This window comes from Xylaria bambusicola, assembly GCF_022495145.1.
Source record: "Xylaria bambusicola strain CBS 139988 unplaced genomic scaffold F5B22scaffold_26, whole genome shotgun sequence".
In the NCBI taxonomy this organism is placed as follows: domain Eukaryota; kingdom Fungi; phylum Ascomycota; class Sordariomycetes; order Xylariales; family Xylariaceae; genus Xylaria; species Xylaria bambusicola.
Window position 1 is genome coordinate 389 of NW_025953579.1, and position 136,542 is coordinate 136,930.

Sequence of the window (136,542 nt, forward strand, 5' to 3'; positions counted from 1 at the left end):
AATTATAATTAAATAAATATTTCTATTTAAATATAAATATAATATTATTATAATATATAATAACTTCGAAATAAATATAAAATAGCTTTATATCTTTTTATTAATTTAATTATTAATTATATTAAAATAATTTTAATAAGTTAAAAGAAAGTATAAATATAATTTAATAAAGTAATATTAAATAGCTATAATATTAATATAAAATTTAAATAAGTTAAATTAAAATCCTATTTTATTATTATTAATAGCTTAAGCGTTATTAATAATTATTTTAAATATAAAAGCTTATTAATTTTATTTAAAAAGTTTAATAAAGCGGATAATTTTAAAAGCTATTATAAATAAAAGTTAAATTTAAATAAATAAAAATTTATATATAATATAAATATAAAAATATTAATAAGCTTATATATTTAATACATTTTAATATACTTATAATAATTAATAAAGCTAAATTTATTAAATAAATAATTAAATTTTAAAAGTAAACTAAAGTTAAGTTAATATATATATTTAATATACCTAATATATCTATAGTATATTAACGTTAATGGTATAGCTATAAAATCTATATATTTTTTATAATACCAATTCTTTATTTTTACGGATTATTTACATTTCTTACGGAGGTTTTTACCTTTAACATTTAAATTATTCCTATAGTTTAAATAATTATTAGGCGGAGGGCCAGCGGATCCGCTATAGCTTTAGCCTAAACTACCCTTTTTATTATTATCGTTATTATTATTACTGCCTAATAGCAGTACTGGTAGTATTAGGGGAGCTAGTGGTACTAGCGATACTGGTGGTACTAGCGGTATTAGCGGTAACGGCGTAGGTACTTTATTATTAGCATCCTCTTTATCCGTATCTTTATTATATTTAAATAGCGGTAATAATGGTAACGCTTTACCCTTATCGCTATAAATAATACAGTTGCTCTTTAGAATTTAAGCCTTACCCTTACCCTTTTTATCTTTAAAAGGTATAATTTAAATAATAATAATAATATAAATATAATAAAAAAATAAAGAGAAATAAAGTAAAGATAAAAGTAAAATAATAAGTTATTAATTAAAACTAATTTTTAAAATTAATAGTAATTAAAGAAAAAAGAAAAAAAGAAAAGAAAGAATTAATAAATAATTAATAAAAATATATATATAAATTTTACTATAAAAGCAATATATAATATATACAATTTATAAAATAAATATAAACTTTATACCTATATACCTTTATAATAATAATGCCCTATATAAATAAATTATATTAATACGTTTATTATAATACTTTATATTATATATTTATATAATTAAACTTTTTATTTTATATTTAATTAATAAATTAATTATATATTAGGTTAAGGATAACTTAATTAAAAAAAAAGAAATAGTTATTATATTATAATATTTTAAAGCCTTTAAAGTATATATACTTTATATATATTATATACCTTTCCTATATATACTTTAAAGGAAATTCTTCCCTTCTTTAAGCTTTAATTTTATTAAATACCTATTATAAGATTAAAGAGACTTATAACATTATACTTAACCTTTAAGATTTAACCTACCTATAATATTTTTTTTTCCCCTCCTATACCTTTATCCCCTTTAAATTTCTTTACTTTATTTTTATATTATTTTATTTATTATAAATATATATCTTTATCTTAATTTAAAAGTTTAAGCTTAAAGTAAATTATAAAATAAAAAAAAGGATATATTTTATTATAATTATAATATACCTTCCTTTTATTATTAAGTTATTATTTAAATAAAAAAAAATTAACTTTAATAATTAAAAGGGTAATTTATATTATTTATTCTTTTTAACCTTATTTAAAGTATAATATTATATTAATTACCTTTTTAAAAATAATTATTATTTATATTATAATTTTAATTATATTAATAATTAAAATTTTAAAAGTATTAATTTTTTAAATTATTAAAAAGGAATTAAATTTAAATTTAAAACTATTAATAAATTTTTTAATAATATATAAATATAGTTAAGCTAAAGTTAAATTAAGTTTAATTATATTTATTTAAATCTATTATAATATAATAATAAATTAAATAATATTATTAATAAATTTAAATATTATTTCTTTTTATTATTAATAATATTATATAAATTAAGCCTTTTTTTTAAACTTATAATTTTAATATAGTTTATTTTATAATAAAGTAAATATATTAAGGAGCTTTATTAATATAGGTTAAGTTTATTAATAAATATTTTATAATAGTTTACTTTAAATTATAATATTAATTATATTATATTTTTTAAATTATTTATCCTTTTTAATAAAAAAGGTTTTTTTACCTTTTCTTTTTCTTTATTAAAGGGTTACTTTATAAAGCTTTCTTAATAATATTTAAATAAACCTATTTATATTAAGTTTTTTTTATATATTTTAACTTTACTTTAATTATTATTTTAAATTATTAAAAAAGGCTACCTTTTTAAACTTTTTAATATTATTTAATAATATTTTAATTAATTATTAATATTATAAGTAATATAATAATAATTAATAAAATTAATTTAATTAATTTAATAAATAGGTTAATAGTTATAAGGAATTTTATAATATAGGGTTAAATAATAATTAATAATTTTTAATTAATTTCTTTTTTAAAGTTTAATATTATAATATATTATTAATATAAATCTTTTAAAAAGGTATTTAATAAGAAAAGGTTTATAAAATAGTTACCTTAAGAATTTTTAATTAAAATAAAGGGTAAATTTAAACTAAAGTTTTTAATTTAAAAATTAATATTAAAAAGGAGGGCATTAAGGTTAATAAAAAGGTCCTTTAAAGTAATTAATTTTAAAGTTTAATAATTAAATAAAATATTAACTTTATAGTTAAAAAAATCTTAATTGTTAAATATTAAAGGGTAAAAAAAAACTTTAAAGATCTTTAATAATAATAATAAAAATAAAAATAATTAATTAATATAATTTAAATTTAAATTAATATCCTAATTATTTATATTTTTTTAATTAAAAAAATATTTAAATTATATTAAAACTTTATATATAAAATAAAAAAAAGCTTAAATATTTAAAAAATAAATAATATTAAATATTTAAAGTTATATTTAATTATAAAGGTTATAATAAATATTTAATAATATTTTTACTATTAAATATTAATAATATAATTATAATTATTTTTATAATTATTAAAAGGAAAAGGTTAAATTAAGGATTTTTAAATAATTAATTATATATAGTTAATTTATTTAACCTTTATTTATTTTAAGGAATTAATAGGTTAAAAATTCTTTAAATTAACCTTTAAAACCTAGCTTTATTAATTATTATTCGAAATAATAATATTTTAATATAATCTTTATTTATAAGATTAATAAAATGGAATTTTAATATATATCGTTATTTTATATTTATAAATAATAAAAGGTTAAAGATAAAGTATAATTTTAACCCTTAATAGCTAAAGATATGCTTAAGTAAACGTCCGGGCTTATAACCTATTAAAAGTAGTATATATAATCCTATTAGATTATTTAGAAGTTTAAATTACAATATAGTTATCTAGCTAAATGAAGGTCTTATATACAGATTCCCAGCATTCCAGTATGTGGAACGCAAGTATCACCGCCTTCCCTTTCTGACACAACATACCTAGTACGATTCTGCAGTTGGGTCAGAGTGCAGCATAACACAAACAATCCAAAACCAACTTGGAACAAACACCTACCTGGTGGTGGGATCAGTAACTTCACAGAACCCTCTCCGGGCGCAGAGTGTAATATTGGATTACGCGAGTGGTACCTTCTCATCAACCGCGTGGGGTTACGATCGCCAGTGAGGACACCTCGCAGAGGTGCAGAGTCAATAGAAGTGAGCCAGCGCCAGAAGCGATCAGTATAGTTATTTTCAGATGATCTAAAGGTCTAAGTTCCAGAGATCTCTCTGTTTATAGACGATCTCCGCAATAAGGTTCTGCCGCTCCGTCTCCACTTCTCCGTGCCAGGACATACTGTAATGTCGAAGATCCAGCACACCGAATTGAGGGAAACGGAACATTCCGGCGAACCATCTGCTCTCATGTAGGTACGCTCAATTCAGCTCCGTGACCTTTCAGACCCAGTTTTCAGGTCCATACTACCCCTGCTAACATATAGACATCACTGGTACTATAATTCGTCACATGCATAGGTATAACAGAAACATGAAGTAATGAGCTTCTAAGTAGCAGCTGTTATCACGGTACATCCAGTGTCTACAAAGTTACCTGTAAAACTAAAACATTGAAGCCTAGTAAGTCTCATTGGCCCAGCTTTTCTCTTGGTAGGTCACGGAGCTGAAATGGCGTTCGAAGCCTGAATATATCTAGATATAAGACATGACATGATCCTCATTCCATCGATAGAGTGTCGTGCTTCCCTCCCTTTGCGCTCCGAACTTCTTGTTTAGATGTTATGGGAAAGTGTGGTCAACAAGAGGCTCACATATGCTCGAAGGGTGGAAGATGCGCCAATCTGTCCAGCTCTCGCTGCTTCATTTTCGTTGGTCTTGAAAGGGAGCGGGGGTGGGCTATTGCTACTACAGTAATTACCTACTACGTGCTACTCAACGCGACACTCTTAGCACATTATGTAAACGCTTGGCGGCTTTCTGCTTACTCCGCTTTATTTCCGTTTGCTTTCTAAACTCCCAGCAGCTGAAAAAAAATTAGGTAATTATATTTTTGTACTCTTAGTTTTCCTCGAAGACTTTAAAAGAGGGGAGTAGTCAAAGTTGATATATGCTATTATAGGTTAGCCTAGTCCAAATACCATTGGCGGCTGGCCGTAATAGTGTATAGGCGCTCCTATATAGCCCCCTAGAAGGATAGGCTGGCGAGGCTGGAAAGAAGGGGGCTGTACGGAGTCTCCGAGCTTTGAGTTTTGCTTTTTTTTGTAGATCAACACCCTACTGCCTTGCTTAAGCGTACCAACTAGGTCTCGATGTGTGTAGTCACCCGGTACATGAGATCTTCGACCTTACCTGACCCTGACCCCGCTCTGCTGTTTCTAGCACATGGTGCTTCATTTCACACGTACACACGGCTACGGACATACGTAGTATAAAAGACTCTCTTATGAAACTTCATGGTCTTATGATGCTTGCAGCCTCGTATTGAAAGTGAGATGAGATCAATGAGGCCTAGGTGGCCAGGACAGCCAGTCCAATTGTATATAGAGTCAAACTCAGCCACCAAGCTAAGAAGGACTTGTTTGGTCAAGGACTTCAGCAGCCCGAGTAGATCATTATACTTTGAATAACGTCAAATTCCAAGCCCAGATTTCTGCCCTTGTTTTACTTCCTATCTGCTCCATTGCTTCAACCACCATTGATCCCAGGTTAAGGCTATGATCAACACTACCTCACCACGGAAAGGGTACTACCTGGTGGTTAGAACGAGGCTCACAAAGTTACTATGCCTTAATAGAGATAGTATACCTAGGTACTTACAAAAGTACAATGCAGCATCCTCTTTCCACGAAGAGAGACCCTTTCTCAGAATGGTCTCAATTCCGATTACAAGCAATATCTCCATCCTAATTTTCAATTTTCATGGACGTTGGTTGTGACCAAAGCTTCGGTGAGCCAAGATTTTCTTGCACATCGAGGCAAGCTAGTTCTACCACCTCTCTTGATGCAAAGGTTGACTGCCAGTTCTTTAAAATAAGATACTCAATCTTACTCATCGGCCTTCATCCCACAAAATATGGTGGCGTCTGCCATGCTACGTTTTCGGTCCCGAGCGCTTTTTTGATCGCGAAGGTAGCACAGTAATTAGCTACAAAGGTCTCGTTGGGGGCTAAACGCTCTCCCCGGTGTTTCTATTCTCACTAGAGGGGCTATCCCTAGGGCTTACTTGAGCCTAGGACTTCTTCAAGCTCATCGCTCTAATCCGTGCAGACGGCTGTGTCAGATCGAATATATGTATCATGCGTCCATCAATTGTGAGCACTCCAAACCTATGATGTACCCCTCAATCCTCCCTCCATTCTACATTAACAGCGCTTCCCCTATACCATCTTACATTTGTCATGGCTTCAAGCTGCGAAGTCTGTCAAGGTGAGGATGGGCTGGACTTCTGCACCGGGTGTAATGACTACTACTGCAATAATTGCTGGGGAAAGCGCCGGGCACACCGAGATGGAAAGCAGCTTGGACCAGGAGGCATACCTCACGAGCGCGTGAATCCTGAGATCGTCAAACGGGTTGATGCGTGTGTGACAGGGCCAGTAAATGAGCAAGAGGAGAGAGAACAGCATGAGGATGATCAAGACACAACCTGGTTTGGTCTTGACAGAGACTCAGGCGGCGACCCTGTACTATCTGAGTACAGACGCTATGCTTCAATCATGATGACTAGTACCACAGAGAGGTCAACTATCCAATACCCGGGACTTGTTTCCTTCGTGGGGCAGACAAATGCTGGGAAAAGCACTCTTATTCGCTTGTTGATTAACCGAGCAAGGCGCCAGGAAAACCTAGCCGGGCTCGCTGCGCCTGTGGTAGGCCGTGGTGATAGCGAGTTGCCCACCTCCGCTGATGTACATTTATACGCAGATCCGGAAACATTCTCGGCTGACCAGCCTATTCTTTTTGCTGACTGTGAGGGATTTGAAGGGGGTGAGCGCGATCCGGTCGCGTCTAGCAGCAGTGATGTTAAAAGCCAACAAGCTCAGCGCATCCAACGAAAGGCTCTCCTGTCAATAAGTGTGGAGTAAGGTACACTCTAACCTCTAACTATAAGTATCACCGATATTCCCCTAAGTTTTTAACTATATATTTTAACCTTTTAATTATTCCGAATATAACTTATATTGCTATTATATATATATATCCCCATTCCTTTTAATAGGTTATAAGCCCGGAATAGCTTACCTGTATTGTTTTTAATTTAAACGATTACTAAATAGTTATTCTTTAACTCCTTTTTAACTTTCCTTGAAGCTATTCCTTCGAAATTACGAACCTTGATTAAATCTATTATTAGATAATATATACGATAATTTTTAAAGTTAAAATAGCATTTCCGAAAATTAAAATGATCTATAATAAATATGATACTTATACGTAGTAAAATTTTTAACCATTATATTAATTAATAAAAACTTTGCAGGAATTATTAATCCTTTACGAAAAATAAAACCCCTTATAAGGGGATTTTTTAACTTTAATTTATTAATTCCTATATTTAAAAGAAATTAAAGCTAATTTAAAACGTTAGTAATTAGTTTAGCTATTAAATTCCTAACTTTAGCTACCTTTTTAAATATTTAAGCTATAAATCCTTATTATACTAATTGCTTTAAGAAGTTTCTTATATTTATTAATGTAACTTTTCCGGGTATTTTACCTTTTTTAACCTTTTCTTTTTAAAATAAAATAAGCATTAATAAATTTTTAAACAAAGAAAATATATTTTTAAATATATAATATTTATTTAAGCTTAAGCTTCTTTTCTAATTTACTTTTTTTAAATTTTTTTATAAAGATAATTTTTTTTATTTTATAAATGAATTATTTATATCTTTATTTAATTTATTTATAGATAATTTTAAAAGTAAATTCTTGCTTTTTAATAATAATTTATTTTATAATTTTTTATTAAGTCCCTTTTTAATTTTATCCCCCTTTTTACTTTTAAATAACTTTAATCTTTATAGTTTTAAAGTTATTATATAAAAAAATTTACCTTTGCTATTTATTAATACCCCTTTTTTATTATTAAGTTTTTTTAAATTTAGGTTAATAATCCCTTTATTAAAAATAATCTTTTTAGTAAAGACTTTAATACCTGCTTTAATAAATGTTTTAATGCTTTTTTTATAAATAATAGTACCTTTATTAATTATTCTAGTATTATAAAGAGTTATTATTTTTTATATTATTATTATTCTTTATATTATCCCTTAAGCTATTATACTAATATTTTTATTAATTATACCAATATCTTTAATAAATCGATTTCTTAAAAGGAAGTTAAAACGAAAGGTAAGAAAGCCTTTATTACCGTTTAATCTAGACTTTAAATCATTTGTTATTAAAGATTACATTAAGCAAAAAATTTAATATAGTTAAAATAGTTAAGGAAATAATCTCTTTAGCGTTAATTGTTATAATAGATTCCCTTAAGGATTATATTAAATTTATAAGGAAGATAATTAACTATTTAATAATAATAGGATATAGAAAACTTTTACCTAAGAAGCTTTAAACGGAAACCCTACCTTAATGCAATAGTAAAAGTAATAACGTATATATAATAAAGGTTAAAGATTAAAAAGAAAAATAAAAAAAAGCTTATATAATGATTTAAAATAAGTTAAGCCCTAATATAAGGGTAGCAGTTTTACCTATTAATAAAATACCCTATAATACTATTACTTTAATATAAAGCAAAATTTTTACTTTTAAGCTCTATAATAATATTATTTTTTAATCCTTAATATAATATTAAAATAGTATTACCCTAAAGTTATATAAAGGTAATATAATAAAGCTATTAGTTAAGTTTTAAAAAATTTAAAATAAATTATTAAAATTTAATCCTAAATATATTATTATAAAGCTTATTTTTATTAATAAGTTTTTTATTTTATTTAGGTTAATATATAATATATTCCTTATTACCTTTTTTTAATATAACGATATTATTCTTATTTATAAGGTAAATGGAACTATTAATTAAAAGGCTATTACTTTTAATAAAGCTATAACAACTATTAAAAGGAAGTAATAGAATTAAAAGTTTAAAGGTAATATTAACCTCCTTATTATAGGATATATTAAATATATATATTATAATAGGAACTATCTATTTATATACTATTATAAAAAGTTCCTTTATTTAACTTTTAAAAGTTATAAGAATAATAAAAAGAATAAAAGGAATAATAATAATAAAAAGCGTTATTAAAAGGATTAAGATTAAAATTAGGATTAAAATTTTAAAAAGATTATTAAAATGCTAAATATTTCCTATATAGTAATAAATATAAATCCTAATATTGGAACGTTTAACTTTACCTTTATAAACTTTTCCTTTATAGTAAAAACTTTATTATTTTTAATACCTAAACCTAATTTTTTAATAAATATATTTAATATTAATGTTAACCCTACTTTAGCGTTTAAAGCTTTATTAATAACTATTATCCTTAATATCTTTAAACTATTCTTTAATATTTTAAAGGAATCCTATATAATTAATACCTTAATAGAGCTTAACCTAATAAACTTTAACAATTTAATAAATAAATCTTTTATTAAAAAATTTAAATTAATAATAGTTTTAAATATAGGTTATAATTAATATTCCTTTTATAATTAATATAGCTTCCTTAATATAAGGAAATATATTAGTTTTAGGATTTTAAGGATAGGGGGGAAGGTAGTTATATTAAAGTTAATCGGTAATTATATAGTTAAATTAATAGTTAACAGGTAAAAAAAGCGTATAATTTTCTATAATATTATTTATTACTTTAAAAAAGGTATTAACTTTATCTTTATTTTTTAACTTTTTAAAAAAGGTGTTGAATTTCTTTTTTATTATAATAAAGCATTTAGGGCTAAAGGTAAAGATTATTTTATAAGAGTTAAAATTACCAATAGCTTATATTTAATTAATATTTTTAATAATAATACAAATATTATAGCCCTTAATATTAGCTTTTATATTTATTCCCTTTCTAACTTTAGAATATAAATATAGTATAAATAACTTAAATACCTAAGGGATTAAGGTTTAAAAGATCTAATGGACTATTTTATTAAAATACTTTTTATTTAAAAATATTACTTTTATAAGATATATATTAAAAAATAAATAAAGGAAACTCCTTATAAATTATCTTTATAAAAAGGAATATAAAAGTTAAAATCCTTATATATTAACTTTACCGGTATACTTATTAGTAAAAATTAAATTATAAGGTATAATGGTTTAATATAATAGGTTATTATTTATAATAACTTTTTTAAAATAATTTAGGTTTATTTTATAAAGTTTATTATAAATTTTTCTATATTATTTGAAACCTTTTTAAAGGAAAGAGAATGGTTAAAATAAAAGTACTATATATTTACCTTAAATTAAGAATTTATATTTACCGGATATAAATTTAAAGCTTTATATTAAGATAAAGGTATAGTATTATTTATTTCTACTATTAATTAATATTAATAAAATAATATTATAAAAAGGATAATAGGCGTTTTAAAAAATATTATCCGTTATTTATTAATTATAGCTATTAAAGCTAAAGTTGGACTTCGTTATTAACCCATTTTAATATATATTGTTACCTATTTTAAAAATTTATACCCTATTAAAAGATTGGGAAAAATGCTATATAAAATATAGTATAAAACCCTTTTAGATTTAATATACCTTTAAATTATTAGAAGTTTTAATTATTACCTTTTAAAGGGAAAAGTATTTATTTTTGATATTAAAATGGAGCTATATATTATGTTTAATTATTAGGATAAAAGCATTATAAATTATTTAATGCTTTTTAAGTTTAAAAGGGTAATTTATATAAATAACGTTATATTTAAGGAATAATGCATTTATACCTTTATTAAGAATTAAAAGCTTATATAAGGCATTATATATCCTATTATAAATATTATTAAACCTATTATTAAAGGTATTAAAAGTATTGCTAAAAGTAATATAGTTAAATAAGTTAAGTTTTAAATTTTAACGTTTAAAGCAAACGTTAATATTGCCCCTAATAAAGATGCTAAATTACTTATTTTAAAGGGAATCCTTTTTATATATTACTTTAAATATATATATAGCAATATATTTATAATACTTTTAAAATAAAATACCCCGCTATAATTTAATAAAACTCCTTTGGAAGGCTTTATAAACTTTGCTAATAATAGTGTTAAGTTAAGCCTTAAAACTTTTATATATATTCCTAATGTGTTTAATAATGAAAATGGAAACTATATTATAATAATACCGCTGCCCCTTAAAATATAAAGGAATTACCTTAATTTTTATTTTAGGGTAATAGGTGGACTTTTATACCAATACCTAACTATTAATTTAAAGTATAAAAAAGCTTTAAATTAAATTAACTTTAATCCTTTTTAAATAATAATATTTTTAATAAGTATTACTTATATTATATTTATTAAAGCTATAATTAAATTAAAAACGGTTAAATAAGTTAAAAATAATATATATTAATATAGTTAATATAAAGCTATAAGAAGTAAATATAAATTATTAATTAATAATAAAATATAAAAGCTTTATAAGTTATTAAAAGAATATAAAGCATTATTTAGAAAATGGATATTTAAGTTAAAATAAAGACCTAATAGGTTAATTGCTTAATATAAAGCTTACTTTATAATTAAAAGCTTTAAATAAATGGAAGGCCTAAATTATAATAAAACCTTTATATTTATTATTAAGCCTATAAGTTATAAGGTAATATTTATTATTGCTGCTGCTTTAAATTTTGAATTAAAATAAATAAATATAAAAATAGCATTTCTTTATAAATTGGTTAATAAGGAAATCTATATTAAATAGTTTAACGAATTTATAAATAGAATTAATAAGGTTTATTAATTATTAAAAGCCTTTTATAGCTTTAAGTAGGTACTTAAGATTTAATATAAAACTTTAACTACCTTTTTAAAGGGATTAGGTTTTATTCCTTTAAACGTTAACATTAAAGTATTTATTAAAGAGTATATTTATATTATTATTTATATAAATAACCTTTTTATTATTATTTCTTTTATAAAAGAAATTAATAAAGTAAAAATTGCCTTATATAATAAGTTTAATATAATAAATCTAAGCCCTTACTTTTATTATTTAAGTATAATAGTTAGGAGGGATTAAGTAAATTGGGCAATTTATTTTAAGTAAAATGCTTATATAAAAAAGGTTTTATAAAAATTTAATTTTTAAAAAGCTAAGCTTAAAGATATTCTAATAAAAATAAAAGCATTTAAGCTTTTATTAATAAACTATATAGCTATATTAAAAAATAAAGCCTAGTATATAAATACTATTAATTTTTTAATATATGCTATATTTAATATTAAATTAAACATTACCTTTATTATTTCTTTTTATAGCTATTTTATAGCAAGGTTTAATAAGGCCTACAGGTTAACAGTTGGTTAAATTTTTAAATACTTTAAAGGGATAATAGATATAGAATTAATATACCGTAAGGAACTTTAAAATTTAACAAATTACATTAATATAAACTATATTAACAATAAAAATACCTATAGGTTTACCTTAGGCTACATTTTTAATATAAGTAGCAGAGCTTTTAATTAAAGTTTTAAATAACAAGTTATTATATTATTATTCTCCTATGAAGTAAAATATATTAAATAAATATAAACTATTAAGGAAGCTATTTAATTAAAGTTATTACTTAAGGAGCTAAATTCCATTTAAGGGATAAATATTATAATAATTTATAAGGATAATTAAAAAGCTATAGCCTTAATAAGTAACCCCTTATACTATATTAATATTAAATATATTATTATATAGCTAAAGTTTATTTATAAACGTTAAACTATTAATAATATTAAATTATAGTATATTTTTATTAATTAATAGGTTATTAATAGATTAATTAAAGCATTAATTAAAAATAAGTTTTTTACCTTTTATAATACTTTAAGTTTAAAATAAATAGGAATCTTTATAAGGTCCTCTTCTATTACCTTAAATATTATTACTTTATAACTTAATTAAACTATTATCTTTTCGTATATTTAATATATATATTATAGCTTAATAGTAATAAATATACCTACCTAATTATTTATTATAAACTATTAATATTAAAGTTAAGGCCTTATAATTATATATTTTAAAAAACTATTAAATTCTTTAAAACGGGATGCTTTAAAGGGTAATAGCCCTATTAATAAATTAAATAAGATCATAATTTAATATACCTCCTAATTAATAATAATATTTAAAGTTTATTAATAATTATACCTTAAAGCTTTTAAAGGGCTTTATAATATTATTTTATAGCTTTTAAAGGCTATTATAAAGTTTTTTTATAATCCTTTAACTAACCTATACAATTGCCCGTTAAAGTATAACGTTATTAAAGTTATATAATTGGAAGTAAGGCATTTTTTTACCACTATAACTATTATAAACTTTAAAGACAACAAACTTAGCACTTTATATATATTAAATAACTTTATATATTAAAAACTAATTTAACTACTTTTGTTTATATTAAAACAACCCTTAATAGGAGTTTTTATTATTAATAACCTATTTTATAACATTAAACTTAATTAAATTCCTTAGGGAATTACCGTTAAATCTAAAATCTATTAGAAATTAATTAGCTTAATACCTAAAACAATATTAAAGTATTCTAAACGTGCCCTATATTCACCCTAAGTTAGTTTCGTTTAATTACTTCGGTAAAAAGAAAAACTGGAAAGCCTATAAAGTAATACCTAATATATATACCTTTAATACCTTTAATACCTTTTATAACTATTATAAGGATAATAAAAAAACTTAATTAAAACTTTTTTACATCCTAACTAATAAACTAATAGGAAACCTATAGCAAAACATTAAATAGTATACCTTTATAATAGCTATTATAGTTAACCTAACCAGGGGTAAAATTATAATGTTTTAGGATTATAACCCTATTAATAATATAATAACTAAATTATATACGAAGAATATTCTTTAAGGAAAGTAATATACCTTTATAAATATATTATTTAAAAAGGTATAAAAATTTATAATATAATATAATATTAATAACTTTATAAATGGATAAAACTTATACCTATTATATAATATATTATAAATTTATTAATAGGTTATTATAAAAGATTAATAATTTTAAGGACTTAATAATCCTTATATAAAAAGTTATATAGCCTTTATTAAATAATATTTATCCTTTTACCTTATATAATCCTTACGTTATTATATCTATATAGCTTATTTTTTCCTTTTTTTTTTTTTTTTCCCTATAGGGGTTTTATTATAGGTTTTTAACTATATTAGCAACTTTAAACGGAACTATATTAAAAAACCAAAAGCAGGCAACTTTTGATGAACTTTATATACGATAGCTTCCTATAAAAGGACCTACCTTAAAAGTGCAAAGGGGGGAAGATTGGTTAATATTTTGACTTTAACTTTACTTATATCTTCGATCTTATTTAAATGCTATAAATTACTATCTTTACCTTTATTAAAAGGTCCTATACAATATATCCTATTAGCTATTAGCCCTATTAAAGCAACGTATAAGTTTAAAGTAAATGGGAATATTAATAAGTGTGGAGTAAGGTACACTTTAACCTCTAACTATAAGTATTACCGATATCCCCCTAGGTCTTTAACTATATATCTTAACCTTCTAATCATTTCGAATACAACTCATATTGCCATCATACGTATATATCCCCACTCCTTCTGACATCTCCCTGTTGCTGGCAGCAGCAATCCCTTACGTCGAATTATCCCAGGCACGAAACGAGCTTTAGCGTGGGCACGGAGAGATGCCCCGAACTACGAGAAGACAAGCAAGAGACAATATGCCGTCGCAGAAATGTATCCTCGGATCTTCTACGCCTTCTCAGACGTGATTGTATTTGTGCTGAACAATCCGAAGTAAGTTTATCTCTAATGATAGTTTGAGAGGATGACCTAGGTATTTTGCCCGCAAGGAATTTCATCGCTGACTATGTGTTGTTATAGAACAATGGAGGACGTAGTTGAAAAGCTACTCGCCTGGGCTGATGCCAACCATTCAAAATCAATAAATCTACCAAGCAAGCCTCACGCCATCATTGCACTCAACAAGTGCCCGAACTCGACGCCGGATGAGTTGTGGAATTCTCTTGAAGCCACGGATCAGCTTTTTAAATCTATGAGTTCGCAAATCCAGAAGAATACCACCTTTCAGGGGTATGTGAAGAAATGGGAGTCTGCTAAGCTCCGAATCTCTGACATGGAGGAACTATTTCGGTGCTATTATTCTAAAGTTCACGTCGTGCGAATTCCAGATAAGAGCCGCTACACACTGCTTGAAAAACAGTGCGACGAACTGTATTGTATCATTCGCAATTGTTGCGAGAGATCATTCATGAAGAAGAAAGAGTCTCGGATGCTCCCCGACGCCGATGAATTTGGCATCTACATGTCGTTGGCTTTTGACCACTTTTCCCAGACACTTGAGGAGCCGTTTGATTACGTGAAAGCGTCCCTGAGGCACCGGCCGCCTCCATTGACAATGGCGGACAAACTGTATCAATTTGCAAACCTAGTGGCTCAGAGACTTGAGCTGGAGGGAGAAATACAGACTCTATTTGCCAGGATAACCGAGATGGTGGCTTCATGTTTGATACTGGACGCCGCTCGAAAGCGGCGGTTTGGTAAGTGTGCGGTTGACTTACGGGAGGACAATGAATGAATACTAACCAATCGATGCAGGCCAGCCCGATGATTGGTTCAAGATGTCAACTGGCCCATCTTCCAGCCTAGAAACAAATGACCGCCCAGGTGATTCCGACGGCTCGTCATTTGAGGAGCAATGCAGAATGGCTATTGAAGACTATTTTAACTATCAGGTTCCTTGCGAATTTCAAGTCGAGTCCCGTTCTCTGTTCTTGCTAACTGCCCCTTTCCATTGCAAGCAGAGGAAGATAACACACGGCGAGATGCATCGTGGACAGAACAGATACACATTTGATGAATACTTTGGGCCGTTTAAGCATAAGTTCGACCCAGAGAAGTTCGATTGGCCAGGCAAAGTCCTCGAGCGTATGGAACAAATGCAAAAGGAAGGGCTTTGGTACAATACCACTGATTCGAGACAAGCGCGAGTCCTCGCACACGGTAGGACAATACGGAACTTCTATAAGAACTTTAGAGATGGCGTGGGCATTTTCAGCAACTCCATATGCCTCTGCTGCTTATCCAACCCCCCAGATCATCAATTGTCCTGTGGTCATGTTATCTGTCTGGAATGTGCCAAAGATTTTGGAGAAAAGGATTTGGGACACCCAGATGGTCATTTAAGGCTTATTGTCAAACAATGCCCCATGCATGATCATCCTTTGCGCAATCAGTTCATTAACCAACCAACCACAATTGCGATCCAGCCCCCACATTCTGGCCTCAGAGTCCTGGTGCTGGACGGGTAAGCAGTCTCACGGCCAACTGTGCAATTCAACTGTAACTAATGTTGTTTCAGGGGTGGTGTCCGTGGCATAGTAGAATTATCCGTGCTTAGAGCCTTGGAAAGCCGTATAGGAGTTCCTCTACAACATTTCTTTGACCTAGTGGTTGGAACCAGGTAAGCCTAATGATATCAACCAACTACAGTAAGGATTGAGGCTATTACTGATACCTGCCAGTACTGGCGGCATCATATCCCTTGGTTTTGGACATGCGTTATGGTCCGTCGATGAGTGCATCGAGCATTTTAGAGACCTAGTCGGCGTGGCCTTTACTCCTCGGAAAGGCCAGATCCAAGGTTTCCGTCACCTACAATTGCTCATCCAAAGAAGCAAGTACGAAACGAAGCCGATCGAAAGTGCGCTACAGACTGCACTTGGAGAGGAAAGCCTATTCGGCAATCGACAGAAAAACGGTAGCCACTGCGTTAAGGTAGCTGTCACAACTGTTACGGACGCTGGCACGCAAGCATTAGTGCTTTCCAACTACAATGCGACGGATGTCTCTACCTCCGAGAAATCCAAGCCGAAGTATCGAAGGCACAGACCAACACGACCAGAGGATGAGCTCAAAGTCTGGGAAGCGTAAGAACCCGCTATTAAAGTCTTTCTACGCAGATATGTCGCTGACCATTCAATCTTTCAGGGCTCGAGCAACTTCGGCTGCACCCGGATTCTTCTTGCCATTTCATAAGGCACGTTCTACGGATATTGACTCGGAGGTGGTTCCTTTGATGATGGACGGTGCCATCTTGCACAACAACCCTATCCATGTGGCCATTGAAGAAGCCCGTAGGCTTTCAGATATCCAAGACCAGCGGCCAATACCGGACCTGGTGCTATCTGTAGGTACTGGCCTGCCCAAATATAGTAGGGTTGAAGAAGAAGCGACGAAATGGACAAGCGAGAGAAATGTAGCTGGCCGCCAAAGAGCAGTGATCCGCCGGAAGCCTGGACTTGTCAGGACCATATTCACTATGCTCAGCTACCAGATTCACTTGAATACAGACTCAGAGCGGCGATGGGCATCATGGAGTGAACCATATCTTCGTGACCCTCACTGGAAAGACCGCCTGTACCGCCTCAATCCCGATCTCGGTGAGGAGCCACCAGCGATGGACGATGTTGACAAAATTAAGTCTCTCAGTAACAACGTAGCTGGATGGATTGAAAACCATGTCGAGGTCCAAGAGAAGATCAGTGAGATCGCTTGCTCGCTAGTCGCCAGCTCGTTTTACTTTGAGCTCGAAGGAAAACCGACTCAAGCACAAGATTCATCGATCTGGCTCCATGGTTTCATTCGATGCCGAATTCCCAAAGAGGTGCAGCAGGGAAGGGGGTTAGGCGCATTCTTCGCCTCGTGCCACAGTCCTGTAGCCTTTGTGATCCAAAATTCAGGCAACGGTGCTGAGGCGGATCTGCGAGTAGAGATCCCCATTCCCGGCATGCACGAAGGTGGTGTCTACGGCGATATTTCTGTTAAATTCACTATACCTAGCGGAATTGTCGACACTACAATAGTTTTGGATTTGCGCGGCATCAGTAGGAATAGGCACATGTTTAACATCAGTGGTTTTCCACGCCAGTTGATGCAGGATGGCTATGGGCGAGATCGAGAGAGTTCAGGTTCCGAGGGTTGGGGGAACAAGGAAGATCGCAGTAATATCAGCGAGCTTCACTAGTCAAGACTCCGATCTAATTGTCACTTCTCAATCTACCATTACTGTGCTCGAATTTATCACTACCTAGATGGTAAGCTGAGGATAGGGGTCCCGGGCCGCACTCTCACGGGCCACCCCACCACGCGCTTTTTCGCAATGTTAGGAACTCGGTACGAAGACGTCTGCTGACTCATTGTGACGGTGCAGCTGTCTCGCCTTCTCCTCGCAGCCGCTGACTATAACCACCAGCCCTTCTTATGCCCTTGGCCGCTGGCTGTCCCCTCTGGGCCTCCGGTTTGCTATCGGCGTGTTGGCCCACTATGACATAGGATTAGCATACAAGAGGATATCACAATAGGAGCAATACATCTTGATTAGCAATAAAGAGGATTCTGGTGATCGAGAGTAAGGGTATGTTTGTTGTTAGTTGCCTGGCGTGCCAAGTCTCCGTCCCACCTGACTGCAAGACTTAAAACGTCTATTCCCCTCCTACCTGCCCGCACTTCATGCCATATTGTATCACCCGTCAGGGATACAGCTGAGAGTCGACATCAGCGATGACATTGACTTACCTCTAAGGTACGCACTCGCCGGGACACAGCCGCACTCGAAGGGGCACATCGCCGGACGGGTGCTCAACGCCACACATAACCGTCGCCTGAGGACGCACGCCCTTGTCACAGCTGGCATCACCGCTTTCCCAACGAGGAAGTGTTTCGCAGAGATTCAGCTATCCGACCTCTTCCCCAGGGCGCGTCAGATGCACTGCCCGGGCAACACAAGGCAGGGGAATACAAGCGCGGCAACCCGGCAAATGGTTCCGCAGTTTACCAAGCAAGGTAAGCACGACATGGTGAATGGGAAACAAGATGCTACGGGTCTAGTGCGCGGTCTAGGAAGGCCATGGAGACGACGGACGAAGCGCGACGAGGCTCCGAAAATTGGGGATATTGTAATAGCCATTTAATAGGGGACGTTAGATTTGTTCCTTGCCTTTTATGCACTACTTACGTGGGAGCCTGCTTCGAGTACTACTTCTCTATCTAACAACAGACGTGCATAAGCCGGGAATCGACAAGGCTCTCTCATCTATGCTCACAACTAACCAGAGAAGTGTAAAGTGCTATAATGTTATAAAGACGAGGTATTAAATTCCTAATAAGCCATTCCCCTTTGGACGATTTATTTCCTGTGGTACAACTTGTAATACCTATGATAGTGAGTGATGAACTAACTACCTCTATATGGCTCTAGGCACTGCAGAACATCTAGGTCGAATCTAAATGGATTAGCGGCCATAGCTTGGTAAGCTACCGCCAACTTCGCCTTTTCAACTTCTGGTCCGAAGGCCGAAAATTATGTATATTGCAATATTAGGTGAAAGTCGGCACGAGAGTTGTGCTGACTTATTATGGTGCGGCGGCCCCGGATCCAATATCGTACCTAATTAACCCCACTTTATTGCCGCCGGGAACTCTATATTATTCCGATAGACGGCTTGAGGAGTATACGATTATGCACAGGCTCTTTTGGGGTTTTAACAGTCATATACCCTCGCAAGCTCGGGTTTGCTCCAAGATTTTCAACAGTTACATACCTTCGCAAGTTCGGGTTTGCTCCAAGGTTATCCTTTTTAGGAACCCGTATATAGTAAGCATCAACTCCTTCGCTAACCTGTTTTTGTTTAAGCGCCATATGAGTCTTTCCTTTATCGATGCCTTGTTGTTGTTGTAAGATTTTGTTATAAAACTGCAGATCGATCGCCCTTTCTCTTGTCTGTCGTCTCATTTTCCAACCACTCTCACTCGTCCAAGTAGCTCGGAGGAAAATTCCAATCATTATGAAGTTCGCAAGTATTTCCTCAACCGCCGTGGCGACTCTCGCCAACTTGGCCACGGCCATGCCAACCGAATCCAAAGTGTCAGAACGCACACAGCCCGGTGCCATCTCCCTACTAGTTCACAGCTCTGGCTGCGGTCTTCTTGGCTGCCGCTACGATTTCTCGTTGATTGCGCAGGACAATTACGTGCCAGGGATTAACGGTTTCAATGTCAACGTGAGTGATTCTTTTCTACCTCAATCCTTACAAATACTACAGAAACACCGGAAATCCAACAGAGAATTATATATCATTTGCTCACTTTGGATTAACCGTGTTGACGTTGAAATATTAGTGTGTCACGTCTGTCATGACCGATGGACAAACCGGAGGTTGCAACTATTCACCCACCAATCAGTTCGTCTCGTACGAATTTACCGTCAAGTACCAGGAGGCAACAAAGATTACCATCCACCACGAAATCAACGGGACCGTGGTTGCCACCGCAAAGGGTGACTGGAATGCTGGGGGGTTGGAGGTCCCTATTCCCGTTGTCTCATAAGCTGCTGTCACCGAAGGTGGACAGTCGGCAATGGAAGATGCAGGTTCTGGGCGGTGTTGCTACCGCACCTCGCGCCGGACTCGTCGCCTTTTATTAATAGTACACGCTTGCATTCACTTATTTTATTCTCGTAAGGGATTAATACATGGAGATATTAGTGTCAATGAAATCTAGTGGAACACGCTCTTTAAACTTGCATGTTATACGATATCGATTGTGTGATTGTTACGAAAAGGACATGAATTGATGAACTTGCTCAGGTTTCATGGGGTGTGGCTGGTTTCAAGACGCCCTGTTTTGTGCTGCAAATGTGGTATGAGGGACCCCATTTCCGAATGCCAGAACTTCCAGTCCTTGAGGCTTCCATACCAACGCTTCAACATTTGTCTGCAATATGCGTATTTAGCAGATTTTGAGATAACTGTTTTACTTGTAACCTTTAACAGTTATGGATTGTGGCCATATACATTTGTATGCAATACTGAACAGTTGATATGAAAGCGCCTGCTGACTTATTTTGGTGGTGTGATGGTCCCGCCCTCTCCTTGCAGCTGCCGGGCGCCGTTTTGCTATCGGCATGTTGACCTGCTAGGGCACCGTATTGAAAGAACCAGAACAATCGAGCCTACCGGGGGTTGCTATTCCTTCTTCCCCGAACGATGCCGCTTCCACTTCGGCCACCCCCTTTTTTCACGGCCTTCCCGGAGCGCGCACTGGACCTACCACCTAACCCTTCAATAAAGTCGCCTAGGGCGAGCTGGGAACCAACAATGGATCTTGAAGCTATATTATATTAAACTAATACTAATTGTATGTGTCCGGAATGAGTTTGTAACATTACTTAACTTGCTAAGAATATGAGATGAGTTGGTGAGAAGAGGGACTAGGTATGTGTCGTGCGATTGCATCAACGGTCGATGGAATTAAGAAATGGATTCCATGATCTAATCACAGCGCTTACAGGCGCTGTAACATCGATAACGTTATGGTCAATATGAGTGTAGTCATGCTGACATGCATATAACGCCCTATAACGCGCAATTGGCCGCATCGGAAAAGTCCCACTACCTAAGCGCACAGGATCCATTTCTAGGGCAGGCCTATACGTACCTAGTCTTACACCTGAAGCAGTCCGTATATTTGCTGATGATAGATTGAACCCTAAGACGGTGATGCATGCTCGTAGACAGACGCTGAACAATAGTTCGGACGACTAATGGAAGTTGAGCAAACAGGACTTTTCGCAATCTCCCAGTCCTTCTAGCTTCCTGGTTCGAGCGAAAGGTGCATCAACTGACCTCGACCTGCCTCTTCTAGGCAATGCTAGGTAGCAATGCGGGCGCATTACCGCATTGAAGGATTAAACGGCTTTGAGATCTATACAGCCGCAGAACAGAGGTCACCGGTCGTAATGGTTGGAATAGCTCGACTATAAAGTGTCTCTAGCAGCTGAAGACAAATGTTCGTTGATCTACTGTCTATCATCAAGTATCCAGTGTCAACCAAAACCCACAACTCCCAGCCCAGAGACCAGACTAGCGAAGATGATGTTCAAGTTCCTCGCCGCCGTTGCACCTGCATTCCTGGCTACCGCCGTCGCGGCGTATCCAGACTATCCGCAATGGACCACCGATATCCCCGTGGACGCAGACTATGTGATCGGCTCCGAGTTTGTGCTCAGTTGGGTGCCCCAAGACACCACTGAGACTTTCAAGCTCTATCTTGGTGCCTTCAACAACACCCCTTCCGGCTACTACACAGGCCCCTTCGGTGCTCAGTTACCCATATACGATAATAAGGGCATGTACCTTAACGGTAGGTGTACATCTCTTCGTTTCCCCTCCTAGCCCCTTAATCTACTAATCTCACGTCGAAAACGGGTTTATGGAGATATGGACAACATCACTTGCTGACATTACTGTGCGATATATACAGAGGCGGTGCCTTTCTCCGATAGTGAATATCGATGGGATGTTCAGGCCGTGGACCCAAAGTGGAAGGGTGACGGGTTTTACTATCGCTTCACGGCGGAGTTCGAAAACCCGCTCTACGCGAGCTCGTCCCCGCGCGCCTTCCACGTCGTGGACTAAGAGGTCTCAGCTCCAGTAGCTACCTGACTTTACGGGCAAAGGAAACATTCGCCGGGGTTACTGAACAATGCGACTTTTTTCGAGGTTGAAGAGGACGGGTACCGATGGCATCATGACGATGGCAAGCTCAATCCAGGTTCTCTCTCCGATAGTCATTTTAATGATTCGTAGGAGAGTCGAATTCTGTCACAGAATGAACTAAGCCTCATTTCGGATATACAGCACGGACCAAGAAATACTGTATATAAAGCTAAATAGAGGAATAAGGGGCAGAAACTAGAACTTCTCTCTTTGTGCAATGACAGATCATTTACTTGAGAATCCAGCTGGGAAGTATTGTAAAAGTCACAAGTTTCTACCTCTCGACTTCTCCCACAGTGGTGTTGGCTTTGTGTAATCGCGCCTTTAGCATTCAAAGAGATGGAAAGCGTCTTGTATAGCCACCTCCATGTGTTTCTCAAAGCCCAGGCCTTGATAAGTCATGATTAAGTTATGAGTTGTCAAATCTGTCGAGTGCCACCTAATCTTGTTTCCCCCAACATTACTCATCTGGTCTTTGAATTCATGGATGCTATCATAGAGCCCTTCTGCGGTCCCTGCTTGGATATACAGAGGGACGTTTGTGTGAAACGGGTTATTTAAAGGAGAAATGTAAGCATCTTCTTCCCAGATAGGTGCTATGCTGAACGGCAACAACGTTGGAATAGGATGTTAATTCTGTCAATTACCGAAGTTATACTTTTCCATAATAGGTGAAGATGGATGGCAGCAAGTGATTCAGACACAACAAGGTAGGTAGACCGGCGGATAATAATAACAGGAGATTGTATTACGTTGCCTACCCCTAGTGCGCTAGGACAAGTTGGGGATATCTGTTGGCGATGGTGGCATGCAGCATCTGCATAGGGACCTAACAACAAGACCTATAGAAGTAATTGTCATGAGCAGACTCTTTATGGTCTGTTGAGGATATCGATGCTATAAATTTAACAATTGCGTATTTCAGACATCAGCCAGTCCCTCTCTTCTTTTGGTACAACCCCCTCGCAACTCACAAAGTGACTTGGTGGTTGTAGTGAGCTATGGCAGTTGTAGGTCGACTCACTTCGTGCGTGTTTTCGGTAATCGTCATCTACATAGTGCGTATTACCAGTTTCCCCCCGAAGAATAGGCATCGTTGTGCTAATAATGTCGCCCAACTGGCCGCAGTGTCTCGTCTTGAGCTATCGCATCTTGTTGCACCCGCTACGCCAATATCCAGGGCCTTTAGCTGCGAAACTCTCAGGGGCGTACTGCGGGGTTCTTGCTCTACCGCGGTGTCTTCGCCTGGAGTCGTATAGGAACCACCTGAAGGATAGTATGTGCTGTGCGAGTATTCGCATGCTGCCGGACTAAACAGCACAATTAGGTCCCTTTATCAGGCTAGTTCCTGATCGATTGGTCTTCAATACCATTGAAGCTTTACATGGTGAACATAGTCCTATCTTGTGCAGCTAATCGTCTCAGCATACTGACCTTATCTCGAACCTCAAAAACGACGCCGTTAGACATTCCAGCGATCTAACGGTTATTATATAGGCCTGCCTACGTTCAACAGGGCATGATCTCGAAGATGATTACCGCCATACTTGCAGAGCCAGTGGATGCTAGAAAAGACCTGCGATTAGTTTTCAACAGTACTTTAGATACGGACGTCAAAAGTCTTGGGCAACTCTGGACGGAGGCCGTGTTTGTTGAAATACTAGGTTATGAGTGGTATACGGTATAGTATATTGCCTTAAGGAACAGTCTAGGCACAGTAGTGTAGGAGGGTACCTCCGTTTATATAGACAGATGTATGTGAGTCGTTGTACCCAGCCACCCGCTTTTACATATCCGAGACACAATTCCAACAATGTTCTTTTTCGCTGAAGGTTCGTGCTACCCGATGTAATGACAGACGAAAGTTACAGCATCTAATGGCGCGCTAGAGGCAGTGACATAATAGCATCTACTCTGGCAGCAGGATTCTTCTATCTGTCAAGGAATCAACAATGCTACGAAGAGCTTGCTGCCGAGATTCGATCTACGTTTAACACAGGCGCTGATATCTATGCTGGGGGCCGCCTATCTGAATGCCGATACCTTCGTGCATGCACAGTGAATAGCTTCATTACTACCCCGCCATTCTAGTAGATTACTTATAGCGACAAAGAGAGCCACACTAGTATTGAACCTCTTGAAGGAAAGAAATTATTAGAAGCCTTAAGCATTATAAGACTATTGCATAATTGTGATCACATCTTTGATGACGAACTAATGGATGCGCACGTGAAGCTGTATGGTAACTCAATATTGTTCCAGGGTTTCTAGCAAACCCCCCAAACCTTAGACTATCCTGAGCACTTTCCGGGAACCTACTCAGCCTTATATATCTCTAGCTCGTAAGCTGGCCCTGCCCCTTTGGAAACAACTCCTACACCAGTCTAGTAGCACTTTATCCCCTGATAATGTCCAAAGCTACATCAAGGGTAGCGAAGATGAAAAGTGATGCCTAGCCTACCTAATTATGTTTGTTGCGGGTAGGTGTGGTCATCATGTGCTGTTCACTTTTGGCGGAACCTGCAATGGTGATTGCCCGGCCGTGGTGCTCGATATTGACATTGAGCTTGCTAGCACCAGTCTCGGTAACTATCCCAGTATTGCCGGCGGGAAGCTTAATTAGCCAGTCGGTAGATCATAGCTCATTTCCCAGTTTTCTGTGATTCTCGATTGACGCCGCTGGTCGGAAGAATCTACTAAGTACATGTTATCCATGTCCAAGTTGGACTTCATATAATCCGAGGTGCTGTCGGAATCCTGCTGCAATGCCGGCTTCTCACTGATTGCGGAACAGTAAGAAGCGGAATCTTGGCCGGAGTTCTGTGTCAACATCCAGTCCTCGGGTTGAGTGTATGCTTCGTCGGGGAGGGGCGGGTCGAAGGCATTGGGGTAGGTTGTGGTTCCGAGATGTCGCCCAGAAAGTTCATTAAAGTCTGATGGGTTCAACGGTAGCCGATATCCTCCTACATTGTATTTTTTCCATCCCCATTTCACAAGTTGATATCGATACTGTTTCGCGCTATCCATAATATCAGTCGATATAGTTCACAAGAGTTCTATTTGAGATAGTCTTACGTTGGTTTAAAGTTGTATTTGTCTGCCATGATTTTCATTACTTCTGCTAGAGGTTTCCTTTGACTCAAATAAAGATTTTTCAGCACTCCTCTGTGCGTTCTCCAGTCTTTTTTATTGACTTGACCAATTTGTTGCGTTTCAAGATTCTTTGGGTCCCTATCTGCCGAAGACTCGAGTGAAGTACAATCAGTGGAAAATGACTGCGTGTGGTCCTGTGAATAATTATCGCACGATTGCGAGTGAGGAAACTCGGGAGTAATCAGTTCCGTTGGCTTGGTTGATATATTGGAAGATGTATTGGAGTTGGCTTTAGGTGTCATTGCAGGTGTAGGGGCTTGATCTGACGCGCTACTCGCCACTATCGTTAAGGAGCGCGGACCGTTGTTGGAATTGTCCTGTATTGCCTTGTTGATGGTAATGACATCGGAAAACCTCGTTCTGTCGTGGGAAGTATTGCGAGGGCGCGTGTCAGCTTGTGAAAGGCCAACAGCAGGAGTGTCGCTTTTAGAGCTTTTAGAGTGGTCATTTAGGACAGGCGTTGCAAGCACTTTGCCACTTGTATTAGTCTCTTGTTAATCATGGGTGCAGTAGTGTAGGTGGTATGCCGACCTGAAATTACTTACACTCTTGTCTGATCAGTCGTCTAATCTCGTTTATGATATGAGGGGGTAAGATTGGACCGGCTGGTGGCTGCGGCTCTGGGATTTGTGCTAATGTACTTGACTTATTTTGTCCCTCTGATGTATGATTATTGAAATGCTTGGTAGCAGATGAAGCCACCGAGCCAGTACCATCTGAAAGTAATGTGGAATCAAAGGTGCCGGTGATTTGCGACGTGGATGTCTCGGCTTGTGATGATGAGTTGCGTTTGGACGGAGGACTCCATTTGGACAGACAACTATTGATACACGTCTTAATAGCCAGTTCAATACCGCCTTCTGTGCTTTCATCATCCAACGATCGATGGCCCAGTCGGTCCCGCGAAGGTCGAACCATGCGCACGGTTTCGATGAGGTCGTTCTGGAGTTGGAGTAGAATTGTTTCGAGGTCTTCCTGGGGCATTTGTCGACGCTCGTAAGACGTGTCACCGATGTCTCGATGGATCAATTAGAAAACCATAGATCAAAGAAATGAATGATGCAGCTACTCTTGATGTATACACTCAAGTTGAATATTGCCTTGAATTTGAAGCTACTTACTATGCACGCTTTTTTCTGGGCTCGTGGATCGCGCCGATCCGGTGTGGTTGTCCGCATCTATGCTCGCTGCACTCATGGCAGTCCTCTTCGATCGAGTAGCATCCAGCGATAGCATGTTCCTACTAGGCCCCTACTGGGTGACGCGCTGCGTAGTGTTTGGGAGTTTAGGCGCTGGCGCTGATATTGAACCCGAGATATTAGGAGCAAACAATGTGATGATGATATGGGAAACAGGTTAAAATAGGCGGAAGGGTTATAGCTAACGCTTTCATGCGACTGCCGATGTCATCACACGGAGAGTGATCTTTGTTATTCATACATCTAAAATGTGTAGACTGTATAGAAAGCCCCATAGCAGTATGCAGCGAATGCTTCCCGGCGGCTCAGAACAAGACAGAACCGAAGAGAGCCTTCAGTGCAGTTTAGACCTTGGGCTGTCAACTGAAAATGCAGTTTTAGCCACACCACCATGATCATAGCCGAACCAATAAGACTAGTAGTTACTTACTCACACATTACTCGTAAACGATTCGGAATAAGGGCTGCAAGTTTTTGCGAGGACAACTAGAAGTAGCCCGCTGATAGGCCATTCAATCGGCTGGCTGCATTCATTGTCCCCTAAAAATTATCGTAGATACTTTCACGCCGATTGTGGCTGAAAAAGGTGAGTCTTTTTGACCTGTGTTTGCGTAAAGTCCCCCAAAGCCTTGGTGCTATAATACTACTGCGTTTTTGAATTTACTTGAATCAGTTTCTGTAGGTATGAAGGAGAATTGCCCAACAGAATGATGTGGTCTGGTATCAAACAAGCACAACTATGTAATGAGTAGATCAATTCTAGTTTTCCCAGAGTTGATGCCCATTCGAGGCCAGCTCCCAGTCATCTGCAGCTAAAGCTGGCTGTAACAGCCATGATGTACCAGAGACCCTGGCACTCCGTACCATGACCGTCTGCTTCAGCGAATAGGCGTCCCCCTTCAGGATATTGCTCATCATTGGTGGTGGTCGGTGGCTATGGTAGTCGAAGGTGATTGAAGCAGATCGAGGCACCCATTACTCGCCAGTTGGCACGCATGGACCACAACATACCCCGACTTGGTTCTCATTTTTCGCCCGCTGTATGTTCTTGCCCTTCTCCCTACTTCTCTGATTCGGCGCCTACCCACACATTTGCTTGCTGTTATTATGTCCTGAGATCTCTCCATCTTCAAGCAGACTGACTAATTGGGCGATCGTAGTCCATTTATTGTTATCGTCGGGCTTGTGTCCTTGCTCAGGAACTCGACGTGATTTTAACTTGCTACACAGCTGACAGTTCGAGTTGTATCGGTCCTTGTATGTTTGCCTTGTAACTTGGTTTGAGTCATCATATAACCCCCCCTCTTCAAGATGGCACTTCAACGCTTTTGCCTAGGCAGGACACAGAAATATTCATCGGCCAGCCATGGCAGCTAGACTGGTTTGCGATTTCTTACTGACAAATGATGTCGCCATAGATTTTCTGTTGCCTGCCACCATCCATTGATTAAACATCCATCCGACTCTGTTATTCGTCGCGATGCTTCGCTGTGGTAAGTCAGCCTATTCGCAAATCATGCAGTGCAGTGTTATGTAGTAACACGAGATGCAACAGCGTATCATAAACTTCTTACTGGAGCCACCATTTTGTACCAGTCTCAGAAGGTGCTGGCACTGCCAGTGCCTTCGGCGGGTGGTTCGCTCGATCTGGCTGCGAAAACATACAACATGAATCGCATATCGTTCATTGTAGCGGCGACTATGGGCGTCATCATGATAATAATCGCCTCGATTCAACTCGCGATGACACTTGCCAAGTTGTTTGCGAAACGACGATATATCGACATCTTAAGAAATCTAATCAATTGTGAGAGCGGTGCAGCAGCAAACGCGGCACTAGGAAATCGCATCGCAGATGATATTCCTGCTGCAAGTTCTGAGGAGGAGCTTCCATCCTCTGAGACCATCGCGTCTCCGAGTGGTAGCCAGAGAGGTTCAGAGACGCTTGCATCGCGTCAAGGACCTGCTCCTATGCCCTGCGAGAGACTTTCTCGTGTTTAGATCATCAATCTGATGGTCCAAAGTGCTGACCTGCACACCACGCATTGTACAGCTTGTACGGTGGCTTTTTCTGGATATCGAGAAGACAGGATTTTGGCGTCGAAAGGGAAAAGTGTAGAGAGGTTTGAGTGACTGACTGACTGGAGAAGGTATAGTGATTGAAAAGAATATTTAAGGAGAGTAACGATAACTAGAAACCCATGAAATTATAGGCGAGGATTATGTAGGGTCTTTTGATATCAAATATACACGAGTGCATTTGCTGAGCGTTGCACCGCGATCTCTGATTGGCCAGTGTAATGGGAAATCCGAATTGACAATGGGAATTTCCCATTTCCAGCCCCACTCTTCCTGGACAGGTTTCCGAGGTTTTACAGTACATGCACCCATGATTTTAGCGGTTGGAGGTGCCCGGTAATGGGCTGGATTTACGCCATGGTGGGGGATAGGAGTTCATCATATGATCAAGCGAAAGCACGTAGCTGGCGTCAGGCTATTACTGCTTTCTGACAGTTATATTGTATGAAAAACCTTTCTTCTTGTAACTGTACCGGCTCGGCTAAGATCACGATTCTACTTCCTCTCTACTTTTGGATCTGGACTTTAGGAACCCAAGCAGCTCAAGTGAGTCATCAACTTCGTCGTTGAGAGCGACGGAAGGGCCCTGTGACAAGGGCTCTTATAGAGGGCTTGGAACTTAGTCATATTCATTAATAATCTACTAGGGGTCTCTAGGGCCTTGATCTCTCTCTCTTCTTTCGTATCCTGGAATGGGAGATTCCTTAGCTATTTATACTCATTTAGGCTTCATACAATCTATAACTCCCTTCCTTCTGTTGGGTATTTATGCCTTAATTGTTGGTCTTTTTATAACTAATAGATTATTCTTATCTAATCGTTTATAGCTTTACTTTTTACTAGGGGTAGCATTAATTATCTTTAGGTCTTTAAGTTTTATAGGACTATCCGTATAATATTATTTTCCTCCTTTTAATGCTTAACTTTAAGCTTAACTAATTCCTTTAAGGGGTCTATAATTCCGGGGCCTTAATAGCTTAAAGGTCCACTAATTTACTAGGATTTTACTAATAAAACTATTTAATAAAAGCCTTTATATTAATACTATCTATATATTTATAGAGTTCCTAAATTTAATACCTTTTAATTAGCTAACCTTCCTATTTAATTAAATACTTTATATTCCTTTAGGTTTTTAAAGAATCCTTAATTTCTTCTATTTAATAGTTTTTAGATTTTATTAAAAGTACTTTCTATAAAACCTAGTTAAAGTTAAGTAATACTTAATTATTAACGTAATAAAGTTTAATAAATAAAATGTAAAATAAATTATAAATTTTCTACCTTTTAAATAATATAAATTTAATAGCGGTAGGTAAAATTACTTTATAAATTTTAAAGGAATTAAATATCTTTTTATTTAGCTTTTTAATAGGTTTTTTTATTTTAATATTCTTTACGTTTAATATTATTAATTAGTTTTTAGTATATTAAAGTAATACCCTTTATCTTTTATCTACTTATTCCTTTATACATTATTAAGCCTTTTTTAATTATTCTTTAACTTTCTTATATATTTATATTATTTAATAGGTATATAACCTATTAAATGGGTTATAGGGTTATACTATAAAAAGGTTATATATAGCTAAATAATAACTATAGTTTATATAAAAGGGGGATATATATATTAAAGCTAATATAATATTATTATATATAAATTTAATAATTAATAAAAGGTCTTCCTAATTAAATATTTTATAATTAATAAACATTTATAAATAGATTTTAAAGATTTAATTAAATTATTTTATTTATTTATTAATTTAAGGATAAAAAGCTATACTTATATAAAGTTTAATATTAATAAGCTTTAAAAAGTCCTTTTATAAATAGTTTATAAACCTAAAGTCTTTATTAAAAATTATATTAAAGGGTATATTATATAATTTTTAATAATACTTAACGAAAATTTTAATAAAATCTTTAGTTTTTTTTTCTTTAACCTTTAAAGGTATAAAATGTTCTATCTTTATAAAAGGATCTATTATTACCTAAATAAAGTTATAGCTATTAAATAAAAGTAGGTTAATAATAAAGTCCATTATAACCAATTACTATAAAATATAATATAACTTTATAAGCTAAAGTAATCTATAGGGGGTATATTATAAGGCTTTATTTTATTAATAAATATAGTAGCCTTATATAAAGTCCCTTATAGTTACCTTAATATTAAGCTATTAAAAGTTTTTTATAATAAGTTTTAATATTTTATCTATTCCTATATATTTAGCTATTTATATATTATATTCCATTTTTATTACTTTTTATTATATAGTTATAGGTACCTATAAATAACCCTTCCTATATAATAGGTTATTTATAAGTTTTATATCCTTAAAAGGTTTATCCTTTTATAAATAATACTTTAGGTTATCCTTTATTATTTCTTTAATAAATTTAATAAACTTTAATAGCTATTTAAGTATAAAAAAGCTATAAAGTTATTTAAAGGTTAATAGTATAAACGTTATTAAATTAAATATTAATCCTTTAAAATATAAAAAATGTTTTTTTTATAAAACCGATTTAATTGGTTAATTTTTATTCCCCCCTTTTTTAAAGTAATATTAAGCTAATTTTAATATAATATTAGCCTTTTCGTTCAATTTACCAGGTTAATAATTTATTATAAATTAATATATTAATAATTATTATATTTAATAAGCCTATTATTTATTTAAGACTTTAGCTATTATAAAATATAATAGGTTTTAATAATTAAAGTAGATTTCGATCTAATATTAAATACTTTTTAAGTATTAATATTATTAATTAAATTTATTTATTATTATAAATAGTTCTTTATTATATATTTTATAGTTTATTTTTATTAATATTAACTTTTGGAAATAAAAGGTAATAGGGTAAAGTTTACTGTTATTATCCTTTTATAATAATATAGCTTTAAAAGTAAAGTTAAAAACGTTAGTTTTAATATAAGCTACTTTAAAAAGGTTAAAATAAATAAATATAAAAGCTATAATAAACTAATATTTAAGTTTAAAAAAAGTTTTATTTATAACTTTTATTTACTTTTATTACTATTAATCCATTTTATTTATATTTATTAATAGTTTTACAATTAATAAAAACTTTTTAATAAATCTTTAATAAAAGTTTATAAACTTAACGAATTATTATAATTTATATAGGATAATTAATACTTTTTATTTAATAATATAGTTAATTTTATTTTAAGCTATTAAAATGCTATTAATATTAATAACGTATTTAAAAAATTTAACTTTATATATATACTATTTATATTTTTAAAATACTACTATTAAATTATACTTATTAAAGTATTATAATACTTCTTTAACTATTCTATTATATTCCTTTTTTATTTTTATATAAATTAAAAGGTTATTAAGGTATATAAATAGCTTTATATTAATAAAATCCTAAAAGATATAATTTATTATAGATTAAAACGTAGCAGGGGTATTAATAAGTTTTATAGGTATTATTATATATTTAAAAAGTTTATATTTATAATAGAATGCTATTTTTTATTTATAACCCTTTTTAATTTTAATTAAGTAAAATCCGGACTTTAGGTTAATTTTAATAAACTATTTAACTTTCCGGAATTTAGCTTAAAGTTTTATAATAAAAGAAATAGAATACCTTATTAATATTATAATAGTATTAAGGCTTTAATAATTTATAATAAGTTATAATAGATTATTTAGGTCCTTTTTTTTTATAAATATAAGAAATGTTCTATATAATGTAATAGATTTATAGATATAATTAGTTTTAAGCATTTTATTTAATTATAGTTTAAATATATTTAATTTATAATTGTTTATAGTATAAAGGGGTTCTTAGGGTGGAATTTTCCTATTTATGAGGTTAATTGTATAATTTTAAGGTTAATAGTTAAGCAATTGTTATATTGCTGCTTTAATTATAATTAGGAAGAATTCCCTAAATTTTTCGGGAATTTATTTTATTGTTACTTTAGCGGCTATTTGGAGTGTGGTTGTTATGACTTTGGTTATTCCTAGGTTAAGGATAGCTTAATTAATATAATTCTTATAATAATGTTTAAATGTAAATATAATTTTCCCTATATTTTCGAAGAAATAAATAAGCTAATGTTCTTTTATTTATTATTAGAGTAGAATAATATTATAATCCTTATTAAAGGTGTTTAATTCGAAACTAAGTTTTATAAAGTGGTCTTTTTAATATTAAAGAATAATTTATTTTATATAGTACCGCTCTACCTTTTATATATATATTGCGTCGAAGGTTAATATAGGTTTAGAACGGGCTTTTTTAATAAAAGGTAATTTTTATTATCTGGCCTTTGAAAATAATATTATAGGAATAATGCTACCTATATTTAAAAGTACCTTAATCGGATATTTTTAATTATTATATAATAGGGTTATAGGAATAATAAGCCTATACTTTATTTTTAATTTTAAATTAACCTTCTTTTAAGTTAATTTAGGAAGTTTATTTTCTATTTATTTAATTATATTAATATAGAAGAAGTTACCTTTTTAAAGGCTTAAGTTTTTATATAATGCTTTATAAGGCCTAACTAAAAATTTAAATCTAATTCTTCTATTTCTATATATTATATAAGATTAATTACCTTTATAATAATAGTATTAATCTTAATTTATTTAATTATAAATAATAGTTTTATATTACTATTAGGCTTTTTTTTAATAAAAGAGGTTTTTTTAAGGGTTAAAGGAAGTTCCTTTTTATTAATATCCTTTTTAATATAATAAGTAAGGGTATAATAATTACTTTTATTATATTATTAATAGTTAATCTTGTTTTACTTTCGTTTATTAATAGCGGCCTAATTAATCCCTTTTAATATAATTATAGTATTAAGCTAATAATTATCCTTAAGATTAACTTTAGGCTTATTTAACTTTTTACTAATAGGTTTCCTTTCTTTATCCTTTTTTAAAGATTAATTTAGGCTTAAGTTGGAGTAATTCTTTTTGCTTTAGTTTTAATAGCCTAATTTTAATTATTCCTTTATTAAATTAAGCATACCTTTTAAAGATAGTCTGGAGTACGCTAATATATTTTTATAGGTAATATTAGCTTTTTAAATTATATTAAAAAATTTACTATTATCCTTAAAGATATAGCTTTAATTATAATAAACTATTTTTATAAGTTTAAATAATAAACGTTTAATAATAAAGGTTTAAAATATTAAGCTAAACTATTTTATTAAATTATTTCGATCTAAAATTTTAATAAAGAATTAAACAATATTACTAAAGTACTTTACCTTTATTAAAGCATTAATATTTTAATATATTATTAAAGGATTTTTAAATTAAACTTTTAAAGCTATTCGATAAGCTATTTAAATATTAGTAATATTAATATAATAGATTTATTTTTAATAAAATTAATACCATTATAGGGCTTTATCTATTATAAGGAATCTAATTTAATTAATATAATATTTATTAAGGGGAAAACTTTTTATATATATAAATATATAATCCTTAACTTTAATTTATTATAAAAAGAATTTAAAAATATTCTTTTTATTATAGGTATAAGGTTTATTAAGTTAAATAAGGTTAAGTATTATAGTTATAGGACTAATACTTTTAAATATAGTTAAAAAGGTATATATTAATTTATTAATAGGAGGGCTAAAGGGATTATTATTATCCGAATTTCCTTTAGGTCCTTTATTAAGATTTTAAAGTGGCCCTTAAAGTAGTCCTTTAAGCGGACCGCGGGGAAGTTATCCTTCGAAGGGGTTATTATTATTTAAACTATTAGGGTTTCCTCCTAAGTTACCTCCGGGCAACGGGGTAACTCCGGTAAAAATTCCTAAGAAGATTTTTATTGCTATATATTAAGCTTAAAAAGCCCAAATAACTAATTAAGCCCTTATTACTTATAATGCTTTATTATTAATTTATTATTATAAAATAACTTTTAATAATAAATACTTTATAGCGGGATAGTTAATAAAGCTAATTATAATGCTATGCTTTTTTAATTTATTAATAATTTAATTTACATTAAGTATAATTTATTTATTTAATTATTCTTAAATCTTTTAAATTATTATTTAAATATAAATTTATAGTTTATTAATTTAATTAAGGTTTATAATAAGGCAATTTATAAGTTAATTAATTTATTCCTTTCTTATAATAGCTTAATTATTTATAATTCTTTAAGTTTCTTAATAATTAGCTTTTTATTTAATAAGCTTATTTTAAAAAGTTTAAAAGGCTTAATAGTAATAATCTATTACCTTTTTAAACTAATTAATAGTATTAGCTTAAAATTAGGTATTTTATATAATATATATAATAGTTCTTTATATATTTTAAAAGAAGATAATGCTTCTTTATATAATTTTTTATTAAAAGCATTTTATTTACTTTTAGGTTATTTATATATTCATTTTATATAAATTAATTAAAATATTATATATATTATAAATAGTAATATATATATTTTAAAGTGCTTCCTTTTATTTAGGGGGCATTTTTTGCTTATATTTTTATAAGGATTAGGCTGCTTGGAAGGTTTTACCTATATAGTTATAGATATTTATAACTTATTATAGGAGGTTTTAAATTATTATATTTATATATTTTATTTCTATATTTTTAATATTTTTATAAATAGCTAAGTTATAAAAGGTAAATTTTATAGCTTTAAATATTAATTTAGGAGCTATAATAGGAGGATTTTATTATAAAGCTAATTAATTAATAAATTTAAATAGGTCTTTTAAAAAAGGTAATCCTTTAAAAAAAGGGAATATAACTTAATTAAAATAAGTAGGTTTAAATATAATAGGTAGCAATAGAAGAAATATAACTTATTTAAGGGTAAAGGTTAAACTTTAATTAAAGTTAGCAGAATATTTATTTAATACCTTTATATATTTTAATTTTATTTATAAATTATTAAGGGGCAGAACGTCTTTAAGCTTAAACTTTTAAGTCTAATAGGGTAATAAAGGTAAATAGTTTAATTATTACTTATCCTTGGGATAATTTTTATATAATAAGGGGGACCTTAAAGAGTTAAAGTCTAAGCTATCCTTATTAAAATAGTAGGAATTAGAATTAAAATCCTATAGTTAAGGTACATTTATAATTTTAAAAAAGTTTAAAGCTTTAGGTTAATAAAGTTATTAATTACTTTTTACTCTTTAAATAAAAATATTAGGATTATAATATATAATATTTTTATTAAATATAAGGTATAAACTTTTTTAAAATACCTTTTATTTAATAAAGGTAAGGGAAATATTTTATTAAAGTAATCCTATATTTATAAGGATTTAGGTTTAAAATAATACTATATATATATAGGGGTTTTATTAAAGCTTATCCATTATATAGAAGCTTAGGCTATATCGGAATATCCTAAAGGGGGATAATAGATTATTTATAATAAAGGCTTTTATAAAGGGCTTAGAACTTAATTATATTTATTAATAATCTATTAGGGGTTTTTAGGGCCTTAATCTTTCTCTTTTCTTTTGTATCCTAAAGTAGGAGATTCCTTAGCTATTTATACTTATTTAGGCTTTATACAATTTATGACTCCCTTCCTTCTGTTGGGTATTTATACTTTGACTGTTGGTCTTCTTGTAGCTAACAGATTGTTTTCATCTAATCGCTTATAGCCTCACTTTTTGCCAGGGGTAGCGTCGGTTATCTTCGGGTCTTTAGGTCTCATAGGACTGTCCGTGTGACAGGCCCAGTCTAGTGTAAAATGGCCACTCAAAGCGAGCTGGCCAGATGTCACACGGACAAGCGCTGTGCCAGCTGAATATGCAGTTCCCCTTGCACTTCGGCCGTACGAAAGGCCGATGCAAGCTGTTCATGACCTCCCAGAGACATGCAGGCAATAATGGGCACTATTGGAAAATGAGGTTATACAGCCTTCGCTTCTTGAAACAGACCCCAGAGACCTAGGCGGTCTGGGCTGGCAAACCGGTTGTATATAGAGTCAAGTCAAGCCACCAACAGCCAAGAAGAAATTGGTTGGTCAAGGACTCATGCAGCCCTAGTTTTTCATTGTAATCTGAATTACTCTAGTTCCAAGCCCAGTATTTCTACCCTTGTTATACCAGAAGCCAACATATTCCCAGTCAATGATGCTATTGATCTTCAACATCTCCAGATCGACGATGACGTTGTGTTGAGATAAATCATTGTGGCAAAATACATACTCTTCATGCTCGGAATGTAGCAAGTGCCAATAGTCCACCTCTGTGCATTGTAGAACGTGATAGAAGGGGGGAATCACAATCCCCGTTGGTCCACCAAACTGGTTGGACTTTAGAGACTTGAGCGTTTCGAGATGGCGCTGGAGCTCGCTACGTACGACAGCCGTTTAGTCGTCTGACAGGCCCGCCATGTCTACGCCTTCGACGTATTCCGTGACCAAGTAATAGGAATCATCGTCCTCGAAATCGCAGATGAGACGCGGGATAGGTATGTCGGTGTGCTGGCGAATATATCACAACGACTTCGTAACTCTCTCGTTCAGAAGGCGAGGTATATGGAGACCTCGATACTCGGTTCGAAACTCCCTGGGTCTCAAGGTTCTTTTAATGGGGGACCCTCCACCGTGTTAATATTTCCTTTCAAAAGTGATACCGGTACACCGTTCCTCCTGTGACAGCTCTTGGTTTCCAGACATTGCAAATGATACCGACGAGGACAGAACGCGACGATAATCAATACCTAGACTTTGAGTCTCGATGAAAGGTATCGCAGGTGACTTATCGAACGATTTCATAGAATTCAAAATAATGACTGAGTTTATATCATGAAGGAGCCTCCGAAATTATATATGTTGGCTTCTCTATCTCTTGAACTAATGCATGTTAGCTCTTAGGCTGTAGGCGGTGCTAAAAGCAGGCAACAGCTGGCAGCAAAGCTAATCACTTCGCTGGGTAGCATATTTGAATTATAGGGGGCAAGGCCAGTTCTCATATATCACTAGAAACACGTTGAAATTTTCACAGTGACGAAGTCAGATTCGACTTGAAGGATAGAGCTTTGGGATTAACTCGCAATAATCATTTGTAGCAGGTACTTTTGGAGGGTCTTACAGCGTGCCCCTAGGTAATGAACCGGCTCAGCAGGCCTAGTCAATTGGTCTCGACTAGCTCCCATCTATCGGATCTAAGCGCAGATGAGCGCGCCCGTCTGCCAAAGCGAAGAAGCATCGTTTGATATGTCCGAGATACTTTTGCAAACACCAGAGTCGGTATTGTCTATAACAGTGGGGTTTTCTCTGCAACCGACGTCTGTGAATGCAAAGACTGTTCATTTCAATATTAGATCAGACCTAGATTCTCTCTTCTTCAAAACTCGGAGCAAGGAAACAAAAGGGACAGGAAGAAGGGAAAGAAAAAGATCGGTTTGGAGTATGAGTAGAAGCAACGTACAAGCGCAATTGTTTAGAGTGCCGACATCAGTGTAGTCAATCTTGATCGCCACGGTATCCAAGGGGGCGGGGTAGAAGTGCAAAAAGTAGCAGAGGCCGATGCCACCGAAGAGCGCCGTCTGCGTGATTTTGTTGGTCTCATTGGTACATCCCGAGTCGCCGTATAGTTGGACGCGTGCTATCGTGGCGTTTGGGCTGGGGTTGATTTGGGCGCTGGCACGTGCGGCTAGGGCAGTGGCGGAAGCAGCGATCAACGTGGAGAAATGCATTTTATAGCCTTTGCACTTGTGATCTATAACGCTACAATGTGATAGAAAGTAGGTGGAGAGATGGGATAGAGAAAGGAAACGACAGACGAGTAAGGAGCCGAGACCTTCTTATTCTATAAGGATGGTTCGATCCGTCGTGTTACTGAGAGTTTCCGCTGTCTAAGCCATTCGCCAAGGATTCAAAGATGAACGTTTGTCATCATTGTCAGCCCTGTCAACTCATCTCTCTACAGACCAGGGGCCCAAGAACACGAGGTAGGGGTAGTAATATTATCTACCTACCTAACTTTTCTTTTAACATATGAATGCTAATCGCTAATCTGTATCCGCTTGTACCAAGACCCTTGATATTCTATTAACAAATCCTTTGTTCGTTCGATATTTATGCTGGCTTCCCAAATACGCAGAATACGTCACACCCCTGCTAGTAATTCCAGGTTTAGTGCCATATTGAGTCCTTCGTCTGACATGAATTTCACGCGTTTTCGTATCCACGCGTAACCCTAAACCTGACATGGCATGTGTCTGGGCTATGTTCGTAACTCCACTGTTTCCCCATACAGTACAAATCGGCATAAATGCACATACCCCGAACGTCGACGATATTTTCTCAGTTAAATCTTTATCCAAGTACAACCGGCAGAGAACTACCGAGTAGTGTTTTGTAAGGGCTATCTTGAGGGTTATCGTGACCTCTTTCAACTGGTTGGCATATAGTTTTCTTTTCTTTTAAACCATAGTCATAGGTTATGCTAGGAGATGCAAGGTGACTACTTCTAAAGAGGCTAAATTAGGTGTTTCCAGCATCCGCTATCTTAGGTTTAGGGTGATGTATGAAAACCAAGTCGTCCTCCATCCGTAAACCAGCGCGGAGCACAGCGGGCGCCAGGACCGCCCCGTCCCAGGTTCCGGCCGCTGCGGGCTGACTACCTGCTTGAGCTCAGACTAACATACGAAGATTCCCGCATATGACAGCGAACAGATAAGTATTCCTGACCTGTCAATGTGGAATTAAAAGGGAGATATGTTGAGTTGGGGCGTGTGCCCAGAGGCGTATAGGCCTTGAAAAAGCTTGCTTGAGGGCAAATGGAAATGGCGCCCTTGCTTGAACCTTGTCAAGGGGTTTTCATATATGATACTGAAAGTTTTGAAGACCTATTAACAGATATACACCCCCAGTATTTTCTTTAATACTCAATTCCATCCTTCCTCGTGGTGCCAGTTTCCACCTGCGTCCCTGAGTATATTAGCAATTTCAAGTCGTTTACTCTTCAAGGCACAACCAAGTGCTGTAGACTCCTCGCCTATCATCTGGTTCACATTTGCCCCCACCGCAATGAGTCTTTTAACTACCTGTATATGTCCATTCTCAGCGGCGACTTGCAGTGCCGTGCAACCGCGGTATCTGGCTGCTGCCGCAGCATTAACATCCGCATTGGCACTGAGAAGCATTTCGACAATCTGTAAATGACCACATCTAGCAGCTGCTTGGAGTGCAGTAACACCAAATTCACCAATAGCGGGTACGTTCACACGCGCGCCGGCTTTCAACAGTATTTCCACGATCTCAGCATGCCCACACAAGGCAGCTGCCTGGAGGGCAGTATAACCCGAGTTGAGAGCAGCAATAGAATTGACATCGGCGCCGACTTCAAGTAGCCTGGCTACAATATCTGCATTCCCACCACTGGCAGCTGCCTGCAGTGCAGTAACACCACCGTGCATAGCAGCAGGAGCATTGACATCTGCGCCGGCTTTGAGTAGCTTCTCGACAACATTCAAATGCTCTGCTGCTGCTGCTTGAAGTGCAGTACAACCGCCATGTCTACCAGCGCATGCGTTTACATCTGCACCGGCTATCAGTAGCCGCTCGACAATAGGAAGATGACCTTCCGATGCTGCAGCTTGAAGAGCAGTGCTGCTTCTCTGTCCAGCAGCAGCGTTGACATCTGCACCAGCTCTGAGTGGCTGCTCAACGATGTTGAGATGGCCTTCTAATGCTGCAACTTGGAGTGCAGTGCCATCTTTTCCTTCAATATCAGAAACATTGACACCTGCACCAGCACGAAGTAGCCTCTCAACATTATCTGCGCGGCCAGTTTTGGCAGCTATATGGAGTGCAGAGGGGTATCTAGGATTAGCCCTATGATCGAGGAGTATCTGAATGATCCTCGAATGGCCGTTGAGAACTGCTGCTTGTAATGCAGTATAACCTTTGTCAGAAGACTTGGCGTTGACATCGCTTCCGAACTTAAGTAACCTCTTGACAACCTCAAAGCACCCGTTCAAGGAGGCTGCTTGGAGTGCAGTAAGCCCAGATATGGGAGATGCGGGAGCATTAACATCGGCTCCGTATTTGAGTAGGGTTTCAACAACGGATGAAGCGCCGTTATAGGCAGCCCCTTGAAGTGCTGTATACCCATTTTCCCTGCCTCCTATGTTCACATCTGCTCCGGATTTAAGCAGCATGTCGACAAGGTGTGGGCAGTCGTTAAAAGAAGCTACCTGAAGTGCTGTCACTGCCAATCCAGCCGTCCATTTCAGTCCTACCCCGAGATTCCTGTTGGCAAATATATCGTTTGCGTCGGCTTTAAGGTGCAAAAGTTGCTTTGCAAGCTTTAAATTGCCAAGTGTAGATGCTAGATATAGTGTTTCGTTCAATACCCTTCAGGGTTCTTGGAAAGGTAGCAGGAAATCAAACATGGTCATATCATCCTTTTTGATGGATTGTAAAAGATAGTCTTTCAGTATTGGTTTTGAAGTCAGAAATCCTTGTGAAAGTATGAGTCTGATCAATGCGTAGTGTCGTAAGTCCAAAGCAAATTGAAGAAGGTTTGAATCCTCAAAACCATACAATAACGGCGGCGTTGCGGAATTACACCCTTGCGTAATGATGCGCTCCCAAAGTTCGTATGTCTTAGATTTGCCGCGCTCGAAATCTTTTGAGTGGAATATCCAATAAGTTTCGGCGTACTCAAAGAAAGCGTGTGTGTTTTGAGTTTCTCCCTTCCTGTTCGCAAATAATTGATTGATTGCGATAGCCCTGGATGGTTTCGTAGGCCAAATCAACTGCACCAAATTGACAACCTTACGCGGCCCTGGGCCCATCCCTTGTACAACAGCATCTGGAGATTTGTATATCTCTTTAGGCTGCTGGCTTAGGGCGTTTTTGAAATCGTTGAAATTAATATATGTAAGGCAGATCTCTCCAAGGAAATGATTTGCTTCTTTGAGATCAATGTACAGGTGTTGAACGTCCTTTCCGGGGGGTTCCTGCAACAAAAAGGTCTGGATAGTGTGATGGGCAAATCGAACCGATCCATCTTCCTCGTCGACATGCAACAGATTCTCACAAGTCGAAATCATAATATCGATATCGTTGCAAAGACGCTCTGGCTTGGTATACTGTTGACCGATTTCAACTGCGATGGCCTCACGTAACTCATATAACGTTAATGGCCGCATGGAAGCTGCAATCCACGGAAAAACCTTCTGGGGCATGCTGGCTCTCCTAACCGCGATTCGACGTAATATTCTAGTATAGATATCTTCCAAATCCCGTGGAAGATCAGCAATTGTACGGCGAATATCTTCATCACAAGGTTGGGCGCATATCTCCTGTAGTTGAAAGAACACCCATAGAAACCTAAACCCAACAATTCAGCCTATTTTAATTTCCCTCTTATATGACATGGAGATTGCAACTTACATGTCATCTGCGCCGCGCCCCCGCGCCTCTATGATTTCACTGATCAAGCTATCGTGCCCAACTCGTAGTTCTCCCGACTCGATCTTTTGATGGACCATCCCGTGAATATAAGCTGAGATATCATTTTTCGTTCCTACCTCCATCAATATTATTTGATGTGGGGAAAGAAAATACTTGGGTATCTGCGCTTTGAGGCTCGCTCGACAGGAAATAAATATTTTGTTGCTTCTATTGAGCTTGATCAAATGGGAGAAAGCCTTGAATAACACGAGTTGTTGCGAGTGCACGAATTCATCAAACCCATCAATCACAATATACGATCGTGTCGAACCGGGGGTAACGTCGCTAAGCAATGTGACAAGATCAATAAGGTCGCTATAGTCGCTGGGGAGGCTGGTCAGCGAAGGGACATGATCTGAAACGATTGCTTCAAGTCTCGTCTCAATTTCGTCGGGCAAGTCCATTGCCTTTCTAGGGAGCCTTTGTTTTAAGAGAGATCGCAGAACTGTTGCGGAATTTAATGATTCTGGCTCACTGAAATGAGCAAAGTAGTAAGATATAGGGCCCTTTGAGTGGCCTTTCTCGAGGAAGAGTCGGTCTATCACACTAGATGTCACAATGCTCTTCCCTGATCCGATTTTCCCCAAGCACCACAAGAGAGGGTACCCTTTCTCGTCAATCCAGTTGCGGAATTCCGAGGTCTGGAAAATCCAGTTTGCCGTGTTGCCAAAGCGTTTCCGTTGGTTTTGTTTCAACAATCTTTCCGGATTGTACCGGCAAAGAGTATCGAGAATCTTTTTCTTTCGTGTGTGCGCTTCTTGTCTCTTTTGTTGCTTCCATATTTCATACTGCTTGTTTGTATAAACGTTTGCTTTCGATGCTAACGCTTTAACAATAACACTATTCTCTTTGCTCTGTTCTGAGATTGCGATAAGCTGTCGCTTATCGTCTTGCGCTTTGGCAAGATCAATTGAAATTTTGACATTCTCATTACAACGACGAATATTCTCTTTATCGGGCTGGAACTCAGTGTCAAACGATGAAGAGAAAGCTCGAAAAACCTGTGTGAGCCCTAGATTCATTAGGTAACCATGCCCACTCGCGCGATAGAGGGGTCATAAGTATAATTACATGGCCGATTCAGTGCCTCGATTATATGCTTACAGCATCTTACAATGGAGGCGTGGAAATCTGAGAGAGACTTCTGCAGCGGTTTGCAGTCGACGTAAAGCAAGGCGTATTCGTCAAAAACTGGGCAAAACTGACCAATCTGCATAAATAAACCGCAAACCGCTTCGTAATACGACGTATAATTCAATATAATCTGTGAGAAATCAGCGTGAATACACAGCGGTTTACACGGGGCTATGACAATCGCATTTCATCATAGAAAGTGCTCACTTGTATGGTGAGACGGATACTGCCCCAGACGAGGGCTGCAGTCTGCGGGTTTGACGATACGAAGATACCAACAACCTCGCTGAAGTCTCGGACTGATCGCAAGACGTTATATACTCGGCTACCTACACTACGGCCTTTTCTACCCCGATTTTCTGCGTCGAGCGCGGCGGTGTAGGTAACTATTGACTCGGCGTCGGGGATGGCGTTAACACTCAGTAGTTCTATTTGCTGATCCTGTGTTAGCACGGTGCGAAACTGGGAGACAGCGTTCTGCAATTCATCTTCGGGGCGGGCAACGGGCGCGGCCTGAATAGCACTCATGTCAATAGTACGGCTGCCTTGATATTCAAGAGTTGAAACCCCCGTGCCTGACACACGTTTTACGGCGATGGCTTCCTCTCTTGGCAAAACGCGGGGTTCAAAGATGTAGAGGCGTCTGAGGCGTTCCGCACCAAGCGCTATATGTCTGTCTTTATAACCCTCCTTTAAATACTAGAGTGGGAATCAATTTGGACGCTGATCCGTTCGGGTCCATATAAAAGGATCATGACAATATGAATTCTGGAAATCTAGAAGTGATATCGACGGCATTTATGTCGAAATTTGCCTTGCTGACATGGCAGGCATAAGAGCCAACGGTAGGCGCAGCGGCGCAGCAAGGCACAGGAAAACGCCCCGCGTCCCGCAAGCGCCTCGAACTTCACAGTCACAAGCAAGGGTTTTTAGCTGCTATTTTCTCTAGCAGTACTTGCTGGATTGGGGTTTTCAAGTGGCAAAACGGTAACCAGACTGATTAAGGACCAATACTCTTGACGAATGCTACACTATGAAAACAACCCCAGATTAGCAATACTGCTACAATCGGATGATTATCATCCTGGTCACATTGTCTTGGCGTCTTGTATTTATCAGTGCTATGTTAGTACTGAGATCCATGCCACAACGCTATTAGTGACTAGCTCAGTGCCCAATAACTAGAAGTTGCCTTGTAGCTTAGATTTACTCTGGAGACGTGCTTACGGGAGCGGACGCGACCGTCGGTAGATAATCAGATGGCTAATTAGCGCGACTTGGTAGACGAGAGCAACAGTGTCATGTACTGAATGACTCAGCGGACTAGTCAGCTCCTGGCATTAAAAAAGCCTTGACGATATCTAGATACGAGACATGACCCTCATTCCATCAATAAAGTGTCGCGCTTCCCTCCCTTTGCTCTCTCAAGTGTTTGTTTAAATATGATGGAAGAATGTCGTCAAGAAGACTGCCAATCCAGCTCACCGCTACCAGGTAATCCCAGAGGCGGTATCCGCGCGACAGGGGCCACAATCAGACCAACGCGGGGCAAGTTTGGTGTCTATCCTCCTCCCACTACCCCGTATCCATTACATGAATTATGAGATTATGCATGAGTGTAAATTTGACGAACGTGTAGTAGACCGTAGGCGTCTTCATGGTAAGGTCTTGGCCAGATTCTGCGGCCATCTGGCGCGAAGACAGAGCGCCCTTCTCTTGTTTCTCCATCGTACCATAATCGAGCGACATGAATCCACTTCCCTCTGATCTTGGAGTCGTAGCCCGGTCCAAGAACCTCTTTTTCTAATGCAGCAGAGTATCTGACCGAGCCATCCCATGCGGTGTACTTTGGCCATTTTATATAGATGAAGAGGTCTTGGAGGCCCTGTACCTCTCTTAGGCGAACTGTTAGGGCCTGAAGCGACGGGCTTGATGGGCGTCTAGATAGCTCCCATTTACATTCCCTGTTCAAATATTCAGGGCCAATGAATAGAGCGAGGCTGAGCTTTTGGGTATCACACGCGGCGGCGAGTAGTCTGACGGTCTCTTCCCACTTGCCCAATACGTTTGCGAATGGAGAATCTATCTCGGACGGGGGAGACGGGAAGACAAGGCCAATTGAGCGAAGGAGGAATGTAGTATCAGGTGGCAGTCTTTGAAACATCTGTATGAGCGGAGGACATTCGTCTTCGCAAGACAGCATGTCATTAAGTCTGCCGCCTCTTGGTAGAACGATAAAACGATTCCGCTGAAAAAATATGGTCTTGGCGATATCATTGACTTGGCGACTGACAAGAAGTATAGACAATGGCATCCTCCAACATGTACAGCTCCCAGAATAGGAGCCGTGGTAATGAGAGCACGTGCAACAATCCAATGTTTCCGTGCATTCCTTGCAGCAGTCGAAGGGCACCAGACCACGGTCGGGGCTCCATTCGAGATCAAAGGGCGCGACAAGCTCTGAATACTCTAGGATGCGTATAAGTATTTCTGCTGGAAGATGATATGTGTTTAGCTTATTCTGTGGAAGTTGCTCAGGCAGGCGACCCAGTAGGCGAGAGACGGCCCGTTGTGCAAGGGCAGAATGCTCCCAGCTCGGCTTTTGGCTCAGGCGAATGGAGCAAGCTCTGAGGTTCTGGATGGGCGACAAGCTATCGATGACGTGATGAGCAGTCTCAATGTCTTCGGTATCGCAGACCAGGTCAAGGCGCAATAATTCTAGGTGACAGTGGATAGCTAGTCTGTTCACAACAGCCTTCCATTCCTGTAAAAGAGTCGCATGTTGCCTCGCCCGACTTCGAAGAGGTCGATCATGGTGCCCATACTGTTGGCACCAGGGGTGACACTGAAATAGAGGCTGAGAGTCTACGTTTTGGTGGTTTTCCAAGAAAATAAATCGTTGCCGGTAGAAACACTGACAAGTGTTCAGACGGATGGTCAATGTGCGAAGACATGATAACGTAGAGGGACTGAGGTTCTGCAGAGGCTTCAAACCCCATGAATCACTCCTGCTAGTAGTGAACGAGTTCTCCGAATAGAGAATCCGCAGCGCCTCCTCGGAAATGGCTCGAGAGACGCATAGGAGGGCAAAGGGAAATGGCGGGCAATAGCAGCCGGGTATGCAGTCGATCGTATAGAGACGTCCCAGAAACTTTCTAGACTCGAAAAAGCAGGCGTAATCAGAAGGTTCATCATTTATGCTGATGCAGATTCGACTGCGGGGTCCTTCTTGGTTGAGGTTGATGGGGCAAAACCGCACGAGCCCAGCGAGAACATAGATGCGGTGACGAACGTGATAAGGAAAGTCTAGAAAGGACAGGGTGCACGATGATGATGATGATATCTTTGGCTCAATTGATCTGCGCTGAAAGTAGTAGTCAAGTTTCCGCTGCACCATTGTCTCGAATTTAGTATTAGAAGTTGGTAGACGGCGTGTTTGAAAGTGATGATGAAAAGGCTGCTTACCTAAGTACTAATGGCACGTTGTACGGTATGCTGACATAAGGTGGGACTACGCAATAAGCTCTTTGAGTCTGTATGAAGATCACAATCCTCACTTGACTGCGGCGCCTCATTACTAATTAATTGCCAGGCTTAGATAGAGACATAGAATAACTATTACCTAGACTCTACACTGCCTAACGGCGCCGTTTTTGACAAGCGTGACACTATTTCCCCAAATGTCAACCCTTATGAGTATAACAAGGGTAGACAACTGGGCTTGGAACTTGATGCTATTCAGATTACAATTATCAACTAGGGCTGCATGAGTCCCTCTCAACTGTTGGTGGCTTGACTTGACTCTATATACAACTGGTCTGCCAGCCCAGACCGCCTGGGTCTCAAGGGCTTGTTTCAAGAAGCGAAGTCTGTATAACCTCACTTTCCAATATTGCCTGCATGTCTGAATGATCATGAACAGCCTGCGTCGACCTTTGGTACGGCCGAAGTGCAAGGCGAATTGCATATTCAGCTAGTACAGCTTGTACGCGTGTAACAATGAGTCCCGGACATCACTATTCACTCATACGATTTGCTCTTAATGACCGTTCTCGAGGTTCACCAAAGTCGATCCCATATCTGAGGGTTTTGGGATGCTCAGTCTCCTCGTTCCTTGCATCACGGTGCTCATCATCCCACCAGCCAAGTCCGAGTGTTCGATCGCCAAATAGCCTGGACAATTCTTCTTTGTTCATCCATTCCGCCCCGTTCGGCATGAATGTGGGTTCGCAGATGCTGCTACCTGCCAAGAACCCCATAATGCTAGCAATCGAGTACGGCTTTCGCGGTAGCGTACCTCGTAGATTCATCTTCCAAAGCGCACCCGCTTCCAAGAGTAGCATTATCGATAGCATGATTTGCAATACTAGTTTTGACGTGTAGTCGATGGTAAGACGGCCGACTCTCTGGTGGAGTGTTCCTTTAATCATGGGAGCATCCTCAGTTGAGGAACCCGTAACGTTTTTCCGAAAGATTGATGAATTGATGACTTGAACCATGTAGCTTTTATAGGCCTTGTTAATTGCAGCTTTGTATTCGTCTAGACTTTTATAGTGCAGGAATACTTCGGTGAAATTTCCAGGTGTTATGAGAGAGAAAAAGGGGTGATATCGACCTTGTAACGGTTGGCTCAAGTTGCGAGCTAGATGAGGCTCAATTTGGTATCGAAACAAGCTGGAGTTATCACGGCTATTTGTCAAGTAAATAGCCGACTGCTCATCTGGAACGGGCGCCGACAACAAGTTTGACACCTCTAGCCTACCATGTGCTTCTGATTTCAGTACAACTGAAGTCTGTACTTGCTGGATCCTCTGATAACACATTAAAGTGGTGGTGTTGGCGAGATATATGTCGAAGGTACTGAAGCTTCCCGCTGTGAGTGAATTAAAAATGGAAAACGAAGGACAACCATTGAGGCTATTATTGGCCATTTCGCTTCCTACTCTCGCTGTTGAATTCGAAATCTTCGATAAGCTGTAGTCAAAGAAAAGGTCGCGGTTCGTACCGCTCCATGGAATGGTAGGAACATCGAAAACGGCGCTTGTCCAGATTGGTACGGTGTCGACCTGGTTATACGACAGATTAAATTGCATTCCAGTCAAGTCTCCATGTCTCCAGGCGCAGTTTTCAGGGAGTTCAAGTTGCCTAGATATGCCGGGGTCCAAATCCAAATCTCTTGATACTCCTGTCTGAAGAACGAAGTCACATGTAAGTTCGGGTCTAAGTGCTGAAAGACTCAATTTAACGCTGTCTGTCGTATTGTCACTTGATGTGTTGTATAGGCTTCTGCTGTTCCACTCTGGAAAGACGAGGTCATCCCATATACCAGCTGGTGGTGCAATTGACAAGTTCTGTTGGAGAATATTGAGTAATGAAGAAGCTCCACCATCATCAGTGGCACTATGTGGCCAGTTTAAATCCCATGTTGTTGTTTGCCTGGTTTCGAAATCAGTAGTGATACTGGTAGACTGATTTGTGATCCAGAGGCCCGATACCACGATAGTAAGCCCACTACCGATGATTCCGGCAACGGAGGAAAGGGAAACTGAGTAATATCGTTCTTTCAGAGTGCGGTACAAGGTAATAGGAGGTAAAGAGCCGAAGAAGTTCACCAAGACGCTGTGATTGGCTTTACTTCCACTGATTGATAATGCATGATAGGGAGAGAAAGATGTAGCAGTGGAGTTGAAACTGCTAAAGGTTGCTGCAATCGTCAATGTCACACCGGCTGAGACATATATAGAAAGAGTTTGGAAAATATTGTCATCTGCGTTGGTGAGACCGTGGTTTTTCTTTGCTACACGGTATAAAACTTCTAGAGCACCGATTGCCAACGTCGGGAGGATGAAAAGGAGTGAGAGAAACGGATATGTAAAGGTAAAAGGAATCCAAGGACCTGATTTGATGTTTCTATCTTCGGGGTTCAATAGAGGCCCCGTCATTGAATCAGATGGCTGCTGAGGTTTCTCGCCCGAAACGAACGATTCTCCTTTGACCGTGATAGAAAATCTTCCTTCCTGGTTGATGGATGTTTTGAAAAAACTTCCATCAAGCGATTTTTCGAGCTCTTCAGTGCGCATATCTCCAACTGTTCGAAGCAAGTTACCTAAGACTCGGCTAGAGGATAAAATAGCAGCATGAGTACCGATTAAACCAGGATCTTGCGATACTGCCGCACCAGGCCTGTTCAGGAGAAAGGCGAATGATAGGACGCTAATGATTGCTGTCAAAACAACCATCGGCCATAAAAATGCGCTCTGAAGCCGAAGTCTATCTTCAAAGTAAGTTACGGTGCCTGGGGTAGTCGTGTTATCTGGTGACATGAATTGATCGTGAATGACTTGAACGCAGAGACCTGCGAGAACATCACGTGCCGTATTTCGCATTGTATCGGGGTCAAATAAGCTCTCGTTCCAGGCATCCGGATCTTTCCAACTGGATTTTAATAAGGTGAAGAGCCCATAAGGATCTTTGAGGAACCCTGTAGCTTCTGACGCTCCTAAAGCAATTGTTAAGAGCTGAGTTCCATTCAGCCCTTTGATATGGGACCTAGTCAATGAAAGATCAGATAGACCAGATTGAGGGACAGATGGAACTAGATTCTGGGTTAATGTTCCGCGTTCAATCTTGTATCCAACCTGGCAAGCCGTTGCTGATTGTCTCAGCACAGCATAGGATCCATTGCTGTAATGTTGATACGGATACACTGCTTCCGTAATCAGAAAGAACAATACTTGATCAGGCCCTGTATCATTTCGCGTCGACATCTTATCCCTTCTCGTTTCATTCGTAGTTCTGGGTGGTTCATGACAGTTGATTACCTGCAGACCATATATTACGGGGCCAGTATTTACTTGATCCCTCCAGTCGCTGTAACAGACTCGACTTTTGAATGTGAACTTGATGTTTTCGTACTGCCTACTTTGTTAGTAAGTCGTAAGTACCAATACATGGTGTGACAGGGCTTAGATTGTGTATCTCTCGCGGCATCCGCACAAAAAAAGCAAAGTCTTACCCAATCATCGTGAGGATATATATTTGGCTGAACATCAAGTAGTAGATCCGAAGGCGTTTCGCAGCTTATGTCTGGAGTAAAAGCCTCGACTATTGCCGACATACCGGTGATATTGGCTATGTCTGAAGGAGAATCAATGGTCTGGAAGGCATTCCGGGATTGAGTTCCCTGTGGGTATTGTATTTTTCCCTGAAGCAAGGCCTGTAAAGCGTATGCTGGTCTGGGAGATGAAGTTATGTGTGACATCCAGTCTGGGTTATCCCTGGTCAAATTCTGATGATTAAGGGTTTCATCCACTCGAGACATGTCAAATCTAGTATCGATGGTTAATGGGTGATTCTCAGATACTAGTGTAGATTTTGACTGAAGGAGACCGGTCGATAGGAAGATGACGAGTTGTAGTAGACTCAGTATAAGCACAGATAGTGCTACTGAAAAATGGCGGTTTCTTGTAGCTTTACATAGGGTCTGAACGCTGATTGGTGATATATAGTCTAGTAGGAGGCTTCGGGAAGAGCTGGTTGTTCGAGTCTTCATCGCTCCCCATGGCTGTAACAACTTGGTGTAATAGTCTACCTGCGTCCAGAGGCTGAGAATAACAGTCAGAATGACCGTTGGCCCATACTTCCAGGAGTAGTGGCTCTTCGAAATTGTGATGGGGATGCCATTGTTTTTTCGGTCATAGTTCCATAGGATTATTAGCGAGACCAAGAGCAACAAGAACAGAAAAACAAAAGTGATAAGAATGATAGGGTGATGCCAGAATGGCCGCCATAGTTTCGAATGCAGTTTATTGCTCTGCGGGGCATTACGTTTCGGACGCAACTTAGCAAGGCGCAGGCAGTTCGATCTCATTGTTGGATGAACTGAGGATGCTACACAGTATTTCAATGGGTGGCCCTTTATGTGGCTTGAGATGATGCGTGGGCACCAAAGGTATCAATGAAGAGTTTATTTGATATGAATATGTCATTGGGTCTAAGGAGATGTCCGCAATCAGCAAGATAACCTGTATTGAAGATAGTAAGCGTCAGCAGTTACTTAAGTAGAGATATTGATAATCCAGATCGATAAATTCATATGAAGGATATGAGACGTTAATGGTATGATCTAAGGTCGGGCATCTACCATGCTAACACATTAACACTACTTTTCGCCCCCAAAGGCTGCCCAGGTTGTTTGACAAGAAGTGCGCCAATCCATCCCCGTCAGGGTTGCATTTGTGGCTTTTAGGATTCTAGCTCATATCTGCAGCTGAGAAACAGCTCTCAGCATCCAATTTATTCAATTGTATTCTAGTATGTAGGAAGAATGGAGATGTCAATTTGCACATGTGGCTGCCAATAACTACAATAAACCTTAAACTCCTTAAATATACACTATTTTATATCAATATTCGAAGCCGTTATTCGAGCTGACACCGGACTGTGCTTGTAGTGGTAGGGCAGATGATATGACCACAGTTGTCGCTCCTTCGAAGGACGCCACAGGAAGTTCAGGCCGGGGTGTATGAAACAAGATGGAACTAGATCGCGGAACCCTGAAATGCAGTTGTACCAGCCACTCAGGCAACCATCTCATTCATTATTAGTACCTTGGCATTTGATACCTTCCTTCCTACTATTTCCTCAACCCCTTGTGTGCAGGATCACGTCGCGTCTTGCTTCAGGCAATTCTCCTAGCAGCAATGCTATTTCTCACTTAGTTCTTCACAGGTCTAGGATTCCGAAGCCGGGGTTGTCAACACCATATATCCGGGGAATTATATTAGCACCGCCTCCTTTCACGCCTCCAGGACATGAAACAATTTTACGCACATCCGCTTGCGGAACGTAACTGGCCCGTTGGCCGGCTTAGATACAATTGTCTGGATTGGGGTTGCACAGAAAAGAGGGAAGGCGGTTTACACTCTCATGTGTGCCCGATCAGTAATTGCTCTTCTGACAAGACACCAATTTGTGTCAGGAGTACGGAGTATGTATACCTGGAATGAGGCTAGCTTGCAAGAAGGTAGCATTTATAGAGTAGCTAGGTCGAAAGTAGGGGTCAGGTTCAATGATAGTGATTCCTGGCTTATCGTAAGCACTTGTTAGGAACTTCAGCCCTTGATATGCCTATACCTGACCTTAGCTATCACCGCTCCGGGGTAACCTGCCCTAGTGTCGCTCTACTCCCCAAGAAGATACTAAAGGTGCCATTCTTTCACCCAGTATTTAAACTTGTTCCTCAGTATGATGTACAGCATACCAATATCTCAGTTGGGCACTGCTCATGCGTACTCAGTACAGCGAAATTGGCAGGTAATATTTCAACGAACTTCTGATTTGCGATCCCATTGTAAAGCTTGATGCGACCTAATATCTCAAGTTATGCTTGACTTGCCTCCACTCTGCTTTAATACAGATATAATTAACTGTCCAGTCTCGGGATTAGTAACATCAGCCTCATATCTACCTCATAAAATGCACATGGCTCCTAGGCGATGGCAAAGAGAGTCTTCCATACCCTGCGCAGGGGTTGGGTGGTAGGCGAAGAAGTACGGCAGACAATCAAGTATTGCAAGTCCCTATAGCGTGATATGGAATGATCCTACAGGTCAGCAAACTCTCATTACAGAGAGCAATAGAATTGTAGAAAGCCAGCATTCCGATTCAAATTCGTACACAAAGTAAGTTGGTAATCTCTATTCTTTCTTATTTTCTCGCATTCTCCTATACTAGATACTCTCAGAAACCGAATGGCGGGTCATTTATCCCGTCGCGCACTGAAAAGCTTCCCGCCATCTTTTGCGACGCGGTGGTACGTGGGGCTTATTGCTGCGGCACATTCCTCTCACAAGCCCCGCGTCAGATCATCTATCGCTCAGCGCTTGGGGGCATGATATGTGGTGGCGGCCGTATTGTTGGGTCGAGGTAATTGTTAAACCCATCATTCTCTGAACAGTTCAGCCCGTAACATGTGGCAATCCAGGAAAAACAGGCATTAAAGGTTCAAAGTGTGTGACATCAAGTCGTGGCACCTCCCACCACCAAATCCAGACAGGAGAGGGTTGCGGTAAAAGGCAACAATGTGTCACCAATCGAGGGACTGTTGATTGCCACTAGTCGCGCTTGTTACACGTCAAGATACCCTCTACCCTCCCTGGACCTGTCGCGGTCATGCTTATCCTTATTGCGCCCGCGGGCGGCAAAATCAGCCCGCCCGGCTATGGTAGGACGGCACGGGCCTTCATCTGGGGGCAGATGCAACAAGAATGGTCGAGGGAGCATGCTGTGGTCTTTAAATCTGGATTCATAGGTAAGGCGGGCAGCTCTCTGCTTTCATTGTTCCGAGCAGCATCCATTGTATGCATGCGACGCTGCCCCCACCACCAAAAATATCAGATTCTGAGCCAGCTCAGAGCGTCTCAGGCAATCGCTGCCTGATGCTGGTCGAGATATAAGCAACGCCGGTAGTGCTCTGGGTGAACTCAACATTATCCTTAACATCTACTGTGGCATTGCACTAATGCACGTGCCGCCATATAACCGGGATAGAGGATCTACAGATGATTCGGGATCAGCCGTGATTCGCTGCTATGAGTCCGCCTCAGCACAGGATCCGCTCAGTCGGTCTTCACGTGCTCTATGAGCCGGAGAAGAGTGGAAGCACACTTGTTGAGTAAGCTTTCTTTTCGTCATCATATATCGTGCCGGATGGTGAGCTGATAATCTCAGCATCGTGTTTGTTCATGGGTTTGGAGGGCATCCGATGAGAAGCTGGCAGTACGAAGATCGAATATCGCCCGACACTCGACTAACGGCTATACCGCCCGCGCGTGATGGACATCTGAAAAACTTACTGAGAACGGCGAGATCATCGAACAAGACGGATCGGTCGAATATAGAGGCTGCCATTACGCAGAAGGATGCTTGGCGTGCTGACTCAAATGTACTCCCTCAGGTCTTCTGGCCTCGAGACTTTTTGCCGATGGCATGTCCAGAGGCACGGATCATGACCTGGGGATATCATACCCTGCATAGCGGTAATATGCCAATAACTGCTCAGCTTGACCTGTTCGCCCGAGTGCGCGAACTACTCCGAGATCTTAGGGACCTTCGCCGAGATGATGGCGTACAAACAAGACCATTGATCTTCATTGCCCATTCCCTCGGGGGTATGATCGTGAAAGAGGTGAGTGTATATGCATCAACCCCGATGCGGAGATGTTTACCAATTGGTATAGGCGCTACGCGAAGCTGAGTTCAGTAATATAGCGACCCAGCAAGACATCCTAAGCTCAACAGCGGCAGTCGTGTTTTTCGGTTGCCCGCACAGGGTGGTAGGGAAAACGTCGCCAATAGATACCGCCATGGCTATGGCGGAGGAGACACAAAGTATCCGAACAGACCGCTCGGTGCTCTCGGGATTGTGCGGTGTAAATAACCCGAGGTGGAAAGAAGCGCAAGACTCATTTGTTCAGCAGTGGCATCACTTCAACTTTAGGGTTAAAACTTACCAAGAGAGACAGGGTGGCAAAAGCAAATTCATCGTAAGCATCACTCTATTTCGGGCGTACCATCGAAAGTGAGCTAACCTATATATATATATATATAGAATACCCGCGTAGAGTCAACCAAGCTCGACGACGCGAGAGAAGAAGCGGAGAGCTTACCTGCAGGCCACCGAATGATGTGTCAGTTCAGGTCGGTGAATGATGCCGGGTTCAAATCACTTTCTAGAATTCTACAAGGCATGGTGAAGATTGAGAAGTTAAAGGTAGGGTATATCAGCTGATATCTATTGAAAGACATGTCTGATTGATCATAGCGTCAAGGGCTGAGTGTTGATGAGATACGTAGGCCAAAAAGCTGGTCCGACTTTCCAAATGCTTGCTAATGAATACAAGATTGCTTGCGACTACTTGATAACCGCCGGGTACATGACCCTCAATCGTCTAAGGGATATGCCCTAGATGCGTGTAGAGCGATATACAGTTCAAGGGAGTTTCGCAATTGGTATCGTCGCCAAGGAGGCAGCAATGAATACATCCTTTGGCTGACAGGTACGCCAGGATCAGGCAAGTCGACCCAGTTACGCTATCTTAAGCGCCAAATGGAAAAGTACTGGAAACCTGGTACGGCGTCGATTGTATACTGTATCGCGGAGGGCTTGGGTACTGACCGAGATTCTGTTCCCGAGCCTAGGATAGGGAACTTACGGTCCGTCAATGTCATCCGTTCTATTCTTTCTCAACTCTTCGGACAGGACCCAAGTCTACGTCAACGACTTTCTAGCTCGTGCCGCGATGGCCTCAGCGATGTCGACATTACTCGGTTCTTTCTGGAAGATTACGTTGTCAACAAGCCCCAGGCTTTAGCAAGGAGGACGTTCATCTTGGTCGATGTCGAAGATAGCTGTGACGACCCCTACATCCGAGAGTTGTTGCATTGCCTGTGTCCCTTAGCCCAAAACTCAAGTTTTAGCATATGCTTAGCAAGCCGGCTCATCGACGGCTGCCCCCCGGCCAACATCATTCATTTACAGCTAGATAATTACAACTACGAAGAAATCATACGGTTCACAGAGTCTCGCCTAAAGGCTAGTTGGGAAGAGCGTATAGTAACTGTGCACAAGGTTGCCGAGAAGGCCGGGGGTAGCTTCTTGTGGGCGCAGTTTGCGACGAACCTTCTCCAAGACATCATAGACAATGGCGGAACGCAGGATCTCGTGAACAAAGTCCTAGAAGCGCTGCCGACAAATTTATACGGCCTTTATGAACTGACGCTGGCATCTCTGTCATCAAAAGAGAAGGCGGACGCTACGACTATTATGCGGTGGGTTATGCTTTCTCCGGAGCCAATGCTGCTCAACGATCTACAAATGGCCGTTCGCCGTAAGCATTCCCAGTACCATCCCTATTCCCCGTCCGAATCGTATTCTGGTAACTTCACATAACCCCTGAAACCAACGACGGGCAATTAATAACCGTGAATATCGCAGTAAGCCGCACACGTTCCCTCCTATTATGTGAACCAGAAACTGCCTTGCATGTTGGTTCACCATTGTCGATGCAAGAACTGAAAAAGAAAGGAAAGCAATTCGACACGCCTTCGCAGTTCTACCAATGGCTATGCTCCCGAACGCGTGGTCTCCTCGAAGCAAGGCCTGTAGGTGATGAAGGAAAAGCACAACAACCACTCGGACTTCAGCGCATACACCCAATACATGAATCTGTTCGATTATTCTTTTTATCCGGCAGGGGCTTCGCCGCGCTGTGCTTGGGTCGAGCGAAGACAGCCAAAAGATGCAATCATGAGGCCGTTCACTTATGTCATTACAGTCTTCTGCACACGATCTTGATTTATCTGAATACATCAGACCTATCACCTCTAGTGAGCGGTACTCTCTCGCAGGAACCGGCGCAAACAATGTTGTCATCGCAGACATCACCAACATGGCGAAGAAACGTCGTAGATCAACGCAATCTCATCACCTCATCATACCCGTTCCTGCGCTACGCCGTAGACAATCTACTATACCACTTACTCTCCCCGCGCCCCGTACGCTACTTCCTCCCGCAACACGCCATATTCGCCATGTTCACGGCGAACGAGTGTCGGATATGGCGGCGCTGGACGGCGCTCCTGGGCGAGACGGACGCCTCGGCAATCCTGGCGAAATGCGCATCCGCCGAAGCCCTCCTGCAGCCCGAGTTCGGCGCGTCGTTCCGGCTTGAGCGCGTTCTGCGGGCGGTTAATAGGATGGCGACCGGGGATAGCTGGTTCTCGCCCCAGAAAAGACTGCGACTTTCTGTTTACCCATTTCCCGTACCGCCTGGTTCAGGAAAGTCTAGGACAGAGGAAGGTGAAGGAGAGGCTGTCCAACATGTGCCTATAGTGACTCTTCGTCCCCCGTCACCTCCAAGGTCGCCTCGCTTGATCCGGCGAGGAGCACGGTCTCGAGGTACCGTGATTATAGGCACGGCTAAAAGATAGAACTTGAGGCGATCTAAATTGTCCTGTTGAGATAGTCGATTGGGCTGGTCATCTCAGAGATCAGCATCGCGCTACCAGCGGTCCTCGGACCAATGACGTATGGGAATCGAGGACTGGACGTTTCACAACGTCGGCCGCATCAGCGTATTGTATCCAGGTTGAGGGGCGCTCATCATAAATCTCCTTTTTGTATCACATTGTCAGCTTACATCTGATATCCTCGGTACAAGCGCGCAAGTGTCAAATTCCTCGACACCAGGACTGCTGAAGCTGAGTTTTCGTGCTCATGCGTATATCATTTGGGTGGTCAGAGGCCAGTCATATAAAGGGATGAATTCGAATCCTGTTAGCACTAGCATGTGTCAGTTACCAGTGTTTTTCATGCCTACACAGCGTCAGCGACATCTTCCCTATTAATAGGATGAAGCTTATTGGTGACTTAAGTCCTATTCCCTATGTCTGTCTCGCCCCCTCCCCCGGTCGAATTCTTTTATTCCCCAGATATACCCCCCTTCTGCACCTCGTTCTTGGAAACCAATCAGGTTTCAGGAGTGAGACCAATTGCGATGAAGGAATATATTATCTTGCCGGTTTCGCCGAGTTGGCACCAACCTCTGCTGGGTATTCTTGCTGCCCTTCCAATCATAAAATCATGGCGTTCTCCGTGATCCTGGATAAGCTGAATGGCGCGATACAATCGGATCAGATAAGCAGCCATGTGATGCGCGATAGTGAAGAAGGCTGCGACTGCTACGGGCTACGTCTCTAATAGAAGTTTCAAGCAGAGATCATTACTACCGAAACATCTGCGAAGGATTTCTCTGCTACATCAATAGTAGTCAAGCGGCCATGATACATACTGCTACCGAACCTGGAAAACAAAACATTCTATCGAAGCAAATAACTTGACAAGCCGGTATTGCTATTAACCGCCAGGTATGTTCATCGCAGTGGTTAAGACGCCTTCGCGCCTATCAAATAGCTTAGCCAGTAGAGTTCGGCCCCGACCCTACCACTACCAGTAATACGCACTGCACTCTGAGGTCATACAGAAATACCAAGCCCGTATAATAATAGTAGGTAAGCGAAGGCATACCTGTGGCCCGTCAGCAGTGATCAGGTATCTATCTAGTTTTCCCCATCACCATTATCTAGATTCCGGGATTCATAATGGGCTGGCCCTGAGATTCGACATCTCGTCCCAACTGTCGATATCAGCCGACAAAATCGTCATTGACGCTCGTTGCTCTTCATGGATGCTATACCGACGCTCGTGGCCGCCTTGATAATTCTCATACTGGGGTGGATTTCGGTAGTGCTCCGGTTCTACACTCGGATATATGCCCGCCAAGGCCTCAAATGGGATGACTGGTTACTCCTTCTTGCAGCGATTGCAGGGACGACTGTCATCGCTCTCACTGTTGCTGGTGAGTACATATACATCATTTGAAAATTCATTTCAACTACAGCCCGTGCCAAAGAGTCGATGAAAAGCTAATCCGATATTCACTCATTAAGCGGGTGTCGTGAATCCGAATGGGAACTACACCACGCAGATCTTCGATCCGAATTACATCGAGACACCGCAGGATATCTTCTATCTCCAGATAAATTACGCGACGGCCATCGTCTACTACACGATCAACGCCGCCGTCAAACTGAGTATCCTGTACATGTACTACCGCATCTTCAACGCAAGATCCGCGCTCAGATACCAGTTGTTCATCACGGCGAGCTTAGTCATCGGATGGTGGATTGGGACGACGGTGGCGCAGATCGTCAACTGCGTTCCCATCTCCAAGTACTGGACCAGCAATATATTGGACCCGAAGCATTGCTTCAACTTGAATACGCTCTTCGTCGTCGCGGGGAGCATCGAAGTCTTTCTCGACGTGCTGATCTTGACGCTTCCGATCAGGGCCGTGCTGGCGTTGCAATTGTCGTGGAGGCGGAAAGGGATCATCTCGGGGATCTTTCTACTTGGCAGCTTGTGAGTTATCCTCTCTTCAACTCGGCATCAATAAGAATTATCCCTCATTATTCACCGTGACTAGTGTGATAGCCACGGGACTCGTCCGAGTAATCATGGGGTATGCGCCAGGGAGTCAACGGCCCTCATCATCAGCCGAGCTGTGGACGGTGATTCATTCCGGTGTAGGAGTGATATGCGCGAGCTTGCCGACCTTCAACCCCATACTGCAGCGCACATTGAAATCATCCCTCGTTACCAACACGATACATTTCTTCTCGGGGTCGAGCGCAAGCAAGGAAGTGGTGATGAGGAGAGAGAGAAGCCACGTCACGATCCCTTTAAACACGATGACCGACGAAGCTCATTCTACCCGAGATAGTGTAGAGCAGAGTCCCCAGGTGCCGGAACCGACATATGATAGATGGGGCTTAAAAGCTGGGCGTTTGGGTCTTCAGGAACAGAATGTATATTGATGAGTTCTTACTAAGTACATATAGATAAAAGATGTTTGGTTCGTTCACCAGCTAGGTCGGAAAAGTGATAAGATGATGATGATATGAATGAGTGAATGAGCTGAATACTAAGCATGAAGGCGGCGGCGGAACTGGTGGGGCTGCCGACCGAGTGTCCAGTATTGCTGTCCGTCCGGCCTCGTATCGACGGCGGGATAGGCACGATTCACGCATGACGGGAGTCATGGGCATTTCATAAATCGCTTGATTAGTTCTATCTCTAAAGATCTTGTGCATCTTGTGCACCTAGTTAATCATTCAATTGATAGAATGATTTATACCAGTGTCCTGATGCCATACTTCGTATTCTGGCGTGGCGCGGCGCGTCGTGAGAAAAAAAAAAAATAGGTAGGCAGATCTCTCAGCATTGATTGACGGGAGGCTAGTGGACATGAAGCTTAGCATGTGTTAGCATGTGGGGACCCTGCTAGCCCACTATGCGTTAGTGGTTAGTTGGTGAGTTATAGTGGCAGTTATAGTGGTAAGATCCCGCTGACCTATTATCTACCCTCGCTAGGTACCTACTTAGCCTACGGTACTGGCCCAGCAACGCTCGCTAGGCGCATTGATATGTACCCAAGTACCTGGGTAGAATCAAAGGATCGGCTACCAACGCCCAACACCACGGCCGAGACCCAAGATCCATGGATTCCCATGTTTGCGAGGCCTTAACATCGATGGGATATAGCAGTCATCGGGTCGCCGTCGTGCATGGCTTGCTGCGAACTCGTAAACAAAGAAGCCTGCCAAAACTCTGCATCGTCATGAACTGCATTTCCGTCCATTCTCGTCGTCTCGCTAATCTTCCGTCGAGCCCCCAATTTTAGCTGCATTTGTAACTACAAACAGATATCTATCAGATATTCTCGGGCCCCGTTGCATCACCAGATTCGACAAGACACCTACGACACCTCACCATCTCCACGCACATTTCGTCCATTTCGTACATATCCTCGCCATTGCGCCGCGTCTGCAGCTTTCCGCACATATCACCTCGTGCTATACACCGCTGCTACATCCCTCCGTGCCTCGAACCCTCTCCATGTAGCAGCAAGAGTACCTACCTTGACCCTAGTCGCGACCCTGTCTTAGCATCCTCAGACCTCAATCGCTTACGAGGCCGCTTCCGAATAACCGACAAAACACTTGCTCCCGTCTGTTCGCGTATGCGTCTTGGTACTACACCATGGAAGAAGACGAGAATCATGGCATCGGCCAGCAAGACCAGGCTGCGCTAGACCGCCTGTCAGCTCAACCCAAACGCCTTCTGCCCAACGACAGCAGCTTCGTCGAAATCGAAACTACCAAACTCGAGCCCGAAGACGAGCAACACCCCGACTCTATGACAGAGGAAGAGCATGTCAGAGCCCACCTGCAAGACGTCGAGTCGAGCTTCTTGCCGCCCGCCTCGCCCACCATTAAGGTCGCCGGTCCAGATGCTGGCATAGACGATACTTTTCTCTTCGACGCTGCCCCCAAGAGACCCCCCACATCTGCTGATGTGTTTCCCGCGCAGCAGCAAGACGAATCCGATTCGCAGACCCATTCATTACCGGCGCCCCAAGTCCTTGAGACCAACCAGCTGCCGACACGCGAATCACCCGCGCCCACCGCTACGGTGACCACCACCTCGGCGTCTACGTCTGACCTTGCTCCAGCCCAGCCAGAGGATGCGCCGCTACCCGAATCCCGCCCTGGCAGCACCTCGAACGACGGTCCCAACGACCATGCCGGGGCCAATGTAGATCTAAGTGCAGATATAACAAGTAGCACATCTGCCCTTGAGGTCCTGTCGTCGCCCACAGCTGCGGTTGCTGCCCGTGTAGCATCTAGGGCTACCTCTACTTCCACTAATGCTACAGCTCACCAACTTCCTAGTAACCACCAAGATAGCAGTGCACCGGTTCAGGATAGCTCTGTCATAGAGGATGCGTATGACGACTCATCTTTCTCAACTGGTGTCCCTACTCTAAACCCTAACGCTTCAGACGTAACAACTAATAGGCTGTCCACTGATGCTGGAGCCACTCCAGGCAACGCTCTCAAGGTTACTAAGCGCCCTAAGTATCTGCGTAGTAGGAATGCCAGCGAGCGCTCGTCTGCTTCTTCCTTCCTTACCAGCGACGAAATTGATAGTGATGCCACCGTTGGCTTGAGTGCTGATTATGCTCTCCAGTCAGGAGGTGCCGCCCCCGCCTTTGGTTTGACCCGTAGTGCTAGCAACGACCTCTCTCGTTCCATCAGTATGGGAAGCATGGCTTCTGGCTTCGACGACAGTCTCGACCCTACACGGCCTGGGCCGCTAGAGCCCCTTGAAGAAGTCGACAGCCCTATACGGGAACATCACGGAGACAATCTGGCTACCCCTAAGGCCAAAAGAGCGCCCCTTAATGCACCAACGGACACTATCATTGCACGGCATGTGCGTAATGTCGAGGTGCCCGAATCTTTGGCCAGAGAATATCAAACCAAAGGTGGCTTATCGACGCCCTTGCCATCACACCGCAAGCTTTCCGATTATACCCCGGGACCCGGCACTGTTGCGCGAGGAGGGCGGAACATGACATTGAAAGAGCAGTCTAGCACAATTGAACGGCTCTCTAAAGAAAACTTCGATCTCAAACTCAAGGTTATGTTCCTCTCTGACCGACTAGACAAACTCTCCGAAGAGGGTATTAAGGAGATGATCTCGGAGAACGTCGAGTTGAGAACCTCATTGGCTGTTCTACAAAGAGACAATAAAATGCTGAGGCGTAGAGTCAAGGAACTTGAGAAGCGTCATCAAGATGATGAGGGCCGTCCTAGCACCGCGCGGAGTGGTGTGTCGTCCGATGGGAGAGCAACACCTACCTTTGGCTCGAGTGCACACGCCCACGAAGAGGAGGTCATTCTCCTTCGCGAACAAATTGAAGAGTACGTGCGTGAAATCGAACGTCTCAAGTCGGATAATATGAACAGTGAGCTAGAGAAGAGAAAGCTAGTAGAAACTGTTAAGGTGATGGGTGACAGAGTTACTGGGCGTGTAGAGGAGACGCTGGGAAGACAAGACGAAGCGGACGTCTGGAAAGACCTTTTGGAGCAAGAAACGGCGCGCCGTGAACAAGCTGACGATGAAAATCGGAAACTACGAGAAGAGATCTTTCTGTTAAAGCAAGACATGAATGGTGGTCCAGGCTCCGCAAGTGGTGGCATTCATGGTATGCACCATACAACAAATATTTACAATATTACTAGGAAGGCTAGGCCAAGTTCGCCCTCCCGATCGCGTCCAGTTTCTACTATGTCTGAAGAGGCAGACCAAACCAACTCTCTCAGCCAGTCGTCGACATTAGTGGAAGAACTCCGCCGGGAGAGCGAGAAGCTGCGGCATGAAAATGCTGAATTGCGTAGGGAGGTTGGTGCGCAGACTTCAATGCTTACGTCCCGAAATCGCGAGAAAGAAAGGCTGTACCAGGAGATTGAGGAACTCAAATTAGCCCAGCGTCGTAATGGACCGACCCCGTCGACCCTTGAGAGTCTCTTAGATCGCTCGGCATCACGGGTTGGAGGCCATGACCGCCCAATTTCGAGGGGCAGTGCCCGATCTCGGCTAACAATGGCAGTGGAAGATCCAGATCGAGAGGAATTGGAGAACAAAATCGCAGAACAGCGCGATAAAATCAACGAACTGAAATTTAAAAACCAAGAACTACAACGAGAGCTCGAGACTTGTATGGCCGATTTCGAAGAAGCAATAGAAGGCAAGAGGCTGGCAGAGGATAATGCTGCTGCCCTCCAAGAAGAGCTCGATAACACGATGAATGATCTCATGGCAATCCAAGCAGAACGTGACGAGGCTTTGCAGGACCAGGCTGCATGGGAGACCAAATTCAATGATCTTCAAGAAGAGGCGCAGGGACTGGTGAACGAACTAGAGGCTGAAGCCGACCAGAAGGCGGATGAAATCCAGCGGCTGCATCTGGATCTTCAAGATCGCTCAGAGAATTTCGAAGCTCTTCAAGAAGAAATGCGCAGTATGACTGAATCACTTATAAGGCTTGAGGATGAGCAAATTAAGACACAGAAGAGAATTGAGCAGCTCGAGCAAGAGTTGGCAGATTCCGGTAAAGAGCTTGAGGATCTGGAGACTCAACTCTTGGAATCTAATGAAAAGGCTCAGCGATTGAGCGTACAACAAGAGTCAAGCCAGGGTGAAATAGCCTTCCTACGCGAAGAGCAAGAAGGCGACAAGATCCGTATTGGGGACCTTGAAGCCGCGCTAGCCAATGCCGAACAGATAATTGTAGAAGAGCGTGATCGAGCTAAGGAATTAGATCAGAGGCTTGGCAATGAACGTAGACAGCGCGAGCTGATTGCGAATCGCGAGAAAGAGGAAGTGCAGCAAATGGTGAACGACCTCAACCGCGAAGCATCCTCAGCCAAGGAAGAGGCGCGGATCCTCCGGCAAAGCCTTGGCAACAGAGAAGTAGAGGCAACCCAGTGGAAAGAAAGACTCGTGGAGCTAGAAAACAACTTGCGAGAAGCTTTAGGAGATCTGAACGGTACTCGATCGAGTCTATTACAGGTGAGAACCCTTTCTAGTATCTAACTTCAAGGAATCAAGACTAATTCATGGCTAGTCCATTGCTGGGCTTCAACGTGAGCTTGAAACAACCGCTCGAGAACTCGATACTACGAAGAGCTCTCTACACGAAAAAGATCGTCTTATCAAGCAACGGGACAGCCTTCTAGAGTCGCACGCCCTTGAATCTCGCAAGCTTGGCGACTTGCTTGATAAAGAACGACAGACTCACCGTAACACGAAGAACCAGTTTGAGACATTCCAACGCACACATCAGCACGTGTCAAGGACAGTCACTAGTCAAGATTCGCGTATCATAGAGCTGGAGTCACATAGAGCAACAGACAAGAGGAAAATAGCGCAGTTAGAGTCGACGTTTAAGGAACAACTAGCTGAGCGCAATAACTTACTACTAGTATTGTGGACACGCCTTTCAGCGCTCTGCGGCTCTGATTGGTTACATAACAACAGCTTGATTAATGGTCGAGCGTTACCGTCCATTGATTCTATATCGACTATGCTTCCCGGGTTCAGCAAGAATCTTCTAGCAGCCGTCAAGACGATTGAGTCCTTGTTAGGCAGCTTCCAATCTCGCATCAAATCTGTTGAGCGCGACCTCTGGAAAGAATATCAGTCTCTGGAGAACAGCTTAGAGGTACGCACAAAGAAGCTCGAGCGGCTTGAAGCTCTTGTGCGATCTGGTATTACATCAGGAAATTCAGACGCCCAGACGAGGTTATCACAGCTAGAGACGGCATATCGAACCCTCAAAATCGAGCATGCAACGTTGCAGCGCGCTCACGATGCCCGCAGTAGGAGCGCGGGCTACGGTGAACGAAAAGAGTATATCGAAGGAGGAAGCCCGTCGCCACTAGTACCTACCGGGCCGACCGGCAAAGAATCCAAACTCCCCCGCAGCAGCAAAACGACGCAAGTCGACTCGACGAGTAGCCGGAGCACGAGTAGCATGACGCGGACCTCTTCTAACATGGGAGCATCAGACCTAGGCCGCGTGAACTCCGCCGGCGACAACGGACGCGTGGCTGAGCATCAGTGGATGCTGAGGTTGCGAGAACTCGAATATAAGCTTAAAGAGGAACGAGAGGCGAGACATATGGACCGCATGGCTGCGCGCCAGCGGATCCAGGACAGCGAAAGACAGAATAATGAGCTCGCTGCTGAATTGGTCCGCGCTCAGAGGAAAAAGGAGTAGAAGCCCTAGGCGGGAGTGCGGCGGATCAGAGATGTCTTGGGGAAACGAGGGGAAAGAAGGTGAGAGAATTGTTATCGCGTCGTGATGGAAGCGATATATACATACATGGAGGAATAGGAATATGTTATGTACACTACAACATTCACCGGGGATGATAAATGAGAGGCGAAAGAAAAGAAGAGAAGAGAGGTGTACGGGACTGGCGTAATATTTGGCATTGGGCATGCTTATACATATGCTATGCTATGCTATGGTGTGGTGTGGTATATGGTATATGGTGGTATATGATATGGTATGGTATGAATTATGTATTTATTTGTATTAGCCGTTTATGCGCAGCGTGGCGTCGAGGGTTATTTTTATGAGGAGAGGGGAGGAAAATGAAATGGGGGAGAGGTAGAGTCTTAAGAATAAGAGGTGAATGAGAGAGATGAAGGAGTGAATTGATTGATTGGTTGGTGAATGAATGTCTGGGTGAGAACTGTGTGAGAAATGTTTGTGTTGTTATCATTGAGGTGAGATGAGAATAAGGTAGGGTGCGTTGGGATGAAATGAAGTGAAGTGAAGTGAAGTGAGTTACGATTAGATGAGGTGTGATGAATGTGTTTCATTGCGGTGGGTGGGTTTATCGGATAGCGGCGAGTGTAGAAGAGAAGGATCCTGTGTGTGTGTGTGTGATATCTATGAGAGACGGAAAGACATCATGTTTACGGTATGAATGAGTGAGTTAGCTACCTGTTGGTTAACTAACTACCTAGGTAGTTAGGCGGTTTATCGTGAGATGGAGGTGAGATGAATTAAGTACATCGGTATTTAAAGTGAGTAAGGTATCTAAGCTAGGCGATATACCTATTTACACCATATCACGACGGAAACAGTCCATGGATTCTAAGATACCTTTGTACGTATCAACTTCGCTACCACGGTATTGGAGGCAAGCATGTGAGCGAGCGCGGATCGGAGGTATAACGTGCCCGCCAAGCAATTGATGATCGGGCGGGTGCACACGGAACATCGTGCTGCCACCGGCTTTTCCCGGTCCTACTTTTTATAATATTCTGCGAGGGAAATAGAGATTGAATGCATGCCATAGAGCAAGGAGATAGATATGGGATGGGATCATTCTGCTTCGAAGATAGCAAAGGAAAAGCGTGATTCCCAATAGTACTAGTATTGCCGGGATCCAATACAGCTACCTAGTAGTGTCGGTCCAAGCTGTGATGAACCTCATGCTTCAACGGCCTATTTATTACTTACTTACATGCTAGCTACCTTTATAGCTCTCGAAATGAAAACTAATCTGCACTCGAACGGATTTAGAAAACGCAGGGCATACTGCAATTCGTGATGGACTAGGTAGGGCAAGATCTACACAGTTGCTTACTCGAGTCCTACATCGTAGCTACGACAAACTATATATACCTACCTACCTAGCCAAGCCAAGCCAAGGCAAGTAAAGATAGAATACAACCGAGTGATCCGAGCACTCGTTGCCTGACCGCCTTCAAGCCGCAGCGATAGACAGAATCTACATAAGGCGACAAACAGTTCGCGAACCACGCAAGAAATGCCCGCGCACATCGTTGCTGCGCCGCAGAACTTTGGGGGCCAAGATGCTGCCTTGCAAGGAAGCGATGTGGAGGCCTCTGCTCTCTCCGCAGCTCAACCCACTGCGAAAGGGCAAGATGATAGGTAGCAACTCGATCTATTTTGATGCCAAAAAAATATTTGCCTTTTGAATGAAGCTACATGTCTCTATTCTATTAGGTGGAATAGAATTAATTACCTGACATTCGTTGGAAGAAGAGTCACCGAACAGCATAAATCCGACGCTATCATTGCTGCCTTTAGCGGAATCGTCCGCGGGCAAAGCAAAGTAGGCATTTGATCTATCCGACAGAGCAGTCATGACCGCCCCTCACAGACAACAAGCGCCGAGACACCGGCGTCATCTTGTCGCGGCGGACGAGCAGTGCCGCGTCTTTCCACCCCTAGGGTATGGCGCGGGAGATCCAATGGTGTTCAGCAATCCGTCGACCTTCGACGAGCCGGTATTATATCCAGCCCTCGCACGGCGGGACTCGGGCTGGTCGGACGCAGGCCTCACCATCAACGTCGGCGCAGCCTACGGCGGTAAGTTCCCCGGCAACATCGACGTCCCGGGTTTTGCGAACCAGGTGTATATGCCCAGCACAGCGAGCTCGGTGACTGGTCTATCGACGATTTCGCGGACGTCGTCTGTCGACTCTGTGTGCTCGCCTGTGTTGACGGAGCCGACGCACGATAATGGTTCTAGCACATCGCGATTGCCTAGTCCGCTGCGTAAATCGACGACGCCGGAGTGCTCGATGTCTAGTGGCGATGCTGCTGCGAAGGGGAGAAGCGCGTCGCGGAACGCGCATGTGTGTCTATGGGGGAGCAACGGCGTATGTTCGAGCGGTGGTTTCGCCACGCGAGCGGAATTAAATCGCCATGTGAAGATGGAGCATTTGCTCGAATGCCCTGTGCCAGGGTGTACAGAGACCGTCTTCGAGACGCGCGATCTCCTCGCCTGCCATGTGCAGTGGGATCATAACAATAGCGATAACCCGAATACCGCTGTATGTCGCACTGCGAACCTCCTAGGAGGCTGCCTCGCGGCATCGCAGGACGTGGCGAATGATTTATCAGCGGACGCGGCGGTCGCAAAGAGACCGAATACAGTCGAGGACCGAGTCCTGAAAATGGAAATGTCAATTGGAATTTCCAAGAGGAGGTGTCGAGAGCAGCTGAGGACTGTCCTTGAGAAGAGATTCCGGCGAACCAATGGTAGGTCGTAAGGGTCAATGCGAATGAGATGAGCTGACGACAGACAACAGGGCTACCGAAAAGTGCAGATAGTCCAGGCGTATATGAGAGCCGGACGCCGAGGTTGCTCGATTCCGCCAGTTTCCCAATGATCTGGGAACACGGCGTGCTCCCATTCTTGATCGAGTTCATGCCTAAATGGTGCGGACCGGGACATGTGATAAGTGTCATCCGCGGCAGGAAGCCCAACACGCGACGAATCTGCATCCTAACGAAACGGTCCGTTACCAAAGCCCGTCGCATAGTCATCGCAGCGCATGTCAGAGATCTCCTCCCGGAGACATATCGCAGCACTGTGTCTTTCATATTTTCCGTCGGCAAGGTAGATCGCCTCGTGTGGTCGCGGGGTCTAAGCAAAGAGATGCCGGACGAAGTGTGCGTGTCGCGGAATCCGTTTGCGTATATCAGCCCGTGTATGGGCGATAGCATCGGCGCATCTCTCGACGACGGGGAAGAGGCGACCGCAACACTAGGTCCCTGTGTGACGGCCGAGGGAGGAAGCTATTGGCTTGCGTGTTTCCACCCTTTCATCGGCGCGACGCAACGAACGTCTCCAATCCTCATCGAGCATCCTTCACCGCAAGACCGCGCTCAATGTGTGAAGGAAGACCACGATGTGTTACAGGACTTGGATCACCGGATTGGAAATCTCACGGCGACTTCGGGTTTCGATCTAAAGACGACTCGAATCACGCACGATCCGTACTGGGAAGATATGGAGAAGGAACCCCCTCTAGTCGTCACCGATTGGATCCTCATTTCCTCCGGCACACGACAGGCCAATCTTCTCCGCAAATTCCCAACTGCCGCACAACGCCGCGAGATGCCTGTAACTACCATGAGCTCGGTGACACCCTGCGCCAACGTCTTCTCGACAGGGAGGACGTCGGGCTTCGGGCGGGGACAAATCTGCGAGGTACCAGCGTACGTCGACAGCGAGGAAAACGGGACAGGCAAAGCGACTCGCGAGTGGTTCATCGAGGAGCCGTATCCCTACGAGAACGAGAACGAATGGATCCGAGGCGGGATCGGCGTCGAAGGCGACAGCGGAGCAGCCATCATCGACAGCGACACGAACGCACTAATCGGACAACTCTGGGGGCGAAACAAATACTGGGGTCCGGGACCTCGGATAACCTTCTTCACGCCCATGTCCGACATTTTCGACGATATTCAAGAGAAATGCGGGATGGCTGCCCGGCCTCAGCTCCCGCAGTACCGAGACGAGGCTGAGCGATGGCCCGTATACCCAGTCTGCAGGCAGTGCTACGACATCCGGGAGTATCTAGATAGTCGGCGGTCCTCGAGGGAATCGCTGATGTCCATGATCGGCATGCACGACGTGCGAGGCGAGCACGACAACGATCTCACGTCAGTATCGGAACTAGCGACGCCAAAGGACCATTCTTCTCTACTTCGACACATCGGGTCCGAGGAAACGGCCTCGTTATTCGGTGGTGGTGGTGGCAGTGTTGTTTCCCCGGCACCAGTACATACTTTCTACTCCTTCAATCAGGCGGCTTCGCCCGGGGTATCGGAGCTCCGAAGTCCATATCCACACACGTTGAGTGAGGATGATCTATACGAATCAAGTTGCCCACAGTCAAGCGATGTTGCGTTGGGCAAACGCCCTGCCGTCCTACCACCTCAGGGGCAGGGCATCACACAGCATTCAGACAAGAGGAGGCGGCCAACCCACCAACCGCCTATAGACACTTCATGCTTTATTCCTAGGGACAGGTCTTTATAGGCTTAATGTATGTTGATTCTGTTTTCAATACACTCAGCCTGGAAATCCCCCTCGACCCATCTTTCTAGCGCGTTGGTCGCGGCGGTTATGGTTTGCTCTAGAGCCCTTGTTCGCTTCCTTTCGTTTCCTAGCGTTTTCGGTGTCTTTGTCGCCCGTAGGTCCTGCAACGTTCCCTCCACGGCCACCACCGCCTCTTCCTCGTCCTCTGCCCCGGCCGCGTCCACGATCATGTGATCCCCGGGAGCTCGTACCATCGCCGCTGCCGTCGCCTTCGGAATCTTCTACGTGTGACGGGGCGCGCCACGCTGTTGATTCTAGAACTGGCTGGCTTCCGCCGAAACCGCTATACTTCGCCTCCAGTTGCTTCATTTGGTGAGGTGTCCGAGTGAGCATGACGGCCCAGCCTTCGATAGCTTCGTCCGTCATACCCGTCGCCTGCTTCAATTTGATTTGTGCGTTGCTACGTCTCGTTTCTGCGCCCTTGTCAAACGACTTAGGATTGGTCTGATAAGCTCGGAATAGTGCTTCTTCGTTAATGTCTTTTCGCTTCTGTTCATCGGCATCTTCTGGGTGGCCATCATTCACAACGAAACCCGCATCAACGGCGTCATACGTATCGTCCCTCTCGTCGTCGTCGGCATCGAAGGCTGAAAGCGCGGAAAGAATAGCAGCCCTTTTAGGGGCAGAAGCGCGGTCATTGAGAATGTCATCTGTAGTGCGCCCAGGGTTGCGTTTCCCGAAATGAAGTCTTGAAGTATCTACGGCCAATTGATCCAACTCATCGTCATCGAACACGTTATGGCGTGTAGGGACTTGAGGAGGTGTGGACCGGGGAGCGATATCATGACTTTTCCTGCGAGTACGCTCAGGGGATCTAGACCTTCATTAGCAAGGATAGATGATATGTGTGTATACTTAACTAACAGCTCTTTGGTGCGATCAGCTCCAGCCAAATGAGGCGGTAGTGAATCCTCAAGTAAATGTGCTATGACTTGTTCTGTATTATCCCCAAACTCATCAAGCAGTTGTGAGACGAATTTTGATCCCAAATCGGGGAATAGATCTTGTATCTGAGAGATTTGGCTCATTCGATGCACGTGTATTTCCCCTTGTATGTCTTCTTGGTCTTCTGTCATGACCCCTTTACCCTTATCGACCTTCCACTTGATTGGACGCTTTGGTCGAGCAATAACACCGGGTTTTCGATACCCCTCTAAAGCAGCGATGACTGATTTGGTACGAGTAAGTCCCGTATCCGAGTGCTCGAGGCGGTATCGAACCTGTTTCAGGATTGGCGTTACTGTTACCAGCTCAGCGACCATGGAGTCGTTAGCATTGAGAGGACCAGCTTTATGAGCATCAGCCGCAGTTTTTAGAGAGTATAGTTGATCAGTGAGCATGGAATGTTTGGGAGAATCGCCCTCTGTAAGGCCAATAAGACAAAGGTAGGTTGTAGTGATAATAGCCTTCCTTAGCGGAGGGTTCATGACTTTGAAGCAGCTGATAAGACCATCGAGGAAGTCACTCCCGGCCAGAAAGAAGGCAGCCACATGAGGTGATATGTGAATAAGGTGGTTCAGCCTCTTCAGGCGTGTTTCAACGGACTTCAGATCTCCCTTAATGCCATCATCAAGAGCTTGTATTAATGACTTCTTGAGGCCTTGCAAAGAAGTCTCGGCTTGTGGTGTTTGAGATGAGGCTTGAATAGTCGTTCCTGCTTTCTTTTTACCATAGACCCGGCCGAAGTCGGAGAGGAAATCCCACGTTAGTAACTGAGACGGGGTTGACGATAGCTGCAATAGCCTCAAGCATAAGGCGAAACACTGGCGTAAAAGAAGAGAGGCTGTTCGAGAGGATCCGAGAATAGTCGTTCCAGAAGCAGCTACTTCACTAGCAAACGATCGTTGAAATGATGCAATCGACTCGTCCTCTTTTATGTGGCGTGAGAGGTCCTTCTCCGATAGAGACAGATACGCTTCGGTGAGGGCGAGCCAAGTTGAGAGACAGGCTTCCCACTCGACTGGAACGATATGGTCCCTCCAAGGGGCCTCGGGAAATGGTGCGAACGAAGGTAGGGTTGATGACATGGTTGGTCACTGCAGATCCCAGGCGTCAGGGATGATTCTCGTGGAGGAGGAGCTGAACCTGGTGAATGTAGAAAATGAAAAATGTAGGTATTCAAGCTGGTTTCTAGCTATCTCAGATTCACATCAGGCTCGACAACGACTCTGCAAAATGAACTCATATTTGGTCTGAAGAACAACAGTGCAGGTGAGATGTTCTTACTCATAATGAGCCATAGATTGATATCCACATGTATCTCTCCAGCCTTCGCCGGATGACTGCATACCTCCAACACTGGCTCTACCGAAACGGGACGAAATGGAAATGATGACGATGATTGGCAGCGGAAAGGGTCCACATCGCGGTGGATCCCCCATCGCTCAATGTACCTATGTATACTGTACATCGCTACTAGCCCTTATCTTATCAGACAATTTTAGCGGTCCACAGACATTGGAAATTCAAACAATCAGCTTGACACGACCGCCCCACCAAGTCGCATTTTGCTAAAAGTTGTCGCGAAACGTCCGCAATATCTTCACTTTTTGATCGATCATCAGCCTTCATCACGTTACCGAAACGCAATACGTTCGAGGTGAGTGATCCACTTGATATGATATCCATCAGATACACCCCGCAGTCTACTAACATCTCTACCAAACTCCAGTCGTGAAGGCATCTTCAATCAATCAATCACTCAATCTAAACAAATCCATCGTTTCTTCGATACCCCGTAGCCCATCATGTCTTACAACAACAAGGACAAGGAGTTCGGCGAGGCTCCCAAGACTCACAAGATCCGCATCACCCTGACCTCCCGCAAGGTCCAGTCTCTCGAGAAGGTCTCCCAGGAGCTCATCGACCGTGCCAAGAGCAAGGACCTCCGCGTCAAGGGCCGTACGTTCCTCGCCCACCAGAAACAAAAGTTTCCCATTCCATTCCATTCCCCAGCCACTGACGTCCAATCCAGCCGTCCGTCTCCCTACCAAGGTCCTCAAGGTCACCACCCGTAAGACCCCTTGCGGTGAGGGTTCCAAGACCTGGGACTGCTACGAGATGAGAATCCACAAGCGCCTCATCGACTTGACCGCCCCCACGTACGTATTCCTCCATTATCGATGATAGACTTTTCCCTCTGTTCTTCCTAGCCGATCTTGAATTGCAATTATATGAGCCGCTCACTGACATGCGCAAACCAAACAGTGAGATCGTCAAGCAGATCATTGTCAACATCGAGGCTGGTGTCGAGGTCGAGGTTACCATCGCCGCTTAAGTGCGTGCTATGGAATCACGATTGTCCAAGTTAAACACGATGCGATGCTGAAGGGGCCTGACTCCGGCCGAGGAAATCTACTCTTGGATCAGATGCTAGACCAACGCAGTGCCTCCTCAATAAAAAAAAATTGCAAAAGACGCATCCAAGCCACATTTAGTCTAAATCGAGTGAATTGTGTTTTGAACCTCTGCTTCATTTCAGCTCTGGGGTATCTAATGCCGTGATATAAACTCGTCCTTATATGGTAGATTACTCTAACTTGATTCATAAAGCAACGCCGCCTTTTTCGCTGCCGAGTGCTAGTCTCATGCCACCGTGTTATATATACAATTCCTCTAAATGCCAACCTAACCCATGATAAACCTATTACAATGACCAAATACAATCCTCTCTCATGGGCGGTACCTCGGGCATCCCCCCCTGAAACCGTCCCGTGGCCGCCATCTGCTCATACGCCGCTTTCACAGTTGCGTCGTACTGGCTAGCGTCTGGCTCCGTATCCTTGTTGTAGGCGGGCGGTCCACCGGGAAATAGAATCTTGCACCAGGTACCGTCTGGTTTTCGGAACCCCGGTGTCAGCTGGTCCGGCCTCGCGTCGGGAGGTCGTTGATCCTGGTACCGGTCGTTAACCTTGTATTTGTAGATAACTGGTTGGTTCTTGAAGGCTGTGATTGCCCCGTTCATGGCCTTCGTCATATAGCTCTCAACAGGCGGGTGCTGCTTGGTGCTCCCCGGCGCATAAGGGCCAGCGTTGTTTGATGTGGAGGATGGTGTCTGGAACGGACCAGCTTGAGGTGTCTGATTTTGCGCCGGTCCTTGGCTAAACGGGTTGGCGCCTGCATTTGTAGGCTGAGGATTCGGATTCCCGAAGGGTGAGTTTGATTGCGTATTTGCATTAATGCCCGCATTAGGTTGGCCAAAGGGGTTGCTGGATGTAGGCTCAGGCCCGGAAGTATCCATAGACTGATCCTTCGGTGCTGCACTCTGAGCAAAAGGGTTTGCCGCTGCGGGTTGCCCGAATGGTGAAGTGTTAGAGGCTGCTGAGGGTGCGGCGCCAGAGACGTTTGCAAAAGGGCTAGCCCCTGACATCGAGCCACTCGGCTGGCCAAATGGATTCGCAGCTGAAGGTGATGGCGCCCCGAAAGGGGAAGACTGAGTGCCGCTGGGCTGGCTGGCTTGGGCAAATGGAGAAGGACCTGTGTTCGATACTGCAGCGAATGGGCTAGTTCCCTGGCCCAATGCTGAAGGCTTGCCGAAAGAAGGCCCAGAAGCTCCCATTTGTGACGGCTGTCCGAATGCCGGCGCTGATGCTCCCATCTGTGATGGCTGGCCAAATGCAGGCGCAGACGCTCCCATTTGAGACGGTTGACCGAACGCGGGTGCAGAAGCTCCCATTTGCGATGATTGCCCAAAAGCAGGAGCGGTAGCACCCATCTGCGACGGTTGGCCGAAGGCGGGAGCGGTGGCACCCATTTGTGAAGGCTGGCCGAACGCAGATGTCGTCGTCGTCGCTGTCGCGCCTCCGAAAGGATTAGCCGGTCGGCCGAGGCTAGATGGTTGACCGAATGCTGGCGTTCCACCACTAAAAGGGTTGGGCTGTGTGGTTGTCGAGAAGGGACTCTGGTTGGCACTAGTATTGGAGGTTAACGGGTTGTCTGCAAAGCCTGTCTTGACAGCGAATACACCCGTAGTGCCCCCCTCCATCGTGTTCTGCTTGCAGATGTCTATACGATTCGGATGATTGTTTGCGCCGGCCAGGACAAACTGAAGAGCACCGTCAAGATTACCAAGAGTGGTCTGAATCTGCTGCTCGGCTTGGTTGTGAAGTGCAGTAACCTCTGCCATCTAGTATCGAGTTGCGTGTGAGTAGCCGCGGCATCGGAGGGATGAAGGGAGATGGTCCTGACTTACTGCCTGCTGTGGATTCGCAGATCCTCTTATATATACCATAGCCTCCTCGAGACTCTGTTCGCGTGGGTATCCGCCAAACAGCTGTTCTGGCGCATCCTTGCCCGGACCATAGCATGATAGAATCCATGAGGGGCGTTCGCTGGCGAGATCTGTCTTGATGGCGTCCTTGGTGATTTTGTAAAGGTTCGCGTCGCCCTGTACTCCCGTGGAAGTGTTGCCTAGAGCATTGAATCTGTTGGCATTCGGAGCGCCAAAGGGATTTGAGTTCGTGTTGGCGCCGGGATGTTCAAAGCGACAACTCGCTACAACCAACTGTCAGCTAGTGGTCTAATCGACACCCATGTGATCGCCGAGTTCTATCCTACCGCCATTCCGACAATTGCCTTGCTGGTAAAACTTGCAGAGGGGCGCCATTCGTGAAAGCTCGAGACAGCTACTACAATGGTGACGAGTCCGAGGGACAAGATAGAAAGAAGGAAAAAACCTTGCGAGGGAGAGACAACCTGGAAGACTCGGCCATACAGAGCTAGACACGCAAGAACATGGTACTATCTATACACCTGTAGTAGCGAAGAAAGAAAATAAAGCGCAAAAGATACTATAGATATTTAGGGAACGCCAGTTGATTCCGAGGTTTGGATAGCATGAAACGAAGTAGGGATGCCGCCTATCGCGGTAGCTGAGCTACGGTTTCGGAAGGCACGTGTAGGTACCTAAGGGAGCTACTTCCTACCGCGTAAGCCCCACTTCTCGGCAGCGAACGCTAAGACAATTGGGACCGGGACAGGACAGGACAGCCGTTCGCGTCGCAAATCACCCGTTATTATATAATCATCTCTAGACATCTAAGAGCCAGCAACGAGCACCAAAACTATTATTCTTTTGATTCTTTTGATCCCAACAGATGTATTATCATGCTGGCTGCCCTAGAACCTTGCCTATGATAGGTATGTACATAATACCAAAACGAAACTTGGGACTACCCAGTGCTGGTCTTCAGCCAGCCAGCCTGCTTGCTTGAATGTTTTCCACGATACCACTTCGCAGGAGTTGGTGAATGGGATATTGTCTAATTCTTGGCCGTATTCTTGATGAGAGGCTTCAAGCCACCGTCGATATACGACTGTGATCGCCACGTCGACCAGTCATGCGACAACAAGCCCCAGGCCTCTTCATAGTCCTGCCTGCCAGATCGGATGTAATAGCTACCACTTACCACCCAGATGAACCATCCAGCCTTTTGCTGCGCCAGATAGCTTGCGATGCATGTAGCATACACGCGCTTCCACTCCGTATTCGTCTGCGCGAACCCGAATTCGCTGAGCACCACTGGGAACACGTTGACCGTTTTGGAGTCTTCCTTGTGCATGGCCTGAAATCCGTTGTTATACAGCGAGCTCTGCAGGCTCGAGCAGCTCGTCGCGTCATTATTATAGTTGTGCACCTCGAGAACAAGCTTGTTAGCGTATCCAGGGAAGTCCGAGGCGCTGTATTTGGCCGTCCCTGGTGTCATCGCCGTCCCCTGGAATACAGGCGTTATCCACGTGTCGAAGTCAAGACCTGATAGGAATATGAGGATGTCGGGGTTTGCGCTGTGAATCGCGCTGCTACCCTGCCTCACATACGTGTACCAGTCGCGCCAGTTGTATGACTGCGACTTGAGCGTGGGGTTGTTGTCGGGCGAGCGTAGCTCATTGCGCAGGGACATCGATGTCAGCGCTGTCCATGACTTTGCATGGTTTGCCATGAAAGTGAGCCCTCGCACCCAATTTGACACATTATAGTCGCTATCGCCGAACCAGGAATTGCCATCTGTTGTCGAACAGCACCAGGCCGCTCTTGACATATGATTGTCTAGGTGGACGTGGATCTCTGCTAGGATTCAGTACTTGTATCACGTACTCGGAATATGTCTAGTCAGTGACCAGGCAGAAAGTTGATGGCCACTTACGCTGCTTGGCGCATTCTGCAGCCACAGCATCGAACACGTCGAGTCGCGTCGTGCTTGTATTAAAGGATGGGTTATTAGCAAGGAACTTGGCATACACCTTCGGACCATTGGTTGAACCGAGGGCGCTGTTGAATGATTGCTGCACCGTGGTATCTCTGTTGCCATTCGCATAATACTGATCGACCATCTGAATGGCATATGTCAGACGGATCGCATTCATTCCTAGGCTCTTGATTTTGGACACGATGGTCTCAATCGACTGATATTGTAGCCCGTCAGGGATCACTATGATATTCAGTGTCAGTTCTGTTGGAAATAATTGCCACGATGTCAATCTAAGCAGTTGGGACACCGCTGTCCAAATTTCCCGAGCCTGATAGTGTATCTTCTGCTTCGGTTACAATTAAAGATGGCATTACTTACTAACTTCGCCGTGGCCCGGCCAATTTGTGCCCGCATATACAATAGTCTCACCACGCGAGTCCTTCATCTCTGCACCCGACACCTGAAACGGACCATATGGCCAACTGGCAGATTGCCGTGCCACCGGTGATGCCCATGACGACGGCGCAAACAAAGCGCTACTCAGCGCGAGTAGAGGAACAATTGATGACCCTAGAAACGATCGTAACATTGTCGCGGCTCTAAGAAAGGTGCAGCGAAACACAATTCGCCTCTCTCTCTCTCTTGAAGGACACGACCCTTATAAGGTGACAACTTGGGCCAGCGCTGGCCTATAACTACAAGCGAGCCAATCCAATCCTACCTGCGGCTAATTGCTATACATGTTGCAATGAACTGATCATCCGAGATCTGGGTAGTTCAAGCTGCCATCGTCCACTCGGCACCACGTGGGATAAAAGGGATCACCAACTCATTCAATCCTCGGGGCCACAGGCTCGGCACCCACAGATCGTTTATGTCATATAAACAAGCCGACATAGCCAAGATGGTATGCAAACAATCATTGCACCGAACGGCCGAGTTGCACCACCTCTCGGATCGGCAGGTTACTCTCCCTGCTTTTGCCAAGGAGAGATTACCCCCATATAAGATGTTGGTGTATATGTCACCCGCGACACGTAATGTGGGGAGTCGTCGGCTATTTTCGCGGTCTTGTCTTGGCATACACATATTCAAGAAAGCTTGGCTCGGACATCGTTACTGGACTTGATATCCTGTATGTTCACATGGACCTGCCGGCAGTAGCCAGCTCCACACTGCTCTGGGGACCTAGGTTACCTTTGAGATTGAGCATTCAATAGTGTTGTCATTCGACTGGAAAGGTCAAAGCACTTGAATATATCGATTACATGCAAGCCGCAGATAAGAATGCGAGAGGTGATGATCAAGAGCACAGCCATTGTGCAACATTGATTCTTTCGATCAGCTACCGTATTGCATAACTAAGCTCTAGAAGCGTACGGAGATCATAATCACGGTCGAGGAGTCACTACGGAGCTACGCAAAGCCTTACTTCCCAGATCTGGGGCTTGCTAGCTACGTTGTTTATCGCACCTAGTTGGTATTCATCGCAGGTTTTTAAGATTTATTAATGGGTTTCCAGTCTCGATATGACATGGCAAGCGCCAATCACATATTTTATATGCGCTTCCTAAACTCAACCATCGGCCCATCTTTAAGGCTCGTGAACTGGTCAATGAGCTGGTATTCGCCAACACGCTGTCGTCCCCATTCTAGATCCGGCCTGCCTTCCGCGGGATCGGGCCCCGCAGCTTTGCGCAAATCATACAAGTACAGCACTCTCGCAAGAGTCGTCATGAGCTCGATATACGCCAGGCCCTTGCCAATGCAACCCCGGGGGCCGATGGAGAAGGGGCAGAAAGCGCTCTGTGCTAGTGCCACGTCCCGGTCCGTGATGGGACCCCCGGACATCTTCGAGGATGCTGATGCGCCGGCCAGCCATCGCTCGGGCACATATGTGAAGGGCTGCGGGTAGTAAGATGTGTTATGATGGATCGTGTAGTGCGGCGTGCCAACCACGACGCCCTCGGGTACGAATTCGCCGTCGATGGTGATCCCACCAGGAAGTACCTCGCGGGGCGCGATACCGCCGACTGAAGGGGACATGCGCATGGCCTCGTCGATGCAGGCCCGGAGGTACGAGCATGAATTAAGCGGCGAGCCTTGGGAGATCTCCTCGACATCAGTGAACTTGGCGCGCACTTCTTTGCTGGCCTTCTGCAGCGCGTGCGGGCTTCGGACGAGGTAGAACAGTGTAGCGGCCATCGCGGTCGACGTAGTATCGCTTCCGGCGATAATCCTAGAGAAAGAAATCAGTACAACTCGTGATTGGTAAGTGGATGAAGGCTCACAGCAGATTGGATTCTCCCCAGAGCTCAGGCATGGCGAAGCCTTGGCCGGTCTCGGGATCGCGGGCTTTGAGTAGATGGTAGAAGAAGTCGCGACGATCCGTCTCGTCGCCGAGTTTCGTGCGCTCTGTGAGCTGCGCCTTGCTGTACGCCATGTATTTAGCTCGGCCGGCGGCGATCTTTCGGAACAGGACTTTATCCAAGCTCAGCTTTTCCACGAGACGCATCGTTCCGCACTATCACATTTCAATCCATCAGCACCTATTCTTGAGTTCACCAACTTCGGTACGAGGGCTTCAAGTCCACTCACGATGAGATGTCGCGTCGTAGCAAGCGACACCAACTCCAGCGCATACCGATTATCCGGCTGCTCGAGCATGTGAAACGCCTTGCCAAAGGACAAGTCCCCCAGGATGTCCATGGCGAGGTAATTGCACCAGTCGGCCATGTTCTTCGCCACGGTCCACCCCTTGCGGTCCTCGCTCGCGCCGAGCCCGATCTGCTCGCAGAACGCCCGCACGTTGGCCAAAATATACCGCTCCATCTCCTTCATCGCCGAGTCGCTGAAGGCCTGCGACAGCACGCGCCGCTTGCGGGCGTGCACGTGCTTGTCGCGCGTGTTGTGCGTGTTGGGAACCGGGTGCGCGAAGGCATCGTAGAACGCGGCCTTGCGCACGTTGGCCTTGAACCCGTAGATGTCGCGGAGGGCACCGTTAGAGTTGAATGAGAGGCTGTTGGGCCCGAAGCGGACGATTTTACCTGCGATGGGGTTTAGTTAGCTTTTTCATCTCTCTGGCCGTTCACTCTCGTGCTTATTATTTAGATCAACGCACCGTAGCGCTCGTGCATGCGCCAGAACTCGAGATGCCGGTCCCCTTTCCACGCATGATAGAGCTGGTAGGCATCTGTGATCTTGGCTAACAATGGACCCGGGTATTTCGCCAGCGGGTGGAAGAAGACTCTGTACACGACTAATCCAATGCCCTTGATGAATTCGTCAGTCTCCTTGCTAACATGATTTTGTATGGCGAGTTATTGGCTTATCGTCACGTACGTAGAGGAGGGCCAATGCGACCGCGCCGGGCAGAAGATAGCCGATATGAACGGACGCCATACTTGTCTCAGACTCGTGAGACGAATCGCTAGCCAGTCCTTGCCACTTTGCTCTCCGCTAGAAGATATTGTAGGTGTTCGTATTATCCCGAGGGTTTCAGAGAATCGCTATGAGTGCAATGGTTCGCATACTTAGTAACCATTCATAGAAACAAGAAACAGCGGTATCACCACACTAGTAAAGCCGAGGCGATCGAAAATATCAGGATGACGGGCTGAACGGTCTCTATCCTACTTACATACCCGTGCGCATTTCAAAGCAATATACACTACCTACGTACCTACCTAACCTGGTCTTAACCTTACCTATCATGTACGTGTGTCAAGTGAGCAAGCAGCATGTCGGGGGTTCCCATTTCCGCGCTCTCTCGGTTTGTCGCGGGCCGTTCTCCAAGAGCATGACTTCAATGAACCGTATCTCGACGCATTCTAACTGGCTCAACGATGACGCTGGTAGACGTCCTAATCGGGAAGTCTGGGTTTGTGTATAAAGCGCGGCGGTTACTAACGGAAAGCTTCGCCCTTGGACGTATGCATACACTTTTACCTACGTACTTGGCGAAGTGTGTGCTGAGTAAGTGACGGGTCTGACATAATCGCCGGTATTCATTAAGTAAAAAGACCCGGTGAAAATGATTTCTTTTCTCTTTTTCGGTCACGAGATAGATGATGGCTTTTGTTGGACCCCGCGCGGCTCTCATAATAAGGTTGGTTAGTGAAGAGGGAGACGGGAAATATCGTTACGTCAGCGATCGAGATAGTGAATCTATTGGTAGGTACTTTCTGTGGGTTCGGAACGCTCGGATTACTTAGAGATCTAAATACTACCATGTGGTATTCGGACACGGGTCTAGACCGACGAATATGGTTCATAACAATTTCAAATACCCTGGCGAATACTAGTAGTTGGACTGAAATCTGCATAGAGGTACCGGTAGTATGTATGTATGGCGACGAGATGGATGGAAGGCTGGAATGAGAAGGCATATAACTGCAATCCACGCCGTCTATTACCTACCTAACCTTACAACATAATTTCTTCGCAGTAGGGGATATGGTAGGTTGCTGGGTTAGGCAAGAATGCCTTTCATGCAATAATTCCTTCAACCCCGGATCTGCTACCGAAGTAGTAGTATTTACTGATTTGATGATCGGCTAGAATTGGAGTGGGACGGACGGATGTGGTGTCTATGCGCTAGGTATTGTAGCAGAAAACCAAGCTTTCTTGGCTGTCAGTATGGCATCATACCTACCCTTCTGTAGTGGATTTTTGAACTTGGGATCCCCGCGTTTGAAATATAGTGATGGTGTATTTACCTGGGTATTTATCTTGTAAGAAGTGATCATGGGGTTCAGACTCAGTTTAGTTCTTGTGTTTCGTTTTTGGTCATTCATTCGCTTGCTTCGTCTCACGTTTTCTAGATTATGCAGTATCTTCCTATTTCCCCCTCGGCTTTTCCATGTCGCCAGATGAGCAGGAAGGTAACTAAGTAAGTAATTATAACTCGTGCCGCATCCAACGCCGCTGCATCTTGGACAAGTCTGCCAACAATCAACAAGGAGGAGCACGCCATCCATACCTAAAGTATACTATGATAGGAAGCAGGAATCTCAACAGCGCATTATCTCCTTGGTTAGGAACCAACGTTTAGTGTACACCTGCTTGTTTCGCGATAATCAAGTACAGGTACTTGCGCCGTTGCTGAAACCTGGCGTGGGCTACAAGAGGTGGTACAAACTGCACTGATGACTGGTGCTGGGATCACTGCTGGGATCATGTGGTGCATTTTTAAAACATCCTAGAGGCCCTAACGGGACAGGGCATAGCAGCCAATCACAGCACTTGTCATGTTAGATTGGCCTTCCTATCAGGGCATCCGTATCTGTACAGGTACATACAGCATGGCATGTAGTGGGCTGTGCCAGGTTGCTTGCTTGTCTGACTTCATTCCAATTCATCCATCCCTTTCTCCCATTGTTTGTCTCTCTCGTCTTTTTTTCTTGTCATTTCTTGCTGCTTCACTACTACTACCACTACTACATCCCGTGGATATAGGCCTTACCTGGCAACCAGGCGACATAGGTAATACTGCCTAGTATTCGCCTGGCCTTGTGCTAGCATGTCATTCATTCGCTCATTCATTCACCATCGTCCATTCCTTATGCCTTGATTTACGGCCAACTTTGTCGCCCACCACTTCACTTCGTACATTAGCGGCTTCTCCCGGTTCTTATGTCTACACGACTTCCCTACGACGAATTGATAGGAAACAGTACCTGGTAGACTAGCTAGCTATTCTAGTGACGTTTTTAGTCGCGCATATCTACGATATCTACACTCGTTCCACCGGCGTACAACTATTCCGACCCCCGGTCGAAGGCGGGAGATCCGGAAATTAGATACAATAACCACGAATACTGCTATCAGCCTCTTACATATTCCCCAGACTACACGATTACTGAGCGAGTGAGCAGTACAGCAATCCGCTCTTATCATCGGCATCATGGATTACGCCGCTGTTGCAATTAGGTTCGGCAGGATAGCCAGGCATCTCGTCATCCGCGATGACAAAGAAAAAGACTGCCATCCGCAGCCCAACATCGATCTCTGCGAAAAGCCGGCAACCTCGGACAAGACCACCCCGATCACCATCGGCGTCATCGCGTAAGAAAACCACAGCCTGCCTCCCACCAATTGGGATTTCTCTTTCTTTTCCCGAGACTAACAGACAACCCGACAGAGGAATTATCGTCGTAGGCCTGGCCGTTGTGATAACATTCCTGCACTTCCGCCGAAAACGCAGAGACGAGAAGGAATGGCCTAAGAATAATCAGGAACTCGAGGACTACGGCTTCATAGATCCGTCGTCTACCGTGCGCCAACCGCAATCCGCCCACCATAACCCGCAGGCGCAGCAGCAACAGCAGCAGCGAGACCAGTATCAGCACTACGACGACAGTCCCGATAGAGGAGGCTTCAACAAGCCGCCGCGCAACGACCTGGATGACTTGGAGCGCTCGCTGCGAGGTGGCGGGCAGACGACGGGTGCCTTTCGACGGCAGAACGAGCAGGTCTCGGGGGATATGAAGCCCGTGGAACCGACGGATCGGATATGAGGCACGGTTTCGTGTTGCGATGTATTTCTATAAGAGGGAAAGGAGAGATGATGATGGAGCGGATGCGATTATGCGATGTTTACATGAGCCTTCTAGCGCGGAGTTTTGTGTCTTCGGTACTCGATGTCCCTTGCGCCTTGTTAGTCTGAGTTCGAGCGAACTTGCTGGTCTACTATCCGATCTGGGCGAATGGATCCGTCATTGGGGAAGCCTATATGCAGACCCTTAAAGCCCGTTGTCGCTAGCTCTTGATGGTGCTCGAATCAAATAATGTGATGTACCTGGGGCAGAGGATTGAAAGGATTGGCTTGGCTTATTCGCTCGCGGTTGAATGGGTTATGAAATTCTCTCTCGAAAAGATAGAATTAGTGTAATCAAATCTACTGCATGCACCATGTTTTTTCAATGCACTTTCTTTTCTGATTGACGGGCGCGACACCCGTTTCAAGGAAACGGACTAGATAGTCGGTCTGTTTCTGACGCTGGTTTTCACATGTATGACGATGGACCTTGGCATTGATTTTTGAAGTGACTGGAGTTGTGGTACCTGCATATGCCAAGATGGCTATCACATAAGCGGCTGAGAGGATGGGATTTTGAATTTATACATAGCTCGCTGGGTAGACCGGGATTGGAACACTTTGTACAGGTATCTCTCCTCCACCTGTCCTGTCTTTATCATGTCTTGTATACTCAGTTGCTCTATCACTTAGGTAGGTAGGTAGCGCATAGATATTGAGATTATTCGGGCGCGATTTGATTCACATATACCTAGCTGGGTGCAAAAGACAATTGCACGCGCTGCTTGCTGGATTGTTTACGAGCTTGGTCGAAGAACAGATAGACAGATATATAACTCCGTTCATACAATATTGCCTACCTACGTAGATAGGCTCTAGACAATTTGACGCCCAGCAAATGACCAAGCACATTATTTAGGTACTCATGCAGTTTATATAAAGCGGTACACGAAGCCATCTATATCCTCTGCGTGGAGTAGGTAGGTAGGTAGGTAGTCGCCAACGCACCTTCCTCCTCTATACTCCTACAATTCTACCCTCCGCTCCTTCCAAACACAAGTTCGCAGCGCTCGTTTCAACACGCGTCATTCCTCGCCTATTCAGGCCCAGCGAGAATCCTTCAGAGTCTTCAGCCCGAGCTCCTCGACCTCGCGCTGGAATTCATCCATGTCCATGTTTACCCGCATCGTGTATTCGCGGTGGGGGTCGTCGTTTTCTTTCTTCGGCCGTACTGGCCCTCTGTTTCCCCTGCGGCGCTGCTTAGACGTTTGGGTTCTGGGCTGAGGAGGAGTGTTGCGATTGGTATTGGGTTTGGTGGAAAGAGGAGGGGTGTGCGTGGAAATTAGATGTTCCTTTGCCCAGCGCGAGTCGGGGAGCATCTTAGGCTTGGGTTCTGACTTGTCGTTACTGGGCTTGTCGTTAAGGTCCATGGAATTGAGGTCGTCGGCGACTTGGTCTGGTTCTAGACTGTCAATCTTCTGGGCAGTAGATTGCGAGGGAGCAGGTGAGGCGTGAATAATCTTTGCGCCGGCGACGGCGTTGCTGCTGGTCTTGGCGGGAGTGGTGATTGTGCGAGCCTGGACGACAGGAACTGGCTCGACGGGAAGAGATGAACATAACCTCTCCCGGAACGTCTTGAATTCCCTTACGGCGGCCGGTGCAGGTACCGAGGTCAGAGGATTACGGCGTCTCATTGATCGCATCCTCAGAGGCGACATGTCGCGCGGCAGTGGCGTTCTTTTCTCAGCCGAATTGGCTGTGATGTTGGATAGACCTGAGAATACTGATCAGCGGGTGGGAACGATGTATGGATACCGGTAATGACATACCAGACTCGGATGTGACCTTAATCCCCTTGGTAGAGTCCATCGTGTGCTGAATGTATTTCTGTGTTTGATGATGGATGAAACAGGTATATATGTCTGTGACCATCGAGCAGTGAGATGGATGTGGAGAGTAGCTTTTTAGTGATGTAGAAATTCTACTGTCTCAGGTTACTTGCATATAGATGGAAGGAAATTGTGAGGTGTAAAGAGGTGGGAACTGGGGGAGAATTATATAGTATGTTGACGGAGAGAAAAGAGGAAGGAAGTGAAGGAAGTGAATAAACACGCCCCTCCCTTTTGGCCATTAATACACAACAGGCGCATTGAGGGAATGAATGCTAAATACCACATGAATAGGGTAGACATTCAAGGTCAAGACAGAAAGTCATTGAATGCATTGCTTAAGCCGGGAGCATTTCATGGGATGTCGATAGCGGATGAGTGAATGCCATCTTGGAGCTTACTGCTAAGGTGATGAAAGCACAATCAATGTACACTACAGCACACGATAGACTGGGATGATGGCAACATACCTAAGGTAGTAAATATTCTTGGTAATTGTACGCTTAGTAGCATCTTGGTAAATATCAGCTAGTATGTTAATAGCCTGCCGTGCTTAGGTGAAGAAGGCGCATGCGAGTGTGTATGGGAATATCATACACTAATTATCTCTCGCACACGTCCATCTACACATAAAGAATTCCATGCCTGCCTACCTGCCATGCAATGTTTCATTGCTATCTGTCGTATTCCTGCTTTTGAGATAATCGATATGATTAAGGTCGGTATTAGTTAACTAGAGATCTTATTTGCGTTTCTCACAAGTGATTCCGGCTTTAATGGAACATTGCCATGACGACATGTATAAGGCCACACTCTCATCTCTTATAGCGGATAAATGCACGGGCTGAGAGGATCTGTACGTGGCCACAGCTAAAACATGTAGCTTTGAGGCGCCGAAGACAAGTATGAGTCGGCCGCCTACTAACCGCTTAGTCGTTATATAGAGATACCAAAGTGTGAGACTGAGACCATTACAGCGTCTTCCCTAACCGCTGTAGCGCTAAAGCAGCATGTTGAAACCAATCTTCGCCTTGTGAAGTTTCTGGCGGCAGCCGAGGCTCGTAGATCCTCAGTGGTCACCGACGTTAATTCGGGGGTCATGACGCGCGTCCATATCGTCTGGGCATCATGTCCTGCTTACTTACTACCTAGGTCCGGTCAGGCAGGGCGAACAGTCGTAGGGTTGCCCCTCACGCTGCCGCGGGCTGTGGGAGAGGAGGCTTGCTTGAAGCCAATCAACCCTTGTATATGAAGCTGATCGGCACTGGACCCCAGGTAATACTTTGCAGTTTGCTGCCTCTTTTCAAGCCACGTTGTGGAGCTAGTGTAGGGTGTAAGGACGTGTTCACTTTGAATGTGTTGGTGGCGGCTTCTGCTTGCTACTGGAAGCAATATGAGAGAAGAGAAGTATGTAGTGGGCATGGAGGAGGCTTGCAACAGTATCTATATACTTTGATTGACTGGTTAATTCCAACTTATATGACTCGCTTATAACGGCGGCGATTTCGATACTATATACAATTGCATAGCCTTTGCTAGCCCGCCTATGTCTTACACCAGTACAGTTCTGTGTAAACTCACATAGCCGTGTATTATCGTGTGTCTTAGATAAGGTTTTTGCAGCTATCCACCATAGCCGTAGGCGATCTTCAGGTGCGTGTAATATCAAGGGACAAAAGGAACATAGCTAGAGTTAATAAAATACCTAGAGCCTTTCGATAGGCTGAACACTTCATGTATAATTAGTAAGGAGGCTACTATACTTCGGAAGAGCTGAATTGTAGCCGTTTGATAAGGTACGGTAGATACAGAGCCAGCTATTGAGGGGAATGCGGCTGTGACCTGTTGTAGCACCAGTCGCTTTCTGGCGCATTTGAAGGCAGATTGTTGCTTGGCGCGGATTAGGTCCAATATTCGGGGTTATTGGTACTTTCATGCCTAACTCGATCAGTATGAAACTGTCTCGGACACAGCCCCAATTCTGCTGCCTTCCCATACAGCACAAGGCAATGGCCTTCCATTTCTCCAGAAACCTTGTTCCCCAAATTCTGATACACGAAGCAGTCCATTAACCCTGTCTCTACATGTTGTTCAGTCTCTTCATTGTCTCCCCAGTATATCTTTGAGCTGGGTAACTGCTATTGTTGCGCATACTCGAGTAGCATCATACTAGCATTTATAATTATGTGGCTATTAAACTGCGAGACTCTCAAATGTGAACGAGTCCTCCAGCATACGAGATATGTGATCCTTTCGCACACATGGGGTGATGAGGCAGAAGAGATCAGCTTCCGCGACCTGAACGATCCCCAAATTACAAAGTCAAAGAAAGGTTGGGATAAGCTGCAGAATTCCTGCAAGGTAGCCAAAGCTGCTGGGTACAAGTATATTTGGAATGACACATGCTGCATCAACAAGGAAAGCAGCAGCGAACTCTCGGAAGCTATCAACTCCATGTTTAAATGGTACGAGAGCGCAGATGTTTGCTATGCTTACTTGGAGGACTTTGACAGTTGCGACGAGTCTCGGAGTTTCGCAACCTCGCGGTGGTTTACTCGAGGCTGGACTTTACAAGAGCTTGTAGCTCCATCAGACGTGCAATTCTTTGATAAAAACTGGGTCAATTTCGGCAACAGAGCGAATCTGAAGGAAGAAATATCATCAATCACAAAGATACAGCAGGACATCTTGGAGTGTTCCACGGGAAGACGCATCCGCACGCTCCTAGACAGAATTCCCATTGCTCGCCGCATGGCTTGGGCGGCTCTGCGGGAGACCACACGGACCGAAGACAGGGCGTACTCCCTGCTTGGTATCTTCGACTGTAATATGCCTTTAATTTACGGAGAGGGTTCTCGGGCTTTTCATCGGCTACAGGAGGAAATAATCAGCCGAACAAGCGATCTCTCACTCTTTGCGTGGCGGTCTGAAGCCACAACCATTACATATGGGCCATCGAAACGCGAGACTATTCCTCCCCTAGGGTGCGGAATTTTAGCTTCATCTCCCCGACAATTTAAAAACTCTCACAGTATCCAGTTAATCTGCGTGAAAGGCCAGCAGCCTGAATTTACTGTGACCAATAGAGGTATACGAGTATCAAGCAAATTCCGAGGAGATAGGGACACTTATCTTTCCATGGGTCTGATGTGCTATTTGAATGGAACTGAACGTGAAGAGTTGCATATACACCTCGAACCCTTGGATGGGCATACATACGGGAGAAGATCGCCCCACAAGCTCTTCATCAAACCACATCGGACGGAATGGGATGGAGATGTCTGCATCCGTCTTAGTACAAAGATTCATTCCATCTCTCAGCATGCGAACCCCGTGTATCTCGGTCCAAACATATACATAGGGGAAAGTCTACGAAAACTAGCCAGGGATACTAGATTACGCGTTGGACCTCGGAGAGGAAACTGGGATAAATCGAGACACATGTTCCTCACATATGAACTGTCGGCATTCAGTGGGTTTTTCATATTTTGGAGACCCGGTTCCAAGGCTCCTATTTCTATTGCTTTCGGATTTGATAATGACAAGAGCTTTTGGCTACTGATGACCACAGCGGGTGTTGAGTTGGACACCCACAAGGCCATTTGTAGCGAGAGGGAAGATCGGATAATGAGCCTTAAACATTTAGCTACTACAGAGACTCCGAGCTTGAACATCGATTTCAAAGATACAGGAGGGCGAAAGTTGACACAAACGATAACAATTTCTGCTCAACAATATTTTTCTGACGGCATACCAGTGTACGTCATCGGTGCAGTGGAGCAGACTATGACTGTGTCTGAAAAAGAAGGGTGCTGTGTTATTCTGTGAGCTTCGCACGGTACTCAGATTGGGTCGATTTTCCAGATAACATGACCTAAATTTTTGGTGATTGGTAGGATGAGCAGTTGGTATGCGCCATACAAGCTTGTGCCAGATATTTGTGTTCTGTTTTATGTCTCTCTGCTAGATTCACAGAAAAAGTGTAGTTTATATATACCTATATATGAGATAAATGGCAATATTAAGAACTAAGCATAAAAGTTTATATCTTTTATCCTATGGAACGCGACTATAGGCTGCTTTGTCTTTACGATTGGAATTTGGCCTCAGTGGAGCATTGCTAATCCAATGTGCTAAGTTAACCATATAGAACACATTATTAACGGATTATTCGCTTTCTTCTACTCTAAATGGGTTCGGTATAAAGATATTAGTCTTGATAATATTGACTTGATTACATCACTTGGGATTGCACTCCTGTTACACTAATGATATACTGTACGGGGTAAGAATGGTCTTAATTAATAATCTCGTCCAAATGTCGTGGATTGAGGTTCAATTGAGGGAACTTCCATCGCTGCCAGCATCCATGCAGTTAGGGCTACGATCAGGAACGAAAGGCTAATACAGCGTGAAAGGATTCCCACAAACTTTTCGTGATTACGAAGGTAGTAGACCCTAACTCCGAAGCCTATTTAACCTATGAACCTATATATCTACCATTATATAATGTATCAGGCCTTACGAGAGTGAGAACGAGCGAAATGGTCTAGTTAGTCCCTGACAATTGTCCACCGATGATCCCGCCGTTTCACGATCACTTAACATCATGAACCCCTATCGATTATCTTTGCCTTGGTCATTGCTTGGATAACTCTGAGAGTCGACGTAATGTCTCATCGAAGCCGTCCCCAGCTAGCTTCACATCGAAAAAGTACATAGATCGATAACGACGTCTATATACTTTCAATAAAATCCATAACACGGCAAATAGGAAGACCTATATCATTCTATTAGCACTTTAACACTCATTCGCAAGCTAAAACCTACTGCAAGAAAGTGTGACAGGAATGGCTCGACGTAGAAACCGTTATATAACGAGGCTGAATCTAACACTATGAGAATGAATAGGCACCCTGTGAAAGCGAGATACCCTAAAATAGGTTGAAAATGACTGCGAAATGGGTACTTCGTGTGATCCTTTCGATTTATGTAGTTGAGACTGTCACTGCGAAGATATTCGTCGTTCTTCTTGAGACTGTAGCTGTTAAAAGAGTGTTATCTTAGATACCTAAGCCGGACTTACTGGTGATAATATGATAGAAATGCGACGCATTGACTCGCCCAGACTATAATAACACCTACCGAGGCCAGTTCAGATAGAATATCGATGAACTAAAACATTACTTAGCCTTAGAAACAAGTTACTTGGGTGACATACGCTAGAGATTCCCACTGAAGCAAGCATAGAAGTCTGCTTTTGGGTGTTCTGACGATAGCCCTGAAGCTGAAGGAAAGGCACCCAAATAAAGGCTAGAGCTGACAGTGTCACAGCACGAATAGGTACACCCCTATGGTTGGTCTCTCCGAACCAAGAGAGATAGTTCAGAAATCTATCCTCGCTTTTGCGTAGTTGCGTGGCAAGCCCAAATAACGCCCTCGAGGCAACATAGAGATTGGTTTGGGCGGAGGACAGCGCCGTGAAAACGAGAAAGAAATTGAAAGCATTTGCTAGCTCGGTCAAATTCGCAAGTTCAGCAGCTAGAACGAAGACCGATGTGGCTTTTATGTTCTCGCTTGATCCGCTGCACTCGGAGTTGAGCCAGCTGAGACGGGGAAGACCGCAGGCGTCGCGACGAACGCTGAAGGTGGTCAAGACACCGCTCACAGTATAAGCGGCACCGACTATCAGAGAGAAATAAACCAGGGAGAATTTGGTTTGAGAGCTCATGACTGTGGTCCGGGCTGTCCTTTCAGGTTCGGTATTCGCATTCGCAGTTATGTTCGGGATATGTGGCTTTGCTTCTAGGGCGCAGGCGGCGACAATTTCAACACCTACGAACGCGAAGATAGCTGTAGATATAGCGGTGCTATTCAAGTTAGTACAGTTCCGATTTTGCTCAATATCGGGCCTTACAGGAACGCGGGGCCTCTTGTAGACGAAGTGTTGGCATCGAAAGCCGTGGTATTGTCCCAATCTATAAGTCCATTTATTAACTGCGTAATAATTATTGGAGCAAAAGCGCAGGACTTACTATAAACTGTAACATCATGCGAGCTGGGTAGACTTGCTGTTCTGTAAAGTAAGTCACTGTATTCCAGCTGACTCTTTTCTCAGGAAGCACCTACCAAGGACGATCATAGCTATAATGATGGTGAAGAGAAATATAATTTTAATAATCCCGAAGCAGGCTTCAATCCAACCGTAATACTAACACACCATTAGTCGATTCAACTACTCCGTATCAACAGTCACGAAAGACGAGGGATCTGCTAGAGCCATGGATGTTATGTTCTTTACATGCCTTAACTGAAAAACAATTCAAGAGAATGAGGACGAGCGGAATTGTGATGTATATGATGATCACATCAAATGCTTCCTTTCCTATCCAGAATCTTATTTCGCCAGCGGTCGTAGCGATCAAGGCAGCAAAAGAAACTGAGTATGTAAGCCTGCAAAGGGTGTGAATGGGGATCACTGATCGCGAGAAGCTCCAGATACTTACCAGTACATAATACCAACGGCGATTCCAAGCTCATAGTCCACAAAGTTGCTAACGAAGACAGAAAGCGCACCGGGGATAGGCCATCGACCAAGCATTTCACTGATGCATTGCATAACGGCCCAAGCTAGAAGCGTGATTGCACTGAAAGATACTAGCACGGCAACGGGCCCTGCGAGCTCCAAGATTTGCCCAGCCCGCCAATAGAGCCCGACACCCAATGTTGCATTGAGGGTAATCATCTTACACATCAGTTCTGAAATCTTCACTCTTATGGGATTAACATACGAATACCTGAAAAGGCGTCAAGTCCCTTCTAACCCGACTTTTGTTATCACCAGGTATATCATAGGTGTACTGGGGGCCCTCGGGGGGTCGAACTACTCGCATCGGCGGATGGGATGGGTTTCGACTAAGCTCGGGGCCTAGGGTCGACATCTCGGCGCCCTCCATCAGTATCCAAAGCGCTTTTGCTCTCTGGGATTGTGGAAGACGTTAAGGTTGTATACCCGCCGGTAATAGCGTGAATGGAAGTTGGGTGAGCGAACAGGTTGATCTGCTTGCCTTGATCTCATTAATATCAGCCATCAAGGTTGAAAAGGAATGCGCGATCGAGGACTTAGCGAATAGAAGTAATATACCTGGACGTATAGCAGGTGTCTCGGAGGGTAATTCACATGGACACACCAGGCGTCATTACGCCGATGTTCCGGAAATAGGGGTTAGACCCAGCAGCCTGGCGCGGGAAAAGCCTGGGTGGTCAGCTACTCTTGATACCTCTTGGCGGTGATCAAGGAGTGATAACTGCATCAGGTAATCACCAAGGGATTGCGATAGACAGTATCTTTTAAAAAATATAGTGTGATGTATGTATGTAAGAAGTTAATAAGCTTGTTTATCGTTTATGGCCACAGCACAGTCATTCAGTTGTTATCAGCGTTGAAGGTGGAAGAGACTATCTGTGGAAATGAACCTCAGTACGTCGAAGACGTAATCTCTGACAGGCATGTAGAAGTGCATTTTTTCTTTTTTTCTCACTCCAGGATCATGTCATGTCTCACAAGAAACAGGCAAGACTCAGTGGTCCGCGCCCTTCAGGGCTGTGGCCAATGTAATGCAATAAGGCTATAATTTTGAGGTAAATTCTGCAGTATGAAGGGGCCCAGTCAAGGCCTGGCCGGGAGTATTTGCAAGTTAGAGCCCTGCAATACAACAGAGGCGCATGAGTGAGGCGTTCCCAAATTCCTTCAACCATGCCAGAAACGAGAGATAAAAGGGTAGACAGTGGCAGCAGGTTGAGCGAGACAGTGATACTTTATCTTCACATTTAAGTCACTAATCTAGAAAGCTGCTATCAACTGTAATAAAATGCCGGTCGAACACAACGTTCCAACGAGATACCTGAAAAAGGAAAAGCTAGAGGAGCTTCTTGGGGAACTATTCCCCGATCATGATCCCATCAAAGTCACCATAGTACGCGAACAATATACACGATTGAAAAGCTGCGCATGCAGTGAGTGTACTAATCTAACACAATGATCGTATTTAGCGTGGCGATGAACAATTCGTCTTTACGGCCCCTGAGGAAGTTCCTAATGTAAGTTGGAGGGTTCAGCGTGCACTCAAAGAACATCATCTAACCAGAAGACATAGGAGAAAATCGAGTGAGCACAAAGCATAATGATCTGTCCTGTAGCGGCCGCTGACCAAAAAAAGTGCTCTTCGGGACAAATGACCAGCGCCATCTCAGTACATCTAGGCATGGCTACTTGACCGCCCTCTCACTCTTCCTGCGCCCTGAATGTGTGCAGTACTACCTTAGCTTAGCCTAATAAGAACCTAGCGTCCGTTGGGACCTTCGGTGCATAAATAGTCAGAGTACCAGCACCAAGCTGGTATATTGTATAGTTAGAGGTATAACGGTCTTTCTCACAAGTCATCCCAATCATGAATACATATTTTTCGGATAATGTTATTGAACCGGTCCAAATCCTCGCTGTCCCTAGATGCTCTAACCGAGGTGAATCGAAGCTTACTTTTGAAGGGTGTGTGAATTTGAACGACATGAAACGGACTTTAACATCATTGGATCATCAAGATTCCGCTATCTGCTTCATGTAAAAGCCACATGCTGACCATGATTGTCTTCCTCCCGCTTACCATCCAATTTCAGATCAGTCTGCCAAAGAAACTCATGGAGTCCATTGCAGATCACTTCAGAAATGCTCGATTTTATAGTTAGCCATCATGACCTGAATGATTCTGTGTATGGTATATCGTCTTGTTTCTATACCCGCAACCTAGATCTTGAAGACCTCTACTGCGCACCCCTGTCTATTGTACAGTCTGGGGACGTAATAGGTTAGTTGTACCGTTGTTGCCAACGAGACTTGGCTAATTTGGCTGTAGATATTTCGTACACACTGCGGTACCCTGAATTCAAGGAAAAGGAAAATCAGTGGGCACTGCGACAAAGTGGGATATACCAGAGATTCAACAAAAGGACAAATCAACACTTCTTACTGCTATTCAGTCCTTTGCCTAACTCAGCTACCCATGCGAAGATTTGGAATCAACTGCGCAACGAACACCCGTGGACCTCACATGGTCCTTTCTGGGTCCATGCAATATTGTTTTCCACTTATTTCCCCACATGGAGACAGTATATGGCTTGGTTAGAAGGCAGGTTGATCCCTATTGTAAATATCTTTGGCAGGAAGTGCTATCTGAAAAGACTGTTAAACCACATCTTAGACAAACTTAACAATGATAGCCGAGATCAATCGGGAATTGCGTGTCAGTTACGAACAGCTCAACACTATGTATGCTCTGATGAACAAGCTTTTCCAAGTCTCGACACTCATGTCCCACTCTCTGGATGTTTTCGAGAATCTTCTCTGTCTTTATGATGATGGAAGGAGATCAAGCTGCGCTGCGATACAACAACTTCAGAATTACTGGCGCCAAGCAGCCGCCTACTCACGAACAGCGGCCGGTTTGAATAATCGCGCCCAAACAACGGCACAGCTTCTTTCCAGTACGCTTTCATTGAGGGAGCAGACCATTTCCAAGGATGAGGCCGACAGAATGGCCACTATAAGCAAGTCAACATACTGGATTACTATCATGGGGCTGCTGTACCTCCCCACAACACTTGTTGCTGTAAGTCGCTCTCTAATTCTTTAATCAAATGAAATATTGATTTATAAGACCGTGTTCGGAACAAGCTTTTTCAATTTCGATAGTGATAGAAGTAGAATTGTGGTGTCAACGGATATCTGGTACTTCTTCGTGGTATCAGGCGGGCTCACTTTTATTACTTTGTTTACTTGTTATGGCTTTGGTGGTTATGGAATGATTTCGCGAAAACCAGCTTTACCGACCTCCGACAAGTGGAAAATCACGAGTCATTGGAGAATGAGTCTAAGAAGAGACAAGGAAATCTCGAATATGAGTTCAGTTTAGGTCATGGTTATCGCAATAGCGCTAAGAGAGACTGTCAGTTTAGTATAAATCTAAAGGTTCATATTATAACACCTAACTCGAGAAAAATAATCTATGATCCCTTCTGGATTAATTACCTGTTGAATTACGAGGTTATGAGTGGTATACATTATATTATTATTGCCTTAAGGACCGGTCTGGGTACGGTGTGGAGGGGTACCTCCATTTATATAGGCAGATGTGTGTGGGTCGTTGTACCCAGCCACCGGGTGGTGATGATGGAGACGGAACCGACTAGCCCTATAATGGGTATGTTTGAAGACCTCCTGGCCGTATACAAGATGACCTATATTAACAAAAAAGAGAGGCCAAGAAGAATGCACGGTGCACGCAGAGCCTCCAACAAGAAGAAGTTCACCCCTAGGTACTTCGGTATTGTGGCGACTTGCCGACGAAGGAGCGTAGTATTGATGACCTGGAGGACGTTGCGCTCATACTTCGAACTCGAAAACAGCATTTTCACGTGGCTTTGTCAAGATCGCAATGAGAACACGACTTTTTGAGACTACGGCATCTTGAGTCCCTGCGCTATGTTCTGGTTCGATCCATCTCAGCTGGATTTTTCCAAGGCTATATTGAAGGTATTCTGCGTAAAATCGTTCAATGATTCTGACATTGAATCTTCTGCGACTGCCTTCAGCGATAAGCTCCGTTAGGCAGAGTATGCCGTGCTTGTTGTTCGGTCTGACCAAGGCTAGTATCCTACGGTCGTCTTTGCTCACAATGATTTTCACAATCTCAAAATGCTCATCTATATTTTTGTCGATACCAGGTGATTGTACCTTATCAAAGTCGTGTATTATTATGATATTTTCTGTAGCAATGATGCATTTCTTACTATTATGATATGGAGCGAATGTCATCGTGGTATTTATCGCCTAGCGTTAAGGCTTATGTTAGCCCTTCTGTTCTGTTATCAGGGGAATTCCAGTTAAGAGGACTTACAGCCTTTCTCAGCTTTGCTGAGCCAAGTTCAGTGAGTGGTTGTTTATCATCACTACTGTATTCCAGGCGAGATACGCAAGCAGCATACTCCTGCATCCCTTTACCTGCAAACCAGAGTGAGGACTCGGACGAGAAACTCAAAGAAAATATGTTGGTCGCATTTTGGCTTGTCCAATCCGGTAAATCCATATATCTCCATATGGTTTCGTCCAATTTGTCACTCACATTCGTAGCTTCCTTTATTTTCTTTAGCTGAACGATATATAGACGCCCCGGATGTGAGATATTGCCTTTCACAATACAAGCTATCCAGTGGCCACGCGGTGATATTGCTATAAGGTGTATTGGAGGTATAAGTCGTGCACGCACCGAAGCCTTCCGGGTAAAGCTAGGGCCATTAGACGACGCTTCGATGAACTTTATTAAAGTAAACTTGTCTAGTGTTAGCTGGAAGTAAGGAAACATCTTGAAAACAAGGTTTCACGTACACAGAAGCTGTCATCCTTTTCTGCTATTGCCATGTAATACCAGTGAACCCCAATATCCACAATCTTGGCCGTATGGAAATAGATTGGAGTGGGCTCGATTAGTGGTTTCCCGGGATTTTCTGGAAACCGTTCAGACTCATAATACAGTGCGATTTGGCCCTCTTTTGAATAATAGGCAAGCAGAGGCTTATCTAGAGAGAATTGGCAGCCATCTGCTTGAACGCCAAAGGAAATGGGCCAGCTTTTTACTGACGACGCTCTATCATTAGTGCTCTTAGTATTGAAGATCTTTGAAAGAATCACAATCGTGGGGTTTTACCTGGACGGCCTCAAAAGAGACTTGAATTTGCTGATCGTTTCATCTAAAGACCCCTGCGTAGGCGTCGCTTGTTCTGCAATATTGGCAGCCTTTTCCAAACAACTCTTCAGTTCGGTCGCTGTTGGCCTCTCATCTGTGTTTATCGAGAATGTTTTATCATCTAGGTACTCAAGGATATGCGTGAGCGCTTTCTTCAAAGCAATGTCTTTTTCTTCCTTGATCAAAAGTTTGTGCCAGGTCTTGACCGCCGGATCTGGCTTCAAGCGGCCAAACTTTGCGTTGCGATAAAAACACGCAGACTCATCACCTTCAGCGCGAGATTTTGCATAAGACTCAACCCCGTCGTATCCTCTTCGGAGCCAAACACATAGCACGCTAATAATACAACCAAGGGACCATAAGTCACTCTTGGTTGTCATTCTCTTAACAGAGCCCGACTCAGGAGCTGAATAGATTCCACGCCCAGGTGGACTGGACGTTGGAGACACTGTCAAGCCGCCAGTGCTGATACTCCCATCCGGCAATTCCTTTATTCGTGATAATCCAAAATCACTGATCTTCCAGATCATGTTGCCGTCGTCGTTATGGAATATGAGAACGTTAGCTGGCCTTAGATCCAAGTGACGACAAATAACCTTGCGACCGTCTGGTGACTCAATACCGTGATGAAGGTAAGCAATTCCTCTTGCTAGACCCGCAGCGTATTGTAAATGCTGAGCTATCGATGCAATGGGTCTTGCGTTATCACTCTCATGCTCCCTCATGTAATGCTCTAAATCCATATCGGCCTTCGGCATGAACAGACTGAAAGCAGAACTGGAGACATATTCGATGGTGCCGTAACTTGATAGAACGTTTTCACATTGCGAAGGGCTGCGTAAAATTATCTTGAGGAAGTTTCGTTCTGTCTCAAAGTCGTCCTTGGCGTGGCTCGGCCTGCGATAGTCCTTTCGTGCAACAACTTGAGGCCCAGGCAATATATGACCTCCTGTCCGGACCATGAGGTGGCTAGTGGGAATCTTGACTTCATAGACCCTTCCGAACGCGCCTTCACCAATCGGCCGTTCGTTCATGCACGGAAGCCTCGCCGTGTCATCATCATCAATTTCCATGTGAGTCCCCTCCTGAAACAATACAAGAGTACAAAAGCGATGCTGGTTGGCGAGAAAATGGTCAACAGTAGCGGAGTCTCCATGGAAAATCTCCTCGAGTCGGCTTTTTTTGAGTGGCAATCGCTCGTTGTTATCCGGAGGCTCGATCACACTAGTTACGAAAGCTCTGGCAGCCGCGATCGGAGCGGTAATGAATATTAAGGTCACAATAAAGGGCTCCAATCTTTTCTCTTGGACCCGTACAAAAAAATCCGTTTCGTCAATGGCAAATCTTGTTTGGCCGCCTGTCCCGCTTACACATCGATAGAATCTCCTGAGACTCTCCTCTCCGAGGACTTCTTGAGCAAGGTCCTTGAGCGCAAAGCGTGTGTTTGGATCTTTTTCCGCTTTCAACAGTAATCGAGACCTAATTATCTCATAGAGGTCATGACGGAATGTGACAAGGGCTCTTATAGAGGGCTTGGAACTTAGTCATATTCATTAATAATCTACTAGGGGTCTCTAGGGCCTTGATCTTTCTCTCCTTCTTCTTGTCCTGGAGTGGGAGATTCTGTAGCTATTTATGCTCATTCAGGCCTTATACAATCTGTGACTCCCTTTTGTCTATTGGGCATTTAGGCCTTAACTGTTGGTCTTCTTGTAGCTAATAGATTATCCTTATTTAATTGCTTATAGCCTTACTTTTTACCAGGGGTAGCGTTAGTTATTTTTGGGTCTTTTAATTTTATAGGATTATTTGTATGATATTATTTCCCCCTTTCTGATGTTTAACTTTAAGTACGACTAATTCCTTAAGGGGTTTGCGAATCCGGAGTTTTAATAGCTTGGGGGTCCGTTGGTTTGTTGGGATTCTGCTGATGGAACTGTTTAATAAGAGCCTTTACGCTAACGCTGTCCATATGTTTATATAGTTCCTAAATCTAATACCTTTTAATAGGTTAACCTTTTTATTTAATTAAGTATTTTATATTTCTTTAGGTTTTTAAGAAGTTTTTAATTTTTTTTATTTAATAATTTTTAAACTTTATTAAAGGTATTTTTTATAGAACTTGGTTAAGGTTAAATAATGCTTAATTATTAATATAATAGGGCTTAATAAATAAAATATAAAATAAATTATAAATTTTTTAACCTTTAAGTAATATAAATTTAATAATAATAGGTAAAATTATTTTATAAATTTTAAAAGGATTAAATATCTTTTTATTTAACTTTTTAATAAATCTTTTCATTTTAATATTTTTTATATTTAATATTATTAATTAATTTTTAATATATTAAGGTAAAGCTTTTTATTTTTTATCCATTTATTCTTTTATATATTATTAAGCTTTTTCCAATTATTCTTTAGCTTCTTTATATATTTATATTATTTAATAAATATATAGCTAATTAAATAAATTATAGGGTTATACTATAAAAAAGTTATATATAGTTAAATAATAATTATAATTTATATAAAAGAGGGATATATATATTAAAGCTAATATAATATTATTATATATAAATTTAATAATTAATAAAAGGTTTTTTTAATTAAATATTTTATAATTAATAAATATTTATAAATAAATTTTAAAGATTTAATTAAATTATTTTATTTATTTATTAATTTAAGGGTAAAAAGCTATATTTATATAAGGTTTAATATTAATAAGCTTTAAAAAGTTCTTTTATAAATAACTTATAAATTTAAAGTTTTTATTAAAAATTATATTAAAAAGTATATTATATAATTTTTAATAATATTTAACAAAAATTTTAATAAAATCTTTAATTTTCTTTTCTTTAACTTTTAAGGGTATAAAGTATCCTATTTTTATAAAGGGATTTATTATTATTTAAATAAAATTATAACTATTAAATAAAAGTAGGTTAATAATAAAGTTTATTATAATTAATTATTATAAAATATAATGTAATTTTATAGGTTAAAGTAATCTATAGGGGGCGTATTATAGGGCTTTATTCTATTAGTAGGTATAGTAGCCTTATATAAAGTCCCTTACAATTACCTTAATATTAGGCTACTAAAAGTTCCTTATAATAAGTTTTAATATTTTATTTATTTCTATATACCTAATTATTTATATATTATATTTTATTTTTATTACTTTTTATTATATAGCTATAAATATTTATAAATATCCTTTCCTATATAATAAATTATTTATAAGTTTTATATCTTTAAAAAGTTTATCCTTTTATAAATAATACTTTAAGTTATTTTTTATTACTTCTTTAATAAGTTTAATAAATTCCGGTAGCTATTTAAGTATAAAAAAGCTATAAAGTTATTTAAAAGTTAATAATATAAATACTGCTAAATTAAACATTAATCCTTTAAAATACGAAAAATATTTATCCTATAAAACTAATTTAACCGGTTAATTTTTATTCCTTCCTTTTTTAAAGTAATATTAAGCTAATTTTAATATAATATTAACCTTTTTATTTAATTTACCAGGTTAATAATTTATTATAAACTAATATATAAATAATTACTATGCTTAATATACCTATTATTTATTTAAAACTTTAATTATTATAAAGTATAATAAGTTTTAATAGTTAAAATAAATCTTAATTTAATATTAAATACCTTTTAAGTATTAATATTATTAGTTAAATCCGTTTATTATTATAAATAACTTTTTATTATATATTTTATAGTTCATTTTTACTAATATTAACTTTTAAAAATAAAAAGCAATAGGGTAAAGTTTACTATTATTATCCTTTTATAATAGTACAGCTTTAAGGGCAAAGTTAAAGGTATTAATTTTAATATAAGCTACTTTAAAAAGGTTAAAGTAAATAAATATAAGGGCTATAATAAACCGGTATTTAAATTTAAAGAAAGCTTCGTTTATAATTTCCGTTTACTTTTATTACCATTGATTTATTTTATTTATATCCATTAATAGTTTTATAATTAATAAAAACTTTTTAATAAATCTTTAATAAAAGTTTATAAACCTAATAAATTATTATAATTTATATAGGGTAATTAATACTTCCTATTTAATAATATAATTAATTTTATCTTAAGCTATTAAAATGCTATTAACATTAATAACGTATTTAAAGAATTTAACTTTATATATATGCTATTTATATTTTTAAAGTATTATTGCTAAATTATACTTATTAAAGCGTTATAATACTTTTTTAACTATTTTATTATATTCCTTTTCTATTTTTATATAGATTAAAAGGTTATTAAAGTATATAAATAGCCTTATATTAATAAAATTCTAAAAGATATAATTCATTATAAATTAAAACATTATAAGAATATTAATAAATCCTATAAGTATTATTATATATTTAAAAAGTCTATACTTATAATAAAACGTTATTTTCCATTTATAACCCTTTTTAATTTTAATTAAATAAAATTTAAACTTTAAGTTGATCTTAATAAACTATTTAGCTTTCCGGAATCTAGTTTAAAATTCTACAATAAAGGGAATAAAATACCTTATTAATATTATAATAGCATTAAAGCTTTAATAATCTATAATAAGATATAATAAATTATTTAGATCTTTTTTTTTTATAAATATAAAAGGTACCCTATATAATATAATAAATTTATAAATATAATTAATTTTAAGCATTTTATTTAACTATAGTTTAAGTATATTTAATTTATAATTATTTATAATATAAAGGAATCCTTAAAGTAAAGTTTTCCTATTTATAAGGTTAATTATATAATCCTAAGGTTAATAATTAAATAACTATTATATTATTACTTTAATTATAATTAGGAAGAATTCCTTAAATTCTTTAAGGATTTATTTTATTGCTGCTTTAACAGTTGTTTAGAATATAATTATTATAACCTTAACAATCCCTAAATTAAAAATAATTTAATTAATATAATTCTTATAGTAATATTTAAATATAAATATAATTTTTCTTATATTTTTAAAAAAATAAATAGGTTAATGTTCTTTTATTTATTATTAAGGTAGAATAATATTATAGTTCCTATTAAAGGTATTTAATTTAAAGTTAAATCTTATAAAGTAATCTTTTTAATATTGGAAAATAATTTATTTTATATAATATTACCTTACCTTTTATATATATATTATATTAAAAGCTAATATAAGTTTAAAATATACTTTTTTAATAAAAGGTAGCTTTTATTATTTAACCTTTAAAAAGGATATTATAGAAATAATATTACTTATATTTAAAAGTACTTTAATTAAATATTTTTAATTATTATATAATAAAGTTATAAGAATAATAGGCCTATACCTTATTTTAAGTTTTAAATTAACCTTTTTTTAAGTTAATTTAGGAAACTTATCTTTTATTTATTTAATTATATTAATATAGGAAAAGTTACCTTTTTAAAAGCTTAAGTTCCTATATAGTACTTTATAAGGCTTAATTAAAAATTTAAATTTAATTCCTTTATTTTTATATATTATATAGGATTAATTACCTTTATAATAATAATATTAATCTTAATTCGTTTAATTATAAATAGTAATTTTATATTATTATTAAGCCTTTTTTTAATAAAAAAAGTTTTTTTAAGGATTAAAGAAAGCTCCTTTCCGTTAATATCCTTTTTAATATAGTAAATAAGGATATAATAGTTACTTTTATTATACTATTAATAATTAATTTTATTTTACTTTTATTTATTAATAGTAGTTTAATTAATCCTTTTTAATATAATTATAATATTAAATTAATAATTATTTTTAAGATTAACTTTAAATTTATTTAGCTTTTTATTAATAAGTTTCCTTTTTTTATCCTTTTTTAAAAATTAATTTAGGTTTAAATTAGAGTAATTCTTTTTATCTTAATTTTAATAGCTTAATTTTAATTATTCCTTTATTAAATTAAACGTACCTTTTAAAAATAGCTTAAGGTATATTAATATATTTTTATAAATAACGTTAACTTTTTAAATTACATTAAGAAATTTATTATTATCCTTAAAAATATAGCTTTAATTATAATAAACTATCTTTATAAGTTTAAATAATAAACGTTTAGTAATAAAGGTTTAAAAAGTTAAATTAAACTATTTTATTAAATTATTATAATTAAAGATTTTAATAAAAAATTAAGCAATATTATTAAAATATTTTACTTTTATAAAAGTATTAATATTTTAATATATCGTTAATAAATCCTTAAACTATACTTTTAAAGCTATTTAATAAGTTATTTAAGTATTAATAATATTAATATAATAGATTTACTTTTAATAGGATTAATATTATTATAAAGCTTTATTTATTATAAAGGAATTAATTTAATTAATATAGTATTTATTAAAGGGAAAACTTTCTATATATATAAATATATAATCCTTAACTTTAACCTATTATAGGGAAAATTTAAAGGTATCCTTTTTATTATAGGTATAAAGCTTATTAAGTTAAATAGGATTAAATATTATAGTTATAAAATTAATACTTTTAAATATAGTTAAAAACGTATATATTAATTTATTAATAGGAGGGTTAAGGGGATTATTATTATTTAAGTTTCCTTTAGGTCCTTTATTAAGGTTTTAAGGTAGCCTTTAGGGTAGTCCTTTAAGCGGATTATAGGGCGGTTATCCTTTGAAGGGATTATCATTATCGTTCGAACTGTTAGGGTTTCCTCCTGGGTTACCCCCAAATAGCGGGGTAACTCCGGTAAGAACTTCCGGAAAGATTTTCGTTACTGCATATTACGTTCGTAAGGCTTAGGTAACTAATTAAGCTTTAACTACCTATAATGCTTTATTATTAATTTATTATTATAGGATTATTTTTAATAATAAATACTTTATAATAGAATAATTAATAAAGCTAATTATAATACTATACTTTTTTAATTTATTAATAATTTAATTTATATTTAATATAATTTATTTATTTAATTAATTTTAAATCTTTTAAATTATTATTTAAATATATATTTATAGCTTATTAACTTAGTTAAGGTTTATAATAGGGCAGTTTATAAGCTAATTAATTTGTTCCTTAATTATAATAGCCTAGTTATTTATAATTCTTTGGGTTTCCTAGTGGTTGGCTTTTTGTTTAATAAGCTTACTTTAAAAAGTCCAAAGGGTTTAATAGTAGTAATCCGTTATTTCTTTAAGCTGGCTAATAATATTAACTTGGGAATAGGCATTTTATATAATATATATAATAGTTCCCTATATATTTTAAAAAAAGATAATACTTCCTTATATAATTTTTTATTAAAAGTATTTTATTTATTTTTAAGTTATTTATATATTTATTTTATATAAGTTAATTAAAGTATTATATATATTATAAATAGTAGTATATATATTTTAAAGCGTTTTTTTTTATTTAAAAGGTATTCTTTACTTATATTTTTATAGGGATTAAGTTATTTAAAAAGTTTTACTTATATAATTATAAATATTTATAACCTATTATAAGGGGTTTAGGATTATTATATTTATATATTTTATTTCTATATTTTTAATATTATTATAGATAGTTAGGTTATAAAGGGTAAGTTTTATTACTTTAAATATTAATTTAAGAGCTATAATAGGAGGATTTTATTACGAAGCTAATTAATTAATAAATTTAAATAGGTTTTTTAAAGGAAGTAGTCCTTTAAAAAAAGGGAATATAACTTAATTAAAATAAGTAAGTTTAGGTATAATAAGTAATAATAAAAAGGATATAGCTTATTTAAGGGTAAAGGTTAAACTCTAGTTAGGGTTAGTAAAATATTTGTTTAATACCTTTATATATTTTAATTCTGCTTATAAGTTATTAAAGGGCGGGATATCCTTAGTTTCGGTTTTTAAGGTCCGGTAAGGTAATAAAAGTAGGTAATTTAGCTATTATTTATTTTTGGAACAGTTTTTATATAATAAGGGGGACCTTAAGGATTTAAAGTTTAAATTATCCTTATTTAAATAATAGGAATTAGAATTAAAATCCTATAGCTAGGGTATATTTATAATTTTAAAAAAGTGTAAAGCTTTAGGTTAATAGGGTTATTAATTATTATCTACTTTTTAAATAGGAATATTAGGATTATAATATATAATATTTAAATTATTGGATATAAGGTATAAACTTCTTAAAGTACCTTTATTTAATAAAAGTAAAGTAAATATTTTATTAAAATAATCCTATATTTATAAGGATTTAAGCTTAAAATAATATTATATATATGGGAAATTTATTAAAGCTTATCCGTTAAATAAAGGCTTAAGCTATATCAAAATATTTTAAAGGGAAATAATAAATTATTTATAATAAAAGCTTTTATAAAGGGCTTAGAACTTAATTATATTTATTAATAATCTATTAAGGGTTTTTAAAGCTTTAATCTTTCTTTCCTTTTTTTTATCCTGGAATAGGAGATTCTATAGCTATTTATACTTATTTAAGCTTTATATAATTTATGACTCCCTTTTATCTGTTGGGCATTTAGGCCTTAACTGTTGGTCTTTTTGTAGCTAATAGATTATCCTTATCTAATCGCTTATAGCCTCACTTTTTACCAGGGGTAGCGTCGGTTATTTTCGGGTCTTTTGGTCTCATAGGATTGTCCGTGTGATACGGAAGGTCTCATACTCTTCCGCACCGCCTGGTAGGACACTTATCGTATAGTTAGATCGGCCTAGGGATATTATCCCTGATCGAAGCTGCAAATTCACATATGTACTTTAGTAGGGAGATATGCAGCGCCGGAAATTGGCCCAGCCAATAAAACCATCGCTATACAAGTTATGGGTCGGAGGAGATGATTCTGATAAAGGTGGTGAAGATTTGAATCTCTCTGATATACATGTAGGTGTTGCCTAGATATGAATCCTAGCCGGCTGGAGCGCTAGCGGCAAGTGGCGTTAGCAGGATTAATGCTGGTAAGGCAGACTAGGACAGCACACATGATAAGACGCCTAAGAGCTATTTTAGGGATCCAGATGCCTCATGTACAGCTAATGATTGTAGCACGAGTCTACCCATACACGTGTAAGCTGATAGTAGCCCCCCCCTGTCAACCTGATAGTGCCCCAAGCTTTTGCAGGTAGATTTTTTGGGGGGGTACTTTACGTTATAGAAATCTCAAAATTATATGCATATTTGTAGGTCAGCGCAGGGGTTAAAGGTCTAGCTACCTATCTTCGCAAGTAGTATAACGTAGATGGCATAACATAATGGTCGTACGCGAAGGCCTTCGTTGTTAAAGTTAAAGGTATCTAGAAGGTCGTTTGCAACGGGCCTTACGAAGGCAGCAAAGGCAGCGAAGGTAAAGGGATTACAGTTAATAAATTTGTAAAACTTACTTAACGAAGGGGTTATACGGTTAATTAGTTATTTCTATAAAGTAAAGTACTCCCTAAAAGGTTCTACCTGCAAAAACTTGGGGCACTATTAGATTAACAGGGGAGGCTAATACCAGTCTGTCTGATCACTCTTATAGTACTCTTTATATGTATGTAGCGTAAGATAGGTCAGTAATCTTCGGCATGGGGAGTTTTCAGCTAGAATTGAAGTACCTACTCGACACATCCTTATGTGCTGATACATAGCTCCTTAGTTTTGATTGGCTACTAGCTATATTTGTAGGTATTGTAAATATTAATTCTTCTTGGCAAATTGTCGCTGGAATGAGACTTGGTTTTACATGGTACAGCATAGAGATAAGTGATGACGTCGAACACCTCCCCTTTCGGTTGGGTTTATAGGTAGTTGGCTGGTTTAATAGCAGCGCCTTTTGCCTAAAGAGTTTAGATTCTAGTAGGACACCCCTTGAAGATGAGTTATCTGAGAGTTAATGGCATACGACATCTAGTCTGGTGTAGGGTCCATTTCAACACTCTCCTATAGCGCTGCCACTGACACAAACATCCCCAGTACGCATATATGCTAGCTGATCCTTCACATTTCCACACAGATTAGTATACGAATAAACACGAACTTTTTAATAGCAATATAAGCACATTAAGTTAAAGTCAATAGTGCCCTTGTTTCCAGATGTTTATCTGGCCCTTAAAGGCAATTGTTATTTGCCTAAAATAGTGATCTGTCTTTTGATTAGACGACTCTAAGCAGCAACGTAGAGAGTCATAACATCCAATTGTGTTCTTGGCTAATAAAAAACAACATTTGGGATGGGGCTCTCGAACGTTAAAAACGACGCCGTTAGACGTTCGAGCGGTCTAACGATTATTATATAGCTCCACTACGTTCAACAGGGGCAGAGAACAGCTATGGCCGGATGCGATATTTAGCGCAGTATAGTCAGTGTGATTGCAGAGAGAGGTGGTACCTAAGTCGCACGTGGCGATCCTTGGGGGAAACAGGATCACGGGCTGGCCACTGGCGTCCTCAGAGCCACCAAAAGCCGATAGCAGCAGCGTACTGGCTCAGTGTAGTAGGCATATACACAAAATGCATTTATCATTTCGTGCTAGAAGACTACTGATAGCAAAATCCGTGACCAACCTGCCACATTATCTGACACGCCCCTTCAACTTCCCCAGGCTGGGTACTAAACGTAAAAATGAGATCGCGAGCTAGCACAGGTCATCGAATTGTTGTTTCAACTAACATACTCAGGCAAGTAAAGAATATCAAATTATATCCGATAACTCACAAATGTCTCGTCTCTCTTCGATTCGTAGGTCTGAATTATAAGCAAAAACCCTGCCTCACAACCACCCCCCGTCACGACTAGGGCCCTAGGTACCTTAAAACGCGCTTTGACTCCCAACCACCTAATTAAACACTACTTAATAATGCAACCGCGTTTAAGTTTTATAATAACTTTTTACCATTATTTTATTTAAAATTAACTTTTCTTTATTATTATATCTTTTAATTTTAAAAATTATTATATTATAATTATTATTTATATAGTTTAATTTAAAACCTTAATTTAAATAATAATATATATTTAAAGTATTAATAAATTATATTTATATTATTAGCTTTAAAGTATTTTTATTAAAAAATAAACTTATATTAACCTTTAAGCTTTATTAACTTATTATAAATATTAATTAATAAATTAAATAATAAAGTAGGTTAAATTAAGCTTTATACCTTTACTTTTTAAGTTTAAACTTATAATTAAATATATATTAATTGCTTTAAACAATAATAAAAGCTTTAAAAAAGAATAATATATATATTTTTTAATTTAAAATAATAAAGTTAAATTAATTAAATTATAATTTATTAATTATAACGTATTTCCCATTTAACCTAACTACCCAATTAACCTGGCTACCTTAATAACCTATATAAAACCCTATTATTTTAATCTTTTATAACTTTATAAATATTAATTGTATAATTTAATAATTAGTACCGTTAAATCCGTTAGTTAAAGGGGAATCTAAAGGTATTCTTTACTATTTTTTGCAAAATTTATTAAGCGAGATATTAAGCAATACGTTAAAGAGGCGTTAAGTAAGGATTAATTTAGCGCTTACTTTAACGTATTGCTTAATAACTCCGCAAATATAAGTTGTAAGAATTAGTAAAGGGTACTATTAAATAGTTCGTTTTATTATAAATTTAATAGTATATTTTATTATTTTATAGGATGAATATTTATAAAGTTATTAAATTATTACGTGATTAGCGCACCGATGTTATTTATATAGGCTAAAGGGGTAGCCAGGTCAATTAGGTGGCCAGGTTAAGTAGGAGATGCGTTATATATATTAATAATATAATAATAATTAATATTAACCTTTTTTTTAATTACTTTAAAGCTTTAAAAATTATAAATATCCTTTTTAACTATTTTTATAATATTAATAAAATAGGTATAAATTAAGGTATTAATAATAATTATTAAATAATTATTAATTTTATTTTATATTAAACTTTTAAAAAAGCTATTAAAAAAGGTAAATAAATTATTATTTTTAAAATTATTAATATTATTAATAATTTAAAAAAGTATATAAATATAAAGTTAATAATTTTTAAATTAAAATTAAAACTTATTTAAAGATTAACGCATTTCCCACTTGACCTGGCCACCCCCTTAGCCCATATAAAAAACATCGGTGCGTTAATTATGTAATAATTTAATAACTTTATAACTATTAATTGTATAAAATAATAAAATATACTATTAGATTTGTAATAAAAAGAGCTACTTAATAGTACCCTTTATTAATTTTTACGATTTTTATTTGCGGAGTTATTAAGCAATACGTTAAAGTAAGCGTTAAATTAATCCTTGCTTAACGCCCCTTTAGCGTATTGCTTAATATCTTGCTTAATAGATTTTATAAAAAATAGTAAAAAATACCTTTGGATTCTTCTTTAAATAATGGATTTAAAGGTACTAATTATTAAATTGTACGATTAATATTCGTAAAGTTATTAAAGATTGAAATAATGGGGTTTTATATAGGTTATTGGGGTGGCCAGGTTAATTGGGTAGCTAGGTTAAATAGGAGATGCGTTAATACTTTAAATATTTATTTAATAAATAAATTAATAATTTTATAATATTAAAATAATTATAAAACCTTTTTATACTTTATATTTAAAGCTATTATAATAATATATAATATATAATAATATATAATATATATTAATATATAATAGTTATAAATTATATATTAATAATAAGTTTTTTTAAATTTACCTTTTAAATAAAATTTAGCTTTTATTTTATAAACCTTATTATAATTATATATTATAATTATTAAATGTTAAAATTTTTAATTTATTAAAGAAAAAGCTAAAAAATAAACTATAAAAAATATTTATAAAATATTTAAATATAAAGCTTTTTAAAAAAAATATATTAATAATATATAAAGCTATAACGCATTTCCTATTTAACTTGGCCACCTAATTAACCTGGCTACCCTAATAACCTATATAAAACCTTATTATTTTAATTTTTAATAACTTTATAAATATTAATTATACGATTTAATAATTAATACCTTTAAATCTATTAATTAAAGAGGAATTTAAAGGTATTTTTTACTATTTTTTATAAAATTTATTAAGTAAGATATTAAATAATATATTAAAGGGGCGTTAAGCAAGGATTATTTTAACGCTTACTTTAATATATTGGTTAATAATTCTATAAATATAAGTTATATAAACTAATGGAAGGTACTGTTAAATAGCCATTATTATTATAAATCTAATGGTGTATTTTATTATTTTATATAACTAGTATTTGTAGAGTTATTAAATTATCACGTGATTAGTGCACCGATGTTTTTTATATAGGCTAGGGGGGTGGCCAGCTTAATTGGGTGGCTAGGTTAAGTGGGAGATGCGTTATATAAAAATATAATAAAGTTAAATACATTAAAAAAAGTATAAAAAATAGTTAAAATATATTTAAAAAATTAATAAATATTATTATTTTTAAAATATATAATATTTAAAAAGAAAGGTATTATAAAAATAATAATAATATTAATATTTATAATTAAAAAATAATTTATTATATTTAATTTATTAAAAATAGCTTTAAAAATTATAATTAAAATACCTTTTAAAAGTTAATAATTATAAATTAATATATAAAAATTAACTTAAACTTTTTCTTTATTTAATAATTTATTATAAAAGCTATTTTTTATAAAGGTTAATAAAGCCTTTAATAAAAAGGTTAAAATTATTACATTTTTATAAATAAAGATTAAAGTATTAAAAGTTAAACTTTAAAAAAATATTAAGGTTAAATAAAAATTAATTAAAATAGGTTTTAATAATAACTTTATTTATATAATATATATATAAAAGGTAAAATATAAATTATATAATTATTTAATATATATTAATAAAATTATTAATTAATATATTTTAAAATATAAGGATATTAATATAAAAGAGGTTATTAAGGTTAAAAATAATAGATCTAATTAAAAACATTAAAAAAAGCATTGCGAATAATGTATTCGTTAAGAAAATCGCTTTAGAAGTTGGGTAATTAGTAGGCAGGGGGGGTGGTCGTGAGGCAGGGTTTTTGCTTAGTCACAAGCAAGCAGTCAAGCTCGTTCTTGCTTACATCCTCAGTCCAACTGCCTGCTTTTTAGCATGTCTTGCTTACTTTTCTTATCACTTAGCCAGTCGTCATCGCGACCTTTTATGCTTGACTTTCTTTTCGCCCTCTTCTTCTTCCATAGATAGATCAGCAGGACATGCCGACGCCGTGCTCTGTCCATTTCGCAGCCCAGACCCAGTAGCGACTTCATAAGCTCCAAACACCCTCTCAGAGGCCTGCGGAGAGCGCTTGATTTTCTCCACACCGATGTCGACGAGATAGTACTTCGATCATGACCGCACTACAGACGTGGCAGACACTCGAACGCTCCCCACTGCTGCTTTTGTCGATGCAGCAGGTATCTATCCAAATGTACTCATTATCTTCTTGCGCCGCTATGTCACTGACCATGCGCACCTTGTTTCGCGACGTTTTTGACTTAATTTCCTCTATGCCATAGATGATATCTTCATAAACTAGTTCATCCTTTCCTCGTGTATGCGACAAGATAGCGTATCGCAAACCGATCATCTCGTTCGGATTCTTTTCGACTGAGACTAACTTGCCCCCGTCCTGGGGACTTGTTTTCAAAAGGCGCATCCTAAATAAGCCGTCTTTAAATCGTTTCTGAGACGACTTGATTTCACGATCGTACTTTGCAGACAGAATATTCGCTGACGGATAGTTTGGGATATGTATAAAAAGGGGCATAGATTAGGGGCTAAATAGCCCCACTTCAATAAGACAACGCTCTCTATGGTTAATCACTGAAGTCGACGAAGGAGACAATTAGATTCAATTTTTTTTTTTTTTTTCGTTAGATCTACGTGAGATATATGTGTTTGCGTTCCTCATAGCGCTAATAATTTCCGTTTGCCTAGCGATAGTCTTGCTGACTCGTATCCAAGCTGGTTGGATTCTATACCTCTCTATCATACATCTACTATCCGTCTTAGCTATGGAAATATCTAGCGTCTCATATGAGTACTACACGATTCTTTGATTATCTCACAGCGATTTTTGCAAGATATACGCCCGAAGCCACAGCGAACTGTATACTCGGCCGTACATACGTGTACCAGTTACCATTGATTCTATTCCCAAAAGCCGAAGTTCGAGATATGAATAGCACTCCTTTTCCAGCTTGGCTTTTGCTTCTAGTAGCACCAGAGTACTCCTGTCGTACTTATCTTTCACGATACCGATTACGAAACCTCTTAAACATTTCCATGACATCTCTATATAGTACCCAAAACAGGAGTCCCAGGGTTATGGGAATAGATATGATCCAGTAAACATAGAAGAGCTCTTTGCCCACAGCAAAACGTCCGTTCATAGAGAAGATCGTTGCAATGCAATTACACGGAACAACGATTGTTGCAATTTTAGCAAGCTGACCTGATGTTCGAGCCAATCGAGTAGCTGCTGCCGTTTGTTCCACGGCTGCCTGCTGTACCCATATATCCATCAGCTTAGCCATGGTAATTTCCACGTTGATCAGTCTCTCATGGAGCATCAACCATCGATTCTTTTCTCTCTTAAGGGCATCCCGTAATGCAACGTTTGGCTGGTTAGTGGCACTGTCGGGCAAAGCGTTAGAGTTGTGTTGTGGAATGTCTGTATCCTTGCACCGGAATTTCCACATGATAGAGCTCATTAGATCTTTGAATTCTGCAATCAATAGCTGCGAATGAAGGGAGTGTTCGTACGCTTTGGCTGCGATGCCCTTGTAGATAGCGGGTCGGAAGTATGATGTACGTGCTCTAAAAGCAATTTGGGCAGCGAGAGAAGCAACAACTTCTTCCCAACATGATCGTATGATGTTCCGGATGAGTATTGATCCTTCAAATGGATCATTTGTAGTTGGTATTTTGCTCGTGCTGTAACTCGCCACTACAGCACCGAAGATGGAAGACTGATACATATAATCAGATTTAGTGGCTGCCGTCTCAAGGATTTCATGGAAAGAGGTCTTCATAGAGATACTGCGGGTGCCGTATCGGTAACTCGGACCACGTTTCGAATCCTTTGCATCTACTAGTATTACAGCTACGATATCTTTTGATCAGTGTACCGCACGAGTGTATTTTGGGTAACATCTTCACGAACCTGTCCATGAGTTATGATCGAAACTCCTGGTCCAGTATGAGACATTGTTATAAGTAGTTGTTTTTTGGATTACGTGGAATTGGCCTATTTGTCGTAGGCCAGGTTCGACTGATACAGTTTGAGGTACTAGTGGGACTTGGACTTTCCAGTACATTGAAGTATCTTGCTTGAAGTATGCATCAATGGCACTGTGATGCCAATCTCCGCAATTATGGCCCAGAAAAAAGTGAGGTGGGATGTTCAAAATGACCCCTAAGAGTTCTAATAACCTGGGACTCAATTCGGGGCCTTCGAGAAGAATGACACGCCCGTTGCTTTTATTATCCTTTCTATGTCTTAGCGCGTCCTCCCACTGCACAATTCTTTCTCTGACATCGTTTAGCGATGCACTATGATTCTCGCTTTGATCATGTTGATCGTTCTTGTTCTCAAAAATACCGATCTTTTGGGCAGGACTGCTGCTGCTGTAAGTCCAAAGATGCGAGGATAGGCCGATGTTCTGAGCAATAGAGAGTGCTCGTTTTCGATATTTCTCAGTTCGCTCCCGCATGTCTGGATCTTTTTCCCAGGCTCCACTAATGTCTGCTATCGGTTAGCCAATTGCCTATGTCAATACGGAGGTAGCATACCACCTGATAATGAATACAACATTGCGACTGTTAGCTGTCATAGCATGCGGGTTGGCAGAAAGAACTCTTAGTGACGCATAAGGCCGGGGAGATAATGGACTGACCAAAGTTCTCTAAGGGGTAGCCTAAGAACTTCTATCAGAAAATCCAAATATTATAGGATAACCTAGGCTTTTCATTGGACTTATAAGCTAGGACTTCTGGTTTCTCTCGCCCTATCATTGGCTCAGGTTTCATACATAAAACGACTGATAATAGCGCTGGAGGTGAAGCTATATGTAGTAATCCTTTATGACTGGCAAATCCATGCCATCGGGTCCGTTGGGGCTCCTTGGTGGTTGTGGCGGCTGACATTCACTCTATGTGTAACTCCAACCGTTCCTCCGAGATACCTTGAAACATCTCGAATTAGATTCATTAGGAACTGGATTGCATCACGTTCGAACAAGTGCGCCACCCAAAACACTGCGGGAAACACACGTATAAGCATCTAGCGCATCTAGCACGAGTAGCAAGACACTGGATTTTAGGGTAGCTTGGGCTATTTCTCCAATATGTATCTACTGAGATTTTAACTTATATTAGTACGAGACAGTATTCAGTGATTCGAGATCTCGAACGTCAAAAACGACGCCGTTAGACGTTCGAGCGGTCTAATGGTTATTATATAGCCCTACCTGCGTTCAACACGAAACGCTGGGCTTTGGCATTGTATTCAAAATTGTCTGATGTTCCATTTGGTCATGTATACAAGTGATAAGCAGTTGGAGTGGAAACCTGAATGATGGGAGTTTTAAGATCTGTTACACGCGTACAAACTGAACATACAGTTCGCCTTGCGCTTCAGTCGTACGAAAGGCCATTACAGGCTGTTCATGATCATTCAGAGACATGCAGCCAATATTGGAAAGTGAGGCTATACAGACCTCGCTTTATGAAACATGCCAATGAGACCTAGGCGGTCAGACCAGTTGTATATAGAGTCGATTCAAGCCAAAGAAGGGATTGGTTGGTCAAGGAATCCTACAGCCCTAGTTGATCATTGCAATCTGCATAGCTTCAATTCCAAGCTTAGTCACCTGCCCTTGTTATAAGATCCGAATTGGTAATCAAAAAACACCGAAACCAGTTCATACCATGCCACTGTATTTCCGAGCTTCAAAAATACCAAGATTTCCGCCGATTATGCCGCGGAGTTCCCTCGCTCGCATCCTTTGATCCGGTGAAACTATGAAAGTCCGTGAGACCAGGGTGAATGGCGATAAAACCGCAGTGCGTCTATCCAGCAAGCCGTCAAGTTTACCTCGGAATCCTCATATTGGCCTGGGTTGGTATGTACAAATGCGCCGGCTTCTTCTTATCTAGAATACCGACGGCATCCTCGAGTATGTCTTCTGCCATTGCCGAGATGGCGGAATGGTTGTGTCGTAGATAGTCGTGAAGAGCTTCCCAAATATTGAGATTTGATACTTCGCTCATCAAGGAATGATAGGTCCGGATGACTCAGCAATCTAGCTTGCATCGAGAAGCTCGAAACATGTTTCAAAGGTATGATTGAGTAATGGGGCAAGTATAGGGCGAGGGAGACCACTAGGAGATCTGAGTCAGCACGTGTCCCTTTATCTCCTCAGACTATTCCCACATGTTGAGTACCTCTGCAACGCGGATATCGGCATTAAAGTCGTCCGTTGCGGACAGGGGTTCCATCTGTTTTAAGGGAGAGCATACATCGCAGATATATGAGAATAGTACGCAAGACTGAAAATAAATATTATACCTGAAGTAAGATTTGAGAAGCTGCAACCACTGCGAAGGCTCAGGCGGATATTTGATATTCAGAATCAGCGACCGCATTTGCTTCGAGAAGATGTTTGAAACGCCGGTGCAGCCAAAGGGACTCACAACAGTACCTAAATGCCATGAAAAAGAGATACGTCCTTGCCTTCTGTTGAATTGTGTCGGGCCACGGACTTGGATGATGCTGGAAAGGCCGTTAACATGGGTATGCCGAGCACTAGGAGCAGATACTGAACCCTTCGTTGATGCTCCTATCAGATGCTGTCGAGTCCCTTGATTAGCCTGCAACTTATTTTATACCGTAGCATAATCACAAAAGCCAATTGAACATTCTTACTTCATGTATAGCAAGTAGAAAAAATTGATAGTACTTTAGAGTCAGGTGGGGCCCCTAAGCCCGCGGTGCTGGATGGCTTTGGTCGCTGATGCTAACAGTCTTGTGAATCGCCCAAGCGTCTTCTTTTCATTGAGAAACCCTTGCTCGTTAGACAAGCAAGATTCTCTGAAGGCGCCGAACCATCTGCTAAGACATGATTTATGTCCTGTTCGCTGTGAGGCCAAAAGTCCCACTAAATCATGAGTTAGCTTTCACACCACGGAGTCATTTTTTTACCGATCCTCGTCTTCGGAGCATTGTCAACCCCGTGGGACCTGGATCTGTCTTCAAACCATATTACTCTCCGAACGAAAGGTCAAGGGTCATATGCAGAAGTCAAGACTTACTATTTCTCCATAGCAGTCGTATCCACGAATCGATATAGAAAAACGGCGTAGAGCAAAGGCAGCCAGTGAGGCAGGCAGAGAGAGGGACTGTAAAGGGAGCGAGGTGTTTGCAGAAGCAGCTGCGATCATGTTTTTGACTGGGATACGGAGTGGTGGCAGTCTTGTTTTGATAGCGACGTCTGGACTGCATCGTGCAATAGCTCGTACACATCGCGTTGACTTCCGAGCACGAGAGGCATACGCACCTATCTATGTCCTGAAGACGAAGCCGCCGTCTTTACGATAACTAGGGTGCTCGGTGTCATATTTGATACAACGGAGATATGATGGGTGCGTGAGATGACACTACTAAGGTTCATAGGTTGTACATCAGCTATTTTGCCAACACAATATGACAGACAGCGGGGACTCTTCTGGCTGGCATTAACCATCGAGGTCTCGAATGAGATTTCCCTATTTGGTTCGTCGCATAAGATAGCGATTAGCTGTGTGTAATCATGGTTTGCATGCGTCATAAAAGGGGCTCCTGGCGTTGTCATCGATGCTCTCCACTATCCTACTTCCATCTCTAGTTTTAGTCTAGATTTGACCTCAAATGGAATCACCCTTTTAGGTAAGGCTACGGACTGTCACTGGTAATTGTAGGGCGTTGGTGGCTTGACTTTGACTCTATACACAATTGGACTGCCAGTCCTGACCACCTAGGCCTGTAATACCTTAGTTTTAGTATTGCGTGCATGTTTCTCGAAGGTCATGAATAGCCTGCATTACGCCCATAACCCTAAGCAAACTGGATTTTTGGCTGTGCGTGTTACAGAAGAGGAAAAAGAGGAGATCGACGTGCTATCCTTCAAATCAAAAATACGTGATCTTTGTGCAGGAGCTAGGCTAATCTCCTATTTATTACTCTTATGTCAAAACTAGCTTATGATACTGGTTTTGTTTATATATAAGACGATGGCTTCTCCAAACCTCTCAGTAGGTTACAGACCCCCTAGTAATCTTGATATCGCCACTGAACAGCTGACGGGCACCGCTCCGGTCGTTAGGGTTAAGACGCCCGTGAAATACCGCAGTAACACCATTAGGGTCAATATCAAGACCCCCAGGCCCATAGATTCCGTAGGGGTTTGCAGTGTTCATAACGATAACACGGTCGGTGTACGCTCCATTAATTGTTGACGAGAAAGCAGCCTCGATATCGTAATTATCGTCATTAAAGCAGTGGGCGCTATAGAACAGAACGTAGTTCCCATCGCTGATCTTATAGAGCGAAGGGGCTTCGACAATACCATCGTTGTTGGCGCCTACGTGGTCTAGGATCTTTGAAGGGCTGCCAACAAGCGTGATCGCGTCCCGCTGCATCTGCTGAATCATGATTGGTGTCGGATAGTAGATCGATCCCGTCGGCGTATTCACGCACTAGTGGTTCCAGCTTAGATATACTCTATATGCTGCTATATCATTTTCTCCTACTTACGGTAGTCAGTCCGCCTAGCGCAGAACCATCAACTTTCCACATAATCCAGCGGTTTTCGCCGTCATCGTATCCTGCTGCGTCGATAACGCCGCCACCGGCATCGTCGCAGATCAGGGGCGTGGATTGCGGCGTGTATGGACCTGTAACCGAGCCTGAAGTGGCCACACCAATGCAGTGGGTGCCGCCATTTTTCCAGGCTGTGTAGTCTGTCATATCAACATGAGTTAGTCTAATCCCCTGTTATACACTCACTAGATTTACATAGACTATGATAGTCGCGTTTTTTGATAAAAGCTCACATACTGTAGTAGTCGTTAGCTCTGGAAGCCAATAGATCTTTCTATCAATACCAGGTCGTGCAACAGGCACAGCAGGTTTTCATACATACCACATTACGAAGGTCCCATCGTCGTTGAGCTGGATATCGGGTGCCCAGATTCCCTTCCCAGCATCGGCCCAAGGCCCAGCGTCTGGTAGCGCATCGGTGGTGCCGAGCGTCCACGTAAATGTATCAGAGCCTTGCCCTGGGAAGACGTCTATAGACGTGGCGAAAGGGATATTCTTGCCGTTGGATGTTGTTGCAAACGCATACCACAGCCCGTTCGCCGAGATAATTGAGGGGTCTGGAAAGTCTACACCCATGAAAGGACCGAAGATACTGCGGGCAGAGAATTTTGCTGACTTTGCACTGTTCACATTAATCTTGGTGACATTAGTCAGTTCAATCTTTGGAAGCACACGAGACTGAGGTTTCTCTGAGAGGTCTGGGAAACCGGCGACGAGCCCTGCGCCCAGGATAACGAGAAGAGTCTTCATGATTGGTAGCTCTATTATAACTGGCAAAGAAAAGCTGTGACATTTGCAATTATATTCTCATTTTACAGCCTCAGAACTATCTGGGGATCATGTTTACTTATAGAATGGACCTTTCTTAGAAAGACCCATTATGGGTTGTAATCCCACTTACGCTGTCCAGTAGGATGGTCTCCCGATGAACATAGGAAATCCATCTTTCTGATAGCTGCTTACATCCTGGAGTGGCTATCTAACTATATGTAGAGCGAAGTGGAAATTGAAGGGGGACGACGTAATGCTGACCTTTGAATGGAAGCAAAGATACTATCGTGACACGTGGTTTTGATATGCAACTGCCGAATTCGGTGCTACAAGCCTCATGTTAAGAGAACAGGGGAACTAGTTGTGTCTGGTACAATCCATTAACACCCCTCTCAGGGACAGGCACTCGAAGAAAAGCGGCTAATGACGCGCCATTCCGCAGAAGATCGAGATTCGATAGAACTTGGAGAGAAAAGTGCCAAATCAGGCTCTGACAAGGCACAAAGACCGACCTTTCGGAGGCAATATTACGTGAGGACTGATGCCGCTGGCTGTGTTAACGATGCGGTGCAGGAATGCTTAACACGTATGTCGGGCGCATACGCAGTGTGACGTCCGAGTCTTGGTCTTGCTCGAATCCGCCGAGGCGGAGCATGTGGAGACACCCGAACGAATGGGGAAGCTGGCGAACCCTTGATCTTAAGTCTAGATGACCTCCAAGTAAGTCCGTCCTAGAGCGCGGGATATATCGTACACTAAACTCCAACTACAATTTACTTTCTTAAGCTCAACCAGTGCCGTTTGGAGACAGTGTTTGAGATAAAAACCCGACTAGGATTAATTAGACGCTTAGAGATGGCAATTCTTTTGAATGTTCCTCATACAATCCGATGGCACATGCCGCTTTCAATGTGTGAGCAGGGCCAAGGCTTATGAGGAATATCAAATACGCTAAGAACAAGCCATAGCTCGAACGAATACGCCGTAACAGAAAATAAGAATAGATCATCAAGCAGAAAACTGCTAGGTATCACGAAACCCCGCTTCTCATCCTCTAAATAATTCAGCTTACACTAACTAATCGGCAATAATGTTCCGACAACCCCCAACCCCGACTGTATCTCGGCAAAGTGGATCTCGCAAATATTCAGATGCGTTCCGATGATCAGTGACGTGGTGACAGGGGTGTTGAACCTCTAAAGTCTACTTGGATCTTATGACAAGCAATAAGCTGATTGACCACATCCAATCAAATTACTATTTAGAATTCCTACAAATTACACAACGTCAGTTCTGTGACCAGCCTCGTTAGCCAAAGAGTTGGGTAGACATAGTGTTAGGAGACAGGGATTAAGGACAAAGAAATGGAGTGTATATACCCAATAGGAGTCTCCTGACATTCTAGACTTCGTGCAACTATGAGAGTCTTACTGTATACCTCATGCTTTCGTAATGACACATAGTATTTTCAATTGAAAGAAATTTAGAAAAGCTGCATATAGCGTCGTTCTGAGAATAGTCATTTGCCCTGTTCTCCCATATATTTGTGACTTGATCCTAACTTACGCTCACGCATAAATCATACTCCTGATACCTTTGAGCTTTCCATTCTTGTCGTGCTTTACTTCTTTCCTGTTGGTCAATTCCAATCATGATTGTTCCAGGGCTTATTGGCATGGGCACCAGTGATCATTCACACTCGTCCCACTTAGGTAGCCTAACTAACCAATCTCAGGGAAGACGAGGCTCCTGAGCTGACAATTCTTGTCAGCCGGAGTTCTCCAAACTCAGACAGCAGGCTTAGCTATCCCTCCATCTGGTTGTCACGATCTTAAAATGGTCATACAATTATAGCCCCCAGCCCCCAACATTGTCGCACCTCTCACAGGGAAGCCTGCCGTGAGTTAAAGATATCCGAGTATAGGATGGAGATATTAAATACCTTACATCCGCAGAGGCAATAAGAATTCTTCAAAACCATAGGCCCTTGCGTCAGGGCCCGTGGCACACGATATACAGTAAGGCCTTTGTTGTTACGCGAAGTCTAGGTCAGCAGTGAGGGCATTCCAACATCATCCGGTCACATATGTTACACGCGCGTACGGCCGAATAGGTAGATCGCCTACGGCTAAGAGCGCATACCTGGCAAGGACCCTTTGTGAGACCTACGAAAAGGGGAGATGACGCGGATCTGGTTGGTAGTGAGACATCTCGGGCGCTAAAGACCAGAATAAGCCGTAGCAAGACCAGATACTAATATATTATGTTGTGAAAAGCTTCAATTCTAAGCCCTACCGCAACCCTTACCATAATATACTACGGTTTTTATCTGGTGGAGAGTCGTACGGCTCCACACCGATTTCCTGCAGTTTGTCTCATTGCTGTTGGGAAGAATGCATATCGGAGATACCGGTATCATGCTGCATGCAGGGATACCAAAGCCAACATAAGTCTATCTGCCAACAGCCCAACAGTTCATCAGATGAAAGTTTCCCCTTTGTCTGAAACCAACGCGTATTTTTCACCTTATCTTGCAGATCACATCACCCTCTGTGTCGCTTCAGTCCTCGCTCGAACAAGCAATCTTCACCATGACCACTATCTGGGATCTCTGGAGCGAAGCCAGAAACCCTCCTGCGGAGCCTACGGGTCTCTCCTTCCAGGATAAAGCAGTTCTAGTAACTGGAGCCAACTCAGGTCTTGGCTACGCTTCGGCGGTCAAGTATGCGGTCCTGGGTGCCTCCCCTCTCATTCTAGCCGTCCGATCACAGGAGAAGGGCGACGCCGCGAGGGCTTCGATCATCCACGAAACGGGGCATACGGGCGAGATAATCATTCTTATCCTCGAGCTATCTAGTTTTGAATCGGTCAATACTTTTGTCAACGAATTGAATGAGAGGGTCGCAAAACTCGATGTCGCGCTGCTCTGTGCAGGCATCGTAGTACCGGATTATCGGACGGGTTCAGATGGGTATGAAATGACGACACAAGTTAATGTTCTCTCGAATACGCTCCTGGCATTGCGCATCCTTCCGAAGTTACGTGCTGCTGCGTCTTCTGAAGGCGACTGCCTCCCGCATCTTTGTTTCATGAATAGCTTGGCTTCGCATGCGGTTGATCCGGAGTGGCTACCCTCTGCTGGCCAAACGCTATTAATAGGGACATTGAATGACCCTTCAAAATTTGATCTTACAAGACATTATTACTTGACAAAACTAGCTGCCTGGTTTGCGATTTCACGAATCGCGCGAGTTGTCGAACACTCTGAGGCCAACCGCGACGAACACAAAGTGATTATCAACGCGTGTTGTCCTGGAAGTGAGTAGCACCCGCCCACATCTATTCGGAGCTCGTCTCTCGTTTGATAGGATAGTTTCACTGAGCTGAATATTACAGTGTGTCGCACCAATATGCAACGTGACCTCCCATGGTATATGAGGCTCTCCCAGCAGGCTTTTCTCTTACCTCTGAGTCGAAGCGTGGAGGAGGGAAGTCGGTCTCTCGTGAGCGCTACGGGGCTGGGTCCAGAGAGTATGGGAAAGCTCTGGCGAAAGAGCGCGGGGAGATTTTGGCGGGAAGATGGCTATCTAGAGTAAGATTTTCTACTCTCATATTTTCATGACGCGACTAACACTGCTCTCAGGCCCAGCGATTTCTTGAAAAGTGAACGAGGCCAGGAGCTAGCAGACGATACATGGAATGAGATTCTTGCAATCCTGCAGCCGTACCTAGATCAAGGAGATTTTGAGTTTTAAAATGTCAAATGCGGAAATATTGAATCTTAAACTTTGGGCTTTAACCTGTGCCGAAAATATCGTTATTTTCCAATGCATAACTAACACTTAAAGTTATAAAATTTTGGCAAAAGGAAACTCAACAATAAGTCAAACGACAAAAGATAAGACCAGGTCGTTATGGTATGGGGACTTCATGTCTATACGAGACATACAACTGGGAAGCGCGGCCGACAACATCGTTCCAAGTGATGATACACTGGCACATGTAGAAGTCAAGCTAGATCTATCCCTTGACACCCTAAAGTAGAGTGAGGCTAGTGTAAGGGGTTGATATCCTAGAGAATGATCTGTATTGCCGCGCAAGGGGCAAGCAGAACTCGCTCAGTTCTTTCCAAGCTGTAATAAATTCCAATCTCTTTATGTCCGTAGACAATGTCCTGACCACCAACCGCTTTCTTTTCACTGAGTACATCGCTCTGTCTCTGTAGATGCCGGTAACAAACCGGAGTCCCGGCCGCTCAAACGGGAATGTAGTCAAATAAGGCCGACCTAGTGGGGCCGCCGAGACACCCTCAGCCGGTGGATATGTTCACGCTAAGGCGTGATTTCGGATTTACAACTGTAGATTTAGCTATGCTACAACCTAGCGTGGTTATCAAGGCTTTGAATCAAACCCTAGCCCAGGTGGATTGCTGGCATATATAGTGTTGCTGTCACAGATATGTCAGCATGCCTCGCCTCCAAGGTTTTCGACATAATTTTCACTAGCGAGGACTGAATTGAATAGCCTCACTTGCGACAATGTTACAGTACAGTACTATATAGTGAGTGCAGAGACGTCAAGCCTTCGACTTGATAACTCGTCGTTACCTTTTGGTGGCGTAGTGGCATAGTACTGCACTCCTTATGTCATTCCGTGACAGACAATTCCAAGGCTGCCTTAACTGACCACTGAGCTCTTATGGCATACACACACAGCGCGTCCAGCGCGGGTGATGAATCAATAATCGTAGAGCTAACACACTTAACAATCACATGGCAAGCAGATCTGATCCCAAACGTAAACCAATACCTACTCCGACCAAAACGCTGCTACCCAAACCTGATCCAAACCCGCGTTACAGAGGCGCATTCGCTTTTGCGGACAGCCTTGCACTCCTGCGCTTGTGTTTTCTGGCGTACTCTTTCTCCTCCTGTCTCTGCCTGCTTAACCCGAGCCTTCGGCGGTTCTGTTGCTCCAGGAGCCTCAGCTGCATCTGGAAATCGTCCAGCCTAGTTCTGCCTAGCGCTTCGGCTCGTTTTACCTGTTCAATCCTCGCCTTGATCTGGTTCTCCAGGTCATTCATCTGCGCATCGAAGATCTGGAATCGAGCGCGGTCGAAGTTGGCAGGGGTCAAGTAGTTCTCATTGTCCACGATGGTGAGGAACACCTTCTTCCCCAGCTCCAACAGATTTTGGTCTTGGTAGGCCGATGTCGAGTGCATCAAGTTGTAAGCTCTATTCTGTTGGGAAATTGCTAAGCTATATATGTCTGTGATATCGGAGTGGCCCACTGCCCCCTGAGTAGCCGGATTGAGGTTGGATGAATCTGGAGGCGGCGGGTGCATGGCGACACTCGCATCGCCATGACTCTGTGGCACTGGCCAAGGATTCCCATGATCGCCCATCCGATCCAGCATTGGCCCTCCGTAGTGGTAGTGCCTTGTGGATGCAAGGTCGTCTATTCATATGAGCTAAATGATGATGATATTGCAGAGGGCAATGATGACTTACTTTGCTCCTGGAAGGTTGGTTCCTGCTTGATTTGTTCCTGCTTCATAGTCCCGCGCCCAATGCCATGACTACTAGAAGCCTGACTCAAATGAGCGGGAAAGGGCGCATATTCCATTAACCCGATCCTGGCGTCATCGGAGCTAGGCGACGTCTCACGTTTCACAGGTATGTCCTTATCATCCTCCACGGCGTCAAGATCTTCTTGTGGAAGCCCGTCATTTTCGTTCTTCTGTGCGGCGGGCAATTCGCAGGGGGATTTAGAATGCCTCTCCATGTTCGCACAGGAGAGCCTCAAGCAGAAGGAAAGGTGGGAGCGGCAAGAGCACACGTGTGTATAAGATCAGATGAGAGAAGGAGGATCTGGGATCGGTGGCTGTGAGGGGAAGATGGGTCTGGACACAACGTGAGGGGAGACAGTGGCGCCTAAGCCACACTGTCACTATATGGGCATCGTCAATGGCCGTTCATGACTCGTCATATATATATACGTAGTATACACACCCGCAAGCGCTGCAAGCGTATATCAATTATCTACCTACATCGTAGACCTCCGTGCGGAGTAGATACTTCCCCAATGAACCAACATGTAAAGTGACTGATTGCCTTTGTACCATGGCATTTCTACTCCCAGATACTCCCTAACAAGCAAACTGCAAAAAGCGACCGTAATGAAAGTCCAGCACAGATACGCCAAGCCGGATCTTCCCATAGTCTATACTGGATGAGTCGCTAGTGGTACATACTACTATCTGGCCAATGTGCGTCGGTCCTGTAGGCGCCATATTAGATGATCCGTTACTGATATGTGGAAATGTTACATCGTCGGATTGAATATACTTATGTGCTGGCACTTTTCTTGGTATCTACTATTAGTAGGTTGCTAAGAAATGACTTCAAAATGGCCTAGCCTGCCATACAAAGTAAGGTATTCAGTCATCAACCTCTTAATACCGCCTTTTTAACCTGATTAGTCCGACCCCCAACGCACTACTTAAGCCTTCAACACGGTTTCAGTATTGAATTCAGCATACATACAGATCTGTTAAACACACCTTTCAAATAAAAGAAAGAAGTCCGATGCGAATAGCTTCACGTACGGGGCTGCCTTAGTTCTTGATTTATCGGACAACGCTGTAATCAATTGGATATTAAACAGACTCAGCACGCCCTTATATCCTTTCGGGAGGATCTGTGGAAATGCTGGCTTGCTGGCTTTCCCTGACGTTAAAGAGTACAATAAGAACAATAACAATCAGTATATGTGCTGGGTCTAACGAACGACATCTCACACAAGACCGCACTACACCGTGGGAATAAAATACAACAATCAGCTCACAGAACACAAGTAATCTACTAAGGCATTCCAATTAGCTTTTTCCAAGGGTTTTTCTTCATTTTATTCATCCCAAGACCAGCACGCATTATGCCGCTGAAGCTAGGAAGGGATTTGCATGGCTAAGAGCTGGCCAATATATAATAGTTCAAGATGCATTGTCGATCTTCTCAAGATCACTTCCTGCTGGGACCACTGCCTGCTGTACACAGAACGTCATGCCCTCCAAGATATTACCAAGGCTCCAAACCCATCATATCATGCCTTCTTTCATAACGCATCCATCATCCCCTATCCCCAGCGCCGACCAGATGAATGAGACGACCCTGCCTAAGCACTGTCAGTATTTGCCATGTTCTTATAATATCAGAAGAAGAAAGTCGACCATGTATCTAGGTAGCTGCTCAGAGTTTAATTTATCCATCAATGAAGATCTCAGTCCCGTCTTGAAACATATTTTTTGGGTGACAAGTATCATCATAACAGCTTAAGAAGAACAAAGAATAATAATTTGAAATGAGCAAAAATATAAACATACCAAGATGATGAGCGCGCAGCTGCCTAGGCAACTGCGCTACCCAAAGACTCCCATCCACTGCGGACCCAAGGCGCGATGAAGATGGCAGCTTGGGCGTCGGCGACACCACCGGTACCGGCATATGTATCTGCCAGGTCCGCGGCTCCGAGGTCGCCTTTGGGAGGAACGGACTTCAGTGCAACATTGAGTGCCATATCCGCGGGATACTTTTCGCCAGTTGCCTCAGCCAAACGAGACCATCCGTATGGAAGGTGCGGGTATAGCGCCACATCGCCCTGGATTTGAGCCAGTACGTCTTCCTCTGTGCTGTTTTCATCCAAGGCGGCTACTGCTCGGAACACCTCACCGATCTGCGAGTGCTCTGCATCGGTTGTTTTGTCGCTGGTGCGCAGGCCGTGCAACTCAGATACCACAGCGTCAAGAGACTCATCATCCGCATCCAGTAATGCAATAATTCCCAAGAGTACCACGGACTGTACGTGGCTAGCGTCCGTCTCTATTATCTCGAATAAGACAGTGCGCGCCCTCTCTCGTGCATCCTCGGTGCCAGTAGCCCACAAGACTTGCGCCAATAAGCAGGCTGCGTTGGGATCGTTGGCTGATTCTTCTAAGGCTGTTTCGAAGTAGCTGACAGCCTCTTCAGGCTGGTTGTTGAAATACCGAGCTAACCCAACTGTCAAGTGGGCTGAGAGCCGGGCCTTTCGTAGTTGTTCTGCCGTTAGCTCCTCAGCAGAGTCATCACTGCTAAGTTCAAGAGCCATTTCACCACATTCAATGGCAGCGGCATTGTTTCCGGAAGCTAAATATGATCTAGCTAGGTCCGTTTTTCCTAAAGCAAACCGAGCAAGAGCATCCGATGATTCGGTCGCTTCATAGGTCGCTTCTAGCTTGGTACAAGCTGCTTCGAGGGTGGCTATGGCATTAGGACTATCTTCAGTCCGCTCCTGGAAAAGCGCCCAGAGGTGCTGATAAGCTAGGTCTTGAGGCTTGAGACGTTTCAGCTGGCCAAGTGCGAAGAGAGGTTGAATTAGAGTGGCTACGCTCGCTTGTGTGGGAGCTGTCAGGATATAATCAAAGATAGATGTTGGGCATTGACGTCTTGTGATAAGTGACGAGGCCTCTGATATATCCATAGCATGCGTAAAGAGCCCACGGGCTTCTTTGACATCGCCGTATAGGAGAGCCACAAAGCCCTGCCCGACCCAAGCATGTGCATAATCCGGGTCGTTGGATTGAGCACGCGTGAATGCCTCATTTGCAAGCTGAAAGTCGTTTTGGAGTAACGCTAAGGTACCGAGGTTGGTCCAGGCATGTGGACTTCTTTCGTTTAGGTACAAGGATCGAACAAAAGCGTGTTGGGCGACCGATGGATTAATCTCGCTGGTGACCACGCCGAGGGAGTTCCAGAAGTCGGGATTACCGGCTTCTAACTCGATGGCTCGCTTAAAGCAACGTACGGCCGCCTTCTGATATCGACTGGATTGTATTCGGAGATTCGCAGGTAAGCATGAATGTGCTCGGTTCTCTGCCCAGCCCAAGTTATAATATGCAACTGCCTGAGCATGGGCGTCCTGTGCTGTTAAGTGGATAGCCATTTTGTGAGCGAGGATGGTGGCGTGTAAGCTTTGTGTCAAGTCAACACCAAGCTGCTCATCCTCCGGGAATTTTCCCTTCGCAAAAACTACTTCCTTGCCGACTTTATCGACATCCTGCAGTATCGCATAAGCTGTCTCCTGGTCTGCAGCGGAGCCGAGTATTGTGTGAATATCAGAAACAGGAAGATTGTGGGCGTGACCCTGAACTTGGGAAAAGAGAGAGCAGGCATCACCAACAGCTTTCCAGAAGTTGAAGGTGTGTGCGATAGGTTTCGAAACAGACACAGCAAATGACAATGTTCTAGTTGCAAGCTCGACAGATTTCCCAAACAAACCCTTATCGACGCAGTCAAAGGCATTTTCAACCAGTGTCTGCATTAGTGCAATAGCGACGCCCTCTTCTTCTGGCCGTTGAGTGATGACATCGCGGTACAGATCCACGGCTTCGTCGAACTCACCGAGTTCTCGCTTCACATTAGCTAACATGTATTTGGTGAACCAAGTATCGTTGGGGTCCTGGATATTCATAGCTGCTTCAAGCCCCCGAGCGTTCTGAATTGCTTTGGTGGCTGCGATGTAGCGTCCGGAATTATGATAACTCTCTCCAAGGCCGACCCACGAATGGTAGTCATTCGGAGAGATTCTGAGTGCATGCTGGAAAGAAACGATCGCTTTGCCGTAGTCCTGTTTGTTCAACTCAGCAATACCGAGAGCTGACAATGGCCAACTAATTCCTTTCTTCTTCGATCCTGGAGGCGGCTTTACCCGCCCGGAATCCACCACTCGCTGGGCGACCAGTTCGACACGATCCCAGTCACTGTCGTCCGCAAAGGACCTCGCCAGTCGTTCTGCGGAGTCAACTTCGGCTGACGAAAGCTCGACCGCTTTCAGAAAACACCTTCGAGCTCGCTTTTTATCTTTGGCGTAATCTGCGTAGTAGATGCCAAGACTACTATATGCTGGTGCGTAGCTGAAGTTGCTTTTTAAGGAATCAATGAAATAAGCATACGCTCCATCCCGACTTTTTCGGGCGGCCTTGGAAGAGTCGATATTCCATATGCAACAACCCAGGCGATATTGCGTTTGGGCTAAGAGATCTTTTGAGACAGGTTGGGAAATCATGGCTGGGAGCAGCGACTCAAGCTCCGACTTTCCACGAATATAGTCGCCTTTGAGCGCATACAGCCAACCAACCTCAGCGCGGACTCTAAGATTGTCCTTGTCGCCCTTCAATGCGCGGTTTAAGAAGTCGATAGCGCTATCATATTCTTCTTCCTCTTCATATATCAGGCCGACTCCAATCATTGCCGATGTCGAAGTGGGATCAACTTCTAATACCTTGTCGAAGAGAAACTTGGCCTCGCCGTGATTTCGCGGTGATTGGTAAAATACCAAGGCCGTACCGAGATAAAGCATAAACGCCTGGTTCGTGTTGATGAAGACCTTCCCAGTCTTTTCAGTTTCAGCCATCATGATTTTCATGGCCTTTCTCATCAGCTCAACATTGGTCTCATGTTCTTCTAAGTGCTGATAGTACTCTCCCATTAACCTGTGAGCAAGGAGAGAAGTGGTGGTCGCAATTCCCTCTGTCATCATGAGCAGCCGATCTTCATCTGTATAGGGGATTACAGAGGTAGGAGCGCCGCCGTCCTCGTCATCTTCACTCTCATCTTGGTCCTGAGCGGTTTCCACTTTCGCAGGGGTGCTGTCTGGCTTCTTGGGGAAGGGAGATAAATCGCTCGTCATGAACCCCGTCAACACACGATACAGATCGCTGTCGGGAAAGTGGGCACAATATTCATTGAGAACATTGACATCCCAGTCCTTGATCTCTTTGCAATCTTGCCACTCAATTGCGATATCCCAAGCGAGCTTGAATGGATGTTTGATGATGACCATGTCGTTGGCCAGCTTCTGCACAATCTGGAGTTCAGGGCCCTTTTCAGCCGGGGGAGTAACGAGAAGGCGATCGTATCGAAACTGTAATAGCTTTTCTTCGTATTGGCGCCTGATATCATCGTCGCTCGTCCACAAGATGAGTTGCTCATAGATCCAGGCAAGCTTGCTCTGACACAAGACTTCACGGTTGACCTCAACAGTGACCTCACTCAGCTTGGCGCCTAGTCTCGTGCGCCTCTCTCCGATGAGGGTGTTGATACGTTTCTTTTCTTCAATCTCGAGGATCTGGGCCATAGTCTCATAGGTCTTGGCGGGGTGAGGTACACGACCTGCTAAGGTGGGATATATGGGACTGGCGGGAAGAATGATGTTGAGGGCTTCGACGTATTGAGAACGGTCGCCCTGGGCGCGGGCGAAGTCGACAAACTTGTCAATAACATCTTGACATTTGTACATGTCATTTGCAACGTGGAATATCTCTGCCAACTTCAGGGCAGCATGATAGTACTTCTCCAGGAACTTAGCACCCTGCTTCTCATAGAGCTTGATGAGTCCCTGCCATGCTTGCGGATCAGATCGAAGATCTGTTGCTACTTTGTACGCAGCCTCGGCAAGATCCAGCTGGTTTTTCTTGTCGAGCGCAAAGGCCCTGAATACATAGCTGGGCGAGGCAATGTTAGTATGGTGTGATGGTACCCGTAGTGTGGGGGGTCGGAGGCCGGGGGGCAGAGGGCAGAGGGCAGAGGGCAGACATACGCTTGGTAGTTCTTGGGGTCTTTGGATATGAGGGATTCGGTCTGAGCCAAGGCTTCATCCCACTTCTGTTGACGAATCGCATCGTTTATGGCCTTGAGTGAGGCTTTGGTACTAGCCATGGCGACAGCGAGTATAGGCGGGATGTGCCTGGGGATGGTGTCATATCTCGATGTGGCGGTGGTCTAGATGGGTGGTAGTAGATAGTAGGAGATGGAGTAAACATGGGCTCACCAGACGTGGTCATTTCACTAGGCACTACCTAATAGACCAGTCCTCTAGGTGAAACTCTGTTTGCCTGTGCTGTCTGTGGACCTAGGTTTAGGTTTCTCCTGCAAACTGTCCTGGCGACAGCCGCCCTCTTTGTCTCCCTCTATGGTCTGGGAACCTGTAAGACAGACAAGTCCTGCATGTTTTGAAATTTGGAGAGATGAATTGAAAGAGCCTGACGGCCATGACGCACTACGATAAGTTCCAATTGCCTGGCGGCCGTGGTGTGAGTGTCATGAGTGGTGGAGGGGTGGTGGACAGGGGCTTGCTGCCGGTTGATTGTCGGCAAGGCCTGGATCTAGCCGTTTTAAGCATAGGTTGCTTGCAGCGGCAGAACTCCGGCCCGCCATCCATCCCCTCCAACATGTCACTCCCGCTGTTACAGTAAGGCACAGATACATACAAGACATACTCAGGTACATATAGGCACTTTCTAGCTCTTCTGTTAGATACATACATAGTGCTTCAGACCATGCCCCTTGACGTAGATATAGTTGTGGGACCCACCCTGGACACTGGACACTGTATCTAGTTCCACCCCCTCCTAGCTACAGTGCTAACTACTTACCAATAATAACTACACCTTTTTGGCCTACCCGCATTATCTGGTACCCCTATCCCGGAACAAAATTAATCACCACTGTATTACGTCCCATTGGTTCCATTAAATAAATATCAAATTTGTTATCTCCTAATAATTTCAAATTAATTAATACTACTTTTATCCTTAAATTCTTAAATGTAAGTCTTATAGCTATTATAAGGTTAATATAAATATACCTATTCTTATTAAATATTATAAATCTATTTAAAGTTTTTTAAATATTATAAGCTTTACTTTAAGGATAGCTAATTATTATAAAATTAATTAACCTATCCTATTATTATAACCTTTAATATTATAATATCGTTTTATATTATAAAGATTATTAACTTTATTATTATTGTTTAATTTAAGATTTATATCCTTTAAATTAATAGATTTCCCTTTAATAAATAATAATTGCTATATTTTTATCCGGCGCCTTACCATTTAACTATTAAAGTTTTTATTTAATTATCCTATAATATTAATTAATTTATTATAAAAGTAGCCTTTATTATTATTTATTTTAATAAATCCTTTTTTATACCTATTATTAAAGTTAATTCCTATATTTATATTATTAAATTAATTCCTAAATTTACTATTTATAATACTTAATATTTTAACCGGTCCAGCTTATTAATATCCGGATTAATTATTATACCTATTATTAACTATCGTTTTAACCTTATTATTTAAACTTATTAAATCCTATCCAAGTTTAAATATAAAGGAAATATATTAATATAATTATAGCTATTTAATAAATAACTATAAAGTTTTAAATATAACTTATTATAATTACTTTAATAATAAAGAATCCATTACCTATTAGCTATAAAAGATCTATTAATAGTTTTATATAAAAGGATTTTAAAAGGCTTAAATCTTATTATTAAATGCTATTATATTTATTAATATATTATATATATAAAAAGCTATTATATTTTTAAATTTAAATTTTAAACTTTAAAAGGTAATTAATTATACTATAAAGGGTATAATTTAAATAAAAGATTTAAAAGATTTTAAATAAACTTTAAAGGATAAATATCTTATAAAGCTTATTAATATTAATATAAATATAAAAGATTTTATTTACCTATTTTAAAATAAAGATAAACCTTTAGTTTAATATTATATTTATATTTAAAACTTTTTAAAATAAATAAAAGATAAAAATAATCCTAAATAACTATTTAGCTTTATTAATCTATTATTCCCTATAAAGGTAACTTTTCTTTAAATAATAATATATTAATTTCTAAATAAATTAAATAACTTTAAGCTTTATTAAAAATTATTAAATAATAAAGCTTAAATAATTAAATTATTATAATAATGCTATAAAATTATTTAAAAAGCTTAATATATCCTTAAAGATAAAGCTAAAATAGCTAATAAAAAGGTAAGCTATATAAAAGTTAAAGCTATTTATAAAGCCTTTTAAAATTATAAAAAACTAATAGTAAAAAAGGCTATTAATTATTATTTCCCTTAAATATTAATAAATTATACTGCTTAATATTAAACTTTTCCTTTTAAACTAATATAATATTCCTTATAATCCCCTTTAAATAATACTTATTAATATCCTTTATTAATATTTAATATAGCTCTTATAATAGCTTTATCCTATATAATTATATATTTTAAATATTATTAAATTAAATATTATATTAATAAATATCCTTAAAGGATATTTATTATTCCTATTCCTTAATTTAATATTTTATTTAAATTTTATAAAATTAATATTTTTTTAATTAAAGCTATATTAAAAAACCTATTAATTAATAGTATTAAAACCTTAGGATTAAAAAAAAAAGTATACTTTTAATATAAAAGCTAGAAATATATTTAAATTAAATATAATACCCCTTAATAAAAATAACTAGCTTAATAGGAATAGGTATACTTTAAAGGTATAATATTTCCCGTTAATAAATATTTAAAAAAAGGCCTTAAGATAATAGAAATCCAATTTAGGTTAGCTTAGCTTTATTATAAATAATTTTTAAAGGAAAATAAAGTAATACCCCAGAACTTAAATTTAATCTTTAAATTTAACTATATAATATCCTTTAACTTTATAATAGTAAATAAGGTTAAATTTTTAAATAAAGGGACCATTCTTTTTAAAGAGTTAAATAATTAAATTATATTACTTTAGGCCCTTTTAATTATAGCTATAAATAAACCCCTACTTAAAAAAAGAAAGGATAAAGATATTATAGTTTTAATTTTATCCTTATTTAATAAATAAGTTAAAAAGGTTATATTAAAATAAAAAAAGGTTTAAAAACTTAAAAATATTAATTAATCCTTTAAACCTTTTATAAAAATTAAAGGATATAAAGGATAAAAAGCTATAAATTATATAAAACTTTTAAATATTATTATTATAAAGATATCCTTTATAAACCTTTTATAATTAAACTTAAATTTTAATAAAAATTTAAAGTTTTTATTTATTAAAGTATTAAAAAAAGTTAAAGGAATAGTTAAATAATATATTAAAATAAAAAAAAGTATATACCTAAATATTAATTTAACATTTATTTAATTTATAAAGGTATATAGGATTAAGTTTATTATTAAATATTTAAAGGGGGGTAAATTAATAAAATAGGTCCTAAATAATAAAGCTAGTTTAATAGATTAGGGAAGTAAGATAAATATTATACATCTATTCCTAATAAATAAATTAGGCTTAATTTAAAAGAAAATCGAAAAATTAAATATTAAATAGCTTATTTTCCTAAACTTATTTAATAAATTAAATCTTATTTATAAATTTATTATCTTTATTATAATAATAGTTAATATATTTTAATTAATATAAATAATTATTTAATTAATTAAAAGTAAATTAATAATATAATTTATTTTTAAATTATTATAGCTTTAAAACATAATAGCTATATTTAATATATATAATTTTATATTAATTATTAAAGATTTAGCTATAGGAGAAATATTTATAATACTTTAAAGGTTTATTTTATATTTTAGATTTAAATATAAATTTGTTTTAATTTCTATATTATTTAAAGTAAAAATCTTAATAGATAAAGAAGATTTATTTAAATTAAAGCTTAAGTTAAATAATTTTAAAGATTTAAAAAATTAAACTTATATTTATAACCTAAATAAGTTAAAAAATTAAATTGCTATAATATTTATTATAAATTTATATTCCTTATTTAAAATTAGACGTTATTTAATTATACCTTTAAGCTATTAATTACTTTATATTTTAAAAAGGTTTATTAAATCCTATAAGTTTATTTATTTATAATTTTATTAAAGGAGTATTATTTTAAATAATTAATTATATTAAAGGAAATCCCTTTAATCTTACCCTTTAAAAAGCTATCCTTTATTTATTAATAGTTTCTTATAAATAAATAAGTTATAAAAAAAACCCTTACCTTATTATTAAATATATTAAATATAAAGATGCTTGCTTAATAAAAAGCTTATAATTTTACCTTTAAATCTTTTATTTTAAAACCTTTAAAGATATATTATATAAAAGTTTAATATATTTATTAAAATTATAAAGCTATAATTATTATAAATATAGCTATATTTATAAACCTTTATATCTATTAAGTAAAATTAATATTAAGAACGAAGCTATAAAATAAATTAAAATAATATTTTTAAACTAATCCTTAATTATATTAATTATATAAGCTTACTTTAAAATATTTTAAAGTTAACTTATATAAACCTATATATATAATAAACGGGGAACTATTAAATTAAATAACTATACCTATTTTAATTTATAAAAATTTAAATATTAAAATGTATAATTTTTAATTAAAGTTAAAATTTATTATTAATTATAATAAAGTAAAAGAGGACCTTTTTAAAATAAATTTTTTACTTTTTATAAATATTTATAATAAGTTATTAAATTTATATATAGGATTAATATTTAAGTTTAATTTTAAATATAAATATTAAGCTATTCTTATTTATTTTAATTTAAAATATATATTTACCTTTAAAATTTTAAAATTCCTTTAATTATAATTAATATATTTATTATAAGGGTTTTAATCTATTAGTTATTTATTTTTAAAGCTTATATATATAATTTTAGGTTTAATTTTAAAACTAACCTTTAAACTATTATTTATTATTCCTTTAGCTTTTAAATTATTAATCTTAATTATAAAGTATATTAATAATATTTTTATTATTTATAAATTAATAGAAAAATAGTTATCCTAAATTAAGTATTACTTTTTTCTTTAAATTTTATAGGTTAAATTAAAGTTATCCTTAAAAAAAGTAAGCATTAGATATAATAAAATTATAGCATTAAAAGTGGTTTATAAAATCTATGGAAAGGTAATAATTAAGTATAATTGATTAAAACATTTAAGGAATTAGCTTTATCCTAAAGATTAAACTTAATGCTGGGATGCTATCCTGGATATTATTCTGTAATAAATAGTATCCCTAGGATACTATCCTTAAATATATATATATACTATATTAAACATTATCCTTAGGATA

The 136,542-nt window shown here is 40.5% G+C and overlaps 33 protein-coding genes across 33 annotated transcripts; 14 read left to right on the forward strand and 19 right to left on the reverse strand.

The window, feature by feature from the left end:
- The first annotated feature begins 5,776 nt into the window (after positions 1-5,776).
- Positions 5,777-6,811, forward strand: F5B22DRAFT_610121 (uncharacterized protein). Its single transcript, XM_047975173.1, has one exon. The coding sequence runs from the start codon at positions 6,084-6,086 to the stop codon at positions 6,768-6,770; it is 687 nt and encodes a 228-aa protein (XP_047829908.1). The 5' UTR covers positions 5,777-6,083; the 3' UTR covers positions 6,771-6,811.
- A 7,846-nt stretch (positions 6,812-14,657) lies between these two features.
- On the forward strand, positions 14,658-17,969 carry F5B22DRAFT_647362 (uncharacterized protein; the record flags this gene model as incomplete). The annotated part of the gene is made up of 6 exons (XM_047978858.1): positions 14,658-14,719; positions 14,807-15,483; positions 15,542-16,250; positions 16,305-16,406; positions 16,468-16,872; positions 16,934-17,969. The coding sequence occupies 6 exons, from the start codon at positions 14,658-14,660 to the stop codon at positions 17,967-17,969; spliced, it is 2,991 nt and encodes a 996-aa protein (XP_047829909.1).
- Positions 17,970-19,341: 1,372 nt separating this feature from the next.
- On the forward strand, positions 19,342-20,514 carry F5B22DRAFT_224640 (uncharacterized protein). Its single transcript, XM_047969779.1, has 2 exons — positions 19,342-20,004; positions 20,123-20,514. Exons 1-2 carry the CDS (start codon positions 19,789-19,791, stop codon positions 20,327-20,329), a joined length of 423 nt encoding a protein of 140 aa, XP_047829910.1. The 5' UTR covers positions 19,342-19,788; the 3' UTR covers positions 20,330-20,514.
- Positions 20,515-21,710: 1,196 nt separating this feature from the next.
- On the forward strand, positions 21,711-22,758 carry F5B22DRAFT_224651 (uncharacterized protein). Its single transcript, XM_047969780.1, has 2 exons — positions 21,711-22,144; positions 22,265-22,758. Exons 1-2 carry the CDS (start codon positions 21,874-21,876, stop codon positions 22,417-22,419), a joined length of 426 nt encoding a protein of 141 aa, XP_047829911.1. The 5' UTR covers positions 21,711-21,873; the 3' UTR covers positions 22,420-22,758.
- A 1,927-nt stretch (positions 22,759-24,685) lies between these two features.
- Positions 24,686-26,042, reverse strand: F5B22DRAFT_224670 (Clr5 domain-containing protein). Its single transcript, XM_047969781.1, has 2 exons — positions 25,576-26,042; positions 24,686-25,519 (listed from the first exon to the last, which is right to left on the reverse strand). The coding sequence occupies exons 1-2, from the start codon at positions 25,893-25,895 to the stop codon at positions 25,120-25,122; spliced, it is 720 nt and encodes a 239-aa protein (XP_047829912.1). The 5' UTR covers positions 25,896-26,042; the 3' UTR covers positions 24,686-25,119.
- F5B22DRAFT_224717 (uncharacterized protein) lies at positions 25,999-27,332 on the reverse strand. Its single transcript, XM_047969783.1, has 4 exons — positions 27,283-27,332; positions 26,723-27,215; positions 26,199-26,669; positions 25,999-26,130 (listed from the first exon to the last, which is right to left on the reverse strand). Exons 2-4 carry the CDS (start codon positions 26,829-26,831, stop codon positions 26,102-26,104), a joined length of 609 nt encoding a protein of 202 aa, XP_047829913.1. The 5' UTR covers positions 26,832-27,215; positions 27,283-27,332; the 3' UTR covers positions 25,999-26,101.
- A 319-nt stretch (positions 27,333-27,651) lies between these two features.
- F5B22DRAFT_224705 (uncharacterized protein) lies at positions 27,652-28,948 on the forward strand. The gene is made up of 4 exons (XM_047969782.1): positions 27,652-27,892; positions 28,013-28,109; positions 28,271-28,345; positions 28,408-28,948. Exons 3-4 carry the CDS (start codon positions 28,333-28,335, stop codon positions 28,851-28,853), a joined length of 459 nt encoding a protein of 152 aa, XP_047829914.1. The 5' UTR covers positions 27,652-27,892; positions 28,013-28,109; positions 28,271-28,332; the 3' UTR covers positions 28,854-28,948.
- Positions 28,949-37,912: 8,964 nt separating this feature from the next.
- Positions 37,913-38,826, reverse strand: F5B22DRAFT_224822 (uncharacterized protein). The gene is made up of 2 exons (XM_047969784.1): positions 38,374-38,826; positions 37,913-38,247 (listed from the first exon to the last, which is right to left on the reverse strand). The coding sequence occupies exons 1-2, from the start codon at positions 38,639-38,641 to the stop codon at positions 38,108-38,110; spliced, it is 408 nt and encodes a 135-aa protein (XP_047829915.1). The 5' UTR covers positions 38,642-38,826; the 3' UTR covers positions 37,913-38,107.
- A 700-nt stretch (positions 38,827-39,526) lies between these two features.
- Positions 39,527-41,483, reverse strand: F5B22DRAFT_224898 (ankyrin repeat-containing domain protein). The gene has a single exon (XM_047969786.1). The coding sequence runs from the start codon at positions 41,108-41,110 to the stop codon at positions 39,836-39,838; it is 1,275 nt and encodes a 424-aa protein (XP_047829916.1). The 5' UTR covers positions 41,111-41,483; the 3' UTR covers positions 39,527-39,835.
- Positions 41,210-44,272, reverse strand: F5B22DRAFT_224871 (uncharacterized protein). The gene is made up of 4 exons (XM_047969785.1): positions 43,752-44,272; positions 43,482-43,674; positions 42,351-43,422; positions 41,210-42,287 (listed from the first exon to the last, which is right to left on the reverse strand). The coding sequence occupies exons 1-4, from the start codon at positions 44,070-44,072 to the stop codon at positions 41,309-41,311; spliced, it is 2,565 nt and encodes an 854-aa protein (XP_047829917.1). The 5' UTR covers positions 44,073-44,272; the 3' UTR covers positions 41,210-41,308.
- A 315-nt stretch (positions 44,273-44,587) lies between these two features.
- F5B22DRAFT_610166 (uncharacterized protein) lies at positions 44,588-46,986 on the reverse strand. The gene has a single exon (XM_047975174.1). It carries the CDS (start codon positions 46,939-46,941, stop codon positions 45,151-45,153), a length of 1,791 nt encoding a protein of 596 aa, XP_047829918.1. The 5' UTR covers positions 46,942-46,986; the 3' UTR covers positions 44,588-45,150.
- A 574-nt stretch (positions 46,987-47,560) lies between these two features.
- Positions 47,561-51,646, reverse strand: F5B22DRAFT_656604 (uncharacterized protein; the record flags this gene model as incomplete). The annotated part of the gene is made up of 2 exons (XM_047979970.1): positions 50,560-51,646; positions 47,561-50,458 (listed from the first exon to the last, which is right to left on the reverse strand). Exons 1-2 carry the CDS (start codon positions 51,412-51,414, stop codon positions 47,561-47,563), a joined length of 3,753 nt encoding a protein of 1,250 aa, XP_047829919.1. The 5' UTR covers positions 51,415-51,646.
- Positions 51,647-53,982: 2,336 nt separating this feature from the next.
- F5B22DRAFT_224984 (uncharacterized protein) lies at positions 53,983-57,747 on the forward strand. The gene is made up of 7 exons (XM_047969788.1): positions 53,983-54,219; positions 54,276-54,732; positions 54,785-55,090; positions 55,156-55,317; positions 55,369-55,396; positions 55,448-56,434; positions 56,542-57,747. Exons 1-7 carry the CDS (start codon positions 54,137-54,139, stop codon positions 57,534-57,536), a joined length of 3,018 nt encoding a protein of 1,005 aa, XP_047829920.1. The 5' UTR covers positions 53,983-54,136; the 3' UTR covers positions 57,537-57,747.
- An 800-nt stretch (positions 57,748-58,547) lies between these two features.
- F5B22DRAFT_224971 (uncharacterized protein) lies at positions 58,548-60,007 on the forward strand. The gene is made up of 3 exons (XM_047969787.1): positions 58,548-58,963; positions 59,055-59,526; positions 59,591-60,007. Exons 1-3 carry the CDS (start codon positions 58,789-58,791, stop codon positions 59,979-59,981), a joined length of 1,038 nt encoding a protein of 345 aa, XP_047829921.1. The 5' UTR covers positions 58,548-58,788; the 3' UTR covers positions 59,982-60,007.
- Positions 60,008-67,977: 7,970 nt separating this feature from the next.
- On the forward strand, positions 67,978-70,391 carry F5B22DRAFT_636952 (uncharacterized protein; the record flags this gene model as incomplete). Its single annotated transcript, XM_047977363.1, has 2 exons — positions 67,978-68,602; positions 68,653-70,391. The coding sequence occupies 2 exons, from the start codon at positions 67,978-67,980 to the stop codon at positions 70,389-70,391; spliced, it is 2,364 nt and encodes a 787-aa protein (XP_047829922.1).
- Positions 70,392-70,424: 33 nt separating this feature from the next.
- On the reverse strand, positions 70,425-72,478 carry F5B22DRAFT_636953 (uncharacterized protein; the record flags this gene model as incomplete). The annotated part of the gene is made up of 2 exons (XM_047977364.1): positions 70,425-71,265; positions 71,316-72,478. The coding sequence occupies 2 exons, from the start codon at positions 72,476-72,478 to the stop codon at positions 70,425-70,427; spliced, it is 2,004 nt and encodes a 667-aa protein (XP_047829923.1).
- A 459-nt stretch (positions 72,479-72,937) lies between these two features.
- Positions 72,938-73,883, forward strand: F5B22DRAFT_610190 (40S ribosomal protein S20-like protein). Its single transcript, XM_047975175.1, has 4 exons — positions 72,938-73,050; positions 73,123-73,352; positions 73,426-73,552; positions 73,659-73,883. The coding sequence occupies exons 2-4, from the start codon at positions 73,199-73,201 to the stop codon at positions 73,726-73,728; spliced, it is 351 nt and encodes a 116-aa protein (XP_047829924.1). The 5' UTR covers positions 72,938-73,050; positions 73,123-73,198; the 3' UTR covers positions 73,729-73,883.
- Positions 73,884-76,315, reverse strand: F5B22DRAFT_610192 (uncharacterized protein). Its single transcript, XM_047975176.1, has 3 exons — positions 76,008-76,315; positions 75,643-75,944; positions 73,884-75,576 (listed from the first exon to the last, which is right to left on the reverse strand). The coding sequence occupies exons 1-3, from the start codon at positions 76,054-76,056 to the stop codon at positions 74,098-74,100; spliced, it is 1,830 nt and encodes a 609-aa protein (XP_047829925.1). The 5' UTR covers positions 76,057-76,315; the 3' UTR covers positions 73,884-74,097.
- A 333-nt stretch (positions 76,316-76,648) lies between these two features.
- On the reverse strand, positions 76,649-78,369 carry F5B22DRAFT_225486 (beta-1,6-galactanase). The gene is made up of 3 exons (XM_047969790.1): positions 78,017-78,369; positions 77,594-77,878; positions 76,649-77,514 (listed from the first exon to the last, which is right to left on the reverse strand). Exons 1-3 carry the CDS (start codon positions 78,225-78,227, stop codon positions 76,712-76,714), a joined length of 1,299 nt encoding a protein of 432 aa, XP_047829926.1. The 5' UTR covers positions 78,228-78,369; the 3' UTR covers positions 76,649-76,711.
- An 826-nt stretch (positions 78,370-79,195) lies between these two features.
- Positions 79,196-81,040, reverse strand: F5B22DRAFT_647379 (isotrichodermin C-15 hydroxylase; the record flags this gene model as incomplete). The annotated part of the gene is made up of 5 exons (XM_047978859.1): positions 79,196-79,877; positions 79,930-80,162; positions 80,237-80,685; positions 80,760-80,910; positions 80,981-81,040. The coding sequence occupies 5 exons, from the start codon at positions 81,038-81,040 to the stop codon at positions 79,196-79,198; spliced, it is 1,575 nt and encodes a 524-aa protein (XP_047829927.1).
- Positions 81,041-83,165: 2,125 nt separating this feature from the next.
- On the forward strand, positions 83,166-84,433 carry F5B22DRAFT_225308 (uncharacterized protein). Its single transcript, XM_047969789.1, has 2 exons — positions 83,166-83,704; positions 83,781-84,433. The coding sequence occupies exons 1-2, from the start codon at positions 83,544-83,546 to the stop codon at positions 84,154-84,156; spliced, it is 537 nt and encodes a 178-aa protein (XP_047829928.1). The 5' UTR covers positions 83,166-83,543; the 3' UTR covers positions 84,157-84,433.
- A 746-nt stretch (positions 84,434-85,179) lies between these two features.
- Positions 85,180-85,648, reverse strand: F5B22DRAFT_610206 (uncharacterized protein). The gene has a single exon (XM_047975177.1). It carries the CDS (start codon positions 85,604-85,606, stop codon positions 85,277-85,279), a length of 330 nt encoding a protein of 109 aa, XP_047829929.1. The 5' UTR covers positions 85,607-85,648; the 3' UTR covers positions 85,180-85,276.
- Positions 85,649-88,041: 2,393 nt separating this feature from the next.
- F5B22DRAFT_610207 (heterokaryon incompatibility protein-domain-containing protein) lies at positions 88,042-90,001 on the forward strand. The gene has a single exon (XM_047975178.1). The coding sequence runs from the start codon at positions 88,250-88,252 to the stop codon at positions 89,891-89,893; it is 1,644 nt and encodes a 547-aa protein (XP_047829930.1). The 5' UTR covers positions 88,042-88,249; the 3' UTR covers positions 89,894-90,001.
- Positions 90,002-90,704: 703 nt separating this feature from the next.
- F5B22DRAFT_656608 (amino acid permease/ SLC12A domain-containing protein) lies at positions 90,705-93,006 on the reverse strand (the record flags this gene model as incomplete). Its single annotated transcript, XM_047979971.1, has 10 exons — positions 90,705-90,845; positions 90,896-91,103; positions 91,152-91,240; positions 91,287-91,935; positions 91,983-92,043; positions 92,101-92,136; positions 92,195-92,276; positions 92,371-92,518; positions 92,572-92,810; positions 92,857-93,006. 10 exons carry the CDS (start codon positions 93,004-93,006, stop codon positions 90,705-90,707), a joined length of 1,803 nt encoding a protein of 600 aa, XP_047829931.1.
- A 930-nt stretch (positions 93,007-93,936) lies between these two features.
- On the forward strand, positions 93,937-94,236 carry F5B22DRAFT_647384 (uncharacterized protein; the record flags this gene model as incomplete). The annotated part of the gene is made up of 3 exons (XM_047978860.1): positions 93,937-94,041; positions 94,118-94,165; positions 94,222-94,236. The coding sequence occupies 3 exons, from the start codon at positions 93,937-93,939 to the stop codon at positions 94,234-94,236; spliced, it is 168 nt and encodes a 55-aa protein (XP_047829932.1).
- A 274-nt stretch (positions 94,237-94,510) lies between these two features.
- Positions 94,511-96,109, forward strand: F5B22DRAFT_656612 (uncharacterized protein). Its single transcript, XM_047979972.1, has 5 exons — positions 94,511-94,685; positions 94,742-94,929; positions 94,978-95,267; positions 95,323-95,730; positions 95,779-96,109. The coding sequence occupies exons 1-5, from the start codon at positions 94,516-94,518 to the stop codon at positions 96,031-96,033; spliced, it is 1,311 nt and encodes a 436-aa protein (XP_047829933.1). The 5' UTR covers positions 94,511-94,515; the 3' UTR covers positions 96,034-96,109.
- A 394-nt stretch (positions 96,110-96,503) lies between these two features.
- On the reverse strand, positions 96,504-99,550 carry F5B22DRAFT_656618 (uncharacterized protein; the record flags this gene model as incomplete). Its single annotated transcript, XM_047979973.1, has 5 exons — positions 96,504-96,905; positions 97,018-97,464; positions 97,506-97,764; positions 97,876-99,382; positions 99,520-99,550. The coding sequence occupies 5 exons, from the start codon at positions 99,548-99,550 to the stop codon at positions 96,504-96,506; spliced, it is 2,646 nt and encodes an 881-aa protein (XP_047829934.1).
- Positions 99,551-111,983: 12,433 nt separating this feature from the next.
- Positions 111,984-112,762, reverse strand: F5B22DRAFT_610210 (uncharacterized protein). The gene has a single exon (XM_047975179.1). The coding sequence runs from the start codon at positions 112,656-112,658 to the stop codon at positions 112,176-112,178; it is 483 nt and encodes a 160-aa protein (XP_047829935.1). The 5' UTR covers positions 112,659-112,762; the 3' UTR covers positions 111,984-112,175.
- A 371-nt stretch (positions 112,763-113,133) lies between these two features.
- On the reverse strand, positions 113,134-114,707 carry F5B22DRAFT_647387 (uncharacterized protein; the record flags this gene model as incomplete). The annotated part of the gene is made up of 3 exons (XM_047978861.1): positions 113,134-113,996; positions 114,057-114,638; positions 114,686-114,707. 3 exons carry the CDS (start codon positions 114,705-114,707, stop codon positions 113,134-113,136), a joined length of 1,467 nt encoding a protein of 488 aa, XP_047829936.1.
- Positions 114,708-118,180: 3,473 nt separating this feature from the next.
- On the reverse strand, positions 118,181-119,501 carry F5B22DRAFT_636962 (glycoside hydrolase family 43 protein; the record flags this gene model as incomplete). Its single annotated transcript, XM_047977365.1, has 3 exons — positions 118,181-118,627; positions 118,686-118,914; positions 119,077-119,501. 3 exons carry the CDS (start codon positions 119,499-119,501, stop codon positions 118,181-118,183), a joined length of 1,101 nt encoding a protein of 366 aa, XP_047829937.1.
- Positions 119,502-122,113: 2,612 nt separating this feature from the next.
- Positions 122,114-123,277, forward strand: F5B22DRAFT_647389 (uncharacterized protein; the record flags this gene model as incomplete). Its single annotated transcript, XM_047978862.1, has 3 exons — positions 122,114-122,840; positions 122,919-123,114; positions 123,166-123,277. The coding sequence occupies 3 exons, from the start codon at positions 122,114-122,116 to the stop codon at positions 123,275-123,277; spliced, it is 1,035 nt and encodes a 344-aa protein (XP_047829938.1).
- A 1,100-nt stretch (positions 123,278-124,377) lies between these two features.
- On the reverse strand, positions 124,378-125,306 carry F5B22DRAFT_647390 (uncharacterized protein; the record flags this gene model as incomplete). The annotated part of the gene is made up of 2 exons (XM_047978863.1): positions 124,378-124,979; positions 125,033-125,306. The coding sequence occupies 2 exons, from the start codon at positions 125,304-125,306 to the stop codon at positions 124,378-124,380; spliced, it is 876 nt and encodes a 291-aa protein (XP_047829939.1).
- A 1,620-nt stretch (positions 125,307-126,926) lies between these two features.
- Positions 126,927-131,272, reverse strand: F5B22DRAFT_647391 (tetratricopeptide; the record flags this gene model as incomplete). The annotated part of the gene is made up of 2 exons (XM_047978864.1): positions 126,927-131,058; positions 131,154-131,272. 2 exons carry the CDS (start codon positions 131,270-131,272, stop codon positions 126,927-126,929), a joined length of 4,251 nt encoding a protein of 1,416 aa, XP_047829940.1.
- Between the last annotated feature and the right edge of the window lie 5,270 nt (positions 131,273-136,542).

Excerpts from the sequence above, each read along its gene's own strand:
- F5B22DRAFT_224984 (XM_047969788.1), top strand. The coding sequence starts at position 54,137 with ATGAGTCCGCCTCAGCACAGGATCCGCTCAGTCGGTCTTCACGTGCTC. Across the intron at positions 55,091-55,155 it reads GTGGCAAAAGCAAATTCATC|AATACCCGCGTAGAGTCAAC; the intron begins GTAAGCATCACT and ends ATATATATATAG. Across the intron at positions 55,318-55,368 it reads TGAAGATTGAGAAGTTAAAG|CGTCAAGGGCTGAGTGTTGA; the intron begins GTAGGGTATATC and ends GATTGATCATAG.
- F5B22DRAFT_610121 (XM_047975173.1), top strand. The coding sequence starts at position 6,084 with ATGGCTTCAAGCTGCGAAGTCTGTCAAGGTGAGGATGGGCTGGACTTC.
- F5B22DRAFT_225308 (XM_047969789.1), top strand. The coding sequence starts at position 83,544 with ATGGATTACGCCGCTGTTGCAATTAGGTTCGGCAGGATAGCCAGGCAT. Across the intron at positions 83,705-83,780 it reads ATCACCATCGGCGTCATCGC|AGGAATTATCGTCGTAGGCC; the intron begins GTAAGAAAACCA and ends ACAACCCGACAG.
- F5B22DRAFT_224971 (XM_047969787.1), top strand. The coding sequence starts at position 58,789 with ATGGATGCTATACCGACGCTCGTGGCCGCCTTGATAATTCTCATACTG. Across the intron at positions 58,964-59,054 it reads CATCGCTCTCACTGTTGCTG|CGGGTGTCGTGAATCCGAAT; the intron begins GTGAGTACATAT and ends TCACTCATTAAG. Across the intron at positions 59,527-59,590 it reads ATCTTTCTACTTGGCAGCTT|TGTGATAGCCACGGGACTCG; the intron begins GTGAGTTATCCT and ends CACCGTGACTAG.
- F5B22DRAFT_224717 (XM_047969783.1), bottom strand. The coding sequence starts at position 26,831 with ATGCGGACAACCACACCGGATCGGCGCGATCCACGAGCCCAGAAAAAA. Across the intron at positions 26,670-26,722 it reads CTTGAGTGTATACATCAAGA|ACATCGGTGACACGTCTTAC; the intron begins GTAGCTGCATCA and ends TGATCCATCGAG. Across the intron at positions 26,131-26,198 it reads ACGACTGATCAGACAAGAGT|TGGCAAAGTGCTTGCAACGC; the intron begins GTAAGTAATTTC and ends GACTAATACAAG.
- F5B22DRAFT_225486 (XM_047969790.1), bottom strand. The coding sequence starts at position 78,227 with ATGTTACGATCGTTTCTAGGGTCATCAATTGTTCCTCTACTCGCGCTG. Across the intron at positions 77,879-78,016 it reads GCCGGGCCACGGCGAAGTTA|TGATCCCTGACGGGCTACAA; the intron begins GTAAGTAATGCC and ends TGAATATCATAG. Across the intron at positions 77,515-77,593 it reads TGCAGAATGCGCCAAGCAGC|AGATCCACGTCCACCTAGAC; the intron begins GTAAGTGGCCAT and ends GAATCCTAGCAG.
- F5B22DRAFT_610166 (XM_047975174.1), bottom strand. The coding sequence starts at position 46,941 with ATGGTGCAGCGGAAACTTGACTACTACTTTCAGCGCAGATCAATTGAG.
- F5B22DRAFT_224670 (XM_047969781.1), bottom strand. The coding sequence starts at position 25,895 with ATGACACCTAAAGCCAACTCCAATACATCTTCCAATATATCAACCAAG. Across the intron at positions 25,520-25,575 it reads AAATACAACTTTAAACCAAC|CGCGAAACAGTATCGATATC; the intron begins GTAAGACTATCT and ends TATTATGGATAG.
- F5B22DRAFT_610210 (XM_047975179.1), bottom strand. The coding sequence starts at position 112,658 with ATGCCCCTTTTTATACATATCCCAAACTATCCGTCAGCGAATATTCTG.
- F5B22DRAFT_224651 (XM_047969780.1), top strand. The coding sequence starts at position 21,874 with ATGATGTTCAAGTTCCTCGCCGCCGTTGCACCTGCATTCCTGGCTACC. Across the intron at positions 22,145-22,264 it reads TAAGGGCATGTACCTTAACG|AGGCGGTGCCTTTCTCCGAT; the intron begins GTAGGTGTACAT and ends CGATATATACAG.
- F5B22DRAFT_224822 (XM_047969784.1), bottom strand. The coding sequence starts at position 38,641 with ATGCATTTCTCCACGTTGATCGCTGCTTCCGCCACTGCCCTAGCCGCA. Across the intron at positions 38,248-38,373 it reads CACTCTAAACAATTGCGCTT|TCTTTGCATTCACAGACGTC; the intron begins GTACGTTGCTTC and ends TGAAATGAACAG.
- F5B22DRAFT_656612 (XM_047979972.1), top strand. The coding sequence starts at position 94,516 with ATGAATACATATTTTTCGGATAATGTTATTGAACCGGTCCAAATCCTC. Across the intron at positions 94,930-94,977 it reads ACAGTCTGGGGACGTAATAG|ATATTTCGTACACACTGCGG; the intron begins GTTAGTTGTACC and ends ATTTGGCTGTAG. Across the intron at positions 95,268-95,322 it reads AAGGCAGGTTGATCCCTATT|ACAAACTTAACAATGATAGC; the intron begins GTAAATATCTTT and ends ACCACATCTTAG.
- F5B22DRAFT_610190 (XM_047975175.1), top strand. The coding sequence starts at position 73,199 with ATGTCTTACAACAACAAGGACAAGGAGTTCGGCGAGGCTCCCAAGACT. Across the intron at positions 73,353-73,425 it reads GGACCTCCGCGTCAAGGGCC|CCGTCCGTCTCCCTACCAAG; the intron begins GTACGTTCCTCG and ends CGTCCAATCCAG. Across the intron at positions 73,553-73,658 it reads ATCGACTTGACCGCCCCCAC|TGAGATCGTCAAGCAGATCA; the intron begins GTACGTATTCCT and ends CAAACCAAACAG.
- F5B22DRAFT_224871 (XM_047969785.1), bottom strand. The coding sequence starts at position 44,072 with ATGAGTGCTATTCAGGCCGCGCCCGTTGCCCGCCCCGAAGATGAATTG. Across the intron at positions 43,675-43,751 it reads GTATCCGTCTCACCATACAA|ATTATATTGAATTATACGTC; the intron begins GTGAGCACTTTC and ends GATTTCTCACAG. Across the intron at positions 43,423-43,481 it reads CGAGGCACTGAATCGGCCAT|GGCTCACACAGGTTTTTCGA; the intron begins GTAATTATACTT and ends TAATGAATCTAG.
- F5B22DRAFT_224898 (XM_047969786.1), bottom strand. The coding sequence starts at position 41,110 with ATGCTGCTTAAATCCGGAGCAGATGTGAACATAGGAGGCAGGGAAAAT.
- F5B22DRAFT_610207 (XM_047975178.1), top strand. The coding sequence starts at position 88,250 with ATGTGGCTATTAAACTGCGAGACTCTCAAATGTGAACGAGTCCTCCAG.
- F5B22DRAFT_224640 (XM_047969779.1), top strand. The coding sequence starts at position 19,789 with ATGAAGTTCGCAAGTATTTCCTCAACCGCCGTGGCGACTCTCGCCAAC. Across the intron at positions 20,005-20,122 it reads TTAACGGTTTCAATGTCAAC|TGTGTCACGTCTGTCATGAC; the intron begins GTGAGTGATTCT and ends TTGAAATATTAG.
- F5B22DRAFT_610206 (XM_047975177.1), bottom strand. The coding sequence starts at position 85,606 with ATGGACCTTAACGACAAGCCCAGTAACGACAAGTCAGAACCCAAGCCT.
- F5B22DRAFT_610192 (XM_047975176.1), bottom strand. The coding sequence starts at position 76,056 with ATGGCGCCCCTCTGCAAGTTTTACCAGCAAGGCAATTGTCGGAATGGC. Across the intron at positions 75,945-76,007 it reads AGGCAATTGTCGGAATGGCG|CGAGTTGTCGCTTTGAACAT; the intron begins GTAGGATAGAAC and ends AGTTGGTTGTAG. Across the intron at positions 75,577-75,642 it reads CTGCGAATCCACAGCAGGCA|ATGGCAGAGGTTACTGCACT; the intron begins GTAAGTCAGGAC and ends ACTCGATACTAG.